The 105,006-nt window shown below is 54.0% G+C and overlaps 2 protein-coding genes and 2 long non-coding RNA genes across 15 annotated transcripts; all 4 read right to left on the bottom strand.

Moving 5' to 3' along the window:
- Nucleotides 1-10,454: 10,454 nt before the first annotated feature.
- LOC144323004 (uncharacterized) lies at nt 10,455-20,756 on the bottom strand. Of its 4 annotated transcripts, none has more exons than XR_013388563.1 (4): nt 20,611-20,756; nt 12,549-12,628; nt 12,211-12,432; nt 10,455-11,171 (listed from the first exon to the last, which is right to left on the bottom strand). It is a non-coding gene; the product is annotated as an uncharacterized LOC144323004 (long non-coding RNA). The 4 variants fall into 4 exon arrangements; XR_013388564.1 differs by lacking the exon at nt 20,611-20,756 and adding an exon at nt 18,347-18,603; XR_013388562.1 differs by having other exon boundaries at nt 12,211-12,628.
- A 10,665-nt stretch (nt 20,757-31,421) lies between these two features.
- MFNG (MFNG O-fucosylpeptide 3-beta-N-acetylglucosaminyltransferase) lies at nt 31,422-47,666 on the bottom strand. The gene is made up of 8 exons (XM_077914619.1): nt 47,198-47,666; nt 41,755-41,803; nt 41,255-41,357; nt 40,721-40,874; nt 37,515-37,600; nt 35,572-35,737; nt 33,764-33,849; nt 31,422-32,351 (listed from the first exon to the last, which is right to left on the bottom strand). Exons 1-8 carry the CDS (start codon nt 47,444-47,446, stop codon nt 32,297-32,299), a joined length of 948 nt encoding a protein of 315 aa, XP_077770745.1. The 5' UTR covers nt 47,447-47,666; the 3' UTR covers nt 31,422-32,296.
- A 2,654-nt stretch (nt 47,667-50,320) lies between these two features.
- Nucleotides 50,321-76,262, bottom strand: CARD10 (caspase recruitment domain family member 10). Of its 4 annotated transcripts, XM_077914615.1 has the most exons (22): nt 76,168-76,212; nt 75,789-75,890; nt 74,692-74,943; nt 73,718-73,855; nt 71,585-71,910; nt 67,644-67,841; nt 66,547-66,702; nt 65,858-65,983; nt 64,651-64,842; nt 63,362-63,496; nt 62,935-63,050; nt 62,020-62,048; nt 61,418-61,541; nt 56,366-56,525; nt 55,852-55,963; nt 55,168-55,411; nt 54,912-54,981; nt 53,778-53,880; nt 52,298-52,456; nt 52,089-52,204; nt 51,522-51,637; nt 50,321-51,326 (listed from the first exon to the last, which is right to left on the bottom strand). In XM_077914615.1, exons 3-22 carry the CDS (start codon nt 74,924-74,926, stop codon nt 51,089-51,091), a joined length of 3,093 nt encoding a protein of 1,030 aa, XP_077770741.1. In that variant the 5' UTR covers nt 74,927-74,943; nt 75,789-75,890; nt 76,168-76,212; the 3' UTR covers nt 50,321-51,088. The 4 variants fall into 4 exon arrangements, with proteins under 4 accessions (XP_077770741.1, XP_077770743.1, XP_077770740.1 ...); XM_077914617.1 differs by lacking the exons at nt 75,789-75,890; nt 76,168-76,212 and adding an exon at nt 75,928-76,070; XM_077914614.1 differs by lacking the exons at nt 75,789-75,890; nt 76,168-76,212 and adding an exon at nt 75,121-75,211 and having other exon boundaries at nt 51,522-51,634.
- Nucleotides 76,263-92,119: 15,857 nt separating this feature from the next.
- On the bottom strand, nt 92,120-96,425 carry LOC144323003 (uncharacterized). Of its 6 annotated transcripts, none has more exons than XR_013388556.1 (3): nt 96,137-96,425; nt 93,799-93,885; nt 92,120-92,609 (listed from the first exon to the last, which is right to left on the bottom strand). It is a non-coding gene; the product is annotated as an uncharacterized LOC144323003 (long non-coding RNA). The 6 variants fall into 6 exon arrangements; XR_013388555.1 differs by having other exon boundaries at nt 92,120-92,589; XR_013388557.1 differs by lacking the exon at nt 96,137-96,425 and adding an exon at nt 94,010-94,263.
- Between the last annotated feature and the right edge of the window lie 8,581 nt (nt 96,426-105,006).

The raw sequence follows: 105,006 nt of genomic DNA, 5'->3' as shown, positions 1-105,006 counted from the left end.
GAGTATGGACACTGGAGCTGGAGAACCTAATTCCATGGGATTTGATGATGCTGAGAGTCTAGAGTCCTCATATCCATGAATCAAGGGCAGCTCAAGGCTAGTGGGGCAGGAAGAATGTATAAAGTTCCTGATGAAGCCAGACGGGAGGCTGGCTGGGTGTTGGCCCCCAGGAGAGGGTGCCTATGAGGGCCAGAGAGCAAGGCTACCCTCTGGGGGATATTTTGAAGTGTCCATGGGGACACTCTTTGACCCACAGATCTAGTTATGGGAGGGCCCCCAGGGAAGCTCCTTAAGGGTGCTAACTGCACCCTACCTGCCCAGCTTGGAGCCGAGATCCCTAGGTGGCGAGGTTGGCCAGCCTGCCTCCCCACCAGTCTTGGTAAAGCAGACCTGGAGGGCACCCTCAGACAGGAAGGAAATGAGAGCCCCTCTGTGGGTCTACCTGGTGTCTCCACTGGAAGATGAGCAGCTCCCAGCTCCCAGATCCAGCCACGTCTGACCCAATCTGTATCCTGGGTGCCCAGCCACTCACCAGGCACAGAGAGGGTGCCCCTGGAGGGCCCTCATGAGCTGCCCAAGCCGGTAGCACAGGGGTGAGACTGAAGCCTTCTCCAACACAGGTAGGGTCTGCATGCATGGAACAGACGGGCTCCCCAGCCTTTGGAGCCAGGGGTCATTTCTGAGACACCCCCCAGGGAGAGCTGGGAGGGGATGAGGGGCTCAGGCACTGCATTTACATGGTCTTTGCTGCCCACTAGCAAGAGGCTGCGGAGCCCCACGCTGTCAAAGTGTCTGCCGTTGGGATCTAAGCACCCTTACATGGGGCCTCAGAATTCTCCTGTCCAGGGACCCCACTGGCGCCTCAAGCCTGGGCCCCACAGCTGTCACAAGGGGGTGGCATGTGTCTCAGCTGGCTCAGCGGCCACAGGGTCAGCCAGGCAGCCTGCGTTATTAAACCATCTATCTGGCTCTGCCCGGAGGGATGCTGGGGGTGAGGGCAGAGTCATTTCTACCGCCTGGGTCTGGAACTGGGGCAGCCGTAGGCCCCAGGAGGCTGGAGGTCACCAGCCTCGTGGCCTGGCTCGCCCCCGCTGACCTGCTGCCGGCTCTGAGGCTCAGATTGCTGCAGGGACTGGAGAGGTGCTGACTGGCTGGTTTCCTTGTGTTCTTTCTCTGCTCGAAAACTTCCAGGCTCTGACTCCATGGGGTGACGCGCCAATTCCTTGCGCTAGCATCTGGGCTTTTCTGCAACCTGGCCACCTTCTACCTAGAATCATAATCATAGCGCGACATGGGGGCGTTTACTATTTCATTCAGGCTCAATGCCAAGTGTTTCCCATGAATTAAAGTCTCAGTGAACGATGACAACAACCTCACGAGGTACTCAGTGTTATTAATCCCATTTTACTGGTGAGGCTCAGAGGTGCTAAGCAATTTGACCAAGGCAGCACAGAGAGGAAGGAGCAATGCCACGACCCACCCAGGTTGTCCTGTTGATGAAGCCATGCTGTAGCCTCAGGAGTCTTGGGGTATTTTAGGCTGGTAACCCCATTCCTAGCCTTTATACTTACTGTTCTCTCAGTCTAAAATCTGGGTGTCAGAAGGTCCCTGTGGGCGGGAGAGTAGCTGTGTGTTCCCAAGGCTCTGTGGGGAATGAAGGGTATGTGGCTGCTATTGGCTTACTGAGACCAAAACCAGATGCCACCTTGATGCCGCCTGGGCTCCCCACAAACCTGATCTATCAACAACTCCTGTTAACGCTGCCTCCGAAGTGTACCCTAAACCCAGCCCCTGGCCTCCCCGTCTCCCCCACGCAAGCAAAGGCAAGATCCATCCTCTTCTCTCTCTTCATTCAGAAGTTCTCATCCAGGGGCTCCTGGGTGGCTCCGTCGGTTAAGTGTCTGCCTTCAGCTCAGGTCATGATCCTGGGCTCCTGGAATCAAGCCTCGAGAACCTCGCTTAGGCTCCCGGGGAGCCTGCTTCTCCCTCTCCCTCTGCCTGCCACTCCCCCTGCTTGTGCTCTCTCTCTCTCTCTCTGTCAAATAAATAAATAAAATCTTTTCAAAAAGAAAGAAAGAAAAAAGAAGCTCTCAGGCAGTAGGCACTCCAAAAACGTTTGTGGAATAAAACGATCGGGTTCACGCCTGAGGGAACAAATGAAAGCAGGAAGAGGAAGCGGAGCAGGAAAGCAGACGTGTGGGAGAGCAGGAAGGTGAGCAAATTCAGTCCTGCCCTGGGCACCGGGGGTGGGGGCTCTGGGCGAATGGGAAGTGTGTGCAGGAAGAGACGCCCCAGCTCCCTGCCAGCCTGGCAGGTGCACAGGGGCGTGCGGGCAGCACACCTGGAAGGAACTGGGTCCAGAAGCGTGACATGGCCAGGACGACAGGGGGCAGCTGAGCCCCTGAAAGGCAACCCAGGACCCCATCCCATCCCTCCGCGGGCCCTACAAAGGTCCTCCCCAGCCCAAGGCCAGGTGCCTGGGCAAGGTGGCGGCGTGCCCTCTGTACATCCCCTGGACTCTCCTGGTGGTGTCTCCCTCCCTTCCTGGCCCACAGCCCCGACCTCAGATAAAAGAGCGACTGCTGCCCTTGCGCAAGCACACAAACCCTTCTGATTGCTCTACCCATGGTTTCCCTCAGGCTTCTCCCAAATCTCCTGCTCCCCGGCCCCCTCCTGCTTGGGTTCCCTGGAACCAGGTCCCTGGAGCCACATCATTTTATCCTCAGAACAAGCACTAGGATATGCCTCAGCATTCCAAGGCCAACGACATTTGGTTTCACCTGGGTCTGGTCTGGCAGGGCCGGTGTGGGCTTGTCCCTCTATTTCCGCAGAGGAAATTTCCTCTTCCCTGGTGCCCAGAGTCCAGTCAGCAGCACACTCAGCTCCCAGCACCGAGAGGAGGAGCCCCCATGCCACCCTGCACACCCCAGGGCCTGGAGGTGGGAGGGTATGTGAAGTCAGGGGGCTGTGTGGGAGCCAGGCGGGCAGTGAGGCCCGTGTCAGGGCCACAGCAGAATAGGCTGGAGTTTGGGGCAGGGCCCAGACTCCCTGAAGAGGATCCCAATACCCTTCACCATTTATGAGGGAAGGGGGTCCCATACCCTGTTGGAGACAACCCGTCATATCCTCACAACAACTTGAGAGGAAGGTATTAATCAGGACTCATGGGTTGTAAGTGACAGAAACCCAACTCGGGCCAGCTTGAACGGGTTTAAACTCCAGAGAAGATATACTGGGTCCCATAACAGGACAAGCTGGGGAGGCCCTGCCTCAGGAAGACTGGGAGGGAGGAAGAGGCCACCTTGATGCCATCAGCTGTCTCTCTGTCTCTCTCTCTCTCACTCTCACTCTCTCGCTCTCACTCCCCCTCCCTCTCTAGGTGGCTTAGCTCTTCTGGGTCATAGTGTCCACTGCAGTGAAGCCAGGAGCACCCACAGCTCCAGCTGACAGCCTCCCAGATTCACAGGGAGACTAAGAGAGCTTTGCCTCCTGTTCCAAGCTGAACAATTCTAGGGAAGGGCTCTGATAGGCCCAGCCTGGGTCACCTGCTTACCCTCCTGGACCAATCACTGCGGCCAGGATGTTGAGGGCAAATTAATGGTCCAGCCTGGGTCAGGTATCCCCACCCTTGTCACCAGGGTGGAGGGGGGCTCGGTCAGCAGAAGAATGGAGCAGGAACACTGAGCACACAAAAGCAATAAACAGCGATTGTTTTTCTTTTTTTTTTTTTTAAGATTTTATTCATTTATCCATGAGAGACACAGAGAGAGAGGCAGAGACACAGGCAGAGGGAGAAGCAGGCCCCATGCAAGAAGCCCGATGTGGGACTCGATCCCAGGACTCCAGGATGACGCCCTGAGTTGAAGGCAGATGTCCAACCGCTGAGCCACCAGCATCCCAAGCAGTCGTTTTTCATGAACAACTTATTTTGGAATAATTTTAGGTTTTGAGAAAAAAGGCAAAGGGAGCCCAGGAGAGTTTGCCTGTGTACCCTTCACCCAGCTTCTGGTAAGGTTAACATCTTACATAATAACCACAGGACATTTGTCAAAATTAAGAAATAATAATAATAAATAAATAACAATAAACTCTAGATTTCACTTAGATCTGCCCAATTGTCCACTAATGTCCTATTTCTGTTCTAGCACCCTATTCCTAACACCACTTAGCATTCAGTCACCCCATCCCCTGAGTCTCTGCTGCTCTATGACAGGTTGTCATTTTTCCCTTCCTTTGCATGGCCTTGGCAGATTCGAAGGGTACCAGTCAGGGATTCTGCGACATTCCTGACCCCTTGGGGTTTATTTCATGTTTTCTCCCATCAGGGATCATGGGACGAGGGGGAGAGCATAGAGCTGGGATGGCCTTGTCATCACTGTATATCCGGGGGTACACGGGATCCGCATGACTGGTGATGCCAACCTTGATCACTTGAGTGAGTTGGGGATTTACTCCCACTTAAAAGACATGGAGACTGAGGCTCGTGGAGGCTGAGCTGCTTGCTTTAGAGCAAGTGACGAGGTAGAATGTGAACCAGGCCTGTCCGACTCCCATTCTCCCACAGTTCCTTGGAGTTTTATTTTTTTTTAATTTTTTTTTTAATTTTTTATTTATTTATGATAGGCACACAGTGAGAGAGAGAGAGGCAGAGACACAGGCAGAGGGAGAAGCAGGCTCCATGCACCGGGAGCCCGACGTGGGATTCGATCCTGAGGCTCCAGGATCGCGCCCTGGGCCAAAGGCAGGCGCTAAACCGCTGCGCCACCCAGGGATCCCCTCCTTGGAGTTTTAGACAGGGAAACCGAGGCAGGAGCCCAGCTCTAGGGGACGGGAAAGTGAGAAAGACTGTACCGTGGAATCTGCTATGAGGTTTGCAGCAAGAGGACGGAGGCCAAAAATTCCCCTTGCGGGTGTGAGGCCCTGTCCTAGGATCGACCCGGGAGCCTGGAAGCCACTTTCGAGATAGTGATACAGGACATGAAAGTGTGGGGTCCTTCAGGGCAAGGGTGACAGCACAGGTCACATGCCCATGAAGCCGACCCAGTTCCCGGCCCTCAGTGACCACGCTGACCTTGGGATCTGACGACCATATTTTCTCTGCAGTTCCTTGGCCCTTAATCACAAGCTGCCTACTGGTTCCGCTGGAATCATCCTATCGAGCACTTGCTTTGTTCTCACGTGGTTTATCCTCTGTCTTGCCCCGGGTGGGAGGTTGCATGAGATGAACTCCAATGTGCTTCCAACAGTTAAATTTGATGTCATTTAATTTTATGGCTTTAATATTTTGTGTGAGGAAGCTTCTGAGCTCCTATGCCTGAGATACTACAAGTTGAGGGGTCAGGGAGAAGGACCTCATGTGGTCTCAAAATCCTGACATCCCCGGGCAGGGTGGAGGTTTTAGAGGAGAAAATAACTGTCAGAAGACTTTCGCTCACTCGCACTTTGTAAATTTGAAGTGTAAAATTAATCAAGATTTTTGTAGAAATCACTGGGTTCTTAAAAGTGGTGATATGTTTTCCGAAGTCCATCAGTCAGTGATGGGGGTTCCAAAGGTAGCAACCTTCCCTCGACGGGACGCTGTTAGCCTGGCTGGCACAATTTTTACATTTTTTTTTCAATTTTTACATTTTGTGCATTACTACTCATTTGTTTCCTTTTCTTCCCCCACCCCCTTATTGTCAAGAGGCAGAATGTTAGAAGCAGCCTGCCTGCACACGGCTCTTACCTCTGCCATGAAAACGTATGCAACTGGCCAAATCTCTCTGGGGTTCAATTTCTTTAGCTAAAAATTCCAGACCAAATCAGTTCTCTGTCTTTGGTTACTATTCTGGCTTAAAAATTCTAGGGATGGGGACACCTGAGTGGCTCAGTGGTTGAGCCTCTGCCTTTGGCTCAGGGGATGATCTCGGGGTCCTAGGATCGAGTCCCGCATCAGGCTGCCCACAGGGAGCCTGCTTCTCCCTCTGCCTGTGTCTGCCTCTCTCTGTGTTGCTCATGAATAAATAAATAAAATCTTTTTTAAAAATTCTAGAGGTGGGGGGGAAAACCCCACAACCATTTTATTCTGCTCACCATTTTATGGGTCAGGACTCCTAGAAGGGCTCAGCCGAGCACCTCGTGTGGGTGAGGTCAGATGCATTCTGGGGGCACCATCATCTGATGGCCCAGCTGGGCTGTGCGGCACGTCCAAGATGGCTCGCTTGCACAGCTGGCACCTGCTGCCTGCTGTCGTTTGGCAGCTCTGCTGGAGCTGGTGACTGAAGTGCTTACCTCCATCACGGCAGAATCGGGGAGCTGGGCTTTTTCCAGAACGAGTGCCCCAGGAGAACCAGGATGAAGCTACACAGCCTTTTGGTACCTGGCCTTGGAAATCACAAATCATCACCTGTACTGCTTTCTGTTGGTGATAAGTGAGTCACTAACTCTGGCACAGATTAAAGAGGAAGGAATGTAAGTGCCACTTCTTAATAAAAGTGTCCCAAATGGGATCCCTGGGTGGCGCAGCGGTTTGGCGCCTGCCTTTGGCCTGGGGTGCGATCCTGGGGACCCGGGATCGAGTCCCATGTCGGGCTCCCTGCATGGAGCCTGCTTCTCCCTCTGCCTGTGTCTCTGCCTCTCTCTCTCTCTGTGTGTGTGACTATCATGAATAAATAAATAAAATCTTAAAAAAAAATAAAAAAATAAGTGTCCCAAAAATTGGGGAGCATGTCTTAAAATTGTCACAATATATATAAAGCACTTAGAATAGCGCTGGGCACATAGTGAGCCCTTAAACGCACCTGCTGTTGGGTTATAGCCCCCAAACAGTGCAAATAGGTTGGTAATACAAAATGGCTTGTCGAAACACTAAAGTAGGGATGGAAATATTAACGAAAATTCCACATTTCAGAATAAGGCATAAGTTCCATTGTGAATAGGATCTTGATGTGCCTGTGAAATGTGCTGGTTTGGAGCAGTAGGATTTTGCACAAGGGAAGAAGAAAAGTAAAAATAGTACAACCTAAATAACTGAAAGTGAAATCACGTCATACCCACGACCAGTGTGGGGTCTCTCATGTCGGGGTGTCCGGCGGTGGCTAGGAGCCTTTGAAGTTTGCACATCTTTTCCCCCACCAAACAATCAAGCCAGCCTTCTGGGAAACCATTGGAGTGTTTCTAGAACAAGCACGAAGTAAAGCTTTCCAGTGCAAAATTGATGACTTCCGTCACGAAAGGCAGAGAAGGGACCAAAAGCAACAGAGGCATTATTCAAAGGCACTTGCCTCATAGAAAAGCCAGGTGGAAGCTATTCTATTGTCAGGACAGGTACAGAGCCAGCCACACGGTGAGTGACAAGTCTGAGCGAACAGCTTAAGCTACTGGCAAAATTATTTTCTCTCTGATCCGATAACACTATTGGGAGTGGGGGTGGTCCATAAAGTTAGCGGGTAACAAATAAAGGCAAAGAAAAAAAAGGACGCTTGGGTGGCTCAGTGGTTGAGCATCCACCTTCGGCTCAGGGCATGATCCTGGGGTCCTGGGATCGAGTCCCCCATTGGGCTCCCTGTGTGTGGAGCCTGCTTCTCCCTCTGCCTCTCTCTGTGTGTCTCATGAATAAATAAATAAAATCTTTAAAATAAAAATCAGTGGCCAACGATGTAGAAAATGGGTGATTATCACACACGGGCTGGTACATAACCTCCCTGTAGAGCTGCCCCAAATCCCTGGTGGGCAGGGCAGCTCAGACTCTGGCACACACGTGGAAGGACGGGGCAGGCCGGCCTCCTTCCCTCTCTGAGGCTGAACCCTACATTTGATGGGCCATGAGCCCTGCTCTCAGCCCATCTTGAGAATTAGGATCCCGATTTCCCAGCCTCCCTTGCAGCTCAGGGGTAGCCGCACAACCCCGTTCTGACCAATGAGATCTAAGCAGGGAGCAGCTGGGGGGGGAGGGGACGTTTCTAAGAAAGCTCTTCTTTTCTTTTAAAAGAAGTCCGACACAGCTGGTGAGCCCCACATCCCTCCCACCTTCCACCCACCTGGAACCCAGCTGCGCTGGTCATCTGGTGCCACCTCGAGGCTTCTTGCTGGGCCACAGCGGGCACGGCTGACCGCTCCCCCATCCTTGAAACCCTGTCCTCTTGCTCTCCTGCATTGGAGTGTCAAGTCCGTGTGAAACAGGATGCTCCCTATCTCATTCCCCGCTCTACGGTCACTCTTCTTTTCCGCCCCTTAGTTCTAACATGGCAGTAAGGGATTGTCCCCGCGTGCTCGTGTGTGAGTGTGCAGGGTGGCAGTGCCGCTCCGGAGGCCTGGCCCATCTGGAGTTCTGTGAAGGGTGAGGGGACCAGAGCAGCAGGACCAGTGTTGGGGGTCAGCCCCTCTTCCCCATCCTGGGGCCCAGGGACTGCTGGTAACCAGCTGGGGCCCAACCCATTGCCTCCCCTCATCTGGACCCCCACTCATACCCCTTTCTCTATGAATTCAACAAAAACCACTTCCCTACCTCTCTCCTCCCCCTCCCTCGTGGAAGACGATGTGCTGGCTGGGGCAGAGAACTGAGCAGAGAACTGAGCGGAGAGCCCCCTCCCCATAACCTCGGAGAGGCCAGCACCTGCCCTGCAGTATCTGGGTATCTGGAATCTGGGCTGCAGCCTGGGAAGGCTGGAGGGGGAGATGGCCTGCCTCCCAGCTCTCCTCCTTGTCCCGCCTCTGTGCCAGGGGCCAGGCTCTCCCTGTGTGGCGGTGGGTGGGCTGTCAAGACGTGTCATGTACATTTGTACCAAAAATAAAGGGATCCCTGGGTGGTGCAGCGGTTTGGCGCCTGCCTTTGGCCCAGGGCACGATCCTGGAGATCCGGGATCGAATCCCACATCAGGCTCCCCGTACATGGAGCCTGCTTCTCCCTCTGCCTGTGTCTCTGCCTCTCTCTGTCTCTCTCTGTGACTATCATAAATAAATAAAAATGTAAAAACAAAACAAAACAAAAAAAACAAAAATAAATAAGTGACTATGGGGAAAAAAAAAAAAAAGGAAGAGACTTCTAGTTGTCCCCTAATATCTACTCTCTTTTTCTTCTGCAGAAATAGAAATTTGGGAGCACCTGGGTGGCTTAGTCAGTTGAGTGTCTGACTCTTGATTTTGGTTCAGGTCATGATCTTCGGATCGTGAGACAGAGCCCCATGTTGGGCTCCAGGCTGAGCATAGAGCCTGCTTAAGATTCTCTTTCTCCCTCTGCCTCTGATCCCCTAGTCCCCCCCCACCCCAGCTGCTTGCACACACACACCCATATGCCGTCTCTCTAAAAAAAATAATAATAGAAATTTTGCTGATAAAGATGAAGACTACATTTCCCAGCTTGCTGTGCAGATAGGTGTAGCCACATGACTGGACTCCAGCCAATGAAACGAGAGCAGAGCCAAGGTGTGAACTTTCCTATTCATGCCCTCTAAAGGAGAAGTGCATACCTCTTCTTCGTTTTTCAGCCCTTCCCACAGGCTGGAATGTGGCTGCGATGATAGGAGCTGGAGCAGCCATATTAAGCCAGACAGTGGGGCCATCTCCAGGTTGGGAAGGCCGGTAACACTGAATATGAAAAACTATAACCGATCAGTGCTGGTCATGTCATGCTCAGACTATTATATTCAAGAGAAGTAAACTTCTATCTTATTTAAATCACCATTATTAGGCTTTTGCTATAGCAGACCTATATTCTCAGGAATGCACCTTTATTTATTAAAACATAGTGGTTGGGGATCCCTGGGTCGCGCAGCGGTTTAGTGCCTGCCTTTGGCCCAGGGCGCGATCCTGGAGACCCGGGATCGAGTCCCACGTTGGGCTCCCGGTGCATGGAGCCTGCTTCTCCCTCTGCCTGTGTCTCTGTCTCTCTCTCTCTCTCACTGTGTGCCTATCATAAAAAAAAATAATAATAATAAATAAAAAATAAATAAAACATAGTGGTTGGATATTTCCCCCGACACCCGCAGCCTGATCTGTCCATGTATGAGAGAAATGTTCTCTACAATTTATCTGGTCCTGTCCATCCCTCAAACATTGGTGCTGCCAAAAAAGGATGTTTTTTGGTTAAGTTGATGATTATTTGTGAGCCACGATGTAGACTAGAAGGGGCCATGAGACCAGGCCTGATTCTCCTCTGACATGTCAGCTGCGAGAAAGGGCACAGCTACGTGGATGGAGGCACTTGCCCTGGAACACCAGTGCTCAGAGCTTATTCACAGTAAGCAGCTGGCAGGCAACAATGTGTTTCCTGATCTTCATTCAGTGCCGAGAGAAATTGAGAATATTACAAGTGCAATCAAGCCAAGGCCACTGAGTGGACGTCTTTTTAGCCAGCTGTCAAAAGAGATGGGCTGAACAAAAGTCTGCTTTTCCAACCTGAGCCGCTCTCGCTGTTGAATGAAGGTGCACATCGAGCTTTTTTTTTTTTTTTTTTTTTTTTTTTTAATGAAGGCCAAGATTCAAAGTCTTTCTTTATGACACAAAAGTGCCCATGCAAACCATTCCTTTGGTTTTTGGAAACATGACTTGTCTCCACAGTCAGCACCTGGAATAATCAGACTCCATCAAATGTTCACATTTGATTAAAAGATACCAGGGTTTTGAAAGACCAACTGTGGGGCAAATTTCATGATTTTCCCAACAGCCTGACTGTCCCAGAACTTGACGATTCTCTCCACTGCTCAGGGGGACAAATCAATGACACGGCAATGAGCATACTAAAAGTCACATCCAAGGGCTGCTGCCAAACAAGAAGGAATGTCTTCTAGCCTGAAATGCAACCAAAGCAGGGTCTGGGCTGTTGGTCCCTACAGCGTTCCAGCTCTGGAGTGCGCCGAGCGTGGCATCTTCCCTTCTGATGGCCCCAGAAAGAAGCTTCCGTGCAAAATTGCTTCTTCATCGGCTCAGGGGCTGTGTCCAATCCTCAAAGCCCAGGGCCACCGACCACCACCACCAGACACTTGTCCCAGCCCCACCAACCTGTGTCTGAGCGATGGGTTGTCTGCTCTGGTGAAGTCAAGAGAAGCAGCTGCCTGGATGGGAACCGTGAACTGCGGGACAAGCTAGCTTGTCATCGGGCCAGATGGGGAGGCCTGGCTCATTCATACACTTGGCAAGTCATGATGGAGGGCCTACTACGTGCCCAGAACACAGATGGCCTGGAAAATCAAAATCTTAAAATTTTAAAAACAGGGGTTACAAACATAATGATCTCGTCTGGTGAAATGAAGACACTTTTTTAATTGTGGTAAAATATATATAACGAAATTTACCATTTTTCAATGTACGTTCAGCGGCATTAAGCGCACTGGCATCATTGTGCCACCAGCACCACGGCCCATCTCGAGGACTTTCTCATCCTCCCCGATGTGCTCACTCAACACAAACTCCCCATCGTCTGTCCTCAGCCCCCCCAGAACCAGCATTCTACTCTCTTTCTCTATGGATGTGCCTACTCCAGATGCCTCACTTAAGTGGAATCCTCCAGAATTTGTCAGTTTGTGTCTGGCTTCTTTCACTTAGCGTTAGGTCTTCAAGGTTCATCCATATGGTAACAAGGATCAGAACTTTACTCCCTTTTTTTTAAGCCTGAAAAATGTTCCATTGGATACATGTTTCTTTTATGCCTTCAGTATGTTTATACAATGTCTTGTATTTTGTGTAACCATTCATCAGTTGATGGAATTTGGGTTACTTCCACCTTTGGGCGCTTCTGAATAATGCTGCTGTGAATTTGGGGGTGTGTTTGAATCTCTGCTTCCATAGTTCTTTCAAACTCCTTAGCCAGGAGTAGAATCGCTACATTCGATGATAACTCTATGTACCTTTTTTTTTTTTTTTTTTTTTTTTTTTAAGAGAGACCTTGTAAGCATGAGGGGGAGGAGCAGGGAGAGAGAGAATCTTTTTTTTTTTTTTTAACTTATTCATTTTTTTTTTTTTTTTTTTTTAAGGATTTTACTTATTTGAGAGAGAGGGAGAGCATGAGCGGGCAGAGGGAGAAGGAACCTGACATGGGGCTCGATCCCAGGACCCTGGGATCATGACCTGAGCCAAAGGCAGACGCTTAACCGACTTAACCCCACAGGTGCCCCTCGATATTTCTCTTCTGGAGAAACTGCCAAACTGTTCTCCACACCATCTTACATTCTACCATTAATTTTAAACGTATTTTATTTACATTTTTTTAATTATGACACATCTTTTCTTAATTACCTAAGATTGGTGGTTCCCCTGTGCCATTACGTAGTCCAAGATGTCATGGGCAGGGGCTAGACGACCCTGTGGGCTTTCAGTTCTGTGGTTCTGGATCAGAAAACTGAGAAGTTGAGGTCTTGGCGTGCTCAGACTAAGACATGTGGCTCTGTGTTGGGGCTTGTGGGTGCACCTCCAGGCCACGGTGCTGGGCGTGGGGTCACTGGGCTGTATCTTCCCAAACTGCTTTGGAGGAAGGGCAGCAGGAGGGGAAGTGGCTGGGGCTGGGCTGTGGGCATGCAGGAGAGGAGGAGACACGGGGACAGATGGAGCAGGAGCGAGCAAGGCCTGGGACCCACCTGTGAGAAGCCACGCGTGCCAGGTACCTTGCCTGAGCTGGCCGTGGGCTGGCTGAGGCCAGTACCGTGTTCCGGAAGGGCTGAGAGAAGAGAAAATCATTCATTCATTCAACAAACATCCTCGATCATCTGCCTACAGAGACAAGCAGACCCAGCCCACCTGTGTAGAGCCCCCACCCTCCTGAGCCCCTGCATCACCAAGTCTAACCAGCCCACTGAAGGTCTCCCCAAGACACCACCTCCCACACAATTATAGCCACCGTTCATGGAGGTTCACCACGTGCCGGCTGCCTACTAAGCACGTCACACGGATTAACACCCCCCACTTAGACAAGCCCCATTTTATAGGTGAGAAGGTAACTGCAGCTCAGAGAGGCAGAGCAGCTTCCCAAGGTCATATAGCTGGAAGACGGAGAGCCTACACTGGTCACCCCCAAACTGCCTCTCTGAACGCGAGAGCCTTTTCTGAAGACACTGAAAGCAACACCAGCAAGGGGGCTGATGTCACACACTCCACAGAATCCAGAATTTTCCGAAGCCCCTCTTAGAGGGGAGGCCTCCACCGGGGGTATCTTCCCCCCCCTCCCCAAGGTGTCCTTCGGTCCTCCTTGCTTCTGCCCAGACTCACCAGCACCCACCCCTGCCCCGAGCCTTGGGCCCTGAGCAATCGCTCCTCCTTCTGTAAAGCAGTGACTGACACCCTCCACCCTCCGCAGTGGCCTCCACGGGGAGCGGGCTCTCCTGAGAGCGGGCAGGACTGCTGAGAGCAAACATTTCTCCCCTTTGTCACATAGAGTAATAGACTCTTGAAAAATCACATACTTGGAGGATCACAGCTGAATCTTATAATCTGAGACTCTCCATCAAAGAACCTCACAACCATGGACTAATAGAATCTCGGAGTCAGTGACTCGAGAATCCCAGGATGCTACAATCTCTCCATCACCGACCGGGTGGTGGCCAATGTCACAGAGCAGCCCTGGCTGGTGGGCTGCCTCGGGGCAGGCCCAGAGAGCGAGGGGGCTGGGGAGGCGAGGAAGTCTTGGGGTACAGAAGCAGGGGTAAGGGTGGAGGAGGGAGGCTCAGCCTGTTGTCATGCCAGAGGAAGCAGTTGGCGGGTGAGGCCTGGCTCTGTTACTGATGGTTTTTAATTATGTAAATCAGCCCAGGGCCTGCGCCTGGCAAAGGCTTGGCATCCATCCACTGGCAGCAAAATTAATCAATAAATAACCAGCTGGATGGGGCCTGGGCATAAGCACCCAGCCACACCTCCACCACCACCCAGAGGGGTCCTCCCCAGCTGGCAGGAGTAAAGGGATTATAGGCAGCTCAGGCCGTCAGTGCCGTTGCACACACACACTCACACATGCCTGCACACACATGGGTACATGCACACACAGGCACCACGTGCGTAGCTGTTGATTTGAATTCGTCATGTAGATGCACAGGTAGACAACCCTGCTTGCAAGGACCCTGGGCTGCAGCCCCTGAGTGCCTGACACACCCCTCCCCACGCAGAGCCCAGCACACGCCCGGGAACACAGCCGTAGGAGGCCAGTTCCTTGTTCCAACCCCACGCTTGTCTCAGGTGGGACAGAGCTTTGCAGAGCCCCCCCTAGACCACTTCACCTCCACCACCATCCTGTGAGGCTGGCACAGCTGGGCTGAGGCCCTCATTTTACCGACGAGGAAGCTGGGTCTCAGAGAATGGACTTGTCCAGAGTTGTATCTGGGGGTCCTTCCTCCTGCCCCCAACCACCCTTGCCCCCACCCAAAGGTTCGAAGGGGCTCTAGACCCATGAAGGGGAATAAAAGTGGGAGGGAGTGCTAGGGCTCCCCAGCTACCCAGGAAATGCCACCCCCCCACCCACCCCCCACTCCCCCCACCTCACCCCCCCAGAGCAGGGGCCTCGCTGACCTGGCAGACAGCAGGGCAGGCCTGCATCCCAGTCCAGGCCAGGCCGGTGGGGGGCCTTTCCTCTCCCCTAGGGAGCAGTGATGGATTGCTCTCTCCCACCTGGCATGCTCACCCCGGCTCCCCAGCACTGCTGCCATAAATCAGCCTCCTCATCTGGGCCTTGGCTGTTCCTTGATCACTTTCCAGCATTGGGGTTGGTGTTTTCAACCGGCCCTAGTGCAGGAGGGGACTTGTAGGAAGAATGTAAAATTAACAGACAGGTTTCCTCTTCCTCTCTTCCCCTTCTCTCTGCCTCTGGCCTTCTGCTGGCCTCTACTTCTCTCTGGTTGGGATCACTAAACACTGAAGGTGGAAATGACCCGATACATGAATGAGTTTCACTGAGCGCACCATAGGTCTCTATCTCTGGGTCTGGCGAGACACACATCCGCTTCTCTCAACCTCAGCCCAGGGATTTCCCAACCACCTCCTCCCCAGGAAGCAGGAAGAGGAAGTGGGAAGGTGCCTTGCATGGTCGAAGTAGACTCATCAGACCCAGGGGGAGGCCAGGAAAGAAGCGTGAGAGCCAGGAGCGCCCAGGGAAGTCAGCCCTTTGGAGCCACCACTCCTTGGAGCAGCCGAGGAGGACTGTGGACTTCAATGAAGGTCCAGGGTGCACAGCCCTGGGAATTCAGCACATTCAAACAGGGGTTAGCCGCTCAGCGCCTGGAGCCAGTCTCCCCAAATCTAAATCCAGGCTGAGCCACTTAGTAGCTATGTGACCCTGGGCAAGCTGCTTCACCTCTCTGTGTCTGGGTTTCTTTTTGGGCAAAGTGGAGTAATAGTACTTCCATCATTGGTGAGCGGGTACATACTCTGTAGAAGAGTCACTGATGAGCACAGTCAAATGCTCTAAAAATTAGCAATTGTCACCATAATGAAAGATGCTGGTACACAGACCCTAGCGTATCAGAATGCCCTGGGGGGCTTTTAAAACCCAGATTGCTGCCCCTCCTCCCACTCCCCAGAATTTCTTCCTCGGTAGGTCTGGCAGGGGCCTGATGTTTGCATTTCTAGAACATCCCCAGCTGTTGCTGGGACTGCTGGCTTGGGGCTCACCCTCTGAGAACCCACTGAAGCCCATGCTGGTGCTCACTCTCCAGCTCAGCTCCCCCACCTGCTCTTCAACAGAGAACAGAGACCCAGAGAGGTAAGTGTGTGCCCCAAGGCCACACACGCTTAAGGTGGCCCTGGCCAAGCCTCCCCAGAGGAGGAGGGAGGGGAAGGCCCTGGAGGCAGAGGTGGTTCCATCACTACCACTCACTCCACCTCCTCCCCGACCTTCCCTACTGACTCCAGGAGCAAAGGGACAGAGAATTTGCCTTCCCTGCCAGAGCTAATCTTTTAATCTCTTTGGTTTTAATCTTGCAGCGCAGCATAAACCCAAATCCGCACAGGGGAAGGAAGGGGGCGAGGGACACAAATCTCATGCCCTGCGGAGGTGAGTAATCCAGGCTTTTAACCCTGCATTTTATCCCAGATCTCTCATCCCATCTCTGCCTTCCTCACCCCCTGCTACTGAGAGGCATGTCTAATAGGAGACTAGGAGGCAGAGAGAGTGAGGAGGCAGAGAGAGCAAACAGATGGCGTGAGGCCAGGTGGAGTCACGTGTCAAAAAGACTCCACTTGGGGAGGCAAAGCTTTCTTAAACAGAACACAAAACAACATAACAGAAAAATGATACATTGTGCTTCATTACAATTAAGAGTTATATTCATCAAAAGACATGATTTAGAGAAAGAAAAACCAATTCACAGATGCAAAAAAGATATTTCAATACATACATGTGACAAAGGACTAGTATCCAACATATATAAAGAACCTCTGCACATTAATAAGAAAAAAAAACACTTTAAAAAATAGGCAAAAGGTACAAACTGGAATTTCATGAAAGAAAATAGCAAAATAACCAATATGCACATGAAAAGACCCTAAATATTATCAATCATCAGAGATTTACAATTTAAAACCACATTAAGTATCATTCACACCCACAGAAATGGCCACAATTAAGAAGACTGAAAAATATCAAATACAGGAAGGATACACAGCTTGTACACAGCTAGTGGAAGTGGCAGTGGTCCAACCCGCTTGACAGTTTACATATTATCTAACATATTATCTATTCTCTGGCCCAGTCATCCCACAACTAGGTATTTGTCCGAAAGAAGTGAAAGTATATGTCTACACAAAGATGGGAACATGAATGCTCACTGCAACTTTACTCACTACAGTTCCAAACAGGAAACAACCCAAAAGTCCACCAACGGGTAAATGAATAGACAAATGGTGGCATAGCCCACAGGGGAACAGTACTTAGCAATAAAAAAGAATCAGCTATAGACACACATGCCACACCAAGGATGAGTCTCACAGGCATTACACTAAGTCTGAGAAGCCAAAAGCAAAAGAACACACTGCATGACTGTTTATATGAAGCATAAGAACAGGCAAAACCAATCTCTAGTGACAGAGGTCAGGATCGTGGTTGCCCTTTGGGAGAGGACACATTAGTGACTAGGAAGGGACATGAGGAGCCGTCTGGGGCACTGGGAAGCTTTGACAAACAGGCAAAATTCACCAAACTGTACACTTAGGATCTACACACTTTCCTATATGTAAATTATACCTCAATTTTTTTTTTTAAGTAAAAAGAGAAATGAAAAGACACTACATTTGGAACACGTTCTCAGACCATCCCCTGCCCACCCCTTTGGGACTCAAGGGACCCCTGGGGCCCAGCCCAGCTCCACCATGGTGTGACTTTGAGCACACCTTGTACCAACTCTCAGTCTTAGTTTCCCTCTCCGTTGTAAAAAGGAAAGAATTGGGATCCCTGGGTGGCTCAGTGGTTTAGCGCCTGCCTTTGGCCCAGGGCGCGATCCTGGAGACCTGGGATTGAGTCCCACGTCAGGCTCCTGGCATGGAGCCTGCTTCTCCCTCCTCCTATGTCTCTGCCTCTCTCTCTCTCTCTCTCTCTCTCTAATCAATCAATCAATCAATCTTAAAAAAAAAAAGAAAGAAAGAATTTCTGCCAATCTCACCAGTCTATGGGGGCAAATCTGTGTGATATGGAGGTGAAGATGCCTATGACAGTGAAATGTTCCCTCGGGTGGTCATAACCCTCGTGACGCCCTCTCAGGGCCCAGCAGAAGCAGGGGGACCTGCATGAGCTTGGTCACTGGACCAGAGCCACCTGGGGCTGGACCTGCAGGAGTGTCAAGAGGTCTTCCCAGACCAGCTACCCTCTGCTGGCCACCTACATCCTCAAGACTCTGGGTTACCCGTATCCTGCCCTCCCAGGTGGACCACCCAGACCGCCAACCCAGTGCCAAGCTATACCATCACCACGGTCATCACAGTTTCTTCCAGAACATATCTGCAAGGCACAGAGCCCCCTCCTGGGCAGCCTTCCCTCCCTCTCCCCAGCCCTGCCGTGGTTGTCCAGCAGAACCCCTTCCTCAAGGCTGGAACTACTACGGGACACTAAGGAGGAAATAAGACCCCAAACCAGCAAGCCCCTGCAAGGCCTGGGTGCTGGCATTCCCTGCCAGGGCTCTTTCCCCTAACCCCCTCCAGCCGTTTGGTCTGAAATAGTCACTGCACCTGGAAAAAGCTTCACTTTGGGGTGCATAGGACGCTACTGTACTCTGTGGCAGAGACTGCAGAGTACCCTAATTGTGTCCTGTCTCCCATTTACTTTAGCAACAACCTCATGTGGCCATGTGCCCAGCCAAAATATTCCCTTTCCCAGCTTCCCTTGCAGCGAGGTGAGGCACATGAGAGCAAGCATAAATTGTTAGGTGGGACAGAGGGAAACATTTAGCCAGTCGATACCCACCGCTCCAGAAAGCAGATGTGATAATGGAGATCCAGCAGCCACATTGTAGCATGAGGTGCCTCTGAGGCTGGAAGCCATGTGCTGAGGTTGGTGGGACTAAGAAAAAGGAGGAGCCCGGGTCCCTGACGACACTGTTGAGGCTCCCACCAGCCCTGGACTCTCCTACTTCCCGACATCCTTTGTGTGGAAGAGAAATAAGCCTCAATCTGGTCCAAGCCTTCATTTCCTGTCTCTGTTATCTGCAATGGGAAACAATCCTGACCTGATCCACGAAAGCCCCGTGAGGTTGCAATTACTGGGCAACCCCCACCTCTGACACCCCCACGTTACGGATGCGCCCCCCCAGACAGCCATGACTCCCGAGAGAGAGACTAGTGTTCAAATCCCAGCTCCCAGACCCCTGCGGACCCCACAGCCCAGCGCCCATGATGCTCCATGCGCGTCACCACAGTGACAGCTCTTCACACAAGGGCTGTTGAGGCTGCAAAGCGCTGGGCCCAACAGCGTGCCTGTTGCAGAGATAACGGGCCAGAATATTTACAAATCACAAAGAGAAAACCAACCAACCATCCGGACACTAGCCAGGGTGGGGTGTAGAGCCCTCCTCTGTGCCTGCCCTCCTCCATCTCTGCCACGTGAAACTGGGTCACTGGCAAGAAGCAACCTGTGACAACATGGCTTGTGGTTCTCCTGCAAGAAGGGGTGCTGTTAAGCCATGCCGTGAGCACCCTACACGACTGTCCTGCAATGCACAGCACAGTGGCTGGGGACGCCCCACCGGCACCAGACAGCCAGAGTTCAGGGCCCTGCTCCACAGACAGTGGCCCTCCTCGTGCCTTAGTCTCTCCATCTGTAAAATGGGCACCACGGAGTGAGGATTACAGAGGCCGACCCGGGAAGAGCCTGCGGTGGTGGCTGCTACCCAGGAGGGGCTGTTTATCGTCGGCCACGGTCATCATGTTCATGCTGAGAACTTTCTTTCTTTATGGATGTGTGTGATAGGAACCTGAATTTACTCACCGGTTTTGGAACATTTCATCCCGACTTCACACTAACTGCTCTTATTAGAATTAACCCTACGAAGAGCCTCCCAGCACAGGAGGTGCAACCCAACGCTCTGCCTCCTGCTTCAGTTTATGCAGGTAAAAATAAGTGTGATTGCAGGTGATTCGTTTGTCAAACACAAGGTCGGAAATCTCGATTTGTCCGCGTCATGAAGGGGGCTCCAGGAAGCTCCCTCCATCCCGAGCTGTCTCCCCTCTGACACCGACTGAAATTCCACCATTAGAGTCACAGAACCCCTAGGAGGAGAAGCAATTTAGGAGAAACAGCATCTTGGAGTGAATGCACGGATCCAGGTCAACAACGGGGAGTGAGTCTCAGCAAGGAAAGGGAGGAAGCACCACAGGCAAATTTTTGGATCTTCTCCGGGGCAGTTGAGAAACCTGCAGCAGCTAAGGGCTGTGAGCTCAGTCTCACCCGCCTACACACGCGAGCACGCGTGCACACACACACACACACACACACACACACAGCGGTAATCGCTTTACCCCAGCGGTGGAGGCTTAAGCAGCTCTGGAGCCCACCTCCCCAGCTGCACCGGCTGCCACTGTCCCAAGGCAGGTGTCCCAGAGCTTCAGCAAGGACTCTCTTTAGGGCTGGGAGCCAGCAGCTACTGGTGACACACAACCCCCCTCCCCACCCCTCCCTCCCTCTCTCTTTCTCTCTCTCACATACACACACTCATGCACAGACACACACAGCACTGAACACACACATAATAGACACAGACACACACTGAACTGTCCTCCCAAAGGTATGACACATCCAGAGAGGCCACACGGAATCGTCCTGCCCGGGAGAAAGCTATAGCCCTGCACTCGCAGAAACAAGGGAGCTGCACAGAGAGACTCCTTCACGCCCAGATCTTTCCCCACCACTGCTGGGTCTCCCGCTGCCCCCCCCCACTCCCCCATTCCTGCCCCTAGCCAGACATTCCGCCCCCGCCCCCAGGCTCTTAGCTAACCTCCCACACAAGAGCCCCACATCTTCTCTCCAGGACCAAGCCCCATCGGGGTCCTTTGGGACCTCTGCCGCCCCCCACCCCCCAGGAAACTTCTCACCCTCCTGTCCTTCCCCCATCAATGCCCCCCCAGCCCTGGAACTGCAAGAACCCAGGAGCAAGGGAGCAAGGAGTGCGTCTGCCATGGCCCCACTCGGAGGTGCAGGGCCACAGCCTTCCCCTCCCCTTGCCAGGGGCTCACCCCTCATCTCCCCTCCTTGGGGAGCTGCTGGAGGCTCTTCTCATTTTCCAACGAGCGAGTGAAAACAGAGATTAGAGCAATTAGAGAAAAGTCATCAGAGGGCAAGGCAGGAGCCACCACCGCACCTAATTACCAGCTCCAGCAAGGCATGGTGAAGCACAGACTCACACAGATGACAAATTTGCACAAATTCCAAGGCAGGGAGGGGCAGGAAAGGGGAGCCAAGTTCCATTTTAGATTCTCTTGTTTTTGTTTCAACCTGCTCTCTGCTGTTTGCAGCAGCTTTCACATCAAATGCGCCCAAGAGAGGCAGACGGGTCGGAAATGATTTCAGTCTCATTCTGTAGAAGGGGGCTGGCGCAGGACAGTTTCAGAGGGTCAGCCCACAGGTCCTGTCTCCCCGGTGGAAGGTGGGGGTCCGGGTGGCCCCTGCCCCCAGGAGAGGTCCCCTCGTTGGTTGGCCTTCCATCCTGTTTCCTGCTCTTCTCTCCCTGAAAATAATCAGCAAAGGGTTGAGGTACACAGACAGCAATGCTGTCTGGTGCTCATGGTGCTCGGATCTGCACGTGGGGCAACCTTGCCCCTCACCAAATGGGTACGATTATTTAACTGATGACTGCTGTTCCCAGCTAGTTGGGTTTTGCTGAGCCTGGGGGCGGGGGGTGCTGGGCACTTTTCCTCCCTGGCAAGGAGGAGGGGAGGTTTTCTGGGAATCTGAGTGCAGGGGGTCCATTTTCATGTCCCCTCATCCGCTGAGGTTCTTCCTAAACCTGGCCAAGACCCGGAAGCCGCCCCCCAGGCCTCCTAACCTTCCTGCCTGGCCCACCTTGCCCTGAGCCTGGTGCCGGGCAAGAAGCCAGCGGCGATGCAGGAGTGTCCCCTGGTGGTGAGAGCCGGCACTCCTGCCGGAACTCCCGCCTGGGATGTAGCTAGCCCCCACTCCACACACACACCACAGGACCGCCTGTCTAGGCCAAGGGAAGAGTGGGCGACCGTGCAAGAAGCACAAAGCCCTGAGGCCTGAAGAAGTTGAGAATGGCTCCATTCCTGTTCCAGAAGCAGGGAGCATGGAGGCTCATGGGTGGCAGGTGGACACCAGGCATAGTCAAGCAAGAGGGCAGGGAGGATGCTCAGTATCCTGCAGGGCTCATGAGAGGGGCTTGGGAAATGTGGGATGGATGAATCAAAGAACGAGTGAATGAGTGAATAAATGAATTCATTATTTCCTAAAGGGTGGTGTGAATATCACTAGCCATACATTATAAGGTAGTTTTTAGATAATATTGATTAACTTGTTTAAAAATGATATACTTATTTTTTTTTAACTTGTGTATTTATTTGAGAGATAAAGTATGAGTGGGAGGGACAGAGGGAGAGGGAAAGAGATTCTCAAGCAGACTCTGCTCTGAGTGCTGAGCCCAGTCCGGGGCTTGATCTCACCACCCCTGAGATCATGACCTGAGCCAAAACCAAGAGTTAGATGCTTAACCCCCTGCGCCACCAAGGTGCCACTGATATACTTATTTTTATGTATGTTACTTAAAATATATCTGGCCCGCCCAATCATTTATACAAAATGTCTCTCTAAAATAAATGTCTTGGGGTGGTAGATTCCAAACGTGGCTGTATGTTGGAATCACTTGGGGAGCTTTAAAAAATATCTCTGGGCAGGTATGCATCACTGACCATCAGGTGGCTGAGGAGGAAGCCCCTGTGTCCTGGACGCTCAAGCTGGGCATCGAATAAGGAGCAGTCTGGCTTCACTGCCATTTGAGATCATGACACTGCCATCACTGGAGAAAGGAAGCCATGCTTGGTGCCCTGGGATCCCCATTCTGGGTGACTGACTGAACTGAATGAACTCGAAGATATCATTGCAAGGAAGGAAAAGTGAGCTCATATTTATGTAAACTACTTCAAGGTAACGCAAAGTATAAAATTGATGTGCATTTACTATGATTTTAACATATTAGATAAACATTTCCCATTTATCCACCCTGGACATCATATTTTATTTACCGTATGTCTTTTTTTTAAGATTATTTATTTATTCATGACAGACAGAGAGAGAGAGGCAGAGACACAGGCAGAGGAAGAAGCAGGCTCCCTGCAGGGAGTCGGATGTGGGACTCAATCCCGGACCCTAGGATCATGCCCTGAGCCAAAGGCAGACACTCAACTGCTGAGCCACCCAGGTGTCCCTTATGAACATGTATTAACATAAGATGGTTAATGTAGTTATAATCTCTCTGTTTAAATTGAATCCTAGTTTGCTTATCATGATTTTCAGTTACTTTCTTGAGTAGAAGTTGAAGGAGCAAGTGGTTTGGTGTGGGCTTTGTAAAGAGATGTTGTTTGCTTCTAAATCTACATGTAGTCTAGAGAGTGCAGGTTGAATTATACCTGATGTGAGTTGTAGTCGTGTTAGATACTATTAATAAGAGAAAAGAACTTCCAGTTGTGAATTTTCATGGCAATACCCCTGGGAAGGAATTGATAGGAATAAATTCTGTATTATTTGCAAAGATTGGCATACACATTGAGATTTGAGTCTGATTTTTTATAGCAGTTTAATGGTATTCAGATAGCGGTTTTTTTTAGACTTTGAACAGATCCGTAAAACACAAAATGTGAATAGATTTGTCACAGCGCAGAGTCAAAAATTAGTCCTGTTGATGGCAAGTTATTTGATATTAATTCCATTTCATGAACAAATGCAATTAAGTTGCAAATCCCTAAACAGAGTGCAGTGTTGGGTCAGTGTTTTAATCGGTATCAGGAAATGTCAGATTAGCATCCCCAAGGAAGAAGAAATCTTTGGCACAATGCCGAAAACATATGTGTTACTTTTAAAGCTGTGCCTTCCTCTCTTACATGGCTACAGGGAATATAAATCAGTACATCCTCTCTCAAGGGCAATTGGAGAGTATCCACCTAAATGATAAATGCACCTTCTCTCTAATTCACCAGTCCTACTGCTAGGAAATTATCCTCCAAAATACTTAGCACGTGAGCCTAATAACATATGTACAAGAAAATTCATTGTAGCATTTTTTTTTTTGGAAGAGGATGTGACTGGAAACAGCCCGAATATCCATCAATAGAGGACCGGTTAATAAAAAAACTGGATAGCTATTCTTTGAAACACCACATGGCTGTAAAAAAGAATGAGGACTCATCAACAACAGAAAATAACCTGATTAAAAATGGGGCAAAGAACTTGAGAAGACAGTTCTCCAAAGAGGATGTACAAATGGCCAATAAGCACACGAGAAGATGCTCAGCATCACTAACCATTAGGGAAATGTAGATCAAAACCGCAATGAGCTAGCACCTCACACCCATTTGGAGGACTATTATTTTTTAAAGAAAGACAGAAAAATAACAAGTGGGGGGAGGGTGTGGAGAAAATGAAACACTTGTGAATTGCTAGTGGGAATGTAAAACGGTGCAGCTGCTGTGAAAACGGCCGTTCCTCCAAAAGATTAAACATAGAATTACCGTGTGATCCAGCAATTCCACCCTGAGTATATTCCCCAGAGAACTGAAAGCAGGGATGCAAACAGATATTTGTACACCTGCTATGTTCACAGCAGCATTATTCACAATATCCAAAGAATGGAAGTGACCCAAGTGCCCATGGGTGGATGAATGGACAAAATAACACACACAGATGATGGAATAGTCTGAAGCTGTGAAAAGGAAGGGAATCCTGATGCATCCTGCAGCATGGAGGAACCTTGGGAGCATTGTACTTAAACACTATGAAAAAGTTTTGGTGGGGCGCCTGGGTGGCTCAGCAGGTTAAGCATCCAATTTCGCTTTCAGCTCAGGTCATGACTTCATGGGTCCCTGGTGGAGCCCCAAATCGGGCTCTGCCCTCAGCAGAGAGTCTGCTTGAGATTCTCTCCCTCTGCGCCTCCCCCCACACACTTGTGCTCTTTCCCTCCAGCCCAAAAAATAAATAAATCTTTCTTTTTTTAAAAGTTTGGTGTGTGCCTGGGTGGCTCAGTTGGCTAAGCATCTGCCTTCAGCTCAGGTCCTGATCCCAGAGTCCTGGGATGGAGCCTCACATTGGGCTCCCTTCTCAGCAAGGAATTTGCCTCTTCCTCTGCCCCTTCCCCATTTGTGCGCTCTCTCTCTCTCTCTCGCTCTCTCTCTCTGTCAAATAAATTAACAAAATATTTTGTAAATTTTTTTTTAAGTTTTGGTGATAGTTGCACAACAACACAAATATGATTAATGTCGCTAATTTATACCATTATATTTAAAATGGTTAATATGCCAAAATTTTTGTTATACACATTTTAACACAGTTTTTTAAATTAATAATGTGATTTTTAAAGGAATGCAGGGAGTCTAAGCCCTCCTCTTTGATTAGGGGTCAGCCTTGGTTGCTGGCTTCTAATGAAGTGATGCTCATTCCCTCCTAGGCCAGGTCATAAGAGGCAATCCAGCTTCTACCTAGCTCCATTCGCTGGGAGCCCTGAGCCAACAAATAAGAAGTCCAGCTACCCAGAAAAGTCATGCTGACCTCATAGACCTCATAGAGATAGAGGACAATGCCAGCAACTTGAGTCTTCCTCATCCAGGTATCAGACACATGAGAGAGCCTTCAGATGAACCTAGCCCCAGCTCGGAGCTGCCCCAATTGATACCAAATGGAGCAAAGATAAGCTGTCCCATGAATAGTGCCCAAACTGCAGATTCATGAGTAAAATAAGTCGTGTCTCTGTTTTAAGCCACTAACTTTGGGAGTAGTTTGTTATGCAGCAATGAGTAAATGGAACAGTAAACATATTACTTATGTATTAGAGTTTATTTTGATTTAATTTTAAAATAATCAGATACAAATAAAACAGATTTAGACTACATAAATCTCTTGCAAACCAACTGGTAAATTGGGTATTTTCTCTCTCATGGTCTGTATCCTGCCTCTATAAAGTCATTAAAGGTGCAAAGATACTGTCACCTGAATACTAAACAAAGCTGAGGAGGGGGAGGTCAGTGGGCTGGAGAGGTATAGCTGGCTGGGAACCCAGGCTAGGATCTTTACCCCAGAAGATGAGGAAATGGGTGGGAAAAACAAAGTTCACTGGAGGTGCATAGCATGTAGGGACAGTTTTCCAACCCAGCAGGGCCAGTGAAAGACAAACCTGGCCAGGTTTGTCCTTGAAATAAAATCCAGAAGGTGGGGGAGTTAATACGAGTGATGTATATATCAAACAAGATGGGGTGTCAAGAAGCTTGAGATGGAGGTTATATGTTCAAAGCAAGAGACTTGCAGACCAGGACCACTGTGGGGCAAAAGATTTATTAGCTAAACTTAGAAGAAGTTAAAAACAAAGGGACAATGTGTTCCCCAAATATCCTCCACTGTTTCCTCCCTATGTATATCCCTCTTCATACCATCATATTCTCGAACTCTTGCTTGTTTATTTATTTGCTTGTTGTATCTCCTTGTATTAGTCAGGATCCAGTAAGCACTGTAACAAGCATCCCAAACCCAGGAGCTCAACTCAACACAAGTTTGTTTCGGGTTCTTCTGACAATTCAGTGCAGCCACTTGGTGGGCAGACTTCCTTGGGGAGATTCTGTGACCCATCTCCATGCTTTGTCCGCCCCTAACCCCCAGTCCTTAACAGTCAGCCAGCGATGAGGACAGAGAGAGATCTTCTCATGTAGGAGGGTTTTACAAATAGAGCACAGCCGTCAATCAGAATTCAATCGCATGGCTGCCCTCACTGCAAGGGGGGCTAAAAATGGAGTCCAGCTGGGGGCCAGGAAGAAGAGAGGAAGTTCCACTTCTGCCCTAAACCCCCAGTATAAGATCCTTGGGTGCCAGCTCTCATCCACCTAGTTCATGGTATCTGGCATCAGGTCTGGTATAAATTTGGAGTCTATGAGCAAATTAGTGGTGCTCGAGCTGTGCCTTGTGCCCAAATGCCCTGGAATGTGGGGGGGATGCCATCACTACCATTTTTCAGATTAGGAAACTGAGGCTCTGGTAGCTATGTAGCATGCACAAAGCCATGCAGCTAGCCTGTGGCACAATCAGGTCTCAGAGCCAGGAAGCCTCTGCCACTAGTTGTCTGTTCTTTCCACTCTCCTGGCTGCCTCTCCAGTACACACATTCACTGATTGGTGTCTGGTTATCTTCAAGGCCGCTCGCCTTCGTAACAATCAATGAACCATGTTTGACAAGCTGTGGGTTCCTCGGGGCGGCAGCTATATCTTGCTCATCCCTATGTGCCCCTTGGCTACCAGCACAGCCCTTGAACACAGTAGGTGCTCAAACCATGTTTGGGGGATTAATTTGTTCACATTGGCTCAGGCTCCATGCTTTGCTGCTTACACAGTATGGGAGTCATTTACAACTTATAAAAGAAATGGAGGGGATATTTATTATACGGCCCCTCCCTGTGCAGTCAGAGCTGTCTCCCACAGCGGACCAGTGCCTGCCCTGAAACCCACTCCTGAAGCATAGATGAGGGCTGTGTGACTAGGGGGCCAAGGCCACGGGTGTCACCTCTTCCACCTCGGGGTTAGACCATGAGCCCCACCACATGCACACATGGAATGCCCTGCCCCAGCTAGTCCCAGGAAGGAGAGTAGATGGAGGCACAACGCGGGTTCTGTCCGTGGTGCTGAACTCACCTCAACGCCCCACTTGGTTCTCTAACCTGGCGGCAATCCTCCTGGGAACCAGGTGAACAGAGACTCCTTAGCTCGTTCTTTGTAGATTGGATTCTGAGGATCTGGAATCCTTTTGTTCCGAGCACCCGAGATTTTAATACAGCCATCCTGGTACTGGCCTAGAATTGGCTCATTCACCTAAATGGTCATTGGTCTTCATGAAGGGCCTGCTATATGCCCAGCACTGTGCTAGATACTGTAAGGCCCAGAAGCACATCTAGCAGAGCCTCTGCTCTGGGAGAAGCCTACAAAGTCATTCAGGAGGAGATACCAGGAGGCAAGGAGGAAAAGTACTCCACCTGTATTATGAGTTAGGTACGTACTTCACCTTTATCCTGCAAGATGAGATAAGTAGGCGCCTGAAAACAGTAGTACCCATAACCATAGCCAGCACTTGTATCTTTCCTTAGGGTCTCCCTAGTCCTATCTGCAAGGCAGTGTGTGATACATTCCGCCCCTTCTGGTCTCCTCATGGCCCAAGACCCAGATTCATCACCTCACACATCAAGTCTTCCCAATCCCTGCTGTCCTGGAGGCTCCCCAGATTTTAGTCTTTCCTCCTTTTGCCCCATGGTCATGTTTCATCATCAGTACAAGATATGGCATGTTCTCAATATGTCCATATTGGGATTTGAGCTCCCTCTTGAGGCTAGGTTTTGCATCTGTGTAACCTCACACAGGAATGCTTCCCCCCATCCACCCACCCAGAGTAGATGAACAGTAAATTCTTATTGGATGGACGACTAGGGGGAGTGGTAAGTGAGCAGAGGAATGTGTCCCATGACTGCACAGGGTCAGTGCCACTAGGTTACAAAGTGACTGATACAAGTGCTCAGAACCAAAAGAATCAGGGTAGGTAGGCCTTGGGGAAACCAGGCAAGAGGCCAAATGTCATTCAGGCAGGGCCAGCTTCCGGTCAAGGTCTGCCTCTCCTTTCTCTGGCCTTTCGGTGAGAACAGGAAGTGGAACCAGACTGCTGTGTCTAATGAGAACAGATGTTATCTGGGCCTGAATGTGGGGCATGGGGGAGGGGACAGGGGAGGGAGAAAGAAAAGGGAGAGGGCCAGAGCCAACAAATGGAATATTCACAGACCCTCTTTATTTAATTTTACTTTTTATTATAGAAATGTTCAAACACACCCCAAAGTAAAGGGAATGGCATAATGAACCCCCATGTGCCCACCACCCAGCTTCCACAACCACCCCTATTTTGCTATTCTTATTTCATTCCTCCTCTCAAGCTCCTTTTATTTTATTTTATTTTTTTTATTATTCAAGCTCCTTTTAAAGAAAATTCCAGACATTATATCATTTTACCCATAAATATTTCGGAAGGTATCTCTTACATATTAGAACTTTTTTTTTTTTAAGAACGTTTCTTATTTAAACATTAAAAAAAAAAAAAAAAAAAAAAAGAACCTGAGGGTCCCTAGCTGGCTCAGTCAGAAGAGCATGCAATTCTTGATCCCAGGGTCATGGCTTCAATCCCCACCTTAGGTGTAGGCACTACTTAAATAAATAAACAACAACAACAAAAAACCTTCGATATCGTTATCACACCTAACAAAATTAACAGTTCCTTAATACCATCTAATACAAAGTCCATGTTCAAATTCCCTCACTCTTCTCAAAAATGTATTTCCTTGTTCATTGTTTGAACCAGAGTCTAAACAAGGTCCATGCATTGCATTTAGTTGCTATGCCTCTCAAATCTCTTATAATCTCTAACGGTCCTTCCTTTCTGCCTTGTGTTTGCCATCTTAGTTGTTAAAGAACCAAGTCCTTTGTCCTGTAGAATGATCCCCCTTTTAATGTGGGCCAACCCCTCACAGTGTCATTTAACATGTTCCACTGTCCTCCCCCATTTCCTGGAAACTGGTATTTAAATCCAGAAAGTTGGCCCATGTAGGGTCAATTTTTTGGGCAAGCAGACTCTCTGGGGGGTGCTGTGTTCTTCCAATTATATTCCATCAGAAGCACTGGAGGTCAGATTTCTTCCTTCTGAGGTGATACTAAAAGTGATCAGTGTCACCAGGCTGATCACCCATCTGGGTAAAGACACCTTGGCATCTACCAGGGGAAGTTTGGAAGCCAGTTACCCACCACCAGTGAGCGACGAGGCTTCTGTGGTAACATGGGTAGGAACAACATCAGCCCAGACCCAGATAGTGGGGTGGAAATGATGGCCAGTCCAGCAGCCTGTCCCCCACTTTCACAGCCGAGAAAGGGCAAGTAGCTGTTGTTTATTTAGCAGGTAGTTATCTGTACCAGGAGCTTTCTGTGTAGCATCTCAAACCCGCACAGCCTGCAACATAGAAGTCATTGTGTCTATTTACTGGCGGGGCCAGTGAATGGTGAAGTAACCTGCCCAAGGGCATAGAGCCAGAGGTGAAAGGAGAGTAGAACTCTCCCGACCCTGCATTGTCATCCCGTGCTGTGCTGAGGTGACCGTTGCAGAGCTAGGTTGCCTCAAGCCTTGGTTCTGGCACCTCTAAGCCCTATGACCTGGACCAACGGCCTTCTCTCTCTCTGGGCCTCAATTTCCTAACCTATAAAATGGAATAACACTTACTCGAGGGGCTTGACCCCAAGACAAATACAGGGTGGTCCAATTTTGTCCCTCTCCCCCATTGCCAGCCCTGCCTGTGGGGACCCACGTGGGTCACCTTCATCCAGAGTGCAGGCAGCTTCATACTCTCCCGTACAGACACACAATGGGTTAAATCCAGACACCCCCCTTCTTCCATCCCAATTCTGATCCTTGCTGACTCTGCTCCCCCTCCCTACCACAGCTATTCTGGGACAATGGAGGCAGCAGATGGCCCGAGTCCTGTTCCCTCCACCCGACCCCCAGGATCTGGGAACAACCCGCAAATCTGCTGCTGCTGCTTCTAAAAGCGGGCCGGCCGGCAGCCTTCCACATACAGGGTGGAGAGAACAACAGCTGTGGAGCACACCACTCCATCCCCCCTCCCAGGGCTGCAGGGCCAGGGCCACCCCTACTCAGTTCATGTCCCATAAACCCAGCATTGGGTTAGCCCTGAAAGAAAAGAGCCTTGCAGGAGGCCAAGCAGCCCGACTCTGCACTTGACCTGCTGTGTGATCACAAGCACATGGCAGTCCCTCTCTGGGCCTCAAGTTCCTCCTTGGGAAACCAGGGCTGAGGCTCTGGTGCTCTGTGGTTCCAGCTGTCCCAGACAGACTGCATTAGGGACAAGGTCCTCTAAGGCCTGGAGAGTATGTTCCAAAGAGCCCTCAGCCTTGGCTGCCTGGCTTAGGGCCCCTGTATCCCTCAGGATCTCTCCTCTGTCCTTCCTACCCCCAGCCCAGAGCCCCATGGTGGCCCCAAATTACCACATCACTGAGAATGACTCACGGGGAGAAGACGTCTCTCATCCCTAAGCCTCCCCAACCTATGCACCAGCATTCCTGAACTTCTACCATTGACCACTTTCATTCGTTCATGCTTGCAGGCTTCCATTGATTCACCTCCCACCATGGCTGTCAAACTGCTCCTTTATCTGACACTAGAGGCTGACTCCTTCAGCTATGTCTCTACTCTGCCTCTCCCAATTCTCTGGTGACCCCCAACCCAGGTTTTGAGGGCAGAGTAAAGGAGAAGTAGCTCCTGGCATGCCAGCACCTCATGCATGGGGTTGTGTGGTGTCCCCTTTCTACACAGGTCTGTGCCTAAGGACACGTGTGGTGTATGCCTGTTTATACGCATGTCACACGTGTGTGTACACACACACACCCATGCATACCCTCACACACCCTGGCTCACATACACACTAGTAACAGTCCCTGCTCACTGAACCCTTCCTTTTCTGTGCCAGAGTCTGTGCTGAGCCCTTTACCAACACTGTCATTTCACCCAGATATCAATTGAAGGAGAAGGTGTTCCTTCTCTCATCTATAAAATGGGCAAAATGGCCAGAGAGACCAAATGGATTCTTCAAGGTTATATCTACAGCAAGCAAAGGCAGAGGATGCAGGGACATCTAGCTCAGGATCCAAGTCAACACCACCATCACCACTGTGACAGGCAGACCTAAGAGCCTGCCCCAGTCAGGAACACACTGGCTGCCCATAACAGAAAACTGGACCAAGAGAGGTTTATACAAGTAAGGGTTTAATTTTCTTACAGAACCAGAGGCCAAAAGGGACAGGTGTACATGATTGTCATGGCCCTTCCTTCATGATAACAAGGTAACGGCCTCAGATCCAAACATCACACCCACGTTCACAGCATGAAGATGGGGTATGGGGCTGCAAAATATTCCCCAGGAGCCTCTCTGTTGGCTTTAATTTGCACCAATAGACTGAGCAAGAGAATCTGGGAAAGTGAGCAAAAGGATCGTCACAATTGGCCGGGATCCATCATGATCCATCATCGAGGTTTAGGCATGCCGATACTCCAAACAAAATAGGATCTGTTAGCAAGGGGTTGGTACAAGGAGCTGGACACTGGTCAGCAATGACCATATCTTCCACAGACACTGGGTCTGCCATTAGTCCACCTGGGTCCCCTCAGTGCTTGGGGATCCAGGCAAGGGAGCCAGGAGTGGGTGGCCCAGTGCTTGACCCCAGGGGAATGACAGAGACCAGAGCTGGGGATGGAGACCAGATCCCACCCAGGGGCCCATGTAATTGTCTGGAGGGTTAAGACCCCTAAGCCCCAGCCCAGCTCAAGGACACCCCCATGCTTGTTCAATTCAGCCACCCAAGGCCCACAGAAGCCCAGTGCCGGGGGCCTCTCTGGCCGTCACCTGGTGCACCTGTTTTCTGGGCTGTCCAACCCATTTCCCAGAGGCCATTATGCCTTCACTGCCACCATCTGAGCCTAGGCTGGCCCACCAGTCAGAGGCCCTGTTGGGGCCTGCCCACCAAAGGGCACTTGCCGCAGATCCCCAGGGTTGCCTGGAGAGGCCGAGGACAACCAGAAGCCTCATCCCAAACTTTGCCCAGTGGTTCAGGGTTCATCTGGCCATCAGCTTGGACACCAAGGAGTGTCTGGGTATAGGAGACAATGGAGGGAACGGAACCTGTAAAGAGATCAGAAGTGGACAAGATGGTCACCCCAACTCCTACACTCACTCCATGGGCTCCTAGGGGAGTACATGCCACAGGGATGGTTTACAGCAGGATTTCTCCACCCCAGCACTATTAAAATTTAGGGCCAGGTAATTCTTTGTTGTGGGGTAGCCTGTGCATTGTAGGATGTTCAGCAGCACCCCCAGCCTCTACCCGCTTGATGCCGTAGAATCCCCTTGAGTCGTCACAACCCAAAATGTCTCTAGATGTTGCCAAATGTCCCCCCAGGGGGGATGGCCCCTCGTGAAAACCACTGGTTTAGAGAGACTTCAAAGGACAGAGATGCTATGAAGAGACCCCAGCTGAGGCCAGACTATCTGATCACATGTATCTGAGGGCCCAGTTGGCTCCAGCCCTATGAGGTGGGAACCTTTGGATTCTAGAATCTTCAGGCTTTGAGAGAATTTCACATCTGCTCATAACCCTCCTGGCAGTAGAGCCATAGCTTGTACATTTCCACAGATGAGGAGCTCACCCATTTGAAGGCAGTAGCTGTCACCTCCGAAATTTGAATTTTTTTCCTATATTGAGCTAAACTCTGTCTCCTCGTAATGTCTAACTTGTCCAACGCAGCCCTGGCCCCAGGGCACCTCAAACAGTTGTGAGCCTCTGCCCCAGACAGACAGCTCTGCAGAACTGCAGAGCCAGGAGTCCTGGTTCCCCCAGGAGTTCCAGACGGAGCCTACAAGGCCCTGGGGAGGCCCCAGCCACCCCCTCCAACTACACTTGCCGCCGCTCTCTCTCTCCTGCATCTCAGCCACAGTGGCTTCTCCTACTTCCTCCGGCAGCCAGTCCTCCCACCACAGCATGTCGCAGGCTATGCTCCTAGATGCTCTACAGCAGCTGGGTCTGAGCCAAACGCTCTAACCTCCCTGTGGCCTTTTTGTGAGGCAGAACTGGAAGGAGCATGAGTGGCCCTTTAGCCCCCTTTCCAACCATCTACCTACTGAAAAGAACCATGGAAGAGTATCATCAAAGAAACAGAGAGCTGACAAAAGCTCAACTAAAAATTAATTTCCCATCAGGGCCTGCAGTTCTTCCAACAGAGGATCTCCTTTGCTCTGTGAAGACATTCTTCAGTGTTTCAGAGGGTCCTGAGGAATCCCTGAGGGTCAGGGCTGTGAGAGCCCTCCGATCCACAACACCCAGCCTCCTTGTGTTAGGCATGGGGAGACTGAGGCTCAGAGAAAGGATGGGATTCACCCAAGGTCACACAGCAATCCCAGGGCAAAACAGAGACTGAAATCCACTCCCTGCACCCCCGGCTCTGTGCTATCAGCAACCAAGGCCTTCCCTACTTCCAGGCTCCCTTCTCTCTAGATGCCTGGACTTGGCCTCGACTCCTCCAACCCTATAGACTCACCTGGAAGGGTCCTCCTCAGGGGAGAAGGGGCCTTGTAGCTTAATGACATTGAGCTTCCCCTCAAAGACACCATAGCTGAGAGTGACCTAGGCAGAGAAAAAGGGAATGTTGGTGGGATGTCTCATTGGGGACCCCAGAAGGGGGAGGTGTTTGGGCAGAAGCAGGGAAGGCACATAGGGCATTCTGAGATGGGGCACAGAGACCCTGCTTTTATCCCTGAAATTCCACCCTAGCCCTCTGGGCTCCACTGAGGAGCCCACCCCACTCCTCAAGGCACTTCGAGATTATAGGGCACTGTCTGGCCCAGACCCTATTTACATTCCCCAGCAGTCTACCCTACCTGAGAAGCTGGAACGAGTCCCTTGCCTATAGACTAGGACACTGAGTCTCAAGAGGGGAAGGCTCACTTCCAGTAAATTCCATGCCTGGACAGAGGTTTCTGGAGACTCTCTGTAGGGACTCTCTGTGGGGATGAAGCTCCTCTCCATCCAGAGCTTCAGGTACTCCACACACAATGAGAACTTGGGATAATGCCCCTTGTCGAGAGGCAGTTGACCAGAGCAGTTAAAGACTGTGGGCTTAGGAGCCACTCAGGCAGGGTTCAAATCCCCCTCTGCCTTATGTTAGCTGTGCCATGGTTAGTTCAGCTCCCTGGGCCTCACTGTCCCCACCTACAGAATGGGAATGTTAGCGCTGACTTCTTGCAAATGTTGTAAGGAACCAGAGAGTTAAAGCAGATAAGGCCACCAGCATGGTACTCTGAAAATCTTAGCCATTACGGTGCCTGGTTTTGGCTGCCCCAAATCTGCCCCCTGCCGTTTCCTGGCTTCAGGCCCTGAAGGTCTTATTGGGACCACACCCACACCCCAGTTCCAGAGCTTGGCAAACCAATACTAACTCTTGGCCCTGGTCGAGGACATAAGCAGGCCTTCCGACCAACAAGCACCAACAAGCACCAGCCCTGGACCGTGGCAGAGGGAGGAGCTCTCCTCCTATGGGTGGGGCAGAAGCCTGGAAATCTTGCCCACCTGAAGGGGGCAAGCCTGCCAGAGGGTGAACCCAATGTCAGGGAACAGATGAGAGTGAGGACAGCCTGAGCATGCAGACTCAGCCAGAAGTGGCAAGCTGGCCTCTAGCCTCTCAGGTTCAAGAGCCCATACAATGTCCTTGTTTGTTGGACCAGACTGTATTGCATTTCTGTCCCTTGCTACCAAAGGCTCCTGACTTGCACCATTGGGTGGAGAACCCCAGAGGCCTTCCCAGCCAGGATCACCTCTGGGACAAGCCACCCATGAGTAGGAGGGCCACGTGTGCAAGGTAGAGCCAGCCGGGCCTCTGCGGAGATGTGACCTGCCAGGTGGTGAATGGGGTCCCCCTCCCCCAGCCAGACATTACACCTGAGATTTCCCCCTAAACACCTGCTCTTTGCCAGCAACATCTGGGTTAGAAAGAAGGCAGCAGGCAGGAAGCTTCGATGAAGGTGGGAAAACCAACAGGCAGAGGTTGGAAAGGGCAGGCCTGGCCCCTTTGGAGGAATGTGGGAAGCTGGAAGGTTGAAGAAGGAACATAGGGACCAGAGGGAGCAGGCAGGGAGCCGAGCAGTCTGAACCCAAAGGCAAGCTTCCTCTGATCCATGCAAGCCCTTCCAGCTGGCATTCATTCCGGGACCAGACCAAAGAATTTGAGCATCACAAATGCTAACCCTTGGCTGAGTCAGAGGGTGCTCTCCCACCTTGGGCCTCGGTGTCATCATCAGTAGGGGACAGTCCCCACAGGTCCCCTCTCCCATTGCTCTCAGGAAAGCTCACCTGCTCTGGGAGCTGAGCAGCCCCCAGCAGCTGCAAGGTCTCCAGGTGGGAGTGGAAGAGGGGGCTGGGCTGCAGGTGGCCCCGTAGCTTGCACTCCACGATGTAGCCCACAGTGCAGTCATCAGGCAACCGGATGAGGGCAGACGTTTCCACGAAGCGGGAGCCACTGAGACACAGAGCCATGCTGAGGCCACTGGCTCAGGCCCTCAGCACCCAGAGCTCCCCCTGCCTCCCCGAAGGCCCTCTGTCCACCGTGGCCACTGGGCAGAGCAGACCTTCAACTCTAGCATCTGCCTCCTGTGTGCTGTGTGACTTTGGGCAAGCCACAAACCTGGGGAGCCTCAGCATCCTCTTCTGTGAAATGGGCGTGATAACCCTCACTGGGCTATTGTGAAGATTAAGTGGAAGAATGGCAAGAAGAAGCCCTTTATAAATGTACCTTTTCCTTTCTGTACATTCATTCACTCACTCATTCGTGGCTGGGCTTGAGGATCTACCTGGTGCCAGGTACCGTGCTAGTGTTGCAGATACAGAGATAAGAAAGAAAAGCTTCCTGCCCTCGATAGCAGCCCCCGTTCTGAGTGGAGGCAGATGGACAAGTCACTTAGGAGCAGGACTGGCACTAAGTCAAAGGGAAGCATGAGGCCTGGGTGACACAGGACGGTAAGGTGGGCTTCCCAGAGGAGGTGGCAGTCTTTTGTTTTGCTTTTTATTTAACCATGACAATGGCAGGCTTTAAATGGAGTCTTACAAGATGCGCTGGAATCAGCCAGATGTCGAGGAGGAAGGGGCAGTGTCCCAAGGAGGGGCATCACCTGGCTGCATACCCCGTAGACATCCCTGGGGGCCAGGTCAGGCAGGCTGCCCCACTGCACAGAATGCCTGACCAAGGGGCCCAGCGGGTGCAGAAACCCAGCCTTCCCTTCCCATCCAGGCTGTGCCCAGAGGTTGCACCTGGCCAAAGGGGGTACCTTTACCAATTCACACAAATACACCATAAAGGTGGACAGAAGCCCAGATGGGGGCACCAGGTACAGGGAGTACCCCTGGTGTATGTGTATGGACCTGCTGTCGACAGGCCCTAGGACAGCATTACCCCTCCCAACCAGGGCCTGAGTCCCCCCCACCCCTCGCGATGACCCCTCCCATCCAGGTCAGAGCAGGCTAGGGTGGTATAGTGGCAAAGCAGGCAGGTCTTGGGGCCAAACCCAGCTGCTGAGTGACCTTGGACCTGGGTGACCTTGGACCAGTCACTGGCTCAACCTCTCACACTTCCATCTCCTTAGAGGTGGAAACAAAGTGGACACGCCTTCCTCCCCCGTTCAGGATACTCTTGGTGAAGCGCAGGCCTGGCTCCAATCAGCCCTCGATACAAGGTAGCAACACTGATGTTGCTGTTATAACAACATCCTACCAGTGCGGACCTGGAGAGGCCAAGCCTTTGCCACTTCCTCTCTAGAATACCAGTGCCCTTACCCCATACTGGGAGCTTCCACTTCCCACCTTCACATGGGTGGGGGGCCTCTAGGGCCATCCTAGTTCAAAGGCCACCTCTTCTAGGAAGCCTTCCTACTAGCAGAAGGCCCTACTTCTTCCTTCCTCTGAATGCCTCTACACTTGGCCTTTACCTCCCCTGTGACATTGGGGACCAGGTGCCAGCCTAAATATTGTCACATTCCACCCTTCACACCAACCATTAGCTATCATATAATCAGGTCCATCTTACAGATGGGGACACTGAGGCTCCCAGAGATTACACAACTTGCCTGTGTGTGGCAGAGTGCACAGGATGGCAGGTGGCTTGCGCACCACTGTGTAGCTCTGTGACACAGCATGCATGAGAGGCAGTTTCTCCTCAGCTCACTCTCAAGCCCTCCCTGCTGCAAAGGCACCCCCCACAGCAGGCCCCACTCTCCCCCACCCTCCTGTGCAGCTTTGCTTACCTGGCCCATGGGGCCATCTTCAATGCCAGTTTGCGGTTGATGCAGAAGCCAGCACCCCCAGTGGCAAACCAGAACTGTACCTGCCTCTGGGGGGAGAGGTGGGGAGGGCCAAGGTGCAAGGTGAGCCTGGGGGTCGGGACAACAGCTGGGCCACCCCTCACCCCCAACCAGCACGGCTCAAAACCTTTTTATTTCATGTTTCACTAAAGCCTTGCTACAGCCTGGCATTATTATGCCCATTTAAAAAAAATATTTTATTTACTTATTTATGAGAAACACAGAGAGAGGCAGAGACAGGCAGAGGGAGAAGCAGGCTCCATGCGGGGAGCCCGATGCGGGACTCGATCCCAGGACCCCGGGATCACGCCCTGAGCCAAAGGTAGATGCTCAACCACTGAGCCACCCAGGTGCCCCATGCCCATTTTATAGACAAGAAAACCAAGGCCCAAAGTCACATGGCTAATTAAGAGTGATGGAGTTTCTAATTAGACCCCAGTCTGGCTGGATTTCACTTAAAGAGAATGTGTATCATATCTGTCCGCCCAGCACACCTCACCCCTTTCCCCAGAGAAGTCCCTCTACCCCTCCCCAGGTGGTTCAGGAGGGGCTGCCAAATAGCACCGCTCCCTGGGCAGGAGGTGGGCAGGCGCCCCAGAAACGGTGGATCACACGGCCACACTCAACCCAGCGACTGGCTCAGTAACGGGCACGTGACTTGGGCCAGCCAATCAGAGCTCTTCCCTGAGCTCCATATGCTAACTGGGAGGAAGACACACTTTCCACGGGGTCACCAGGCCTGGGAGCGGTAGTCGTGATGCCACCTATGCCATGCCACTTGCACCGGCCTCGCCACTCCTTGCTCCTGGGACTGAGAAAGCTTTTCTGCACAAGGAGGGAACGAGGCCTCTCACGGGGTAAAGAGAGAAGGACAGAGAGGCCTGTGAGCCCCCGAGGCCAGCAAACCCCTTGACTTCTCAGTCTCAGGAACCAAACACCTCCCTTGGGGTTTAAACCACTTTCTGCCCCCGCCTCCTCTGTGAGGACTCGTGACATCAGAACTCCTGACCTTCTTGAAGGCTTTTGGCAAACACCGCACCCTTCGGCTGTGCCATCTCTTAACCAACAAGCTCCCCACGGTTACCTTCGCCCAAGTACATGGTTGGTGCTTCACTCATGCATGTTGCATGGGGCTGGGTTATCCCATGACGCAGCAGTGAGAACCCGGGCAGGAGGTCGGGAAGCGTGACACTGGGGCCTCAGCCTCCAGCAACCTTGAGAAAGTCCCTGCTCCTCTCTGAGCCTCAGACTTGTCACCTGTGAGCACATCTGCTCCAGTTCTGCCGGCCCTGTGTCCTCCTCCTGAAGACCTCTATGAGCTACTTCTGGAAATGCCGCCCTCTTAGATTAGAGGCCAGGCCTCAACAAAGCAGAATGAACCGAGGAGGTGCCAATCAAGGCTTGTTGAATGACTTATGGGTCCAGGGCTTCTGGTCCCAGATAATTAAAGTACCAACAGCAGTAACAGTAGAAGTGCCTAACGCTGAGCACAGATGTACAGTGTCCTGTGGCCACAGATGAGGTGACAAGGTGCAGAGAAAGGAGGTCCCAGAGTTGGGACTGAGCCTGTGTCAGAACTCTCACTCCCTTTTGCTGTCCCTGCCCCCAACACACACAGCCCAGGGGGCACCCCAGAATCCAAGCAGCCTGGACATTTTGGGGCAGAGTCTAGGGATCCCACCGGTGGAGTGTGTGCAAGAAGGGAATTAGTGCACGATGTGGGGTCGGGGCCTGGGTGTGCCCAGCAGGTGCTGAACCCACACAGGAGGCAGGAGCCCCAAGAGGAAGGCTGAGCTGGGTTGGGTACTGACCACTGGACACTCACCAGTGTCATCCATGCCAGGTCCCATTCTAAGCACTTGTGTAGTGACCTCATTTAATTGTTCCTTTTTTTTGCTCACAACCACCCTGTTAGGTGGGGATGGAAACTGAGGCACAGAAAGGTGGGGTGACTTCAGCAAAGGTCATGAAGCCAGGAGGTAGCAGAGCTGGTGTGTGAAGCCACGGAGTAGGGCTCCAGAGCAACGTTCTCAACCCCTACCGCCAAGCATGTGGCGGTGAGGGAGCCTGGGGCACCCCACCCTCACCTGGAGTTGACTCACCTACATGCCCCCAGGGCCCAAGAGGATTTAATTAGGGCTCAGAGGCCATGTAGCTGCTGATAATTAAACTTTTGTGTTTCTTCCTCTAGTGAAGCAGATGGTGAGCCAGGGAAGCAGAGAGCCCTACTGAAGGCCCAGCTCCTGCTCCACATGCTGCCTCTAGGGAGGGGGACCCCCTGACTAGCCTTTTCCTTGGGGCCCTGGGGGCCTGGGCCACACCGACACCAGAAGCCTGGTGGGTCCTGGGGACCAGAAGAGAACCATGTTACATACTTATGCTAAAAAATTCTTCCCAGGCAGCCTGGGTGGCTCCACGGTTTAGCACCTGCCTTCGGCCCAGGGCGTGATCCTGGGGTCCTGGGATCGAGTCCCACATTGGGCTCCCTGCCTGGAGCCTGCTTCTCCCTCTGCCTGTGTCTCTGCGCCTCTCTCTCTGTCTCTCACGAATAAATAAATAAAATCTTTAAAAATAAAATAAAAAATTCTTCCCTGTTTATCTGAAAGTCCAATTTAACTATTACCCTGATTTTTTGGTGTATTTGTTTCCTAAATCTCACAGCCCTCATTAGCGTCCCTCTAGGTCTGGAGCTGAGGTCGGTGCTGGGGCCCATTGTGCCAAGTGGCACCTCTTTAGTTGCCAGTCAGTGGAATCTGGAGAGAGGAGGGGTGCCGAGGGGAGGGGAGTGCTCAGGGGCTGGGGGCAGCGCAGTTCACCACCCAGCCCAGCGGTATTCGGCATTTGAACATCCTGAACAACGACATGAAGATACCAGGGGCCAGGAGTCCAGCCATAGCCAGGAAGCCTCCGCTCATCCCCCCCATACCCCACACCCCTTTCACTGTGTGACCAGAAGGAGCCGCCGCTCCTCAGCGACTCCGGCCCTACCGTGTGCCGGGCTCTGCGCCTCACCTGCATTATCTCAGCCTCCGGGGTTCACCGAGAAGACAGGATCGTGACTCCGCCCTGGCCCCGCCCCCGCGGCCCCGCCCCCCGCCGGACCCCGCGGACCCGGGGACCAAAGCAGAGGGAGGAAGGGAGGGACCCACCGTGCGGTTGTGCGGCCTGGGCTCCGAAGCGCGGATGGGCCGGTTCAGGCTGGGCCGGCCCAGGTAGACGTCGCGAGTCTGGGGGAAGGTTTTTAGCAGCCTCAGCAGCGCCCTTGGGTTCACATAGTTGTCGTCATCCACGTGGCAGAACCACCTGTGGGCGGAAGGGGAGTTTGGAGGAGGGTTCCCAAGGGGCTTCCCGCCCCCCCATAATCAGCAGACTTAGGCACTGAGGGTAGCTAACCTGAAGGCCCATGCTCTGAGCCACACAGCATCTGTGTGAGCTCCTGAGGAAAGTGTGCCCACTTCCCAGGAGGGGACCAAAGCTCAGAAAGATTAAGGCACTTGCCCAAGGTCACAGTCAGTGAAGGGCAAGACTTGAACCCAGACTGCCCAGAGACAGACCCCGGGAGGCCCTTACATGAGTAAATTCACCAGACCCAGCCAACTTCACTTTTTTGACACAACACCCTATTTGGGGAACTAGCCTGAGGCAAAGGTAGCACCTGCCCCCAGAGACCCAGATGCACTCACCGCAGCCCACTGGCCAAGAAGGTGTCAAACTCAGCAGCCATCTTGCAGGACAGCGCCGGGTGGCTGTGCTCAGCAGAGCAGTTGGTGACCATTAGGTGGGACCCTGGAGAAGTGGGGACAAGTCAGGGGACCCTGTCCAGGTCCTTCCCACAGCCCTGCACACTGTGAGAATGTGGAGCAAGACCCCAGCCTGGAGCGGTCCATCACTCCCATTTTACACATGGGGAGACTGAGGCCAGGGAGAGCTGACCCTCCCAGGACCCCAGAGCTAATGAACGGGAGGCTGGGCTGGGACCCAGGAGTCCAGGGTACCGTCCAGGAGAGCCCCTCCTCACACCTACACCCGATTCCAGGGAAGAAGCCTGCTCCCCTCCCAGGCAAAGGGGATCCCTACATGCCAAGGGACAGCAGCCCTGTTTCCTGGGGACCCCACGCCAGGGGACAGCCACCCTAGCTTTCCCTGGAAACAGCGGAGGGGCCCTCACCCCACCCAGAGTTACCCAGTCTCTCCTGGAGGCCTTCATCTGGGCTGTCGGTGAAGACGAATGTCTAAGAAGGAAAAAGAGGAGTCAGGACCAGAGTCGGCCAAGGGCAGCCCACAGCCAAGCCTCTGCCGAAGTACCTGTCCAGACCACTGTCCTCCATCAGTGACAGACACACAGCCCTCCCAACATCATCACACACCCCTTGAAGACAACATGACTTTCTCAGCGACCCCGCCTCACAATACACACAGCACAGCTTCACAGCATGCACCAGGCCACAGTGTCACTTGCACGAGCAGCCTTGCAGGCCAGCACCGTGGGGACCCTACCAGAGTCACACCCTCTCCGATGTCACGCACAAACACACACTGCAGTCCCACACGGCCCCTCTGTCACCACACATACACAACCCTGGACACTTTGTCAGGACGGACTCTCTGTGGGAAGACCCGCACCCTGGGACACCACACGTACTTGGAGAGACAGTCATGGCTTTCACAGCCACACAGACGCCGGGCGCAGGCGCAGGGCCCTTACGCATTTCAGAAATTTTCCATCAGGATCCAATCCCACCCCTCCCAGATCGGAGAAGCACCCCACCAGCAGCTTGTACACCCCTGCTTCCTGCTGACCTCACTGAACCTTAAGACAGGTGTCGTGTTCGGTCCCCCTCACAGATGGCAAAGCGGAGGCTGAGTGAAAGACCACGGTTGTACAGGTGACAACCGCTGAGCTGGGATTCGGACCCACAGGCCTCGGACCTCTCCTCACCACCCCCTGGGCAGGTAGAGGCCACGCAAACAGAATCAGAGACAAACCCTCCACAGGGAGCTTGTGGCAAGACAGACCCACAGCCGGGACCCATCTAACCCCCATTCCACGCCCTGCCTGGCACACGCGCCTCTCCCCACCCGAGCAGGTCCTCCTGTCCGCCAAGCACAGCAAGGGTCTCCTCTGATCCTCCCTTAGGTGGCCCTGACCAGGGCCTGGACCATTTTGAACTCTTTCCAAGTGAGGAGCAAGGAGAAAGCATCGCACCTGTTTAAAGGCCCTGAACATCCCCATCCCTCACTCTGGCCCCACTGGAGCTAGCCCTGTCCTGCCTCCAGCTGCAAGCTCCTCCCTGCTCAGTCACAAACTTCTCCCTGGTTTCCGGGAACCAGCCTTTCCGATCAGATCAGCCCCTGCTTTGAGACTCGGTTTCCCCAGCTGGAAAATGAGGAACTATGACCGTAAAGGGAGATAATGTGAGAAAGAACAAGAAAGAGGATGCGGCAAAGCCAGGCTTAGCTTTTTATCTTGGGGGAAACTGAGGCACCAGAGGCCAGAAGCCACAGTTGGGCACAGGAAGGGACAGGAGGAAATGAGTCCTGTCTCCTCTAGGCCCATAACCATGGATGTTCTGAGCCAGTTATCTTTCAGTGGAATAGTGCAAGACCTTCAGATCTCTTTTCCTGTCAGGACCAGAATCAGATCATACCCATGCCCACCACCCCACCTAGCACCTTCTGTGGCTCCCTACTGCCCTTGGGATAAAGGCCAGCCTCTTAAGTGTGGCCGTGAGGGGCCACCCAGCCCCTGGACCTGATGCAGCTTATCTCACCACTTCCTGCCCCACCCCTTCTCCAAACGTCTTTCAGTTCCCCAAATGTGCTACACACATGCACATCCCTCGGGGCCTTTGCACATGCTGTGCTCTTTTCTTGCTCCCTACCTCCTGGTTCAGTCATCACCTCCTCCAGGAAGCCTTCCCTGATACCCCTCCCATGTGCCCCTCAGCCACCTGTTGCTCCTGATGGTAAGTAACAGCAGCCCCTGGGTTATGGAAATCTATCCTTTGGTCCCTCCCACCAGACAGTGGCATCCTGAAGGGCACAGGTTTGATTTATCCCCCTGTCCTGGCACCCAGCTCACCTCCAGGACACCTGGGCAGCATCTGCCTTCTGAGCCCCTCTCCCTGGGGTGTGTCTCCACCTTCAGATCCAGCTAACACTCGAGGTCCCAGATATCCCTGCAGAAAGTGTAGGCGGCCCGACGCTGGCCCTCTTCTATCCCGTCCACTGCCTCAGCAGTGCTATCCAGCCTCTCGGCTTTCAACACCAGCAAGAAGCCATCAAATCCCACAGCAGCCACAACTTCTCCCCAGGGGGCCTAGCAGGTGCCTCAGACTCAGTGCCCCCGCTCCACCTCCCCACCAGACCTGTACTCCTCTGAGTGCTCCCCATCTTGCTGGGACCCAGCACGCCGGGGTCGCCTTGCCTCCTCTCTTTGTTTCACACCCCACATCCAATCTGCCAGCAAATTCTGCGCACCCGGATGGGGTGGCATCACATTACCTGGGATGCGCCCCGTCTTCACCAGCCTCCACCGCCCGCGGAGACCCAGCCCTCCCTGGTCATCTCCTGCCTGCTTTGCTGCAGCGACCTTTGCCCTGGTCTCCCTGGCCTGTCCTGTCCCCACCCCAAGTCGTTTTCAACACAGCCCCCAGGGAGCCAGTAAAATAAATCAGGCCTTTCTTGCCCTGCTCCCTGGCAAACTTTTGCCACCAAACAGCCACCAGATAGTGGAACTCTCTTGAGTTTGGAGCGCGGGCCAAATGGGCCAGGGTGTGTTTGTTGATGGATGAATACGCCCGAATCAGTGGAGGAAGGGGGGTCCTGCAGCAGGCCTGGGGGCTGGGTCGGGCGCAGGAGGCTGGTGTTTCAGTCCCTGGAAACCCTGAGATTGGCACAGAGCAGTGGGCAGAGTTTCCTCTGAGCCAGGGGTTGCATTTAATTTGTCTAAGGAGGAGACTCTGACAATGGTTAAAACCTCACAGGAAAACAAAAGGACAGGCAGCCAGCTGGGGTCAGGGGAGGGGAGGGTGGGGGCCATCTGCTGCAGGGGAGGGGGATGTGGAGCTGGCACTGCTGCCTCCACCCCCTACCCACTGCCCTCAAGGGGACTGTGGGGAAGGGAAAGGCTCCCCATGGATCACAAAACGGGTCCTCCTCCGGGCCCGCCCCCTCTGCCTGGGACAAAGGCCGCAAGAGCCCCAGCCTGCCGCTACAAAGGCCCACCTGCCACCCGGCCACCCTTAACCAGCTGGGGCGGGCACCCAGCCCTGGAGTTAACCAGCTCAGGCCCGCTCCTGATGGCAGAGCTGAGACAGGCTCCCAGACCCTCCTGTCCTGTGCAGATAGGGAAACTGAGGGCTGAAAGGGGGCGGGCCTTGGCCAAGGTCACAGAGAAAGATGAGCCAAAGGGTAGAGACAAAGGGGCCGCAGACGCAGTGCGGTGAGAATGTGTCTCCCTGTCTTCCCTCCTCTTCCTCAATGTGAGCATCCTTCCTTTTTGCAGCTCTGCATAAGGACAAGGTTTCTAGACTGTCCGGAGTGCTGGGGGCCGAGGGGTGCTGTGCAAATGAGTGACTTCATCTTCTATCTTGGCTTAAATGTGTTCGGTTTCCTCGCCTATAAAACAGGACTATGGGGTGGGTGGCTCAGCAGTTGAGCGTCTGCCTTCGGCTCAGGTCATGAGCCCGGGGTCCTGGGATCAAGTCCCGCATCGGGCTCCCCTCGAGGAGCCTGCTTCTCCCTCCACCTGTGTCTCTGCCTCTCTCTGTGTGTCTCTCATGAATGAATAGATAAAATTAAAAAACAAAAAACAGGGCTACGATACCTACGACCCAGGGCTGGCAAGTGGTTAAACAATGAGGCAACTGATGTGCAGCCCCTTAGGTGCTGAGCACATAGGGCTATTCCCTCTGACTGCCTGCCTAGCTGGTATGTGGGACTGAGCTCGAGGCACACAGGGGGCGACTGCTTCCTCTCCTTTGCTGATCTGGGCCCGCCAGGCCCAGCCACGCAGGTTGCAGGCCCAAGGACCCTCTCCTGCAGCACAGGGACCAGGTGGCTCTGGGATCCTGGGTCTCAGGAGAGAATGAAGGGCCCCGACCAGAGAGGCCTGGGTCCCACTGGGCTCTGAGCCCCTAGGCCTTCAGGGGGACTCTGACCTCAGTTTCCTCATCCGGGGCAAGGGCACCACCATGGTGATGAAGACAAGGCAGGAAGGGGCCTCAGACCACGTGAGGCCTGCTCCCGGGTACACAGACGCAGCGCCATAAACAGGAAGGTCTGCGGGGAGGGCCAGGCTCAGCGGCTTCCGCAGGAGGAACCAGAATCTCCCCAAGATGAGAAGCTGAGTGGTGCCCCAGGGAAGGACCTGGATGCTGGGGTCCCACTGGAGAAAAGGCTAAATAAGATGCTAGGACATCATGGCCGGGAAATCAGAGCGGTGCCCTCTCCCCAGAAAGCCCTGGGCTCCGCAGGCATCACCTCCCCTCCACCTACTCCTCAGCCTCCCAGGAGCCCCCACCCCCTCCAAAGGCTCCGTCACTTCCTCCCGCTGAGCCAGCCGCTAAAGTAGGGACTGTGTGTGTGTGTGTGTGTGTGTGTGTGTGTGTGTAGAGCTGTCCCTCCACCTCCCCCAGAGACAGTTCCCAACATCCTCCCTAAATCATTGACTTTGCTTATGGAGGGCACTGGGTCTGGAGAGGGCAAGAGCTGGAGGGACTCAGTTTGTCTTCGGAAAGACACAAGCCACACGCCCCCATCATCCACACACCTCTTGTCATGGCACATCTAACGCTGACACTTTGGCTCCATGCAGGCACGCGCGCACACACACACACACACACACACAATCCCACATGTTGGGCAGACCTCTACTCTAATCTCTCCCAGTCATCACCTAGGCCACCAACCTCATAGCACACCTCCCTCCCTCCCTCCTTCCCTCCCTCCCAAATTGCCCCCCCCCAAAAGAGCACAGGAGATGAGGCCCTGAGGCCCCACTGCCCTGGGCACGCCCTGGGCACATCCTGGGCAGCAGAGGCACAGGGGCAGGGGCGGCCAGGAGTTCTGAAGGGATGCGAGCCACCCCTCCCTGAGAACAGGCCCCACCTGGACCTTCCCCTCCTCAGCGGCTCAGCTCCTCTTCTCCACCCTCGCAGCCAGGGCAGTAGGACAGCACCCAGGGCCCAGGCTGGGGGCAGCCTGGCAGGGCACATGTCAGACCTCTCAGAGGACTCTACCCCAGCTGCCCAGCACCCCCCACTGTCCCCATGGCCAGGCCGGGCCAACATGGGCAGGAGCAAAGCCTGTGCTAGCACAGCCAGGGAATAGAGGGGCCCCCAGGAGGGAATGAGGAGCTTAGGGCAGGGGCTCAGCCTGGCCCCTGAAAGACATGGAGCAGTGGGCCTGAGGAGCCCCTGGCTAGAGGGTCAGTGAGGGGCACAGGCAGGGCCACAGGAGCCCCTGATCCTGGGAGGAAGGAGTGGGAAGACAAGCCCAGACTGGGCAAGTGGGCCAGCAGCTTCTCCCTGGAGGCCGCCAGGGACCCCAGCCCAATAGAAAGGTCTCTGTAAGTCCCTCAGGCCAGGGGCCACTCCTGGGGCCCACGGTCGCCCACTTGTCACCTGTTCCCTGGTTCTGGAGACCCACGTGTCGAGCAGCAGCTCCAGGCGGGAGCGGTGGAAGGTTCGGGTTGTCTTGACCGCAATGAAGACATCGTGCAGCCGCAGCTCGGGGGACAGAGGGCTTGGCGGGCTCAGCCCAGGGGGCTCCTGCACGCCCTGTGGGGACAGGCTCAAGTGGTACCGTAGGGAGAGGAGCCCCATGCACAGAAGGGTGAGGAGGGCCAGGCCGCGGAGGAGGCGGCACTGCATCGGCCCTGGGACCCCAGACAGCTCAGCCCCCGAATCCCAGCAGGACAGGGAGGCGAGGCTGGTTAGGTGGGGGCCCCCCGGCCAGGGCGAAAGGCGGGGGGCATCAGGAGCAGCCAGGAGGGGAGACGTGGGAGCCGGTGCTCCGGGCCGGGAGGCCGAGCCTCGGCAGCCCCGCCGCCGCCGCCGCCAGCCCTCCACCTGCTCCCGCCCGCTCCCGCCCGCTCCCGCCCGCTCCCACCCCGACTCCGGGGCGCCTGGCCCCGCCCCGCCTCCAGCGCAGCCCGAGGGGAGGGGCGGGCCGGCCCGGGAGCCCCAGCGGTGGCTGCTGCGGGCTCCGCAGAGGGGACAGCCCCGGCGGCGCCCGGCAGGCCAGCTGCTGCCGTGGGGGTGGGGACGACACAAAACCGCCCGTGCCCCATGGAAGGGAGGGGCCTTCCAGCCTCCCGGCTCCCCAGAGACCGTGGCTTAGCTCATTCAACACCCATTGTTTTACGGTGTCCTGCTATCCAGCCTCCGCCCCTGCTCACACTATGCCCCCTCCTGGATGCTCCCCCCATCCTCCCTATCGTCGCCCCTCTCCTTTCACCAAGCTTCATTTTTAACCTCCTCCTCCAGAGAGCCTTCCCTGATGCCCCCCTCCGCACACCCGCAGGGCGCCCAGAGTAGGTTGCTCAGAGCCTTGTCTCTATAACAGCTCGAGGAGGATCGCTACTGCCGGTTGATAGCTGAGCACATAAGGCACAGAAGGATTGAAGATGACCCAGCAGCTCCATCACAGAGCTGACCTGGAACCCAAGTCTCAGGGCTTCATCTGGCCCACAGGGGGTCCTGAAGGGTGCCTGCCCTGCTGTAGCCCACGGCACCCCATCTCACTCAGCAGTCTTTATTGCTGCCTCTCTCCCAGGCAGGCCGTGGACAGAGGGCATTCCCCAGCCACCATCTGGTTGGACACAAGGTCCATCTGGCTGGACACACATCTCATTCTTCCTCTGCTAGAATCCTGCTCTGTCCCCCATCTCCCTCAGAACAAAGCCCAAGATCATACAGCAGCCTATAGGAGGGCTCCCTGTTCCCTCCAGCCCCACCTCCTACTACTCTCCCCTTGCTCCCTCCATTACAGACCCACTGGGCTTCTGGCCAGTCCAGGCACACACCCACCTCAGGACCTTTGTACATGCTGTTCCTGCCTGGGCCTTTCCCTAGAGGTCTGCATATCTCACTCCCTCGCCTCCTTCGGGCCTACACAAACATCATGGTTTCCACAAGGACATCCCAGGCCACTTTTTAAAATGTGCAATATCTTCTCCCCTCTCCTTCCTACTCCCCCAGGCCCATCCTTTCCAGGCCCCTTTTTCTGCTGTGTTCTCCCCAAAGAACTTCTCATCTTCTGACATCCTGTATATTTTACTTACCTATTCTCTATCGCATGAGTATATGAGGGCAGGGGATTCTTGTTTTAGTCCCCGAATCCCCACTGCCTAGAACAATGCCTGGCACATAGTAGGAGCTCAAGAAACATCCATTAAACACAAGAAAGCACCAGATGTCTGAATTGGACCGGGCCTGCTGTGGCCCACGCCTGCTAGGCCTGTGGAGGGAGAGGAATGGAGAATCAACCCTTTTGGATCACCCTCCTGTGGGCCAGCCCCGTGCCAAGCCCCTGCATGGCCCATCCTCTCAGAAAGGCATCCCTGAAGGATGATCCCAGGCGTCGTGCCACACAGACCAGGGTTCAAATCCTGACTGAGCTACTTACTAGCTGTGTGGCTCTGGGCAAGTTCCTTCACCTCTCTGAATTTTAATTTCCTCACTTGACAAATGGGGACAAAATTAAGACCTAATGAGGATTAAGGGGTTAGTGGGCTCCTCCACCCCAGTGAAAGGATACCTAAAATGGGACTAGACAAAGGCAGCTGCTTCACGGAGATCCCACAATGTCACCCAGACTCATATGTCCATACACTAAGCACTGGGCCAGGCACACGCAAGAAAGTGGGGAGGTTCGTTTACCCAAATGAGCATTAACCAGTCTCCACACCCAGGGAGCCCACAGCCACCCTCAGAGACCCACCATCCTGCCTCAAGGCAACACATGGCATGGCTGAGAAGTCCCAAGGCCCGGGTGAATCAAGCAGGCTTCCTGGTGATGGTGTCTGAGCCAGACCTCATAAGACACTAAGATTTAGGTAGCCCCCAACCCTGAACTTGGACTCCCCAGTCTCATTTCCCACCACTCTCCAGGTGGCCAAACTCAACCCATTTTCTGCTTCTGAAACTTTGCTCTGGAGATTCCCTCTACCTAGTAACCCATCCCCCCCAAACCTCCAGGGGCTGACCCAAGTTCATCACTGTGACAGGACTGTCATAGGATGACCAAGGACAGCACTCAAGCACAAAGGTCCCATAAATACTTCTCCAAGGAATCCCAGACCCTAAGCTAAAGCAGCACCCCTTGTAGCCATCCCGCCTGGGCTGTCGTCTCTCCGGTGGACCTGTCTCAGGACCTGACTGAACACAGAGGGTCTGCTCTTGGTCTCCTGGACTCAGCAGCCGAGCCACTTAAGCCAAGACAGTACCTCGCTAACCTCAGTGTCTCCCCTGCAGGGGACCCTCCTTTGATGGTCAGACACAGGCAGGGCAGAGCATGGAGGTGGCCCATCTGTGGGGCCTTTCTTCGGTCATTCGGGGGCAGGTAAGGTGATGCCAGCACAGATGGCGGGCGGCTCTGGGATGAGTCAGGAAGGAAATCTGACCCTCCCCGTGGAGCAAGCGGGGCCTGAGAGGTAGTATCAGTCGATCTGGGGTGGGGACAAGTGGGGGGAGTGGGGAGGGGGCCCTGGGCCAGGGAAGGCAAGCAAGCAAAAGGCCACCCGCTTCTATGACAAAATGTTTAATGTTCCATAATGTGCAGATTCTGAGTGAAGAAGGCCCATTAAAAATCAACGAGCCGTACATTCTGGTGACAGAGCAGCCGGCCTTTCCCCCTCCAGTCCCGCTGAGAAGCAAGTCACTGCAGGGAGATGGCGCTGTGAGAACATCGTCCTCAGTGTGCTCCCCGGGGAACACACAAGAGTGAATGCCCGGTGTCATCCCGGGGCCGGGTAAGACAGCTACACAGGAGAGAACCACAGACACACACATGACAAGAAGACATGAGGGCCACAGTGGGCCAGGGAAGCCACGGGGCACACGTGTGGAGGTATACACAAGAAACGTGAGTGGGCCGGGGGCGACGGGCTCGGGGTTCCTTGAACAGAAGGGCCTGAGAACCCAGGAGACCTCATGTGCCTGCCGTGAGAACCCAGGTGTGTAAACCTGTGCACAGGAGTGAGAGCTCAGATGCTCCTGGTGAGCAGTAAGGGCGAGGACGCAGACATGTGCGTGGGGCCCGCGAGTAGAATCACGGAGACACAGGGACCCACAAAAGGCCCAGAGCAGCAAGTAGAGGGGTGGTGGGGACTCCACCCCCAGGGCTCCCAGAAATTCGCTCGGGTGGGGGCAGCCCAAAGCCATGGGAGTCCAAGGGTCTAGGAAGGCTCAGGACGGGGAGGACCCAGCTCTGCTGCAGACACCGGGGTCCCCCCACTGCCGCCGATGGCTTCTGAGGTGCACAAAGTGGCCAAAGGCATCAGAAGGGTCTCCTCAGGCCTCGCTGCTGCTGCCACCACCTCCGATGCAGCTGCCACGCTCCACCCACACGAGGCGGGCCTGCTCCTGCAGGATGCGGCCACGCACCACTTTGGCCAGCTCCTCAGAGTGGCCCCACGCATGCGCTGGCACCTGCACCCAGGAGCAGGGCAGCCCCCAGAGCACCTGCTCCGAGCGGTGGCACTGCCGCAGCAGCTCTGAGTCCCGGCAGCCCGGCCGGCCCAGCAGACCCCTGCCGGAGAGAGCGGATGGGCAGTAGTCAGAGCATGGGGCAAGGACAGACAGGGACACAGAGACAGGCCAGGATCTGGAGAGCCAGAGAGAGAATGGGACAGATGCAGAGACACAAGAGGAGATGGCAGAGACAGAGAGACAGAGATATCCAAAGAAGAGGAAAGGCTGGTCCCACCCCCCACCTCTTCCTTACCTGACTTCCCGGACATTCTTCTCTGTCACCTCCACGTGGATGACAATGGGGTAGATCTCGTTCTGGACTAGCTCCCGCACACCCCGTGCGCCCAGCTCCAGCAGGCAGTGCTTCTTCTCAGGAGATTGAGGCTATATTTTACTCGGGCCCAGAGACATGAACCTCCCTGCCCCCCAGGGCCCCAGGCACAGCCCCCTACAGGGCCTGTCTCCCCCTCCACAAGAGCCTTGGCAACAGGGATGGCCAGGAGGCGTGGGGAAGTCAGTCACATCCCACTCTGAACCTCAGGCTTGCCATCAATAGGATGGAGCTAACCCCACCACCACCCCCATCTCTGGCAGCCCCTAGCCAGCCCCCAAAGTAGCAGTGGATCTGAGATGGGATGGACCAGCCAATCACCGCAAAGGTGACCCATGTATGACTGGCCCAGCCTCCCATTCACAGGTGAGGAAACAGGCCCACAGACATGCAGGGACTAGCCTAGCACCTCTGCAGGTGAGCAGCACAGGCCTGCACTCAGACTCTGGCTCTCGGCCCAGAGAGGCAGCCCCCCACCCCAGCACCTACCTTCCCAACAGACTCCTGGATGGCACGGAGTCTGCTGCCCAGCCCAGGGGTGGCAGGCTGGGCCTTGGGGGCTCCAGGTGCTGATGATGAGCACTGTTCCTCCCCAGAGAGGCTTTCTGCAGAGCAGTGAGAGGCAGGGAGGAAGGGCCAGTGGGCCTGGCTGTCTCCAAGGTGCCACCCAGCCCTCCCCTCCACAGGCACAGACTCACCTGCTGGGCACACTTGGAAGTCCAGCCGGGAGTTGGGCAGGTCTAGCAGGTTGCGGATGAGCCGGGGCGCCAGGCACTCAGGCAAGAGCACCACAGGCCGCAGGGCAGACACCAGCAGTGGCCGCACCAGGCTATAGGGTTTGAGGCTCCGCTCTGGCTCTACAGCAGGGTGGGGTACAGAAGAGATGAGGGTGCAGACAGGGTCCCCAGCTCCTCTTCCATCTTCTCAGGCGCCCCATCTCTTCTCCCTTCCTAAGTCCTGCTGCTGCTGCTTCATGCACAGGCGCGCGCGCGCGCGCGCGTGCGCGCGCACGCACACACACACCCGCACACACGAGGCAGAGCTGCCCCCTCCTGGCTGGCACCACTACAGAAGTCTCAGGCCCCATCCCCCACCTCGCCCTTGCCCACTCCAGACCATTCTCCTCTTAGCAGCCAGAGTCAGATCCTGTAACTCCTCTGCTTTCAATGTGCCAGTGACCTCCTGCGACCCTCAGGAAGCCCACACCCTCCATAATGGTGACCCAGCCCTGCCAGAGCCTAGAGAGATAGTGAGCCTCTGCCCCAACACTTGCCTCCAATCACAGGGCCTCAGCATGACTTGGGGAGGCCCAGCCCCACTCCAGCATCTCCTGGCCCAGATAACCCCAATTCTCCTTTCAGAGCCCAGGCTCTACCTTCCCCGGCCCCACACCGTGCATGTACCCTCAAAGCACCAGGTTCTCCTCCAGCACACGAGTCATACTTTGTATTTATGTTCACAGATAGGATTATCTGACTGGCAGGCAGCAGCCCCACGAGGCAGTTTGCTCTGAGGGGAGGAACCACGGTGTCCCCTGGACCAAGCACAATTCATGACAGAGCTGGCGTGTGAAAGACACTTGCTGCCCTGGTGCCCTGCACACACATCACACGTGGCTGTACCTCTGTGCCTTTGCACAGCCAGGCCTTTGCCTAGAACCAACCTCTCTTCATCCCTGAAAACCCTACCTCTAACAATTTCCCTTTCAGGGAGTCTTCCCTAACTGCCATCTTCTTGCCTCTCAGAATCGCTGCTCCTTCACCTGGGCTCCCCCAGGTCCTCCTCCCTGATCTGACCCAAGGGCTCCCCCTGCTGCCTCCAGAGACCCACTCAGGGGTCTCCGCGGCAGCCGCCAGCACACACCAGAGAAGCACAGCTACACCTGCTCCTCTAGACAAGAACAGACCCATGCTCACTGCACGCCCCAAAGTCATACAGCGCCCACAATCGCACATGTGCACACATCTGCCTCCTCCATGTGGCTCCCTCAACCCCGGTGGCCCATCTCTCCCTAGGGGGAGCCTGTCTCTCAGGCCCCTAGATGCCCTGCTCCCCAGTGGAAGCCCCATAGCAGGCTCTTTCAGGCCAAAGGGACTACCACGGCCCAAGGACCCCCAATGTGCACGCTCATGGACACCGTGACCAGCACAGGACGTGCCTCTGCACTGGTGCGCTCACCTGAGCAGGGCTCCAGCAGCAGCTGCTCTGGAGGATCCCCTGCAGAGCCTCCCACATGCTTGGGCTTCACCAGCCTGAGCTGGTCCAGGGCTCGCTTCTTCAACTGGGAGGGGAAAAGAGGAGCACCTGAAGGAGGAGCACCTCAGGGAGAAGAGGATGAAGGAGACCCCCAGCAGAGGGGGCCCGGCTGCCCTTGCTGTCCAGGCTCCATGGAAAGGCCTGGGTCAGCAGGAGAGCCCCCTCCCTACATGGCCCAGTGCAGCTTCCCCATTCCACCCCACCCCCAGCAGGCAGGTGAGGGCAACCATCCCTATGGGCCCAGGGAACCCAGGGAAACAACCCTGTCAGAGCCAGTTAGAGCTAGAGGTGCCTGAGGTCTACCCCGCACTTTACAGGTGGGGAAACTGAGGCCCAGGAATCCAAGGAAGCTAATGTCACATAAGAGACAAGCTGTGGGACCTCTTCCAATGAATGAGCAATGTGACCTCATGTAAGCAGAACCCCAATGACAGCCCTAATTACACCAACAGCCACCAGGTGTCAACTGGCCACAATGTGACAGGCACTAAGCCCCAGATGTCATGAAGTCACTGCACCCCGCAAGGTAGGCCACATAACCTACCCCCGTTTTACAGAGGAGGAAACACAGCTGCAAGGGAGGGCCAGGTGCTGGTCCAAGGTTGCCCAGCTGGCATGTGGTGGAGCTGGGATTCAGGCCCAGGCAACCTGGCTCCAGAGCCCAAGTCCTCATCCCTCTAGCACCGTGGCTTCACTTTGCCCATGTGGACATGGGGAGGCTCACCCAGCCAGGCCCTTATCCAGGGGACTGGACAAAGGGGGTGTGATTGCCATTCTGTCAAGTGCTTATTATGGCCAGGGCTGCTCCTGCACATGGGGCCCCCACTACCTCCTTCAGTCCTCTGAACTACCCTGGCCAGAGAGCCCGGCTACTGCTCTGTGTGCCGGGCGTGTGGAGGACGATCAACCATGTCCAGGGGAAGGAGCGAGGTGGGGGCCTCCCTCTTCTCCTCCCCCTGGGGCCGCCAGAGAATGGAACCTGGCCTCTACCTTTGGGACCCCACTCCCAGAAGCCCCTCATCCCAAGCCGTTGCCAGCCCGCCCAGCACCACTTACATTACTTCGGGACCCTCGGTGGCGGCTGGAGGGTAGGCCTTTCTCCTGAACTTCTAGGAGCTGCTGAGCTCTGCAGGGTAGGGTGGGGGGTAGGGATCATATCACACATTTGTAGGGAGAAAGGGAGCCCTTACCCTCAGTCCCCTTATGCTTTAGCAGAGAATCATGAGGGACCATGCAGGAAGAGAGGAAAAATCTCCCATCCTGGTCCTGGCTCCCTGTGTGACCTGTCCCCAGACTCCTGGTTCTGCGTCACCTTTGATAATTGGGCACAGTGCCCCGGTCCAGGTCTCGCAGTGTGAGGGGGTCAACCCGCGTGCACAACCACTCTTGCCGCCGCTTGTACGCTGGGTCCATCAGACGCAGGATCTCTTGGGCTTTCACACACAGGGCATGAGGGTCTGCGCGCTCGGGCAGGGTGAGGTTGGCTCGAATATAGAAGGGCTCAGTGCTCAGCCCCTTTGTCCAGGCATCTAGGGCCTCATGGAAGGACTGACAGGCTGGACATGGGCAGGGCAGGGGCAGCAGGGAGGGCAAGAGGAGGACAGAGTCAGGGAAGGGCCCCTTTCAAGGCCTATGCTGCCAAAATGCTATGTTCCCCTTCTTAAAGCAAGAGTCTGAGGCCCGGAGAGGATAGGGACCTGCCCAAGGCCACCAAGCCTACTAGGAACAGAACCAGACCTTGAACCCAGGTCTCTGGACTCCTGTCTAGTGTTCCTTGTCTAGAAGACAGACAAGCAGCAAGGGGGCAGCAGTGCGGGAGGGCAGAGCACTGCTGAGAGTCAGGTAGCAGTGTGTGTGTGTGTGTGTGTCTTTCTCTCTCTCCTGCCTCGGCTGTCCCGCCTACACAATGGGCTGGGTGAGCTGTCTCTTGGGCTCTCAGCTCCACCCTTCTAGGACTGGGAGTCCCCAGTTCCTCCCTGCCCTGGGCCAGACTTACCCTTGAAGTCCATCAGGAAGGGGAGCGTGGACACCTGGCTCCAGGGCAAGGTTCTCTGCTGGACCTCACCTTCCAGGCCTGCCCCCTCCAGGCCAGCAGCCTCTGCCCGTGGCTGAGAGAAGACCCAGGCAGGCAGGGAAAGAAGTGAGCTTCCCAGGCAACACAGCCCTGGGGCTAGCAGAAAACTGGGTGGGGATGACCTGTCCCGTAATTCCGATGCCCCTGTCTCACAGGGCATCTATCCAATCAGACCCTTCTCCCATCAACAGGACTCCTGGCCCAGGGTGGCACACCTGGTCTTTGCCACGTGGGCTTGCCCCACCTCCCACCCCAGCCCAATCAGATCTAATGCGCTGCTGGTTGAGGTAGGGCGACCCACAGGTCATCTCTGAGCCTGCCTCCGCTTCGGTCAACCCCCAGAAGCTCCGTCCAGTGACCTACACCCACCAATCAGGGGGCGTCCCACCCCAGCTACTGCATGGCTCCACCCCCAACCCGAGGAGCAGGACCTCACCTCTCTCGGCTCCACCCTGGCAGACCCCGGCCCCGAGAGCACCCTCCGCACCACGGCCCCAGACCAGCTGTCCCCAAGGAAGGACAGGCCATCTGGGCCCTTGTCATGGGGCTCAGGCCCCCCCGGAGGGCTCCGGCAAGACACTCGGATAGCCAGAGACCTGGGAAGGGAGAAGGGAGATGGGAATCAGAGTTCAATCAGGATTTGACTCAGTTCAACCTTCTTGGGAGAAACAGCACAGCAAACCACCCCTCCTCGAATGTGCCATGACTCCCACCCCAGGGAGGGGGGGGCACCACACCTGTGGTGCCACTGGAAATGCCCTTCCCCCTCATCTCTGCCTGGCAAATTCTGCTCATCCTTCAAAGCTCAGTTCCAAAGCCACCTCTCCCTCCCAGACCCCTGCCGGTGGTGGGGTCGGGCCTCCTGCGGGACCACACCATCTGCACCTCGCCGGAAGAAACCCCCTCAGAACCAGCGTGCTGTCGTGGTCAGCTCCAGGATCCTAGCACCAAACACAGTGCGTGCATGGCACAGGGCAGCTGACTAATAAAAGCTCATTCTGCTCACAGTTTAGGGAGGAAGGTCACCATTAGAACACAACACAGACCAGAGACGGTCACAGCGGGCCATGGGAGCACAGACGGGAGCAGCTTCCCAGAGGATGGGGCCGCAGGGCGACGCCGTGGTGGCGAACAGAGGCGCCTCAGGAATAGACAAGAGAGGAGGTGGTGTTCCAGGCTGAAGGGCTGGCAGAGGCAGAGGTGTGGAGCGCAGAACGCAGGATGTGTGGAAGGACTGAGTGACAACAGTAATAATAGCAGCAGCGGACACTTACTGAGTGCTCCCCATGTGCCAGACGCCATGCTAAGCTCCCTGTCCTAATTAACTAATTTACCATCATGGGAAACAGCTCCCAGAAAAGGCTAGCTGGAGCCAGCCTGAGGAGGGCACAGAATGAAGGCGTCTGGCCTTCCTCTTGTGGGCAGAGGAAACAAAGTGGCACCCAGATCCCCATCATAGCAGGGCTCTTCCTGCCCCTGGACAGAACTGGTGAGTCCCTATGGCCAGCTCAGAGACAGCTGCCTGGAATTCCCTTCCGTGACCCCCTGGCCAGAGCATCAGCAAAGAGGAGAGCCCGAATGTCCTCTCGCCTCCCTACTCCCCCTGGCAACTGCAGCCCACACAGCCACACTGCCCCCTGTTGCCAGCATGGGGTGGGCAAGGATACAAGGGCTCTAACCCAATCAGCCCCCATGTGGGGTGGGGGGGCTCTGACCCTCCTGGAGCCTTTCCAGGCTCCTATTCCCTCAGTCAAAACAGAGCCAACCCTGAAGGGCTGTGACTGGACATGGGTGCCAGAGGCATCCGCGCTGCCTTCATAGGCAACCTCAGCCCCACCCAGCCCCGGTGCATTGATGTGGCCCCGCCAGAGATGGGAGGGTGGAGGCTGGGCCTGGCTATGCTGCCCCAGGGCTGGAGAAACAGTCCCGCTGCACACCCCAGCATTAACTGGACAAGTGAGCTGACTGCTTGATTCTGTCCCCACATCCATAAAGCAGGACAATGACGTCACAGTCTCCCACTGTGGGTGTGAGGGTCAGACAAATGTAAAGATAATGCAGGTAGAGGTGGGAACCAGGGGGCTCCAGGGAACGTCCAACTGCAGGCCTGGGCCCTGGTTGTGAAATTCACAAGGTCACGGTCAGCGCGATTTCTGATTAAAATGGAATAAAAAAATGTAAGCCAGCCGGCCTTCAAGTAAATCCAGCTATTGTCTCGTGATCCTTTTGCTTCGGGCATGTGCCCTGGGTGTCTGTCACGGTGGGGTGCGGTCAGGGGCGTCTGAACAAAGTGGGACCGGCCGGGACGCGGGGGCCAGATGGCCTGGTTGCTTAGCCTCTGCTCCCCGGCAGCCCCAGGGGCATCCACCCCCCGCATCGGAGGGCTGGGTGAATGACACGTGGAGCGCTCTTAGAACGTGGAGTAAGACTGAGGCCCAGTAAAACTCGGACATCTACTGTTAGCTAGTGTGATTCAGAACAAGTCACCTGTCTGCGGCTCACACTTTCCCCACCTGTTTCAAACCCACAGACAACCGAGCATCAGGGCCACCCCAGGTGAGGGCCCAGACGGCAGCCTGCACTCAGCCCTTCGGGGTCCCACCTGCTCGCCCCTCACCCCTTGCCCCTGGCATACCATCCCCACCCCAGCCTCTCAATCCCTGAAACCCCAGGTTTTCCTGCTCTTCCCACCCATGCGACTCCGGTAGCACCTCCTTCAGAACATCCTGGCCCAACTCCCTGAGGGACGGGGTGACTTCTCTGGGCCTCTACTCCCCACCCCCCCGGGAGAGGGAGAAGAGTCCACCTGGGGGCTCCCTGGGGCCAGGTCCAATTGGGTCCCTCTCAGCTACAGGCTTCAGACAAGTGCACAGGGGTGGGGGAAAGAGGAACAGAGTGGGGGGCGGGGGCTGCCTGCCCCAACCTCTGGACTCCTGGGTCTCTAGCAACACAACCTGACTGACCCCAACCCTGCCTGTGACCGGTAGGGGTCCCCACCTACCAGCCCCTTCCCTCAGTGTCCAGTCAGGAGGCAGGTCACAGAGGGAGACGGGGCCAGTCCTTCACTCCGCCCACTCTGAGCAGTGTGTGTAGCCTCGATGAGTTCTCCCCACCCCAGTGCACTGTGGGAAGACCTCCAGGCAGTGCACATGACTGCTCTGCTCCAGGCCAGGGACCCATGAAGCTCAGATTCAAGCCTGTCACATAAATTATCTCATTTAATCCTCCCAACAGCCCCATAGGAACCATCTGTAAGCCTCCATGTTGGAGAAGAGGGAAACTGAGGCACAGCAAAGTTATTACATGACGAGGGTTGCCCAGCCAGTGGGTAGTGTAGAGCAATAACCTCTCCAGGCAAGGTGGTCAGTGCCAGAGATTCAGTGTCCATGTGATCTACCAGGGAGACCCACCCTGACACTCGCCCAGCAACCCTCTCCCAGTGCTCACCCTGCTTAGCACCCCATGCACACTCTCTGGCTCTTCCTCACTATCTCCCCACCTGCCCGGCTGTCTGTTCAGCCTCCAGCCTGCCCCAGCACACCCACTGTCCCGCACCCCCTGCCCTGCTCCAGGGCCTGAGGAGTCTGGAAGGGCAGAGGAGACCGGGAGGCTGCAAGGGCCCAGCACACAGTGAACACGAACCACGAACATGAGTTGAAAGTAGCTCACGAGAAGGAAGGTACTTTGGAATCTCCGACTCCACCGAGCGGCCTTGGTGACAAATTCCTGACTGTCCTCAGGCCTCCTTCTCATCATCTGTATGAGGGGGCTAAAAACACCAGCCCTGGGAACTGAGCAGCAGCAGCAATCACAATACAAGGAGCTACCGTCACCACTCGCTCTGAGCCAGGCACTGTCCCAAGCACTCCAATGGAGACACTGGAACCTACGACAACTCCATGTCACAGAGCGGGAGACTGAGGCCCTAGGAAATGTAGTGACTTGCCCAATATCTCCCTGTAGCAGGTGACAGAGCCCCAATATCTTTCTTCCCACTGTGCTCTGCGCAAGAACAGCGGCCTGGACGCATACAGGCGGCACCCCACCCGCCAGTCCGGGTCTCCCCACCTCCCCACCCATCTATCTGCATCTTTCCCTCTCAGTCCACCATCCCTGCCCCCCCCCAATCTGCGTTCTACCCGTGTCTCCCTCCTCCCCAGGAACTGCAGAGGTGGCTCTTGTGATCCCGGGGCCTCGGCAGGGACTGGGCCAGAACCTCCAGCTCCGGTGCCCCCTGGACAGCCGCCAGGACCCCTGTGCTGGAGGAAGGGAGGCAGGCAGGAAGGGAGGCGCCTCCGCCCCTTCCCCCAGAAGCACGTCCTGCACTGGGAGAAACAATGTCCTACTGGGCCTGCTGCCGGAGGGCAGGGTGGGGGCGGGGGCCTGGCCATGCTGCTTCGGGCTCATCCTGCTCTGCCCCGATTTCTTGTGTGACCTGTCATCTGTATCCCGCATCCCCACATTCCAGCTCTGACCTTCAGTGCTTCCTCTGCCCTTCCCAAAATCCCAATCTGATCGGGTCACCATGGACCTGGGCACCCTGGCACTTTCCAGCTGTGCCACCTCAGGCAAGTGGCTTAACCCCTTTGAGCCTCAATCTCCTCTATAAAACAGGGGTAATCATAACAACACCCACCTCCCCAAACAGGGAGAATGCTGTGAGGCAGCCAGCAGTCACAGCCAAACCTTGCCATGTTTCCCGGAGTGTACAAGCCAAAGTCCACACTTTCCCGCCTGACTCACAGCCAGCCTGACTCAGTGCCGCCCCGGCCCCGGCCCCTTCCCCCTCCTGGCACAGCCACCCTCCGGGCCCTCCCTGGACAGCCTCTGCCCTCTGCTCTTCCCCAGCTGCCCTCCCTCCCTGAGTCCGAAGGCCACATTCTCAACACGGCCTCCTCCATTGCCCGCCCTCCCCAGACCCTCCAGTGACCAGGGAGGTCACTCATCAATCAACAATGACAGAGCGCTTCGCCTGCAGCGCAGCTGAGCCGATCTGTTTCATGACTCCTGTCACGGGCTTGTGGCCAGCACAGCTGCAGGGCACCCACAGTGGCCCCACCCCACCCACAGCACAAAACTTTGCTGGGAGGCCCCGACCTGCTGGGAACTCAGAGTCCGGGGAACAGCCAGCAGAGGATCGGTACGGGGAACGATGACCATTCACTGAGCACCTACCGACACGTCCGGCAGAGCAGGGTGCTTTACTGACTCAAGTCCTAGATCCCCAAACACCCCCATGCCGAAGAGATCATGGGCCACCTTCAGCAGAGGAAACTGAGGCCCAGAGAGAGAAGTGACCAGCCCAGGGCACCAAGTAGATGAGAAACAGTGATGGGATTTGAATCCCAGGTGTCTGTCTGAAAACCTGAATATTTTACAGTTGCATGAGGCTTTGGCTTAGCCGCTGCTTCCCCCCGCCACTTGTCCCCCAAAGTCCCCCATCTGCCTCCCCCACCCCCACCCCCACCCCCCCAGGCAGCCACAGTACCTGTTGAGGAGATCCAGGCCACAGCCTCTGGCCAGGAGGCCGTCAGGCTTCCCCAAAGGCCACACGCTGTCAGAGGACGAGGATGAGGAGAGGCCAGGAGACCAGGGCTTAAGCGTCACACTCCCTGGGGGAGGTGGGGGGGCGGTGAGGGGGGACTGAGGCTCTGGGGTGCCAGAGCAAGAAATCGGGGCAAGCCAGGGCCCGTGGGAAAGGGTGAGCCCCTCAAGCCCAGGGACTGCCCAGGACCTTGGCAGGTTTGAGGCCCCAGGCACACCAGACCCACTGGGCTCAGGGCTGGGCCAGGGCCAGCCCCAGAGTGACCCTTCAGTTCCCCAGGAGAGGATGGAGGGCAGGCTGGGACCGGGGAGCCCATATGGCACAGCCAGGTGTGAGAACGAGGAGCAGGCCTGGGCTCAAGGTGAGCGGTGAGGCCCAACTCCCCAGGGTCCTCCCAAGCACAGCCACCCTGCCTGGCCCAGGGCACAGTGGGGCCTCAGGAAAGAGGGCCGAGGGCAGAGCTGGCCATGTAGGCCTCAGGTGGGCTGGAAAGCCACCCCCACCCCCAGATAAGGCCACCCCACGGAGTCCCTGAGGGCCATTACCTGTGATGTCAGACATGCTGCTGAAGGACCTGAGGGGGCGGGGGAGACAGGAGCTGAGGCACAGAGCATGCTCTGCCCTCCCCTACCCGCTCCCCCTGCAGCCCCCAAGCCCATGTGGGGGGGCCCAATCCCAGGGCAGCTGTGCCAACCAGCTCCCCTAAACTCATAGTGTAAGAAGCTAACGTCCTTCCCCCTAGGATGCCCCCTGGCCTGGCCTGGCCTGGAATGCCACCGCCTCCTGGAGGCCTCCCCTGACCTCTTACCCCCTCACCTCACCCCTACTTTCTGCCTTTGTCATTCACCACTCCCATGTCTGCTCCCATGCTCATACACCCCAGTCCTGGTGGACTCTTTGGTCCAATCAATCACGTCCATGTTGATTACAGCCTCGGGATAGGCACCCGTAAGGGAATACATTAAGGGCAACGTACTTCGCCACCACTGGGACGGGAACCATATGCCAGGAGGCAGCCCGTCCCCCTGCCCTTGGTCTTACCACCAGTAGACACAGCCTGGTGTTTCTGGACTGTATTTGCCACTTGTAACTGAACACGGGGCCTGCTTTCTAGCCTGAGGTCCCAGACCCCTTGGAACATCCTCTACGTTCCCCAGTCCCAACACCTAGGCCTCCCCCCAGGTTTAGGATGGTTGAGGCTTGCCCCCCAGTGGCTCTCTGGCTAGTGCTCAGCAGGGGCTCAGCCCACTCCGCCCATTGGCCTTGGCTTAGCCCCTGACCCAGGACACGATTATGAATCCTGGGAAGCTGGGTCCCCAGAGCTCCAGCCATTTAAGGCAGTCAAAGGAGACGCCGGCCTGGCCCTGACACTGGCACTGGGGATTCTGGGAGGTGGCCATTTCGAGGCGTGGCAGTAGCATCTCCTCAAGCCTTGACTGTTCTCTCCCCACCCCGTTTACCTCTTAGGGGGTGCAGGGTCCTCCTCACGCTGCCGGCGGAGGATGGAGCCAGCGCTTGGGGGAAAGGGCAGGATGGAGAGCCGGTTGATCTCCTTCTCACTGTCTGTGGCCTCCTCCTGCCAATGGCCACAGTAGGGTCTGGGTCACCTCCACCATGACCCCTGCACCTCAACGTGCCTACTTTGTGCCCCTTCCATAGGTACCAATTAGGGCCCCGGGTGGATGTGGAGGGCTCTGCGGGTGTGCAGTGGGGGTCCCAAGTCTCCTGGTACCCGGGCCCAGCACCGAGCTGGCTCTGGGAGAGCTTATATGAGGCGGTCAGCCTTCGGGCACCTCAGGTGCTCGCATGTGAAACAGGACTGCGTGTTAGTGAGCACCAGCATCCGCACCCTGCACCCGCCACATTCGGGGAGGGCAGGTATCTTACCGAGGTGTGGGGCTCAGATCCCCCCATAACAGCCGCCTCTCCAGCTGCTTCCGGGCCTCCCAGTGGCGGGGGAAACTCGCTGAGGCTCCAGGTGCTGCTGAGGTTGGAGCACAGGGAATGGGAGGAGGTACAAGCCTGCGACAGGAAGGAGGAGGGTGGAGGTGAGCAGGGCAGGACAAGCGCCAGCCACAGTCATTTACTGAATATCAGGAACAAGGACACAGCAGAGAACCAGACAGCTGGATCCCTGCCCTCATGGAGCTCACAGCCCAGAGCAGACAGACTGTAAACAAGCAGACAGATAAAGGAAACAACCCCGAACTACCAAGGGAGGAGGGAAGGAAGGTGTCCAGGGTGGGGAAGGCACTCAAACGGCCCACCCTACCGGGGGCAACACAGTGCTTTCCAGAGAAAGTGTGGTTTGGACAGAGGACATGAGGATAAGTAGGTGTTGAGCAGATAAAGTTGAGGATGGTCTGGGCAGCTGGAATGGTATGCACAAAGGCCCTCGGGCAGGACTCAGACACAGTCCAGGAATTAAAACATTGTGACCCAGAGAACAAGGTTAGAGGGAGGAAGGGGCCCACCCTTCAGGCCTCGCAGGCAATAAGGGGCTTTGTCTTTACCTAAAAGCAGAAAAGCCACTGAGGATTTCAAGAAGTGAGAAGTGAAGGATGCACGCTTCCTTTGTTCTATTCCTCCAGGCTCCATGCACCAGACACGGGGCCAAGGGATCATCTTTAAGCAAACCCAAGATAGGAAAAAGCAGAGATCCTGACAGAGGTCCAAAGACGAGTATCTGGTTGAAAGGGGTGCCAGCTGGCTGTGTGAACTTGTGCCAGCCCCTGACCCTCTCTGGGCCCTATCATCATACAATGAGCAGATTGAACTAGCTGGTCTCTGAGAGGCTTTCAGGCCCTCGTGCAGCTGGACGTCTCCAAGTGTCCACAAAAACCAAAATCAAAATCAAACTATTCCCCTAGTGCCCCAGGAGCAAACCCCAGACTCAGACACCCATGCACCCCTTTCCTGCCCCCTGATACACCAAGCCAACCCCAGCTGAGAGCTCCCCCAGACCAGCACATTCTTGACCCACGGTGAGGGTCCCATCAGAACCCCCAGATTTCCTCCCAGGGCCAGTATCGTCCCATGCCCAGCTAAGGGCTCCCCATGGGGAACCGCCGGGCTGACATCTCCCACCAGGTCCTGCACATTCCCAGCCTGGCCAGGAGCTCCCGCCAGGAGCCCAGCATTCCCACCGCCACCCTTGTTCCCCTAACCCTGCTCACCTTGAGGCAGGGCCCGCCCTGCACCCGTTGCAGCTGTGCCTCCAGCAGGGCCTTCGCACCCTCCAGGCTGGTGAGCATGGTCAGCAACTCGTCCCGCTCAGCCTCGAGGCCCCGCACCTGCTTGCGGTACTGGTCCTTCTCGATGAGGCTCTGTGAATACTGCAGCTGGATGCGGTCACGGCTCTGGATGGCCTGGGGAGAGTGGGCAGCGGGGTGAAGGGGCCACACTGGCCCAGTCGTCCTGCCCTCTACCCTCTCGGACAGGGGCAGGCAACAAAACCATGGGCAAACGGGTATGAAAAGCTTCCTGGGTGCCGGGCCTGGTGCTAAACATCAGCTCGTTTAATCTTCACGCGAACTTTCCAAGGTGGAACTTTCCAAGTTCTCTTTATTCTCATTTTACAGACAGCCTGGCCGGCAGGGACAGAGCTGGAATTCAAACCTGGGGCGGTGGAGGTGCACAATCCAGGGTCATACTATTTCCCGAGAGCAACCCACCGTGTGCCCCGGGCTTGACTCACAGCATCCCAGATAGTGGAGGAGCTGAGATTCAAACCCAGCACACAGCACCCAAAGTGCTTGTCCCCACCATGAACACCAGAGTCCCTGGGAGCTGGACCTGTTACCCAATGCCTCAGTGAGAGTGTAGGGACAGAGACAGCACAGGTTCCTGGGCCCACCAGGTCACCTGCACTTTCCCCACACCCACAAGGGGCTCCTGAGGCTCATTCTAATGTGTAGACGTCAACTCCCCCAGTGGGATTCGAACTTGGTGCCAGGACAAAACCTCCTGCCCATCCCCCTGCGTGGAGAGCCCTCTACAAGGAAGGGGGTACCTACAGGAGATGGCTCGCCCTGTGGCCTCAGGAGATGAAGGCCATGGTACCCAGGGAGCCAGAACTCTGGCGAATTTCTTCACAGGCAAATATTTGCAAGCACCAACCTGTGTCAGCCTTGTCCTTGATGTGGAGGGCACAGGGGATTCAGAAACGATAGGTGCCAGGACCAGCCTTCCTGAACGGGGGGCTCAAGTGAGGCAGGTGTGCTCAGGGGGGGCGAGGCTGATGGATCTTGAGTACTCAAGGGCCCAAGTCTGTGCTTCTGCAGGCCTACTTGCTCCTCCCAAACCAGTCCTGCACCATGAAAGCCTCCAGCTACAATCCTAGTCCCGTCCACTTCTCATATGAGAACCAGCGTCCAGACTCACCTGGTCCCGCTCCTTCTCGATCTCCTCCAGCTGGGCCAGGACCGTGGCCATGCGGTGCTTGTACAGGTCACAATCCTTCTGCAGTGTGCGATGCTTCAGCCGCAGGTCCTCCATCTCCTGCAAGTACTGCGGGCAGAGCGGGGTGGGGTGAAGCGGGGCGGGACGTGCCCAGGTCAGACCACAGGGCTGGGGACCCGGTCAGCTTAGCCTGAGCTTCAACCTCCCCAGCTGGGTAGCCTGGGCCACAGACTGACTTCACCTCCCTGGGCCTCAGCTGCCTACCCTGTAAAATGGGGATAACACTAATAACGACACCCTGTTGACCAACCTCGGCCTCCCTGACCATGCTGTTCCGCTTCCGGCACAGTGCTGACCCTCTGCTCCATCAAGTAACTGACTTAGGAAGATGTGCACAGAGTACTGTGGTCTCCCCTGCCAGAGTTTACCCTTCACAGGGGCAGAAAGCTCTGTTTTGTTTGCTGGTGTATCTCAGTTTTCGAGAACAAATGGATGCAAATGTCTTAGCATGGTGCCTGGCACACAACAGATGCCCCGAGCAGGTGGGTTAAAGCACCATGGCGATGCCCAGCACCCTCCCCTCTCCAGGAGCCAGGCTGTTAGCCAGGAGGAAGGTGGGGACAAAGCAGAGACAAGGCAGGGAGCAGGGTAGGGGTCAGGAGGGCTGCTACCTTGTCCCGCAGCTCCTCAGCCCACTGCAGCTCCCCCTGCACGGCATGCAGCTTCTGGCACAGCTCCTGCCTGCTGTCCTGGGCCTCCCGCCAGTCATGCTCCAAGATGTCCAGGAGGATGCGCTCTGAGCCTGGGGACCCCAGCCTGCTGGCTTCCTAAGGATCACAGTTCAGAGGCTGCCTCAGCCTCAGGCCCGGGGCCCACAGTGACTGTGGCAGGAGGGAGGGGGACTCACAGCCCTCAGCCCCGCCCCACTGGCTCTGCCACCTTGGCCAAGGGCCTTGACCTCTCTGGACCTCCGTTTCCCGATCTGTAGAGTGGGTGCGGCCCACAGCCCCGAGCACCCTCCAGGGAGCATCTGGGGTGGAAATGAAGTAAGTGGATGAGGGCGTGCTTGTACAAGTTGGCCCAAATTTTATTCCTAAACAAAAACCAGGCCCTCTAGCTCTTGCTCTGGCTCCCACCCACCACCCAGGGCAGCCAATGAGTGCTATTTCCAAAGCCTATCTCCCCTCAACCACATCAACAAGGGATCTTCACAGGGGCTGAGCCTGGCCCAAGTAGATAGACCACAGGCCAGAGATGCAGCCCAGAGACCCACACTCTAGCCAGGCACCCTAACCCTATGAAATACAGCAGAGTCCTGACTCCCATCCCCCACTCCCTGTGTAGAGCATCGGCCAGGCAGCAGGCCCACCCTGCCATTGACCCACCACTGACCTGCCACAGGACACCAGGCAAGCCCCAGGGCCACCCAGACTTCAGGGGTCTGAAACTTTCCAGGGTTGCAGACTCCCCTACAAATCTGAAGGAAGCAGCAGGCCTCTCCCCACAAAAATGCTCACATGCAAAATCAGGTGCATAGTTTCAGGAAGTTCAGAGACTTCTTGGGGCCACCCACAGGCCCCAGACCAAACACCCAGGGAGATCCCAGCACAAAGGACCCTCCACTCAGAGCTTAAGACAAGAGCCAGCCAGGATTCCGCCTCCAGCTCCAGAACCTCACTCTCCAGGCCTCAGGAGGATGAGCGAGCAGCAGGCTGTCTGACACCCGCCCCCCCGCCCACTGCACACACCCCCTCACGGCCCCGCGCACCTGCTGTAGGCCCTCCTGCAGCTCCTGCAGAGACGCAGTCAGCCGCTGGTTCTCGGCCCGAAGCTCGGACACTAGGTCCACGTTGTCTGTTTCCTTGTCTTTCTCCTTGTCCTCGGCCCCGGGGAGCGGGCCCCTGGCCCTCCGCAGCAGGCTGCACTCCTCCTCCAGCCGGCTCACCTTGAGCTTGAGCTGATCCACCTGGGGCCCAACACAGGGATCAGCCCCAGAAGGGATACAGTCCAGGGAGGGGCCACCAGCAAGGCCATGGCCGTCTCCCGTGGCCTCCAGGGTTCCCCGAGCAGGAGTCCTCCCCGGACTGGTCTATGAAGAAGGGACAGGCTGGGGAGTCCCAGGGGAATCTGCTTCAAGGACTTGTGGGCAGGGGTACTTGACCCCCACAGACTCATCTGTCCCATAGCTCCAACATTGAGCGCAGGTGATGCAGCCCAGTGCCAAGGAGACACAGGAGGAGGACCGTACCAGCAACAGAGAGAGCCAGGGCCTGGGCCCAGCTCCGCCTCCAACTCAGTGTGACCATGGGTGAGTCCCGGCCCCTCTCTGCGCCTTGATCTCCTCACCAGTAAAATGGGCCCCGCTTTAAGACAACAGATGGGTAGAGGCCTTCAAATTCTCACAGGCTGGCTTTAGAACTGCCAGGGGGTGTGACGGTGGCTGTTTTCACAGCTTTCTATAAAATCCCTGAACTGGGATGCCTGGGTGGCTGGCTCAGCAGTTGAGCATCTGTCTTGGGCCCAGGGCATGATCCCAGGATCCCAGGATCGAGTCCCACATTGGGCTCCCTGCATGGAGCCTGCTTCTCCCTCTGGTTACATCTCTGCCTCTCTCTCTGTGTCTCTCATGAATAAATAAATAAAATCTTTAAAAAAAATAAAAAATAAAAATAAAATAAAATCCCAGAACCCCAACCTGTCACCAGTTTAGTGCATGCAGTCAGAAGCTGGCCCAGGGTGGTAGGTGGGCAGCTGCATGACGGCCTGGCCCAGAGTGACACGCACACACAGTCTGCTGGATGATAAGCACACTCAGCCAGAGTTATTTTCCATGTGGGGTCCAAGGGCGCTGGGCAGTGACAAGAGCAGCTGCAGGTGGCAGGCCACAAAATGAAGTCACTGTTGGGATAAGGACACAATGACCTCTGGTGCTCTGCACAGGCATGCCAACGTCTGGTGCCCTACGAGTGCCCTGGCCTCTCTTGGAAATGGCCTGTAGCTCCACACCCCTCAGTCAGGCAGGGCCACACACATACACAAACGTACACACAGACACACACACCACACACATACACACACCACACACATACACACACGCACACACACACACACACACACACACACACACACACCCGTGGGTCGGATGCTGGGTCAGGCAGCTCCACTCCTCCTCCACAAAAGACTCAAAAAGAAATTCATGACTCTCACATTCCTTTCCCCTCACAAAACATGCTTTGTGAACCACCAGAGAAAGACAGCTAGTTACAAGGGCAAGCGAAGTCACACCCTCTCCGGCGAACTGCAGCCACACACCACGGCCTCTGGCCTGACCCGCGGCCAGCAGGCGCCCCGACGAGCTCAGAGACAGGGCACTTGGGAATCTTCCCCGAACACCAGGAAACACGGATGCATTTAATCCTGGTGTACAAACTCACTGAGCACAAAATTATAGCATTCGGTCCTTAAGTTTATGTTGCTCAGAAATAACAGCTCATTAAATTTGCACCTTATAAAACACAGTATTAAATCACAGCCACCGCACACCTGCCCGTGGGGGAGAGGGGACCCAAGCAGCCAAGACAGGAATCAGCAGCTGTTCCGTTCATTTCCATCTGCAACACCTCTGTTACTTTTTTGGCAGAAAAGCTCCAAAAAAGTAAGGCAAGTTTCTGCTAACTATGTTTAAAGAAAATCTTATCTATTGGTTGAAGTTCATCCCTTACCTTGTGTTCCCTAAACCAGGGAAAAGCAGTTACTATCTGCCCGGGGGCAGGTGACCTCACCCAGGATGGTCATAAGAACATGCACCTGCGGCTGACCTGCAGACACACAGAGGCACCTCCCCCTCCTGTTCTTCACGCCCCTACCACACCCAGGAAACCCCAGACAACTGTACACGAACACACACACACACACACACAGAGACACACACGACACCCCCCCATCCCCGCCCAGGCACATACACACTTCTGCCACTGCAGGGGACCCAACCCAAAGGTGAAACAAGCCATGCCCCTCCTGACTCCCCTGGGCTGGTGACTGTCCTACTATCCTGAGTAGCAGACCCTTTTCTTCCAGGAAAACCTCACAGCATAGCCCACATATGTTTCAGGAAAAGCAGATGTGGTGAAGAGTGGGGGGACCCTAGGCCACCCCCAGCAGTCCTGACTGCAGAGTCAGAAATCCTTCACTCTTGGGATACTGGGAGAATGCTCTAGCCAACCTCTCAGGGCCTGTTTCCTCATCCAGAAACGGGGCACTAACAGTGTGCCCCCCCCCGCACCTGCCCCAAAGGAGCCGCTAAAGAAGTCAAGGAGCTGGTGCGGGTCAAGCACTGAGGACGGAGCCTGGACACCAGGTACCATGGTTCCAGCAGCCGCAGCCGCCAACTCCCATGAGGACGATAAGGCAACAGAGGCACAGGGAGGAAGCCGTGCCAGTGCCACCCTCTGCTCAAGCTGCTGCCAGTCTGCAGGCCTCCGACAGCCCCATCTCACACCTAACATCAGGCCGATGCTCAGATGAGAGCCTCACGGTCACCTCGCACCCTTGCATCGGCCACCTACTCCCAAACAGGCCTGGTAGCCCTTCAACTAGCGGCCTCAATGCCCCCGACCAGGACTCTCTTCCCCAAACACCCCAACACCGGTACCTATGGCCTCTCATGTGCCCCCCGTCGTCCGCGGGTACCCAGCATACCTGCTGCACCACAGCGACAGGAGGCTCACGGGTGAGGGGGCTGCAAATCACAGCCAGAACCCCCGCCAGGGGGCCTCGCATGGTATCAGTGGAGAGAGTGTCCTGTGTGCTGCTGGCACCGTTAAATCCTCGACAAGCACTGGCTCACTAAGCCCTCTGGACAACTCCCTGCAGCACCGAGACACCAGCTCGGCCCCCACACTAGGTCCCAGTAAGGAGCCAAGAAGGCAAGGCTCGTTTCTCGGCCTGTACGTGGCGCAGCCACACTCGCCACCCAGAGGAGGTGAGATGGCACCTGGATGGGAGGAGGCAAAAGAGTGTCGTCGTGGGGCAGGGGCCAGCGCCAGGGCTGGCCGATGTGGTGCACAGCCAGGTTGGGCTGCTCCCCGGCTCAAGAGCTCTGTGACCTTGACGAGGGCCTCCGTGACTCAAGCCTCGGTGTCTATGCTTCAAAACGAAATCTGGTGCCTGGTGCCTCGGTGGGATAACCTGGGTGTCGCACGGTTACACTTAACGACGGCAGCTCACGACAATATAGGTCTGAGCCCAGCGGCGCAGGCCTCCATGCATCTCAAACTCTTGATTTTAAACTCCTGGAATCCTCACTAACCAGGGCTGCTTCTTCACCTCAGCACTGGGCTACCTTGGGCTGGAAAACTCTTGGCTGAGGTGGCTGTCCTGCACGCTGCGGGCTGCTGGGTGCCAAGAGCACACTCCTCATTGTGACCACCAAACATGTTTCCAGACAAAGCCAAGTGTTTCCGGCGGTGGGCCACGTCACCCCCAGTTGAGAACCACCATCATAACTCAATGAAGTCAATGCTACCAACATCCCCGTGTTACAGATGAGAAACTGAGGCACAGGCCGGAGAAGGGACTTGCCCCAGGGTACAGCGGCCAGCAGATGGTGGCTCTGGGACACAGACCAGCTACCACACAGCAGGCAGTTGTGGTAGAGGTTGCCCCTCGCCCACATCCCCCCCCACCCGGCCCTCGGCCCCCAGCACCTACCGCCAGCTGCAAGTCCCGGCTGCGCAGCACGGCCGAGTTCTTCTCCTCACTGAGCTGTGCCAGGCGCATGGCGATCATGTAGTTTTCATCCTTGAGCCGCAGCAGCTCCAGGCTGCCCGCCTCCCAGTCCTCCCGCAGCCTCTGGCAGCGCTCCTGTGCCTGCTGCTGTTCCCGCAGCCGCTGCTCCAGACCTGCCCGCTCCTCCTCTAGCACCCGACCCCGAGCCTGCAGCTGCTGCTCCCTCTGCAGCTGGCTCTTGCGAGCCTCCCGCAGCCGTCGCACCTCCGTCATCAGGAACTGGGTCAGGCCCTCCGGCCCCTCCTCATCTGCCAGGGACAGGGGAGAGAAGCGGTCAAGCCAAACAGATAAACTCCTGGGGGAGAGCAGACTGCACGGGAAAACCCAGACTTTAAACACACTACATGGCAATTCTGGAATGTAGTTTTCTAATTCCGAAGTAGAGAAACCTTCCTAATCAAGATAAAATTTAGAACCTGTAAGAAGAAAGATGGACAAATCCATACAAAAGTTTTTTAACTTATGAACGACGTAGGGGAAAAATGTAACAAAAGAAGTTAAAAGATAAACGGGAGAAAATATAACAAATATAACAGGACTCCGAGCCACAATATATAAAGAGTTCCCACGAGTCAATAAGAGCTATAAGAGAAAAAAATGGACAAATCCATATAAAAATGTTTAAGACTTCTAAACAATCAAAGCTATAACAAAAAAGTTAAAATGTAAGAAGCAGGGATGCCTGGGTGGCTCAGTGGTTGAACATCTGTCTTTGGCTCAGGGCGTGATCCCGGGGTCCGAGATTGAGTCCCACATCAAGTCCCTTATGGGGAGCCTGCTTCTCCCTCTTCCTGTGTCTGCCTCTCTCTGTGTGTCTCTCATGAATAAATAAATGAAATCTTTAAAAAAAAAATAAAACGTAAGGAGCAGAGCAGAAGAAAATATAACAAATATTAACAAAGGATTCACAGCTCCAGTATACAAAGAGCTCCTATGAATCAATAAGAAAAAACAAACCAAATAAATATGGGCAAAAACTACTAATAGGTAAGTTCCAAAACAAAACTGGTTAACAAACAAAGGAAAATATACCCCAACTCACCATCAATCACTGGTATAACAATAATGATAATAGTAGCATGAACATTTGATTTCATTCTTTTTGCCAAATAAGTATAACAATTTACTTAATTTCATGACAACAGTATAAAGTAGGTATTATTATTATAACCACTTGAAAGACAAAAAAACCTAAGGCACAGGAAGTCATTTGCCCAAGGTTTACTAACTAGTAAGCTGTGAACTACATCTCTCAATGAAGTACAAACTTAAAATATTATTTTTGATGTATCAGACTGGCAAAAATGTTTTTAAGTGATCCCCAGGATTCATGAGGGTACAGCAAAATGGGCCCTTCTACACTGCTGGTGGGATAAGTATTCATTTAACACTTAAAATTTTACTTCCCAGATCAGCTCCTCCATTTGCACAAACATACACATACATACAAAGATGTTCCCAGCATCATCGGTAAATGTTACAAAACTAGAAACAACCTGGCTGTCCAGGAACAGGGGATCTCTTAAATGACTTATGGCACAGCATCACTAATAAACATTTGCGGTCATTTCAAATAAGTGTACCAAATGTGCAAGAATCACTAAAATCAGTTCTCACGAAAAGTGAAAACTGGAGCAACTCACGTAGGATGGCCCCATGCGTGTGTGAGTGTGCGTGTGTGTGCAAATGCAAAGAAAAAAGAGGACTCACCCGACTGTCACCAGCCGAACAGAGCTAAACGAAAAAGTAAAGATCTTTTTATTCTAAAGTCGTCCAGAGTGTCTGATTTACACAGGAAACTGCAAACTCTGTACACCTGACACATACATGTCTGAAAATAATTTTAGGAGGAAAGAGCCATGATAAACGTGCAGGCTCTGAACTCAGACTAAATGGATCAGAATATCAACCTGGGCAAACTGCTTCAGGTCTCTCTGCGCCTCGGTTTCCCTATCTGTTCAACAGGGATAATGGAAGCACCTTCTCAACAGGGATGGGGTAAGGAACCTCTGCACTGGCGTCCGAGGCGCCAGCAGCTACTGTGGACTCACTCACCAAGGATCATGGAGCAGCGCTGGGCAGGTTCCTGGCCTGTGAGCAGCGTGAAGTGCTCCGGGTAGTAGAACTCCAGGGCTTCCAGGAAGGCCTCGTATCCCCTCTTGCCACGGCAGCGCAAGATATCCATCAGGCGCCCTAGGAGTGGCAGGGGATGCCCCAGGGTCAAGGTCAGGGCTTCCCCCAGTGCCTAGCCACTTCCTCCCCCTTTCTCTCCCCGTGCTTCAGGGCCCACGTTCCCCAGACTTTTTATTTCCCCAGATTTTTGAACCAGTGACACACACAGGGGCCTGTCTCAACACATCAGTGGGGAGAGCCTGTCTGCTACAGCCAGGAAGGCCAGGACCCTCCTGCCGTGGCACCTGTGCTTTGACCCATCCCCAACCCCCAGCCTGCCCCCTCCCCTCAACACACAGATACAGGGCCAGCAAATACTCCCTGCCTTTCCAGTGGCACACAGGAGCCCCCTCTACCCCAAAAGCAAACTACTCTTATTTCTCCAACGGGTCAATGCCTGAAATTCCACCATTAGAGCTTCATCCCTTTGCTAACTTTAGTTCAAAGACACACCCTGTGGGAGAAGGCACCCTCACGAAGTTTGACGGATCTTGAGCCCTTAAGGAAAAATGGCTCTCCGAGGAATGTGTGGCGCACAGAGGGAGAGGGCAGAGAGAACCCAAGACATCAAAGGCACAGGAAAGGTGCCCGGAGGTCCCAGACCAGGCTGCACTGGCAACCACATCCAGCTCCCCACTCCCGAGCGGGCCCAGGAAGTGGGAGGAAGCTCCAAGCCCGATAAAGCCCAGATGCCCGAGGGGGCACCGCACGGCCGGCCGCTGGGTCGCGGCGCGGGTCCCGCAGGAGGCAGGGCGGTGGCGCCTGAACCCGGCCTCCAGCGCCAGGGCTGCGCGCGCCGATCCCGGGCAGGGGGCGCTCGGCCCGGCCGGGCCCGACCCCGCGCCCCCCGGGCTCACCGGTGCGGTTGACTCGGCACGGGAAGCGGTAGGTGCTCAGCACCTCCTCCTCGTCCTGCTCGTCGATGACCCGGCACTGGCGCAGATACGGCGTCAGCTTGGCCGGGTTGAGCGCGCGGGTCAGCCGGTGCCGGACGCCCTCGATCCGCTCCCACAGCGCGTCCTCCTCCGCCTCGGACCCCGAGCCCGCGCCGGCCTCCTCCTCCGCCTCTGCGGCCTCGGCCCCGCCCGGCATGGCCGCGTCCTCGGGGTCTGCGGGCCAGGGGCGCGCGGGGTCAGCGGGGGCCCGGGCGGGGTGCGCCGCCGATCCCCCGGGGCGTCGCCGCGGGACCCGCCGCCCCTCGCGGCCGGCGCCCCCGCCCCGCGCCCCCGCCCCGCCCCCGCCCCGCGACGCACCCCCGGGCTCACCCGGGCGCACCCGGGACTCACCCCGCACGCCGCAGCCGCCTCGGACTCCCGGGTCCGCGCTCGGGCGGCGGCTCCGCCGGCGCAGGGGGGCGGTGTCCGCGGCGCCCCGAGCTCCGCCCCCGTGCCCGCGGCCGCCCGGGCTGGCCGGGCCCCCCCACATCGCGCGGCCCGGGCCCAGCGTCCGGCCCCGCCAGCCGCCCGCACGTCCGCCCGCACGCCCTCCTCCCGGCCCTCCGGCCGCGCGCCTCCCCCCGCTTCCTGTTTCCCGCCGGCGCTCCCGGCCCCGGCCCCGCGGGGTCCCGGCGGCCCGCCCACACCTGCCCGGCCTCCGGGAGGGCGGGGCGGGGCGGGCCACGCACGCTGCCCCCGCCGCGCCGCCGCGCACCTTCCCGCCCGCAGCCCGCCCGCGGGGCCGCCTCCCCCAGCACGCCGCGCGCACCGGCGCCTCGCGGAGCCCCCACGCGCGGGCGCCCCGCCACGCACCCCGCGCACCCGCTCGGCCCCGTGGGCCGCGTGGCCGTGAAGTGTGGGGCGAGGGCTCCCCCGCTTACAGGACCCGGGGCCCCCCAGAGGCTTCCCAGGTCTGAAGCACTTCCCGGCCCTGCTGGGAGCGGCCCAGTGCACCCGCGGGAGCCCGGCCTGGGAGCACTCCTGGGGACACTCCGTCCTGAGCGCAGCCGGCCTCTGACCTCCTGCTCCGGGCAGGTGAGCGGATGCTGGCCCTCTTGGGCCTCGGTGTCCCCCAGTAGGCCGCCAGCTCTGGCACCTTCCCTCCAGCTTCAGGGCCGCCCCTGGGTGGGCAACAAAGAACCGAGGCGTCGGGGCTACCTTCTCAGAGATGGGAGTCTGAACTGTAAGGGCACCACTGTTAACTCCCGTCCTACGTAAAGTCTCATTGAAGAACATGGGGGCCAGAGGCCCCGTATTTCCCGGAGGGCGTTCCTCCGGAGGAGAGGCTGAATGAACCCAGAAATGGTTGGGAGTAGTTCTGTGGTCAAGGTCAAGTAAGATTGAGAAGAGCTGCGTCCATACTCCCCCCTCCCCCCAGGGAAACTCATGGTCACTTACCATGATAAAGTCTGTACCCGTCTCTACTGGCACATGTGATACTATCTCTCTCTGCCCATTAGAAATTGCCGCTGGTGGCTGCTGGGAGGGAGGGTCAGGAGGGGCCAAATCCCAGCCCTGCCCCTTCAGTAGAGTCATCGTGCTGGGCGGGACAGGGAAGTGGAGACAATAAACGATTAAATAAGTGACTTTATGTAGTAAAGTGCTTGGCACAAAGTGGGCACTCCATGACAACAATAACAGTCTGCAGCGCTTATTATGTACGGAATGTTATTATATACAATCGTTTTCCAGAACATATAGCTCCTTAAATCAACAAACCCGTGAGGCAGCTTCTCCCGTTAACCCCATTTTGCAGATGAGGAAACAGTTAAAACACATGATGCTGCATGGGCGATACTGTGGGTGCTAAGCCTGGAGAGGTGGGGGTCCGCCCTGCCCTATATGACAACACCTCCCACGACCACCACCACCCGCCACCACTTGTCTTCCCAGTCTCTTGGAGCATTGCTGTTTGGTGCCCTGGACTAACCACCCTGGAGTAAATTGCTCCCAGTGGTGAGAATACGGATTCCTCAACTCTGCCCAGGAGCATCAAAAGCTAAAACTCAGGAAGAGGCAAGACAGGGAAGGGCGGTCCAGCAGAAGGAACAGCCAGTGCAAAGGCCTGGAGGTAGGAAATCTCACTTTACGTTCCCAAGGGGCCCTTCATTCCTCTCTCCTGCTCAAACTTGCTCCAATTCCAAGCTATCAGTCCCGCTCACCAAAGTCCCCATGACTCAGAACCCCCAGGGGTAGGGATGAGGTGAGTGGGCGGTCCTGCCCAGAAGGCTGGTGAATAATCATCCCACTGGCTTTACAGAGAGAGTTCTGACCCTATGCTAGATTGTGAACTCATTACATGTCACGCAAGCCCAGAGGGGAGGCCTGGCACTCTCCTAGGACAGGTGAGGAAGCCGAAGCTCAGGTAAGCCTAGGGGCAGACCTCCCAGTCCCAACCCGGAAACTGTTGACTTCAACACGCTCTTGGGAGAATGAGCAGCCTCGCTCGGTGTGGACAAGGAAACTAGGTTGAAATGGTTCTTCAACCAGTCTCCCTTTCATTTGTGATTGGACTTTGGGGAATGGGAATCTCCTTTCTTGACTTAATTTCCCCACCCATGCAGTGGGTTGGGACTGAACAAAATGAAACTGCAGTATGGCACAGGTTCTGGAACCAGACTGCCTGCATTCAGAACCCTTTCCTGGTGCCTCAGTCTCCTTATCTGTAAAATGGGGAGGACAATAATCGCTATCAGATAGGGCTATTCTGAGGATGAAATGAGTTCACACACACAGCGCCCTGCACGTAATAGGTGTTCAGTAGAGCCCTGGCTATTGCAAACCACAAGGGCTGTCTGCTGGGAGGGGCCACAACTAGCAGATTCTGCGCCCAACCCGGCCACCCCACCTCCATGCTTGTCCTGACTTCCGTGCCAGCACCCTTGGACCCCAAAGAAACCTTTGCACACGTCCATCTGGAATGTTCCTCCTCTGTCTGGAATGTTCCTCCCTCCCTTTTTCTCATAACTGGCTCCTCCATACCCTTCAATTCTCAGCTCACATGTTCCCTCCCCAGAGAGGTTTCCCTGTCTGCCCTGTGGAAAGGAGATCCTCCCATTATTTCTCTGTCTCCACCTCCTACTTTTGCCCTTTGGGGCTCCCATGGAAATCTGTCAATTCTTCAGTGTACCTGTCCACTTCCATCCCTAATAGAATATAACCCCCTAGGGACAAATGTGGCATCCACCTCCGCTTCCCTGCATCCGTAAAGCCTAGCTCAGTGCCTGGCACACTGCTGGTACTGCAGCAATATGGGTAGAATAAATGAATGAGCGAATGAATGTTAGGATCCAGTGTATCCCCCACACTGAGTAAGCTCCCAGAGCTCAGAAATAGCACCCAGGACCTAGGGCAATAATAACACTCACCAGCATCGTGGAGTGCTTCTTGTATGCCGGGGACATTTGGAGGGCTTTCCATAGATTAATCCTCACAATGGACCTGGGAAGTAGCCACTATTACCACCCCGTGTTATGGATGAGGAAACTGAGGCTCCGAGCTAAGTAACTTGCCCAAGGGCACGCGGCTGGGAAGTGGGAGATCTGGGAATTGAACATAGACACAGTCTACTTTTGGAGTCAACTTGCTTTTTTTTGTTGTTTAATAGACTTTTTTTAAAAAGATTTTATTTATTTAGGGGATCCCTGGGTGGTTCAGCGGTTTAGCGCCTGCCTTTGGCCCAGGGCGCGATCCTGGAGTCCCGGGATGGAGTCCCATGTCGGGCTCCCAGCATGGAGCCTGCTTCTCCCTCTGCCTGTGTCTCTGCTTCTCTCTCTTTCTGTGTCTCTCATGAATAAATAAATAGATATTTTTTAAAGATTTATTTATTTATTTATGATAGACAGAGAGAGAGAGAAAGAGAGAAAAAGAGAGAGAGAGGCAGAGACACAGGAGGAGGGAGAAGCAGGTTCCATGCTGGGAGCCCGACATGGGACTCGATCCCCGGTCCCCAGGATCAGGCTCTGGGCTGAAGGTGGCGCTAAACTAGTGAGCCACCAGGGCTGCCCATTAGACTTTATTTTTTATTTTTTTATTTTATTTTATTTTTTTAAGACTTTATTTTTTAGAGTTGTTTTAGGTTACAGTAAAACTGACGGGTAGGGGATCCCTGGGTGGCTCAGCGGTTTGGCACCTGCCTTCAGTCCAGGGTTGATCCTGGAGTCCCGGGATCGAATCCCACGTCAGGCTCCCTGCATGGGGCCTGCTTCTCCCTCTGCCTGTGTCTCTGCCTCTCTCTCTCCCTTTGTGTCTCTCATGAATAAATAAATAAAATCTTAAAAAAAAAAAAAACTGACAGGAAGATCCAGAGATTTCCCTTATACCCCCTGCCTCCCCGCCATTATCACCATCAGCTTGCTTATCGACACTGCCCAACACTGCAAACAGGGAGGCTTCCTGGAGGAGGCCAGGCAGAGGCTGAGCCTGGGAGAGTACTGCTGAGCCTGCAGTAGGGAACTGAGTGTACCTGGGTACAGCTGGCATGAGTGGAACAGAGAGGGCCCGGAGGGAGCCCTGGGGAATAAAGTTACTATGTGTTCTGGTTGCCTGTTGGTGCCTATCAACCCACCCCAAATATAGTAGCAGGAAACAACCACCACCAGTTTATTTCACTTGGTGACTCTGCAGTGGGGTGGCTGGTCTCTGTTCACATGGCACCAGCTGGGACACGTGAGAGGGTGGTGCAGGCTGGACAGCCTAGGCCCCTCGGGCACCTCTATCTTTCTGTGGGCTCACTGCGTGGTCTGTCCCCAGGGCACGGTGGTATCGGGACGGCCAGCCTCCTATGTGGCGGTTTCAAGGACACATGTCAAAGAGAGTGAGGAGAAGTCGTCCCACTTTATGATCTAGCCCTGGAAGTCAGCCAGTGTCACTTTTGTCACACTCCACTGGTCAAAGCAGTCATCAGATCGCCCAGGTTTGGGAGGGTAGGAGGTGGACACAGGCCATAGACGGCCACTCTGGATGGATGGAGGAGTGGCAACGTTCAGCTGAACATTTTTGGAAAATACATTTTGTCACAGCAGATGACCGGGGCGGGATCGAGGCATCAGCCAGGGAGCCCGGGAACAACAGCTTCAGTCTCCAGGTCCTGGGTGGAGGGGACCTTATGCCCCAACCGTTATTTAAAGCTTTTCTTTTTTTTTTTTTTTAAGATTTTATTTATTTATTCATGAGAGACACAGAGAGAGAGAGAGGCAGAAACAGAAGCAGAGACAGAAGCAGGCTCCATGCAAGGAGCCCAACGTGGGACTCGATCCCTGGTCTCCAGGATCACGCCCTGGGCCAAAGGCAGGAGCTAAACCGCTGAGCCACCCAGGGATCCCCCTATTTAAAGCTTTTCAAACATTTTTACTCAGGTATAAAACACAGTGAGGTGCACAGATCTTAAGCGAGAGTTCAGTCAATTTCTACTTATGTGCACCCCCGGGCAACCACCACCCCAGCCAAGGTACTGAGTGCTCCCAGTGCCCAGTCAAGACCCCCCAGAGGCAACTACTCTTCTGTCCTCTATTCCCAGGGATTTAGTTTCACCAATTTGGTTCTTCACATGAATGGAGTCGCACAGCGTGTGCTCTTTTGTCTCTGAGGTCTCTCCTTCACCATGTGTTAGAATCTTCCACTAGGGCACGTTGGGTTGGTCAACTGTCCACTCTCATTCCTGAGTAGTGCTCTGTTATATGAATATGCTGTGGAGTGGGCATCTGTGTGGCTCCTGTTGGGAAGCTGTCACAACACCTGCTCTGAACATCCAGAGCCACTTCTAGAAGATCAACGTATCCGGGCATTTCTGTTGGATTCATACTCAAGAGCTGGGCTTGCTCTGTCATAGGATAAGGCTATGTTCGGCCTTGATGAGCCACCAAGTAGTCTTGCCCCACGCCAGCACCATTTTACACACTCACCAGTGGTGTGTCAGTTCCACATCCTCACCCACACAGGCTGAGTTAAGTTTAATTTTAGCCAGCCTCTTGGAGGTGAAGTGGAAACCACTTTTCAAGTGAAGTCTCAATCCGAGCCACCGTTTCTAAGACAAGTGAAAGGAGACATGATGTGAAAGCGAACACTAGGGAACGTGGTATCGCTGCTTAACTTGGTTTTGCTCTGTGTTATGTGTTGATACCTTTATCAGGGTGGTTCCCTATGGTTAGATTAATAATAATAAGCATAAGGCATATCTGAGCCCTTCTTCAAAAACCTTTTGGTAATGACATGCAGCCACCTAAACAGTGATCTCAGAAATGAGGAAGCCGTGGGGACGGCAGCAAGCATGAAATCCACTTCACTCTAGAATTAAAACTAAACAAGGGAAGAAGTTAGGGTAGGGAAAAAAAAACTCAAGATGTAAATGTTATAAACTCCAACAAAGCAGAAACAATATAAGCAATAATAACAGAGAAGTGGGAAGGAGGGGAGGTGGGAGAAAGCAGAGGAGCTAATCCATTTTCTACTTCAAAGAGTCCGTTCATCCTGATTCAATGGAAATATACAGGGTTTTTTTTTTTTTTTAATTCCTCCAAATATTCCAAGTGAAAGATAAAATTGTGCAACTAGATACAAATGACCAACCCAACTAGGTGCTACTTACAAGAGACATGATTTAAATATAAAAATACAGAAAGGTTGGGATGCCTGGGTGGCTCAGCAGTTGAGTGTCTGCCTTTGGCTCAGGGCATGATCCCAAGCTCATGGGATTGAGTCCCGCATTGGGCTCCCCATAGGGAGCCTGCTTCTCCCTCTGCCTGTGTCTCTGCTTCTCTCTGTGTGTCTCTCATGAATAAATAATAAAATATTTTTTAAAATACAGAAAGGTTGAAAACAAGAGGATAGAAAGACATCCCCCATGGGGCACCTGGGTGGCACAGTCAGGTGCACACCAGCCTGACTCTTGGTTTTGGCTCAGGTCATGATCTCAAATTTGCCAGATCGAGCCCTGCATCAGGCTTCACACTCAGCACAGAGTCTGCTTGAGTTTCTCTCTCTCCCGTCTCTCTCTCTCTCTCAAATAAACAAAGCTTTTTTTAAAAAGACATACCAGGCAGCCCGGACTGGTGGCTCAGCAGTTTAGCGCCTGCCTTCAGCCCAGGGCCTGATCCTGGAGACCCAGGATCGAGTCCCACGTTGGGACTCTTCTCCCTCTGCTTCTCCCTCTGCCTGTGTCTCTGCCTCTCTCTCTCTCTGTGTGTCTCTCATGAATAAATAAATAAAATCTTAAAAAAAAAAAAAAAGACATACCATACAAACGATAATCAACAAAGTCCACTACAGCTATCCTAGAGTAGACTTGAAGATAAGAAGCATTGCTAGAAACCAAAGGGGCATTTCAGTCAGGAAGATGTCAATCACCCCAAATTTGTATGCACCCAGTGGCAGAGCTTCAAAATACAAGCAAAACTTAATGGAACTGGGACTCCCAGCTGGCTCAGTTGGTAAAACATGCGACTCTTGATCTCAGGGTTGGGAGTTGCGAGCCCCACACTGGGTGTAGCAATTACTAAAAATAAATAAATAAATTTAAGAAGTAAAATTATTTAAAAAAAAAAAAGATGCTCATCATAGGTCACTAGGGAATTGCACATTAAAACAACCATGAGATTACACCCCTATCAGAATGGCCAAAATCCAAAACACTGACAACACCAAACGCTGATGAGGATGTGGAGCAACCTGAATGCTCCTTCGTGGCTGGTGGGGATGGAAGATGACACAGCCGCCTTGGAAGACAGTTTGGCAGTTTCTAACAAAATTATACATACTTTTACCATACAATCCAGCAATCACACTCCTTAGTCTTTATCCAGAGGAGTCGAAAAACCGAAAGTCACATGAAAACCCTACACATGGATGTTTATGACAGCTTTATTCACAATTGCCAAAACCTGGAAGCAACCAAAATGTCCTTCATCAGGTGAACAGATAAATAAACTATGGCATATCTGGACAATGGAATATTATGCAGCACCGAAAGAAATGGGCTAGTAAGCCATGAAAAACATGGAAGAACCTCAAATGTGTATTAGTAAGTGAAAGAAGCCAAGGTGGAAAGACTACATATATTGTATGATTCTAACTCTGTGACATTCTGGAAAAAAGCAAAACTCTGAGGATGACAAGAAGATCAGTGGTTTCCAGAGGTTGGGCAGGCATTGGAGGGATGAACAGAGGGAGCACACAGGATTTTTAGGATGGTGAGACTATTCTGTATGGTACTATAATGGTAAATACATGTCATTTCAAATTCATCCAAGTCTGTGAAACATACACCAAGAGTAAGCCCTAATGTAAACTATGGACTTTAGGTAATAATGTGTCAATGTAGTTTTGTTGATTGATCAAACAGGCTGTTGATAATGTGTGGGGGCAGGACCAGGTATTCAAGGGATATATGGAAACCCTCTGAACTTGCTACTGTTTTGTTGTGAAACTAAAACTGCTCTAAAAAATAAAATCTATGCTCCACCTGTAGGACCATCAAAAACATCAACTTCCTAGGAATATAGGTTTCCCCCACTATGCAAAAGGGGAGTATTTCTATGAAAACTTTTGAGCTGAAATCCTGTAAAGTGAAGAACAATTACCATTTGTTTCTATGAAAACATTTTTTAGTGTCCCCAGACCCCAAAAAATAACCTCTCTTAGGCTTTTCTGATACCTGAGGACACATCTTGCTAACAGATGCACAAAATAAATCTAGATGTACCAAGTTCAAAGCTCTGGCAGCTAGATGCTGAGGGTCGTCCCAGGTATGAGCTTGGTAGGGCGACTCTCAGAGTGTGCACTGCTTCTAATGGCTCTTTGCAAAACCAATGCTGAATGGTGTTTTTGTTGGCCTTTCTTTGTAAAACCAAAAATCTTCAGATTTCTTTGGGCTAGTGAAAACATGTACTAATGAAGGTCTTTTGTAAAAATGAAGGGGTGAAATACAAACTTTGGAAAATTGGGGGATACCCAAAAATCATAAAAAGGTGCACAAGACCCCTACACTGAAAATGCAAAATATGATTGGGCATCAGGGAAGTACAAATAGAAACCACAGTAAGATTCCATATCACACCCACTGGGATAACTTGATCAAAATGACAAACGGTAACAAGTGTTGGCTAGGATATGGAGAAATTAGAACTCTCTCATATTGCTGATAAGAATGCAAAAAAGGTACAGCCACTTCAGAAAAGAGTTTAGCAAGTATTCAAAAAGTTAAATATGGAGTTCCCAGATGACCCACAAATTTTCACTCCTAGGTACAAAGTACCCAAGAGAATTGAAAATATCTCCCCACACAAAGACTTATACATGGTGTTCATCGCAGCATTATTCATAATATCCAAACATGGAAACAACCTAAATGTCAATCAAATGATGCATGAAGAACCAAAATGTGTGTCTCCCTGTGATTAAATATTAGCTATCGGGGTCCCTGGGTGGCGCAGCGGTTTGGCGCCTGCCTTTGGCCCAGGGCGCGATCCTGGAGACCCGGGATCGAATCCCACATCGGGCTCCCGGTGCATGGAGCCTGCTTCTCCCTCTGCCTGTGTCTCTGCCTCTCTCTCTCTCTCTCTCTCTGTGACTATCATAAATAAATAAAAATTTAAAAAAATAAATAAATAAATAAATAAATAAATAAATAAATAAATAAATATTAGCTATCTACAAAAAAGAAATGAAGTCCTGACACCTGCTACATACAAATGAACCTTGGAGACATCATGTGCAGTGAAAGAAGCCAGACACAAAAAGAAGCCATACATTGTTTGGTTCCATTTATTTCTTTTAAGAGTTTATTTATTTATTTAGAGAGTTGAGGGGGAGGAGTAGGAGAGGGGGGGAAAAAAATCTCAAGCAGACTCCTCTCTCAGCACAGAGCCCAAAACAGGGCTCGATCTTATGACCCTGAGGTCACAACCTGAGCTGAAACCAAGAGATGGACACTTAACTGACTGTGCCACCCCTAGTACCCCTGTTCAATTCCATTGATATGAAATGTCCAGAAGAGGCAAATCCATAGAGAAAGACAGAAGGTAACTAGTGGTTTTCAAATGTTTATGGTGGGGACAATAAGAAAAGACTACTACCGGGTATGGAGTGTCTTTGGAGAGTGATGGTAATAATCGGGAATTAGATAGTGGTAGTGATTTTACAACTCTATAAATATACTAAAAAGCCACTAAATAGAATGCTTTAAATTGGCGAATTTTATGGAATGTGAATTATATCTCAACTTTTTAGATAACATTTTCGTGTCAAGATACAATAAGATCTAAACAATCTGAAATGAAATAAGACCTAAATAAATCAAAGGACATATGTTTATGGACTAGAAGACTCACTGTAAAAACATCGATTCTTCTCCGATTACAGATTCAGTGGAATCCTAATCAAAATCCCAGAAGTTTTTCCTGAAATTAACAAGCTGATTCCCAAACTTACATGGAGATGCAAAGGAAAAGCCACTTATATAAAATGCAAAAATAAAGAACAAAACTAGAGAACATAATGTACCAGATATCAAGAACTATTGTTAGTATTGAAATTTAGACAGTGTGGTGTTGATACAAGAACAGACAAAACAGACAAACAGACTAATGGAACAGAATAGAGTCCAAAAACAACACACACCTGATCTATGACAAAAATGACAATGCAGTGCGGTGCAGAAGGATGATCCTTTCAGTAAATAGTGCTGGGTCCACTGTGCAGAATTGGGGAAGACATGTGTGTGTGTGTGTCTATGAAATCTCCCTCTGACCTCCTCTTATAAGGATATATGTGGTTGTATTTAGGACCCAACTAGATAATCCAGGATAATCTCCCTATCTCAAAATCCTTAACGTAATCACATCTGCAAACGTACTGCAAAGGTTAGGATGAACCCATCTTTGGAAGCCCATTTTTCAGCCTACCACAATCCCTACCTCACACCATGAACAGAAATAAATTCCATACCTAGATGTGAAAGATTAAAGCAATAAAGTCCTAGAAGAAAATACAGGAGAACATCTTCATGACCTTGGCACAAGCCAAAGTTTTCTTAAACCAAAAATAAAAACACTAACCATTAAAAATATATATATATGTAAATGGGTGATAATAAAATCAAGAAATGTGTTCAATAGAGGTGCCTGGGTGGCTCAGTCAGTTAAGCATCTATCTTCAGCTCAGGTCATGATCCCGGGGTCCTGGCATCCAGCCCTACATTAGGCTCCATGCCCACCAGAGAGTCTGCTTCTCCCTCTCCTTCTGCCTCTCCCTGCCACTCATGTGCTCTCTCTCTCAAATAAATAAATAAAATACTTTTAAAAAAAAGAAATATGTTGACAGGACACCTGGGTGGCTCAGCAGTTGAGCATCTGCCTTCAGCTCAGGGCTTGATCCTGGTCCGGGGATCAAGTCCTACATTGGGCTTCCTGCAAGGAGCCTGCTTCCCCCTCTGCCTGTGTCTCTGCCTCTCTCTGTTTCTCTCGCGAATAAATAAATAAAATCTTAAAAAAAGAAAGAAATATGTTCATCAAAAAGTATACTTTAGAAGAATTAAAAGACAATCCACAAAGTATAAAAGGATATTTAAAGTTTGTACTTTATATACATATATAAAGAGTGCCTACAAATCAATATGAAAAAGGCAGACTCCAATAGAAATATGGGCAAAAGACTAAAACTGATAAAATAGAATACCTAGATGGCCAGTAAGCACATGAAAAGGGGTTCAACCTCATTAGTAATGAGGGAAATGCAAACTGAAACCACAATGCAATAGCACTGTTTATCTACCAGAATGGCCACAATTTTTCATTGAAAATGCAAGTCAGGGAGGATGTTGAGTAATCAGAACTGGTGGGAACGTAAATTACTACCATCACCTTCCAAATCCTTTGGGCAGCTTTTGCTAAAACAGAACATTGGCAGACCTTCGACCCAGCAAGTCTATCCCTAGGTATACATCCAACATGCTCACTGAAAGACACATACCACACGAGAATATTAAAAGCAACACTATTTGTAACAGGCAAAACCTATAAACTCTCCAAATTTCCATCAATAGTAGAACAGATAAAATAGAAGTGACTGGGTGGCTCAGTCAGTTAAATGTCCAACTCTTGATCCTCAGCTCAGGTCTTGATCTCAGGGTTGTGAGTTCAAGCCCCACGTTGGGCTCCATGCTGGTCATGGAGCCTACTTGGAGAGAGAGAGAGAGAGAGAGAGAGAGAAATATTAGAATAGATCATATAAAGTGTGGTATCTCCACACACTGGAGGACCACACAGCAATGTCAGCAAATAATGTACAATTATAGGTGACAACATGGAGGGGTCCCACAAACACGATATTGGGCAAGAGAAGCTGCAGACAAAAGAGGATATGATTCTATTTACACAGAGAACAGAAATAGGTCAAAATTTAAGAGGTCAGGACAGCGGTTCCCTTTGTTTCCCAGAGTCGGAAGGGAGCACAAAAAGGGTTCATGAAGGGCTGGTGTGTTCAATGTCTTTTTAAATTATTTTTTATTATTTTTAAAAGTTTTATTAATTTATTTGAGAGAGAGGGAATCCCTGGGTGGCTCAGTGGTTTAGCGCCTGCCTTTGGCCCAGGGCGTGATCCTGGAGCCCTGGGATCGAATTCCTCTGCCTGTGCTCTGCCTCTCTCTCTCTCTCCTCTGTGTCTTTCTATTCATAATAAACAAAATATTTTTTAAAAATTTATTTGAGGGAACCCTGGGTGGCGCAGTGGTTTAGCGCCTGCCTTTGGCCCAGGGCGTGACCCTGGAGACCCGGGATCGAATCCCACGTCGGGCTCCCGGTGCATGGAGCCTGCTTCTCCCTCTGCCTATGTCTCTGCCTCTCTCTCTCTCTCTCTCTCTCTCTCTGTGTGACTATCATAAATAAAAATTTTTTTAAAAAATTTATTTGAGGGATCCCTGGGTGGCGCAGTGGTTTAGCGCCTGCCTTTGGCCCAGGGCGCGATCCTGGAGACCCGGGATCGAATCCCACGTCGGGCTCCCGGTGCATGGAGCCTGCTTCTCCCTCTGCCTGTGTCTCTGCCTCTCTCTCTCTCTGTGACTATCATAAATAAATAAAAATTTAAAAAAAAAAATTTATTTGAGAGAGAGAGAGAGCATGAGTGGGGGATGGGGGGATGGGGCAGAGGGAGAGGGAGAAGCAGGCTCCCCACTGATCAGGGAGCCCAACACAGGGCTCTATCCCAGGACCCTGGGATCATGACCTGAGTTGAAGGCAGATGCTTAACTGACTGAGCCACCCAGATGCCCTTATTATTTTTTATTTTTTTAAAGTAGGCTTCAGGGCACCTGAGTGGCTCGGTGGTTGGGTGTCTGCCTTCGGCTCAGGTCGTGATCCCGGGGTCCTGGGATTGAGTCCCGCATCAAGCTCCCTGCAGGGACCCTGCTTCTCCCTCTGCCTGTGTCTCTGCCTCTCTGTGTGTCTCTCATGAATAAATAAATAAGATTTTTAAAATAAAATAAAAATAAAAGTAGGCTCCATGCCCAACATGGGGTTTGAATTCAGAAGCTCAAGATCTCATGTTCTACTAACTGAGCCAGCCAGGTGCCCCTCCATGTCTTTTTCTGGGTGCTGGGTACATGTGGCGGACAGTATACAGTATACACTTAGGAATTTTACATATGTAGAGTTATATTTCAACAGAAAAATGTACTTAGAAAAGCAAATTATACAAAAAATGTAATGAAGTGACAAAAGTAAATACAGAATGTGTATTGCATGCCACCGTTTGCTTAAAAAAATGGGAGGGGTGAATATACATGCACAGGGTGTCTACATGCATGTGCATATACTCACTCGGATGTATGCATACGTCTTCCTTGCAGAATATAGAAGCTGCCATCAGCTTACTGCCTTTCCGAAGTGGGCCTGGAGGCCTGCATGAAGTTTTATCCAGTAAGTATATCTTCAAAACTACTAAATAGTTCACACATACGACAAGTGTTTGCAGAAAGACAACAAACAGCTAAAAAACATCTTTAAAAGATCAGTATTGGGCAGCCCCGGTGGCGCAGCGGTTTACCGCCGCCTGCAGCCCAGGGCGTGACCCTGGGGACCCCGGGGACCCTGGATCGAGTTCCACGTCGGGCTCTCTGCATGGAGCCTGTTTCTCTCTCTGCCTCTCTCTCTCTCTCTCTCTGCATCTCTATGAATAAATAAATAAAATTTTAAAAAAAATTTTTTTAAATAAAAGATCAGTATTTGGTAATTACTGGGAAGCAGCAAGGTCCACAGGATACAGCGCTTGGGTTTCTGTCGGGATCAGAAAACTGCAGGGGCCACAGTGTTGGGGGTGGGGGTTGAGGGGGGCTCCCATGCACCCCGTCCCCTTTACGGACGAGGAAAGAAGATGGGAGATCCGTGCGGACAGCAGCCCGAGCCCCGCCGGGGGCGGGACTTGGGCTGCGGGTGGCGGGTGGGGCTTTGGAGAGGACGGGGGCGGAAGGTTGTGCGACCGCCGAGCCGCGATCTGCTACTCTGAAAAGTGGGGACAGTAACCAACCCCTTCTAACTGACGCTTGCAGAACCCATGTCGTGGCTGGTGGCTGTCCGGCGGGCAGCAGGGGCTCCGCGAGGGACCACCACAGTCAGCTGGGAGGGGACCGGCGGGAGCCTCCGTGCGCGCTGCCCCAGAAGGGACACACGGTGGCGCCCTCCCCCCGCAGGTCCCGCCTGGTCCCAGCCTCGGAGGGCGTCGGCTCCCGGAGGGAGGGAGAGGTGGAGACAGCTGCCTGGGCACCCAGAACACACACTTCTGGGCCCTGGGGACGGGAGGGTGGAAGACGCAGGGCTGGGGGCGTCCCTGCCCAAGAAAGCAGGACTGGAGGGGCTGGCAGCCCAGGAAGGAGGGAAATGGGGAAACAGGTTCCATCTGGATTTTGTTTAGGATCAGGTTGTGTGTTGAGTGGTGCCCCCCCCCCAAGACAGGTCCGCCTGGACCTGTGAATGGGACCATATTTAGAAAAAGAGTCTTTGCGGATGTAATTAAGATACGGATCTAGAGACGATATCATCTTGGATGATCCAGAGGGGCCCGAAACCAATGACAGGTGTCCTTGAGGGAAGACGCTGACCCGGAGAAGGTCACAGGGAAGCAGCAGAGGTTGAAGTGATGCAGCCACAAGCCAAGGAAGCCACCAAGGAAGACAAAGTGGAAGAAGCAGGAACAGATTCTCCCCTAGAGCCTTCTGAGGGAGCCCTGCCGGCCAGCACCTCAATTTTAGATTCCTGGCCTCCAGAACCATCAGAGAATAAATTTCTGTTCTAAACTACCTAGTTTGTGTTCATTCGTTATAATGGCCCCAGGAGACTCAGACAGGTGTTTAAATTCTCTTCCTGCCACTCAACCCGCTGATCCCTGCCCCCGAGCCTGCAGGATGGCACCTGAGACCCCCCAACTCCTGACCCCACTGTTTGCTCCCCAAATCCAAACTCCACCATACCCACTGCTTTCCAAACATGGGCTCTTCACACCTCTACGCTTTTACTTTTGGTGGCCTGCCCCCACCATGGGTCCCCTTGTACAACTTCTGTACACCCTACAAAGCCCTCCCTAAATATCCTCTCATAAGTATATGCACATATTCTGGCTCCCAGCACAGCTGGACTCCTCTGTTCCCCTCAGCCACTGTGTCTACTCACTCACAAATTATCACTGTCAGGTCAGCTGTGTGTCCCCTAACTAGTCTTCATCTCCTGGCCTCTCCAGCCCCCTAGCCTGCACCCTCTGTCCTAGCTCAGGCCTCCCCATCTCTTCCCAGGACCCTTGTGCCACCTCCTCAGGTCCCCCTGCCCCAGGTGGATCCTCCAGTTTATCAATACTCTTGATGCTCAGATCTATCTTTTCACTCCTTGGCTCAAAAGCCTTCCATAGCTCCCTGCTGCCCTAAGGATGATGTCCATAGGGAATGAAGTGCCTCAAATGTGCCTCCCAACCTCTCACTGCACCCCAGTGATATCTAAGGTACCCATATGCTGCATGCCTCTGGGTCTTGGCATAGGCAGTGTCCTTCCCCTGGAGTGTCCCCTCCCCGTGTGCCAGGCACACTCTGACCCATGTCTCAGGAGCTGTCTCCCGCAGGACCCACCCTTCTGCAGTGACACCAGCCATCTTTAGACACACAGGGTGCTGCTCTGAGTGCTTCACACGGGTTCACCCTGTGAGTCCTCATAACAACCCAGGAGAGAGGCCCCGTTACTGTGTCCAGGTCACAGGTGGGGAAACAGGCCCAGATGGAAGAGGAACCCTTGAGAAGTGACAGAAGGATCTGAGCCCAGCCTGCACTGTCATTCCTCCTGTGGGAGCCTCAGAACTGTCGAACAAACCACTGAAGCCTCCCCTTATCTGTACTGCAGCCTCCAACCCCAAATTCATTGCTATCTCCTCTGTGGATTCGGCACTTTGTAAACACCCCCCTCCCTGCGCTGAGCAGGAGCGACTGGATTACACGGTGGTCTCCCCTCTGGGAAGCACCTGAAAATCTTCTCTTTACTTCCCTCTATCCATGGTAACTGGCACAGCGTAAGGGGCTCCGTAAACCAGAATGAATGAGTGAACCACTGAATGACCGAATGGTTTCCAGGGATGTCAGGTCCTGGGAATGTCTCACCCTCCTCAAAGACAAGAATAAATTATGCAAATCTCGGGAGCCAGACTTTTTGCCTTCTCTCTCCCACCCTCCCTCCTTCAGTCCTCCCCCCCACCCCCCCCCCACACACACACACCAGGTTTCTGGGAGGGCACTGGGCTCTCCAGAAAATGCCTCAGGCTCTCTAGTGGCCCGTTTCCTGATTACAGACGAAACTAGAGCTTAAAGCTGGGTGAATCACTAGCAGCCACCAGCCAGGGCCTGTTGAGGTGTCAGGCAGGAAGGGAGAAACCAGGCTCCCCCATCTTCCTCCCCGACCCCTGCCACCCCCAGCCCCACCATCACCATACGACCTCCTGGGGACCTCCGTGGTCTTGGCCGCAGTAGGTAGAAAGGGCCTGGCCCTGGACACAGGCAACTTTGAGCAGTTCCAGAACCATCCCTGCTCCCCACACCCCCCACCTGGCCACACCCAGGTCCCAAAGAATCCACAGCCTGAACAGTGTGCAAACCCTCTCCCATCCCTGGTCTGGCAACTCATTGATGACACCCAGGGAGGTGCAGCACCCCCATTTTAGAGGCAGGGAAGCCAGAACCTGGAGTTCTGACAACGGAGACCCCCCTGTTGGAAGTAAAGTAGCACACAGGAACCTGCATGCAGCTTTCTGCCTCCTAGAGGGTTTTTTTTTTAATTTTGTGAAGCATACAGATTTTTTTCTCTTAAATATTTTATTTATTTATTCATGAGAGACACAGAGAGAGAGGAAGGCAAGACATAGGCAGAGGGAGAAGCAGGCTCCATGCAGGGAGCCTGATGTGGGACTCGACCCCGGGACGGTGGGATCACGCCCTGAGCCGAAGGCAGATGCTCAACCACTGAGCCACCCAGGCGTCCCTAGAGGGGTTTACAAGCAAGACCAGCCATTTCTTGATTCGAAGGTCATAGCCTTAAAGGACAAAGGAGGGAAAAGTATGGATTCCCAGCTCCTACCCCAAGAGTCTAGAAGCATCTTACCAAGTGTTCCAGGGGCTCGAGGCAGAGATGAGGGAACCACAACCCAGTGGTTAAGAGCCCAAGTCCAGGCTCAAATTCTAAGTCGACTCTGGCAAGTCACGGGGTTCTTGCAACCTTGGGCAAGTTTCTTAGCTCCTCGGTTTCCCCATCAATAAGATGAGAGCAGCTGTAAGTACGTACACATCCCAGGATTGTTGTAAGGACCCTGAATTGACGTAGAAAGGGCTGAGAACAGACAGTGCATACTCTATACAGTGGCTGTTTTTTAAAGTGTTATTTTAAAGAAACTTTTCCCAAAGACAATGCATTTGGAGTGAATCCTTGTCATCAGAGAGGAATGTTCCCCATACCTGTCTGGTAGAAGGCTCAGGCCTGGGGCCTCCTTATAAATCCAGAGACCTGTTCCACCCCAGACCTGCCAGGTCAGAGTCTGGGGGTGGGAAGCTAATGCTTTTCATAAGGGCCCCAGGGGTTCCTTGAATCAGGCAAGTTCGGGAATCCCAAAAGACTTGGGAATTCAAGTCTTCTTTTAAAGATTCTTCTGGTAACACACATTCCACCCACCTGTCAACAGGTCCTGGGGGAAAACCAACTTTCTCTTCTTCCCAATTAGTAACATTACTACTTGTAAACGGGGATAAGCCCTCACTAGTGCCAGGTGCTTTGCTAAATTAATTCCATCCATCAACAGCCCTCTGAGGCAATTTCTGTCTTTAACCCCATTTTATAGAGGCAGAAACTGAGGCCAGGAAAGTTAGTAACTTGCTCATGGTCACACAGCTGGAACTTGGCAGAGCCAGGTTTCTATTTGCCACCCCACTATGGCCTGTGCCAGCAGCCCCAGCTCCTGCGGGACGTGCCTAGATGCTCCAGGGCAGGTCTCTCAGGAGCCCACAGTCTTCTCCAGGCAGCTTCACAGAGCTACAGGCCAAGGTCCCAGTCCCTGTCCCGAGGACCTTCCCTTCACCGTGGCCACCAAACCACACCAAATCCCGCTGGTTCCTTTACTGGACGCCACTCTGCCTCCTGGCCCAGGACAAAAGAGGGTGTCCTAGAGCCAAGGCAAGCCCAGGCATCCCCCACACTATCCTCTCTCCCATCACTCCCTCACCTGCTCCTTTCTCCAGCCCCATAATGTCACTAGCACTTCTCTAGAAGTGCAGTGCCTTTGACCAGGCTGTTTTCCCAGGCCAGGCCCACCCTTTCCTGATTATAGGCTTCCATGTTGGGAGGGCAGCCTCCTCTGAGAAGCCCTTCCTGACTGCTGCTCTGGGTGAGCTGGCTCCACAGTGCCCCCACTACCCTCTAGGGGACGACTGCCTCAGGCACAGATGATGCTGCGACCTAAGGATCTATCTCCAGGCACTCTAAGCTGGGGTGGGGGGTGGGGGGGGACAGAGACTCTGTCACTCACCTCCTCCTGGGCTAGGAAGAGGAAGAGGGGCAGGGCCGGTCTCCCTGCCCTGCCTCTTCCACTGGCCGTGACCTCCTCGGTCAATACCTGTTGGGCAACCACAGGACAGATTGGCAGGGACAGGCTGGAGGGGGAGGAGGGCAGAACTGTTTGCTTCCTGAGGGGCGACTTTGGCCAGCCCACCCCGCCCCTCCGCCTGCACCCCCCCCACCCTGGGCTTGGGCCCACACGGAGGGACTGATTCCTCGAGGTGTGAAGTCTTGCTCCGTGGTCTCTCCAGTGGTCCCAGGCCTGCAGGCAGCCTCTGAGCCGGGGCAGGAATGAGGCTGACAGAGCTGCTGGCGCAGGGCCCTTGCCCACAGATGGGAGGCTGTGGCTGCCAGAGCCCGGCCAAGCAAGAGCTGAGTCTTGTGGCCCCAGCGGAGCAGCACAGGGTCCGGCCTCCTCCCTCCCGACTTGCACAGCTCTCCCCTATCCAAGCCGGGAGGGCCCTAGGGTGGGGGGTGTGGGGGGAGAGAATGGGGCGGGGCCCCCAAGCGGAGGAGTGGGGGCTGGGCCCTGGAGCCAGGGATGCTTCCTGCGGACATTCTGGACATTTGGACTCCCACATTCCTGGCCATTCCACAGACTCCTCGCTCCTCCTCCCCCAGTGTAGGGGGGAGGGAGGCCTGGGGCAGAGCTCAGGGGAAGGACCGAGGTCTGGACTGGAGGGGCGGCCCCAGGCCTGTCCCAGGCACCGCCCCAGGGGTCCTTGTGATTCTCATAAACAGGAAGTCCCCCCCACCATAGCAGACGGGCCCCTGTGTGTGCAGACGCTGGACTCTGGAGGCCCGGCGGCCCTTGACCTCTCCGGCTGCTTCCTGTTAGCTGGGCCAGAGGAGAGAGGGAGACAGACATGGCCTGAGATGGGGAGAGGCCTGCGGGAGTGTGAGAGCAGAGGAGAAAAGCACAGGAGGCTAGAGGGTTGGGAAGTGGGGCGGCCAGAGCAAGCCTGGCACATAGTAGGCACTGGAGAAATAACGTGGCCTGGCCTGCAATCAGGCAGCGGGGAGAGGGCCACCCTGGGGAGAGCAGGACAGTTAGGGGAGACAGAGGCTGGGCCTCCCCACCCTGTGCTCACTGAAGCCGAGCACATAGTAGGTGCTCAGCAAGTATGTGAGATCTAAGTTCAGGATAGGTGAGGAGGGAGTGTTCCTGGGGGAGCAGCACTACTGGGCGGGAGTGGGGAGGTGGGAGAAAGGGGCTCCTCCGGCCTGGCTGCTCCCCGCGGGTGGACGGCCCCCAAGACTCAGCATCCCATTGTCCCCGTCTGGCCCCCACCCCATCCCACGGCTGGCTGGGCCAGGCCACTGTCTCAAGGCCCTTTATTTTTAAAATCCCTGCGGTGTTCCCACCCCAAACCGAAGGAGCAGTGCCAGCCACAGATCTGCCTGTGGCTGGGCTCTGGGCCCAGAGGCACTGGGGGTGGGGCATCCGGCCACCCCGCAGCTGCCGAGACAATTCCGGGGGAGGACAGGGTGGCTAGGCCAGCCAGCCCGCTGGGCAGGGGAAGGAGGCCCCTGGGATGCCCTCACCCTAGGCCCAAGGTGTAAGCCCAGAGGCCCCTGGGGCAGCAACCAAACTGGAATGTTAAATCCAGTGGCACATTCTTCCTACAGCTAATCTTTGTCTCCCCCACGTTCCACCAAACATGAGCACAGCACCCACAGTGTGTAAAGAAGGAGGCACAGGCTCGACCCTGCAGGGGTGACAGGTGGGGCCGGGCAAGGATGCAAGTGGTACGGTTGCGGAGCAGCTCTTCTCAGGCTGTGTGGCCTTGGGCAAGTCATCTGGCCTCTTGGAGACTCAGGTTCCTCCAGTGAGATGGGACAAAGAGCTACCGCAGAAGGCTGTGGTCCATCTCCACATGCAGTGGTGCACAGGGCGGTCATGGCTCCTGCCCTCATGGAGCTTGATGTCCTAACGGGGGAGACGCCCCCCGTATGAGCCGGGTCATGGCAGTCTCTTAAGACACAGAGCAGAGGGATGCCTGGGTGGCTCAGCGGTTGAGCATCTGCCTTCAGCTCAGGTCATGATCCCAGTGTCCCGGGATCAAGTCCTGCATCGGGCTCCCCGCAGGGAGCCTGCTTCTCCCTCTGCCTGTGTCTCTGCCTCTCTCTATGTGTCTCTCATGAATAAATAAAATCTTAAAAAAAAAAAAAAAAAGACATAGAGCAGAAGCAGGGAAGGGAAGGTACCAGAGAGACCAGGGGTGGAGCAGAAGTTAATTTAGATAGGTGGTCTAGCAGGCTTTGGGGGAGGTGAGTTTGGGCTGAGAAGAAGGCAAATTTTCACTCACCTTGGGGAAGAGTGTTCCAGGGAGGAGAAGTAGTGCAAAGGTCCTGAGGCAGCGGTAGAGGGGAGAGCCTCCCATAATGGGTAGGGAAGGACTTTGTGAACTCTCAGGGGGCTCTGTGCTCGGCCTTCCAAGCGGTATTGTTATTGTCATTATGTCAAGTCTGGGGAGGAGACAGGAATGTTGAGCAGACTCTGGCCATGACTGAGGGCTGTCCCTACACCCTTTCCCCTTCATTTACTCCACCTAGAGATGCCAGGCTGGCCCGCCGGCCAACATGTGTGGGTCCTTGAACTACAAAGGGCATTCACTCTGGCCCAACTCGTTCTCTCCTTTGATCCTCCCAACTATGAGGTAGAGTGGGCAGGGCCTAGTATTACTGTGTCCATTTGATGGATAGGGAGACTGAGAGCTGGGATGGGCACACGATGGTGGTGGGGGCTCGCTGACATCACCCAGCTTGTGAATGGCAAACCTGAGCCATGTGCCCAAGTGGCCTGGTTCCCAGGCTCGTCCATTCACCCCTCACTGGTCCCTTGGAACGCCCCCCTGGGCACCCTCCCCCCAACATCATTTCCCTATCTTCCCCAAGCATTTACTCTGGCACCCGCAAACCAGCACACAGACTCCACCAGGAGGTACCAGCCTCCCCCCAGGCTCTAGCCAGAGAAGAATGTGGCCTGACCCTCCCCGTGGGAGCTCTGGCCAGCAGGCCTTGGCAGAAGGGAGGCTGGCTGAGTCAACAAGAGGCTGGCAGAGGCTCAAGCTGCCCACCGGGGTGGAGTCAGAGACCTAGAGGGGGCTGCCCGTACCCCACTCCTCACTCTCTGAGCCACCCGGCCTCCTCCTGGTCTGGGCACCAGCCAGCCCAGCTCACCTCTGCAGGCCTGACTGGGGAGTGGCCTGGGTTGAATCAATGGGTCAATCACCCTGCAGACAGGTGCTGTGAGACTTCAGGCAGGTTGCTCCACCTCTCTGGGTCAGTTTTCTCACCTGTGAGATCCCTTGAGGACATTGTGGGCTCATTATGAATTGATAAATGTTATTCTGCCCCTAAGACAGTGCAAGGCACTGTGTCTCTCCCCGCTGTGGGCTGGAAGGGGCGTTCCTAAGCCCAAGGCAAGAGCTGTGCCCTGTCACCAGTGCCAAGTAGGTGCTTCATGAGTGCTTGCTGTAAGGTGACAACTGAGCTTGTGGAATGACCCAGAAAAGTATAAGAAGCCGAACACCTGCAATCATCATGACCCACGCCCCCAGCCTGTGCTTACAAAGCCCCTTTTCCAGCCACCTTTTTTGATCACAGGCATTATTACTCCCATTCTATGGGTGAGAAAAAGGAGGTACCGGGAGACGAAGGAACTGGCGCAAGATCCACACGGGGGACTTCTGACTCCTGAGGAGATATCTGGAGAGGGGGGACTCCTGGGGGCATCTGTGTGCGGCACCAGGACACAGAAGGAGGAACAGTGAGCAGGGGTTATAGAGAGTTGATTTCGGCTCCATTTCAGAGAGAAATCCTCGACTGGCAGAGCCTGTCCTCTTGGGGGTGAGCTCCCCGTCACCAAAAAAGGTAGAGGCAACCCCCAGCAGTGAGGCTGCTTCTGAGCAAGTCCGGCCCCAGGGGGATGCGTGCATGGCAAGTGAGACTGACGGACCGGGGTCCCCTGGTGGCCTCGGAGCTTTTGCCCTCAAGGCAGCAGGGCACTGGGGACACCACAGGCACGGGTTTGAATCTTGAATCCCATGGGACCACTTTCAAGCTGTGAAAGGTTGAAGAAGTAACATTACCTCCTTGGTCTCAGTTTCCCATCTGTATAATGGTGCTGTGAGGATTAGAGCAAACCCGAGTAGAGCACCAAGCCCAGAGCTCATGCTCAAGTCTGACACTTAGAAGGTGCTTAATTAATGCTCCCCTGGCTGCTGATAATCTTCCTCTTGACATAGTCCGGAGAGGGAGGAAAAAACCAGGGGCTAAGAAGCAATGGCAGGAGGAGGATCATTGGGTAAACCCAAGGCTTGGAGTCAGGGCGCTGGGTGCAACCCTCAGCTCCCCCAGGAGTGGGTAGGTGCCATGGGTACAAGCCTTTCCCTTCTGTGTAAGAGACCATGTACGTGAAAGCCCTTGGACAACCCAAGCTTTGGTTGGATGAAAACAGATGGACCCACGTGTCTAGGAATGAGCCTGTAGGGTGAGAAAGGAACCCCCAACCCCATCTAGATGGGGGCACGTGAAGCCCCAAGGGCTGGGCGAGGTGGGGGGAGGTGGAGATGGTCAGGCCACTGCAGCGCTGGCCTCCGGCCTATGGGCCTATCTCTCAGGCCAGGCTGGACGGCAGAGAATGGGCCATTGTTTCTGCTCCTCAAATACTTTTCCTGTCCCCCTCGCCCCTCCTCTCTTCACCGGCCCCCCCACGTTGAGAACAAAGATCTCCTGGAGGACCCCTCCTCACTGCCCTTCCATCCAGGCTCCTGGACGCCTGGCCTAGCTCTGGAGAACCTGGCTCCATCACCCCTGGGACGACAGGGTCACCTGGCCCTGACCTTTCTGCTGCACCTCCCCACCTCCTGCAGCTCCAGGCGCCTCAGACTCCCTCTCCCGCCTCCCTCCATCCATCTGACTGTCCTCGTCAGGGGTGGGGCTGGAGGAACTGACCCTACATCCTTCCTAGCCCCCGTCCAACTTCTTGTCCTGTTCTCCAAGAGAAAGGGAGCCGGGTGGGGTGGGGGATGGGGGGGCCGTTCCCCGCCCCCATTTCCCTGCCGAGCAGCGAACAAGGAATCAGAGCTGAGCTGGCCTGGAAGGGTCCAGCTGAGAAAACTCTTCCACATGGCCAGCACTTTTCCCAGAGCCTAGAATTCCAGAGGCGTTTCCGGCCCTGACAGCTGCCTGCCTCGGGGAGCTAGGCTCTCCCTCCGGGCCTCGTGGCCACGCCTTCCAAAATACCCTTGGGATTAACTCCCATCCTGACCCCGCTGCTCCAAAAAACCCACTCACACCTAGGCATCACCTCCAGAAACAGCTGGACAGGACAGCCAGGGACTAATCTGCCATCACCTGGGCCTCGGGCCACCCACCAGCCCCCGGCAGGGCCCTGATGTTCCTCAGCACTCAATCATCACCCCAGCCGACTCCCCATGGGGCACACACTCGTGCCAGACACACACACTTAGTGTACTCAGCCTGGCTAGCACGCCTTCTGGTTTGTACAGCTTCACACGTCTGTATAGAGCCCCATCCCACCTCCTCCGGGGAGCCTTCCTGGGAGCCCTGCCAAGTCTGTGTTCTGTCAGCTTTAACTGTCTGTGAGCCTATCTGTTTCACCATATTGAGCTGGGAGCTGGCACACAGTAGGCACTCAACAGATGCTCACCCACACCGAAGGCAGCCGTGGGAAGTGTGGCTGCTGGGGACACCCAGCTCTGCTGCGGACCAGCGGTCCTCCCCTCTCTGGGCCCAGTGTCTCCACAGCCCTCTGAGGCCCTGCCCCTCCACCACCAGTGTCCACCCTTGGGGCTCTGCTGTAAAGAGGAAGGAATGAGAGGGCCAAAGTCTCCTTCCAGAAGGGTCTCTATCCTCTGGCTCCCTCAGAGCACATTCCTGTCCTCAAGATCAGCCAGGGGAGAAAAACTTAGGGCTAGGCTGCTGTCTTCTGGTCTGTTAACAAGGAAACCCCAACCAGGATCCCAAGGCATCCCACTCCCAAGGGCAGCCGTCACTGGGGTCAGAGCAGTGGGCCAGGCTAGCCCAGGCCACAGAGGGCCCGGCATTCAAGGCCTCACTCCCATCCTCCATCGTAGACCCTTCCCAGCTCATCCTCTACCCTCCTGAGCCCTGTTCTCTCCCCAGTTCACCTGTGGGCACTCTTTCCCCAAGATACAAGGCCCAGCTCAAATACCACCTCCTCCAGGAAGCTTCCTGGACCTCCTCAGTCAGTCCTCTGGCTCCTTGGTCCCTTCTACCACTGTTTTAGCCTTTCATCCCCATCAATATCCTGGCCTGTGTCTTCCCTACCAGCCGAGAAGTCTCTGTAGAGTAGGAACTACACTCCTTACTCACTGCTGCTCCCTCACAAGGTACCCCAGCCTGGGGCCTGACCCACAGCAGGAGCTTACTTAAAATGTGTTAAATGAAATCATCTCCAGGGGGGAAAGGAAAATGATAACAATAGGAATAATAGTAGCTATCCTTCCTCGACCAGTAACTACAGGTCAGTCAGTGAACATTTTGGTTCATCGCAGACAAAGCAAATGAGGCCCAGGCAAGGAAGTGGCTTGTCCAGGGTCACTGCTAGTGAGAGGCAAAGCCAAGATTTGGACTTGGGTTTGTCTAACTTACAAACACACGCTGGGTTGTACGGATGAGAGCATGGGGGTGCCCCCCGGACCCCATTGCCAGTATCCCCTAGCTGACAATGTAATCTGCCTCACGAACTTCCCCAGGGACCCAACGTTGTCCCCTTCCCCTGCAATGCATTTGTATGTCTGAGCCCCTGCCAGGAGTCTGGCCCATAGAGACTCTCCCCAGAGTGGTCCAGGAGGAGGGTAGCTGCCCCTTATGGTGGTGGCTGTCCAGCTTGGGAGGCAAGGACCCCCTGCTTACGCTGGCTGTGACCACACATCCCCCAAATGTGCCAGAAGTACAGACATCACCATCTCATGGGAGACCTCACAGGCAACAGACACCAATATGGAAGATAGACAGGGTGCAAGGGAGAGGCTGGCCCCGAAGGGGGACTTCCAGGAGGAGGTGACATTTCAAGGCAGCCTTCAAGGATGCTTTGCCTAGCCCCGTGTCAGGCTCCCTGCTCAGTGCAGAGTCTTCTTCTCCCTCTCCTTCTGACCCTCCTCCCTGCTTGTGCTCTGTGTGTCTCAAATAAATAAATAAAATCTAAAAAAATAAAAAAATAAAAATAAAATCTTTCAAAAAAGGGGGGTGACCCATGATGAAGGTGAGCGAGGTCTATTAATGTGAGAAAAATGAAGACACGCTCAGAGCCCCACGTGGGTCAGCAGAAGCCAGGTGTGAGTCAACGCAAGCACTTCACAGGATGGAAAGGGAAAAGAATGAGTGAATGCATGGATGGACAGGTGGGTGGGTAGACAGGTGTGGGTGTGGGTGTGGGCAGTAGATCCAGGGATGCTGGATGGATAGAATGGGTGGCTGGATATATAGGTGTATACATGGATGGGGATGGAAGGATGCATGGGTGAGTAGGTGGGCAGATGGGCAGAGGGGCAGATGAATGAATGGCCAGGGGTGTAGGCAGTGGGTCAACTGAGGAGTGGGTAAGCAGTTAGCCGATTAAATGGGGGTGGGTAGTAGGTCAAAGGATGGGGAAGTAGGTGGGTAAATGGGTGGGTGCAAGGGGAGTAGATGGATAGAAAGGAGTGTGGGTTGTGGGTAGAAGGATGGAATGGTAATTGTATCCATAGGATGGACCACTGGCCACTCAGGAGAGAGAGTACTGGGAAGCCCAATCAACGGACGAAAAGCCCAGCCAGACTTTGGGATGGAAAGGGTCCATGCTATGCTCCCCAAGGAGAGGCTGGGATGAGGGCTGATAGATGTGGCCAAGCCAACTCACTCAGCTCAAGGATCCCACTCCAAACCTCACTGGAGCCGGGTGGGCAGCCACTGGCATTCTTGAGTTCCCAAGGGGGAGTGCCCCTCTCAAGCTGTGCCTTGCTTCAGCTCCATAGAGGACTCCCTGCCCAGAAACCGCCTCCTTCCCATAAGCCCTAAGCCTCAGCCCACCCAGTCTGCTGGGGTGAGTTGAGGGGGCAGCCCAGCTCTGTGATTAGGCCCAAGCCCCCCCTCCCCCCCACCCCCATTCCTCCAGGACAGAGGAGGAGCTGGGGGCTCCTGAATGCTATAGGCAGCCAGTGCCCTCCTTAGCAGCTCCCAGTCCCTAGCTGGGAGGCATTTGTTCTGCATTCTACACGGTGATTACAGCTCCCCAGGGTTAACCCCTGTGCTCCTGGACATGGACAGCCCCTTCACCAGGAAAGGAAAGGGACCACGAGAAATTAGTGGAGGAAAAAAGCACAGGAAATAGAGACTGCCCATTCCTGCGTCCTTCACGAGGGTGCCAAGGCCCCTCTGTCCTCCCATTTTCCAGAGGGGAAAACCTGAGTTTGACACTTAAATCAGAAGTGAAGCAAGGAACAGGAACTCAGCCTGCATGGAGAGGTATTTCTATCTGGAGAGAGGCTTTGAATGAAGGGAGAGAGCCGCCCTCAGGCTCAGTGTACCTATCTGTAAAATGGGGCAAAGAATTTCTGACTCGAACACTGCCTCGCCATGAGCTAGTGGAGACAAAGTGCCTGGCACATAAGGAGAAGGTTCTCAACCACTAGATCGCTGCCCCCAGCCTGGAGCTGGAGAGGATGGAGGCAGTTATGTGGCAGGCTGTAACCCTTCCTACTAAGACTGCTTTCTCAGCCATCTCTGAGGCTGGCAACAAGTAGCAAATCTCCGCACCGGTATTATACCCATTTTATAGACAGGAAACTTGAGGATCAGAGAGGCCAAATGCCTTGCCCCCAGTCACACAATGCCTGGAAAGCCAATGGGTCAAGATTTGGGTTCAGGGCCTTTTGAAAGGGCACTAAATTGCTTCCTTTGCCAGCTGTTCTGAGGATCCTCTGGCTAAAGTGACAAGTAATTTATTGTCGAACCAGGTCATCTTTGAGAGTGAAAGGAAGTGCTATTAATAATTATGCTGGGGGCGCCTGGCTGGCTCAGTTGGTAGAGCACTCAACTCTTGATCTCAGGATTATATGTTTAAGCCTAACAATGGGTATAGAGATTACATAAAAATAAAATCTTAGAGGTACTTGTGTGGCTCGGTCAGTTAAATGTCCAACTCTTGATTTAGGCTCAGTTCATGCGATCGGACCCTGTGTCAGGCTCCATGCTCAGTGTGGAATCTGCTTGAGATTCTTTCTCTCCCTTTGCCTCCCTCCCCACTCTCTCTCTCTCTCAAATAAATCTTTTTTTCTTTTTTTTCTATTCATGAGAGACACAGAGAGAGAGGCAGAGGGAGAAGCAGGCTCCAAGCAAGGAGCCTGATGCAGGAGTCAATCCCCGGACTCCAGGATCGAGCCCTTGGCCAAAGGCAGATGCTCAACTGCTGAGTCACCTAGGCATCCCCTTTCTTCAGATTTTATTTAAAAAAAAAATTTTTTTTTAAAGATTTATTTGAGGGATGCCTGGGTGACTCAGTGATTGAGTGTCTGCCTTTGGCTCAGGTTGTGATCCCAGGGTACCAGGATCAAGTCCTACATCGAACTCCCTGCATGGAGCCTGCTTCTCTCTCTGCTTGTGTCTCTGGCTCTCTGTGTCTCTCCTGAATTAATAAAATCTTTAAAATAATAATAAAATTGGGGCACCTGGGTGGTTCAGTTGGGTAAGTGTCTGCCTTCAGCTCAGGTCATCATCCCAGGATCCCAGGATTGAGCCCATGTCAGGCTCCCTGCTCAGCGGGGAGTCTGCTTCTTCTGCTGGCTCGTTCTCTAGCTCTCAAATAAATTATAAAATCTTTTATTAATAAATAAATATGTATTTTTTAATTAAAATAATTATGCTGGGACCATCCTGGGCAGAGAGGGGTATGGCCATCCTGCCAGAGCAGGAGACTTTGGGCAAGTCACTGCACTTCTCTGCAAAATGGACATGATGGCAGGATTGTCCCTTTGGGGCTTTCAGGAGAATTAAATGTGACAGTCCCTATAAGAGGCTGTAGGGCCTGATAAGCATTCAATGCTCAATAAATACTGGTTATTACTACTGCTATTAATGATAATAGCCACTAGTCCCTGCTTCTGTCACTGTGTTTCCAGTCCATTCTTGGCTCAGAGTAAGAACTTACAAATACAATCTGACTCACACTGCCTGCTGGCTCCCCATCTCTGTCTGGGAGAGGCTAGACGCCTGGCCCAAGGTTAGGCCCCCAAGACCTGGCCCAGTTGTGGGCCCCTGACTCAGCCCTTGACTGTGCCCCTGCCCCATCCCTGCCTCTCAGGGGCAGTCTCCCTTCTTCCTCGCCTGTGCTCTTCAGCACCCCTGAGACTGTCCCCAGTTCTCCCCAGGACAAAGCACCTCCACACCTGACCCCAAAGGAAGGGCTCTATCCAATGGGAGTCTCAGTCCTACTGCTGCCCATTAGAGGAAGTGCCAGACTTTGCTGTGCCTCAGTTTCCCCATCTTTCCATCTGTCCAGCTGGGGAAATAACACCCCTCCCTTGGTGGCCAGCATGAGGACTCAGGGAGTCAGCACAAGAGGCCCAGCACTCTGTAAACACCAAAACTTTGTCTCCTCCACCTGTGTGTAAATATAGCCCCTCATCCCCAGCCAGAACAGCACTCAGGTGACTTCCTCCAGCCACACCTTCGTCTTCCTTGTAGCTCCTTCGCTCCAAATCTTGGCCTGTGCTGTGTCCCACCAGGTGTGTGTGCGCACTTGCACTGCACCCCCTCTGCCTATGTGTCCTGTACAACTTATGTCAGGTATCATCTTCTAGGAAAACTTGCTCCCCACCCCCCCAACACACACTCCCCTGGAGGTTGTTAGGGGTCTCTCTGTGCCAGGACAGCCCTCAGGACTTTCTGCCCATCCCCAGGGAGCTCACAGTCCCAGGAGAGAATCAGAGGAGGACAAGAAAAACATGTGGCAGGGATCAGAGGTCTATCTCCCCTCCTTGAGGATGACGCAGGGTCCTGTGCAGGGCTATTCCCTGACCCTCCTGGGTGGGGTTGGGGGGTGCTCAATAAAGCTTTCTGAACCCATGCAGCTGAGGTGTGGTCTCATGGACCTGTTCAGCCGGCCTCCTAGGTGCTGACAGAGCAGAGAACACTTAATAGCATAACATCC

Source organism: Canis aureus, chromosome 11 (genome assembly GCF_053574225.1).
Source record: "Canis aureus isolate CA01 chromosome 11, VMU_Caureus_v.1.0, whole genome shotgun sequence".
In the NCBI taxonomy this organism is placed as follows: domain Eukaryota; kingdom Metazoa; phylum Chordata; class Mammalia; order Carnivora; family Canidae; genus Canis; species Canis aureus.
Note: the sequence above shows the minus strand (reverse complement) of the source record. Positions and strands in the feature narration are given on the sequence as shown.

Coding starts and splice junctions, on each gene's coding strand:
- MFNG (XM_077914619.1), bottom strand. CDS start 47,446: ATGCAGTGCCGCCTCCTCCGCGGCCTGGCCCTCCTCACCCTTCTGTGC. Junction 37,601..40,720: donor CCAGGCCGCACAACCGCACG/GTGGGTCCCTCC, acceptor CTCTCCCCCCAG/AGGCAGGTACAGTTCTGGTT. Junction 35,738..37,514: donor AAGATGGCCCCATGGGCCAG/GTAAGCAAAGCT, acceptor TCTGTGTCTCAG/TGGCTCCCGCTTCGTGGAAA.
- CARD10 (XM_077914615.1), bottom strand. CDS start 74,926: ATGCCGGGCGGGGCCGAGGCCGCAGAGGCGGAGGAGGAGGCCGGCGCG. Junction 66,703..67,643: donor TGCAGGAGGGCCTACAGCAG/GTGCGCGGGGCC, acceptor TGTGATCCTTAG/GAAGCCAGCAGGCTGGGGTC. Junction 61,542..62,019: donor CAGCATGTCTGACATCACAG/GTAATGGCCCTC, acceptor CACCTCCCCCAG/GGAGTGTGACGCTTAAGCCC.